Here is a 140,805-nt window from a genome sequence, read left to right on the forward strand (position 1 = left end):
AGGTTGGAGAAGATGGATCCTGAGGTATCGTCCTGTTCTAAAAGGAACATGAAATGTTTTAAGAGGGAAAATTCTAGCAACCCAAGGATAATCTGGGAAACCTTTGTATAGGGAAGCATTATATTAAGAGCCTACTATGTGCCAGGTACATTGCTAAGCATCTCACAAATATCATCTCAAATAACGTAATCAAAACCATAATTTAAATAATGGTGTGAGTGTGTGTGTATATAAACCTGAGTTGAGATATAAATACATGAAAGGTTAAACAATTACTGGAGTTAAATGACAATTCAAACTACACAAGACTGTAAAATTAGTTGTCTGATGAGTATATAAATCATGGATTTCCAGATTTCTCCCTATCAATAAAAAAAATCTTTGCTCTCACTGTTCAACTACATATGTACATGTAAATTATATATGTACATATAAGTATATACTATATACATTCATGGATATAATATATGCACACAAACACTTATGTTCACATATGCACATATATGTACATAAATATGTGTACACACATATAAATATATGTACATATAAATTACTTATACGCATGTAATCCTAAATATATGCATTATAAAACATACCAAAAAGATATTTTAAAAGGATGTTTTTTTCTATTGTTTTAGACTCTTCATGACTCCATATGGTGTTTTCTTGGCATAGATACTAGAGTGGTTTGCTATTTCCTTCTCCTGTTCATTTTATGAATGAGGAAACTGAGGCAAACAGGAATGAATGACTTGTCCAAGGTCACACAGCTAGTAAGTGTCTGAGGCCAGATTTGAACTCAGGAAGATGAGTCTTCTGACTCCAGGCCCAGAGTTCTATCCATGATGGCCACACCTAGCAGTCTTAAAAGGATTGGATAATGTTTGATCCTAGAATCAATGAGCCTCCCGGCTTTCCTGAGTAAGGAGAGTGATGTGGTCAGACGTGCACTTTGGCAGCCATGTGGAAGATTCATTGGGGTGGGGAGGTCAATGAGAGGCCCATTACAGCGGTCCAAGAGAGAAGAAATGAGCCTGCATTAGAATGAGGGAAAGAGGTTGTTAGAATGATGACTAAGGGGATAGAGAAGAGAACTGTGGAGGTAAAACCTACAAGATTTGACATGCGATTGAATATGTGAATGTGGGAAATGGAAAGAGAGGAGCTGAAAGTGACATCCAGGATGTGAAGGCTGGAAGGATGGTGGTGCCGTTGAGAACCACAAGGAATTATGGAAGCAGGGTGGGCTAGGGGAGGGGAGGATGCTTTGATGATATCCATGATTCAGATCATTCGTGTCTCACCCTAGACAACTCACTCTGTCCCACCCAAAATGAGAAGGGGCACAGTGATCCCTTCCCTGTAGCCCAGAGTCCAAATTCTAAGGGCAGGCATTATGTTTGTCCTTCATTTTTGAAGAGGACCATGACATTAGGGAAATGATGACATGACTTACAGTTGACTTTGATTTGAGTGAGAGAGGGCTGTGCAAAGTCCCCAGGCTCACTTTCTCCTCCTGAGTGACCTGGGTCCAGTGACCAGATATTCATCAAGATGACTGGAGATAGCCCAGGATGCAATGGGAGACCTTGACCTTTCAGGATCAGGCCTTTTGAGGTACTCACTTAAAGTGAAGTAATGCCCATTCAGGGAATAGACCTCACCTGTTTAAAAAGTGAGTTAAAGGTTGGCCCCTTTAATTAAAAAGAAAACAAAAACCAAAAAATCAAAGTGGGAGGGGAAGACCCTGCTGTTCCAAAGAGAAACAGTTACCATTGACATTCACTCTAAATTCAGTCAAAGCTAGGAGGGCCCAAAATACAACCATGAAGTGGAGCTGGGCCAGGGACCCACTGTGGTCGAATGTATGAGCTTCAGTGAACTGAGGGGAAGGAAGGAAAGAAGGAAGGAAGGAAGGAATCTAGGCAGTAAACCCCAAGTTAATTGGAAATTTTCCTCCCTTTGGAGAGGAGAAAGAGAGGGAGAGGCAGAGGGAGAGGGAGAGCTGAGTTACCCAACTAGCTGGGTCCTTGTTCATGCAGCTTGGCTTAATCACAGGTTGTGTTTGTCCTTTGTTTTAGAAGAGGACCATGACATCAGGAAAATGATGACATGACTTGCAGTTGGGTGGCAGAGGGTAAGGATGGAATTTTCCCAATGGCACCTGAAAATTGAAGTTGTAACTGCCATGGGGTACCATGTCAGGCTCACAAGGGGGTGGAGGAAGGTTAGGGAGGGGGCTGTGGGTAGGTTTGGTTGTGTCGGACACAAGTCCCACAATTAGCTGTTAAAGCAAGGTTGAGGTTTCATCTGTTTTCCTTCTGATTAGGTGACCTCCTAGGTCTCCTTTTGAGGTGAAGTCTTGACTTTAGTCCAAATTTGGCAGTCCACTAGTATAGACAACAATGCTATGGCTTTAGAAGAGGGAACTGTGGGCTGGACTTCCATGGAAGAGAGAAAGAATCCAGTCTGTTTCAAAATGATAAGAGCTGATATTTATAGTTCACTCTACATGCTTTATCATAAGTACCTAGTTGGTGTACTGGCTTACAGTGCCAGACTTGGAGTCAGGCAGACCTCAATTCAAATCCCTCCTTGCACATTTACTGGCTATGTGACTCTGGGCAAGTCACTTATCATCTATAAAATGTGGATGATAACAGCACCTACCTCAAAGGGTTATTGTAAGGATTAAATGAAATAAAATGTATCAAATATTTTGTAAACTTTAAAGCTCTATATACATGTTATTTATATAAATATAAAAATATAATTATATAAATAGCATAATGTAATACAAAATTATACAAATATAGCATTCATAGAAGTGCTAATGAGTTATTTATTATTGTATTCAGTCATGCCTGACTCTTCATGACTCCTTTCGGGGGTTTTCTTGGCAAAGATACTGGAGTGGTTTGATATTTCCTTCTCCAGCTCAATTTACAGATGAGGAAACTGAGTCAAACAGAGTCAAGTGACTTGCCCAGCTGGTAAGTGTCTGAGGCAAGATTTGAACTCAGGTCTTCTGATCCCAAGCCTTGTATGCTATCCACAGCACCACCTAGGTATCTCCTCCTCATCCTTCTTTTTCTTCTGCTTCTTCTGTTGCTCCTTTTCTTGCCTCACCTTACTTGAACCCCACGATGTGGGTACTATAGATATTTTCGAACACATTTTACAGATAAGGAAACTGAGGGTCAGAGAGATTAACTAAGTGATTTCCTCATAGCTAGAAAGTTACAGTCAGTATTTGATCCTAGGTTTGTCTCTTCATTCCAGATCCATCATGCTTTCCGAATTGTTTTTCTCTTTCACTGGATGGCTAAGAATGGTCTCAGTGGTTATGCAAGGGAGGAAGACCATGGGCAAAGATAGAAAAAGAAAGGGCAAAGTGTCTGTGGCAAGTGGTTTTGTAACGATGATGATGATGAGATTGATGATGATGATCATGAGAGCCAAGAACAGAAGGAAGACTATGAACCAATAGGAAAATTGATAGTAAAAAATATTTACACACCTTCTGTATGTGTCAAAGGCCAACATGCTTTTGTAATGGGGTACAAAGGTTAGAGAATATTTGCCTCTCTTCTCTAAGGTTTTTTTGGGGTTTTTTTGTAATTAGTCCTGTTTCTAAAAGCCTGGTCTCCTGGTTGCTTAGCACCAGAAGATTTCCACTCCAAGCTTCCTTATCCAAGCTACCTTTTATTAGTCCTTCAAAGAAACACAATCCAATGGCAGAAGTTGCTCTGAAAAAGTCAGTGAGGGGGACTTGAGACTCAACCCAGAAAGCAGCACCTCAGCCTCCCAGATTCAGGACCAGGCCACCCAACAAGCTGGTTAAACATAATGGAATTTATATGATCATAGAATCACAGATTTGGATCTAGAAAGGATCTTAAAGGTCTTTGAGTCAACGCTCTTCATTTTACAGATGAGGAAATGCAAGCCCAGAGAGGTTAAATGACTTTTCCATGGCAACTCTGATTCTTTCATTTTCAGACCAAAAGGAATTAGATAATAATGTTAACAAGAATATTAATAAATGATATTAACATACCATTAGTGTGATAAAATACTTTTTATGTTGGTTTGATATTGATATATATTAAATGCCACCATAATTTTGACAGCACTTTAACATTTATAAAGCCCTTTCCTCACAGCTATGCTATGAGGTAGGTCATAAATGTATTGTTACCTTGAATATGTATTACCTTGAAATGTATTATTACCTTCATTTTACAAACGAGGGCATTGCTTCCTGTCTCTGTGCGCTATTTTCCTTATCTGTGAAATGAAGGGGATGTGTTAAATGGCCTCTGAGCCTCCAGCTCCAACATTCTTAGATTCGCTACGATCAAATGGATCTTCTTAGGGTTCTTCATATGCAACACTGTCTTTTAGTCTCTATGCCTTCACAGTGGTGGTCCCCAGCGCTTGGAATGCACTCCTTCCTCTCCTCCGACTCTCAAAATTCCTAGTGTCCTTCAAGGCTCAGTTGAAATGCCATCTCTCTTAAAGACTTTCCTGATGTTCCTGTCCATCCTCACCCAGGTGTTAGTGCTTTCACCTCTAAATCACCCCATATCCAATTTGTATCTATGTGTATGTGCATATGTTGTTTCCCTTGGCTAGGCTATGAGCTCCTCAAGGTCAAGTACTATTTCATGTGTGTTTTTTGTATCTCCAAGGCCTGGCACAGAGCCTGGTACATAATATTAGGTAAACAAAAACTCATTGATTTGACTAATTGATTAATTCCGCCTCCATCATCCATCCGCCTCTACTCCTGATCCCAGTTCTCACCACTGGGTCAAACAATAGGTTACTATAATCTCTAAATGCTGTAGAAAAAAAAAGACTCCATCTCTCTACCTGAGGTGCCCAACCCAACAGGAAAGTGGATCCCAGTTCATAGACACCCAGAGAGAAGGAAGAGGAAAAAAAAGCTCAGGGACATAGAATTTAAAGTTCAGAGACCACCTAGCCCAAAGGTCCTTGATCTTTGCTGTGTGAAGCCTGTGGACCCCTTCTCAGAATAATATTTTTAAATGCATAAAACAAAATGCATAAGGTTTCAAAAGAAACCGGTTATATTGAAGAGCAGTTATCAAAATTTTAAATTCATAGATCCTAGAATAAGAATTCCTTACCTGGTTGTTACTGATATTCAGTCCAACTCTTCTTGACCCCATTTGGGGTTTTCTTGGCAGAGATACTGGAGCCCTTTGCCATTTCCCTCTCCAGCTCTTTTTACAGATGAGGAAACTGAGACAAGTAGGATTAAGTGACTTGCCCAGGGCCACACTATTAGTAAGTTATCTGAGGCAAGTTTTGAACTCAGGAAGAAGAGTCCTGCTAACTCCAGGTCCCTCACTCTATCCACTGTGCCACTAGCTGCCCAAATGGAGGATCCCCGGGCAAGACCCTAACTCCAGGCTCCTTAATTGGTACAATGTCTTTATTTTAGTGAGGTCCAAAGGAGACGGGGCCCAAAGAGCTGAAGTGATTTTTTTTGAAGTCACATGGGTATTTGGTAAGCAGTTAAGACAGCTAAATGGAGGAGAAGAGAACCTTGGAATCAGGAAGACCTGAGTTCAAATTTCACCTCAAGAGATTTACTTAGCTATGTTACCCTGGGCAAGTTACTTTAACCTCCCTGCCTCAGTTTACTGTTCTGTAGAATGGAGGTAGTAATAACATGTACCTCAGAGAGTTGTGATGATTAAATGAGATAGCATATAAAATATTTTGTGGACCTTAAAAGTGATATAGACATTATTATCCATATTATGAATTATAGCTAATGTGTGTATTATTACAGAATAGCATGTTATGGTGATAGTATTATTCATTTAATAACACTAATTATAATGTGATAATGTAATAATGTTATCAACAAAAATAAATCCAGGTCCATGGACTCCAACTCTGGTGTTCTTTCTACTGCACTATGGAAGCACAATCCTGGACTCCTGTTAGGTTGTAGGCAGGACCAACTCTCAGTAAAATTCTAAGGTCATATAGTATATATTGGGTGCTGCTCTTTCAGCATCACTCAACATCCCTGTGCTATCACTGAGAAACAGATCTGATAAGTTAAATCGCACTAAAGCTTTAGAGACTCCACGTGTTACTCTGCAGTTGGCATTTAAGCTTTAAAAGAAGTCTCCCAAATCTGAGCTAGCCTTACTTCACTAATCACCTCTGATGAAAGTTTGTGTATCCCATGATATTTGTCATTGTTGTTTAGTCATGCCCAATTTTTCGTGACCTTGTGGACCATTCTGTTTTCTTGGCAAAGATACTAGAATGGTTTGCCATTTCCTTCTCCAGTGGATTAATGCAGAAGTTAAATGACTTGCACAAGGTCACACAGATAGTAAGTGTCTGAGGCTGTATTTGAATGCAGGTCTTCCTGACTGTAGGCCTAGTTCTCTATCCATTGAGCCATCTAGCTATCCATCTCATAATAGATGTATGCATAGATCACATATATGCATATATCATATGCATTTATATAATACGTACCAATAGAATGTACTAGGGCAGTCTTATGAATAAGTAAAATTTTGTTGAGGTTCTCTCTCAAATTATCTCCTGGTACATGATATATGTATGTATATATGCGTATATGTATATACACACACCTCTCCATATAGTTATGTATGTGTATATAAGTGTATGTATCTAGTAACTTCCAGTCCAGTACCCCTTTTAGGATTCATCATCAGCCTAGGTTTGAGATAGAAAAGGGACTTCCTAAGGCATCATCTTCTCTATTGGGGATACTTGCTGTGGTCCAGGCAAGTGGATCACTCATGTTTCTGGTCCAACCTGTGTCTGAGAAATGCCAGGCTTTCTCCTTTCCCAAGAATAACAAATGACAGTCCAACAGCTGCCCATGGTAAGGTTTGCTCAATTCCACCCAAAAGCTTTTAAGCAGACCTTATCTGTGTGTGACATTGTGCAGAGTCAGCCCAGCAGATGTAGCCAAGATTGATAACATTGGCAGGGACCGGCATAAAAGGACCTGGAAACAACAGGACACACATTGAGTAAGTACATGAATTAATTAAATGGATAAAGAAATGAATGATGCCTTGACATTATGTGCAGGACAAGGGAGTAAGTGCCTGGCTGATTAAATAGCTATGTCTCCTGGGTTCACTAAGACACATGACCTTTAAGGTGGGAGGCTGACACTTGGCTTCCTATAGCTTCACATCCTGTGAAACAGCAGAATCAGACCTTTTGTCTTGCTTTTCTATGCTTCCCTTGGGCCTCTAAAAAATGGCCTCTCTAGCTCTGTTGTCTTTTAACTAGCCATCTGGCTGCAAACAGCTTTGACTTATGTTCACATATACATATAGTTCCTTGAATCTGCCTGCTCTCCCTTCCCTTCCCTTCCCTTCCCTTCCAAGTCATTGGCCAGTCATGGAAGGCAGCTTTGTGCTAAATCTTTGCTTTCATCCTCCTGGTGATTTATGAAGTCCTTACCTAAGCCTGATTCAAGGCACTGAGGGATGGAAGGAGGAGCAGCCCCTTTCATAATTGGGGATATGTTATTTCTGAGTTTCAGGACTTGGCCACAGATCAGCAGCTCCCCTATCTAGTATCACTTCCATGTTTAGATTCACCAGCCAACTCCAGCAGAGGTGATGGAACATCAATACTGGTGGCTCCAATGGAAGCTAAAGCCCACAGATCTTCCCCCAACCTCCATAACTGCTGTCAGCTAAAATCTCTCCAGCTGACATATGTACAATTGACTCTGAACCTAAATGTAGAAAAAAAACCAAACCCAGTTCAATTTTATCTTCTAGGTTTCCGCCCAGCATTCTAGCCTTGTCAAGATAATTTCAACTCCTAATTCTGCCATATGCCATGTTCATATTACGTGTCCCTTCCAGCTGTGTGTCACCTGTAGATTTGATAAGCTTTACTTTCTGTTTCTTCATCTATGTAACTGATAAAAATGTCCCCAAACAAGTTTAGAGGGTTGAGGGGTAAAGACAGAGCCTTTCAGTATACTATTAGAGACATCTCCCCTAACTGTCCCGAAATCATTGATTATGTCTTGAGATCGGTTTACTTTCTTCTTTGGGGAGTTGATTTTGGGGAGTTGGTTAGCCAGCCAGTTTCTTGAGGTAGAAAAGAGTTATGGAAGTCAGGGTCCCCTGGACCCATTTCCTGTGGGATACTCTTGCTTGATGCTCTTTGAAGTTAGTTCCCCAGGGGCTTATTTCTTGCTCTTCACTGTCACAAAGTTTTGATTAAGAATGTGTTTGAATTGCCTCATTAGACTCAGAGCACATAGAAACATTCAAAGTTATCCTTTAGCAGAAAAAGATAGATAGCCAAGCCTGGTGCCCTTCGCTAACCTTTTAGGTAGCTGTCCTTGCTTCAGGACAAATGCGCTCACATGTCTCCAGGGAATTTGGGTAAAATTCGTGTAAGGAAAATTGAGAGCTTGTGTGATGCTTTGCAGAATTCATTATGATGCAAAGAAGAGATTTAAAGAAGATTATGAAAGAAAGGAAAGGGAGGAAGACAAAAAGGCAGCAAGAGAGAGAGATAGAGAAAGAGAAAGAGAGAGAGACAGAGAGAGAGACAGAGAGACAGAGAGACAGAGAGAGAGAGAGACAGAGAGAGAGAGAGAGAGAGAGAGAGAGAGAGAGAGAGAGAGAGAGAGAGAGAGAGAGAGAGAATAGAATCCCATTAAATACAAACTCAATGGGATAAGGAAAAGAATAGAAAATTTGTTGATTTTTTTTTCCATTTTGGTATCTGATTCCTTATACTATTCCTTATACTTACTAAGATTTCTTGTTTTTTCCCTATTTTTTTTTGAATGGGGGAACATCTATTTCCATGGTTAGTATCTGATTCAGTGCCTGCTTTGATCCTCAAAATCTGGATCTGATGGCCCAGACGATATACATATGATGTTGGAATGAACATGTTGGGGAAATGTTAGCTATAATATATTCTTTATAAGACAGTGGAAAAAGTTTTATGTAAGGGTCCCCCAAATTCCACCCTTCTCCTTACCCTTACTTTGAGTTCATCCAGTACTACATGGTTTGTATTTGGTACTTGTCTATGGGCTGTCTTAAGATTATTCTCTTACTGTATCATGTATATTTGTGGATATGGACATAGATATAGATATCAATACAGATGTTAACATCTATATTGATATTTATACCTATATTTTCTCCCCAGTTATATTGTTGGCATCTTCAGACCAGGGATTTTGGCCCTTGGCATCTTTTGTATTCTCCTACTTCCCGGTAAAATGTTGTGCACAAAGTTGCTCCTCAACAAAAGCTTTTTGAATGAGTAATTGAACAAAATTATGAATTAATAATTTGCAAAAGAAAACTTACTGGTTGTTTTAAACCATTCATCTTTGGCCAAAAGGTAAGTTTCTTTGAAGAGCTCCTACGAGCTTAAAGGAAAAAGTTAGCCTCACTATTATTCCTAGAGCACATTGGTCAAACAAAGGGATTTGATGGGCAAGCAGCCCCTTCCCTCTTTCCAGCTTTGCTTTTTTTTGACTGCAAAACTGCTTCAACATGTTTCTGAGCACTCCCTGCCCTGGGAGCCCCTGGCGGTTTCAGAACTGAACATGATAAGGCAAAAAACACACGAACTGACTGAACCTGCTAATGAAGCTAAAGTGACTTTGTCTAAATCCCTTTCTGTAAATCTCCTGCTGATCTCTCTGGACTTGCTATGGCTTGTCTGCCTCCTGTTCCATTTTGTCTTTGTTGTCGGAATCAGCCCTTGGCGGCTTTGTCTTTGGAATTCCGATGGAAATCCAGAAGTCCAAGGAGAACTGGAGGCTGGGAAGGTCAACTCCCAGAAGCAACCACTGTTGCCAAACTCAGATTGGAAAATCCAAACTCATTGGTTAAGACTTTATTGTTGAAGGTGATGATTCAGTTTTTCCTTTAAAAGCTCATCTATGTTTAAGATGAGAGGAAAGAAACTTTTCTTTTTCACTGATGTAGCTTCACTTTTGTGATTCAAAAGTTTAGCTTTTCCTTTCCCATAGCAATCTTGAGCAGCCTGTTGAGGGCAAAGACTTCCAAAAGCTTTCTGTATTGATTGTCTCCTGGCTCTGACCTTTAAATGACTTCAACTCTTTTTTTTCTTTTTTGGGAAGCCATCAGGGTTAAACAACTTGCCCAGGGTCACATAGCTAGTAAGTGTATGAGGCTGGATTTGAACTTGATCCTCTTGACTTCAGGGCCTGTGTTCTGTCTTCTGTGCTACCTAACTGCTGCTGTTCCCCTCCCCCTTTTTCTAAAAGAGGTTAATGTAGTCCAGAAGAAGCCATGCACAATTGTGGAAAGAACAAGGGATCTGAAATCAAAGGATGTGGGTTTGGTTCTTTGATCTATCACTTACTGGCTGAGTGACCTTGGAGACGTCATTAAACTCTCTAAAACCAAAACCTAAAAGGCTTCAAGTATTGGCCAGGTGAGAGATTCTGGTTTCATCGCTAGAGAATCCGTGATGACAAATTCTGAGTGGCTCCTCACCTGAGCTTGACTCACAGGTGATGAATTTTGTTCATGATACCATCTACTAAAGGCATGAAAAGGTTTCAATTTGCACAAATTTTGGAATACTGAAGGGGATATTAAGCTGGTCAGGGCTTCTTAATTTTGTGTGAGTGTGTGTGTGTGTGTGTGTGTGTGTGTGTGTGTGTGTGAGTGTGACAGATCCTTTGGCAGTCTGGTGAAACCCTACTCAAAATAATTTTTTAATGCATAAAATACATAGAATTGCATAGGAAACAAATTATATTGAAATTGTTATCCAAAAAATTTTTTTTTGAGCTCTTGAACTCTCAGGTGAAGAACCCTTGAGTTAGGTCCTATAGGAAGATTAAAATGCTCACTTTGTCTTCATGCAGTTTACAATCCAGTGGAGGCACATAACACATACATGTATACAACTGTAATTAAATAATACCTTGTAGGCCCCCCAAAATGGACAGAGGTGGGAACTTGAAGGGAGAGAAAAAGGTTAGAACCCTTGCTTTGGGGAATGAGGTAGGGAATTAATAAGAGCAGATTAGAATTGTCAAGCATCAAGGAATGACCAGTTGAGGTTTTGAGGAATGAATTTAAAGTGGATGAAATCAGAAAGATTTCATGACTTCTTCCACTGAGGGGTTCCCTAGCATTGCAAGATGATTAGGTCAGCGATAGCAAGGGGTTCCTAGGATGGTATCAGAGAATTATAAGGAGTCAAGTAAAGCCACAGTAGGAAATAGACGTTTTCAGCAACTGGAGATTACAATGAAAATGTGGTGGCCGTATGCACCAGACCAATGATGTAAGGGCACCAGAAACTTGGAAAAGATTCAGACAAATCTTTGCTAGCTTGATAATTTTAGACTTCAAGACTAAGAGCTGCACCTCCCAGGTAAGAGCTGTGATGAGAAGTTTGAAGGAGGCTGAAGGATGTGACCAGGTTGCCAAGTCAACAGTAAGAAGTTCCAGGGTCAAGGTGGTGCCAGACCAAATGATTTAGAGCTGAGAAATGAGGATGAAATTTGGGAGAGAAGGAATGGAGTGAGAAGAGTGTATAGACTGCAAAGCAGGTGGACAGAGGATGCCCCGGGGGAACTAGGCAAAAGGCAGAGGCTGCAATTATTGGTGCTTTAAATTTTCAGGCATGGAATCTCCTGAGAAAAGGGACACAGAGCTTAACGGAAAGTAGCAGTGAGATAACTGTTGTTTTATTTACAGGATTAGATAAGATGGCCCTCCTTTGTTCCTTCCATGCCTTGTGCTTGATGTTTCTGTGGTCTAAATGCTTTGAGAGGGCTTGGAGCCCTTTGAAAAATGAATCAACTTCTAATGTTCCCCATGGAGGTTTCTGGTTGGGTTCAAAAACAACTCAGAGAAAATATTATTTGAGAGATGCTTCCAAGAATGAGCCCGAGGTCAGGATCTCAGTACTCTGGTTACAAGAGTAAAGATCGAGTTTAGTGTGAATGAGGGATGGAGATAGGTGTAAAGATACATAGGCCAGTTAGGTCACTGATGAGGGCAATTTCAAAGTTTGGTATCTTGGAGGTGGGGAAAGTTCATGAGATGATGAGACTTAAGAAATGAACTGTGTGGCTTGAAGGAGGATAGAAAAGAATATTGGAGGTGAGGAAGCTGAGGAATTATGTGGCCAAGGTGTTAGGAAGGTCATTAACATGAATATCTAAGTACCTGTAGTTGAAGATAGGTGAGGTGAAAGGGGACACCTTGAGTATGAGGCCAAAATTGGGAGGTGGTGAACTTGGTGGTTAGGAGACAAGAGAAACAAGGTTGAGGGAGAGGTGGCATAAACTGATTGCCTTGAAGAAAAGAGATTATGGATGAATAATGTTAAAGGGACAGCAGTGAGATTCATGAATATGCCAACCCTTCTCCTGGCAGATGGGACTTAGGTGTTCTGGAGGAGAAGCCTCCACTGGGAAGATCTGAAAGGAATATGCTGCCCATAGATTAAAGCCAGATTTCTTTTTAATTACAAAAGTAGAAAGTATGTGGATGGAAAAGTTCAAGGAAAAAGGAGAGTTTGTCAGAAATTGGGGGGCATGGGCCCCAAAAACATAAACAGAAGGGTAGAGAAGGGGTAGACAGGGCTGGAGCGGGTCTGGGGACATGGCATTGGTCTTGATATAGAGGAGATTGCAGGAAGATGTAGAAGGAACTACTTGTACATCCTTGGGAAAATCATTTAAGGACTCCAGGCCTCTGTTTCTTCATCTGCAAAATGAGACTGTTAGATTAGAATAATTCTACCGCTTACCAATCTAAATTTATGACAGAAAATATTATGGAACGTCTAAGACTGGTTTACCAGAATAACAGTAAATGATCTGGAGGGGCATTTTATCTTTGGGCGTCGGGGGGGAGGGTTTGCTCAGTAGGTAGAAAGGTTTTATTATATAAAGTGGGGAAACTGAGGCATAGGGAGGCAAAGCAATTTGTTGTATTCTGCAAAACTGAGTCAGTTATGACCTTGAGATGAGGACTGTCAGCCTCCAAATTGGCCTGCCCCTTAATCTGCCTCACCTCTCCTTGAATCTCACAATGACATGTAGACTTTTCCTGAAGAATGCAGAGGCCAAGACAGAAAGACAAGGACAAAACAATGGAAAGGATTAGTTAGGTAAATCACACTGCCTGCCTTTAGCATCCATCTTATGCCCTTCCTCCTTGCCCAGTTGATACATTTTATTTTCCTTGCTTAAAATGCTGTCTCTGCCAAGAATGCTGCCATGTTTCACCTTGCATTGAATGTTCTTGTCTACTCCTGATAATTGTTTGCTAAAAAGAGGAGAAATGTCATTTAGAAGCAATTCAGGGAAGCTTGGTAAGGGAGGAAAATGAGCATTTCAGCATTGGTCTGAAGAGCTGCCCTGCGAACTGACTGAGAAGGGAAATTTGAAGTTAGAAAGCCATCTCGCCTTTAATATTAATGTAAGTGAAGAGGCATGTGTCTCAACTGGTATCCCAGGTGTAGCATATTGACTTATGGCATTGTAATGTAATTTCCTCTTGATTTTATTTCCTCTGACTAACATTTTGCAGATGGCACACCCTGTTTATTGGAAATAAAGGTACGGAAACAATAAAAAAAAAAGAAATACAAGTTTGGCTATCAGCTGCGTTGAAACCCTATCCCTTAAAATCTGATGGGAAAAACAGACTGCTTCATTTGTTACAGCCAGCCCTCACTCTATGTTCATGGCAAAGCAATCTTCTCAGCTCCTGTTCTTCACAGTGCTTCCGAAATTCCTCTCTCTCCTAAGCATGGTTCCTTGCAACACCCACACCACTGATCTCTCCTCCTTTCATCGTTGGTCCTTGTCTGTGGGACTGGAACAATCATTTCCTTCATCCTCCTCCCTGTCCCCCTCCCCCATACATTGAGTGTCCAAGGGCTCTTCACTGTCCCCCTGGCCCAACACTTGGTGTGAGTCAGTCCTTTTCTTTGTGTCTGTTGTTCCTGCTCCCTCTGTTCTAGCCAGTCTTGCCCCTTCTGTAGCCACTGAGACCTCTTTGGCTGCCCTTTCCACCAGGCAAAACACCTCTACTTTCCTACTCAATTGGGTCCATATTTCTCCTCCTTTATGTCCTAGGATCCATACTTGCCACCTCAAGTAATAAGAGCTTCACATAGGCTACTAGATAGTAGAGAGAATAGAGAATTAGAAGACCTGAGTTCAAATCTAGCCTTAGACACTTAACTAGCTGTGGATTCTGAGCAAGTCACTTAATCGCTTCCTACCTCAGTTTCCTCATCTGTAAAATGGAGATGATAATAACACCAGCTTCCCAGGACTGTTGTGTGGATCAAATGAGATAATAATTGCAAAGTGGTTAGCACAGGGTCTGACACAGATAATGCACATATTAGTTATTATCACCTGTCTCTCAGCATTGTTGTAAGGATCGGATGAGGTAATATTTGTAAAGTTCTTTGAAAACCTTAAAATGCCATGTTAGCTATTATTACTAATAACTCACATTTACTATAGCTTTACGCATACACACACACACACACATACACACACACAGACCTTCCTTAGAACTTGTAAATTGTACAGATGATAGGATAGGAAATGGACCTATGAAATTTTATTGATACAGAGAACTTGAGTTGCAGAATCTCCTTTGACCAAGGCAGGTTAGCATCTTTTCTGTAGCGTCAAAGAGCTGCCCAGAGCACTGGAGCATTACAGGACTTTACCCAGGGTACACAGCTCCTATGTATCAGAGGCTGGATTTGAACCCAGTATTTCCTGGTTTCTGGGAATTTAGGTCTTTCAACTCTAAGACCAAGACTTTTGCTGACTAACTAGGCTGGAATTTTTGAAGGCAAGATCTTGTATTGTCCAAATTCTAGAACCTACCATCTCATGTTCTCTAATTGTGACTCTTTCTTTATGATTAATCACAGATGGTTCTAAAGCAAGGCTAGGAGAATCCTTACTCTCAGCATAAATTAGAAATGATGAAGCTTTTTCTGACCAAACTCTGAACAATTTACTTAATCTGAACCAACCAACTGTATTCTCCTCACCCCTTCTTTGCCAATGATTAACTCCCTTGAACTCCTTAGACAGCTGGGATCCTTGAGGCACCCAAGAGCCTAGAAGGGAGTGATTGACCTGGTTACTGACCCATTATAATGCTTTGTATCATCAGAGGTTCCTCCTCAGGGCTCAGCTCCATTTCATGTGAGAAAGTGAATTCCTCTGGCTATCACTGTTGACTCTCAAGCCAGGTGAAAAATTGGTTTGGACACTGATAGCTCCTTTTACAGGGACTTGGAGTAGAAATACTCTATGGCCCGGAAAAGATTCTGATCATGGTGGGTTTTTGTTTGCTTTTATAAAAAATTCCAGCTGGTGACCTTCTTTCACAGCCATGAGCTCCTTAGGGTAGGGCTTCAGGGAAGTCTGGGGCTGCCATGTTTGGAGGAGACGGGGTATCAGAATTCCAGCTCTCGAGGCAGGCTACTCATCAGTCTGTGAGGCTTGGCTTAAATGGCCCAGAGAGACTGGGAGGATTTCAAAGAATCCCACTCATGGTGTATACCCCCTTATACAGGGCATCATTCCTTTCCAAATCACACACATAGTCTTTCCTATTCTCCCCCCCAAAATGATATTATATTATATTATACTATACAGTATTGTACTGATGCTATACTATTCTATTTTGATACTATACTATACTACACAATACTGTATTGACTGAAGATTTATTAGCATTTGCTACAGGCCAAATGAGCAACTAGGTAGATAGAATGCCAGAACTGGAGTCAGCAAGACCCGAGGCCAATGCTGTGTGACCCTGGACAAGTCACTTAACCTTTTTTGCCTCAGTTTCCTCATCCGTAAAATGAGTTGGAGACAGAAATGGCGAAGCATTTTTGCCAAGAAAACCCCAAAAGCGTTTATAAAGAGTCAGATTACTTAAATGAGTGAGCAATATGAACAGAATCAAATATTGTATCAGGCCCTGGAGGTACAAAGGCAAATGAGACAGCACCTGCACTCAAGCAGAATATGTTCTATACTCTTCCTTTGTAGGGGGAAAGAAAGCAGAGACCATGGGAGAACAAGCAGGCTAATGCACTTTGAAGTGGTTCAGCTGTTCTGGAAGGCAATTTGGAATTAGCCCCCTGCCCCAGGCATGAGACTGTACCCATGCTTTGAGCCAGTGTTACCCCTGCTGGACTTACACATCTAGGAGACCAAATAAAAGGAGAAGAACTCGCAGGTACAAATGGATTTATAACAGCTCTTTTTTGTATCAGTAAAAGCCTGGAAATGAATGATGTGCCCATCAAATGGGGAATGGTTCAATTGATTGTGATGTAGAGGAGTGGTTTGTGCCAGAAGAAATGACAAAAGCGACAGGTTCAGAGAAATTTGGGAAAACTTATGTGAACTGATGCAGAGTGAAGTTAGTAGAATCAGGAGGACAATTTATGCAACAAACAATAGTATAGTAAAGAAAAAACTCTGAAAGACTTGAAGACACTGATTAATGCAATAACTAAGTCCCATTCCTGAACATAGATGATAAAGCATGTTACCCACCCCAGGGCAGAAAGCTGTAGATAAAGACGTGGTCTTATTCAGACATGGTCAATGAGGGAATTTGTTGTGCTTTACTTTGTGAATTTGTTACAAGGGGATATAGAGCTAGGATATCCAAACTGGGGTCACAGGGGAGGAAGATTAAAAGAAAGGAAAGAAAAGGGAGTTACTGAAGCATCTTTTTTTTCTTCTTTTGCCAAGAAGAGAAGTTCAGAAAGGCTTGCAAATGAGCAGGGCAGCTTCAAAAGCTACAGTCTGAATTTAATATAAAAAGGTTATGTGTGGTACCTTTATGCGTTTTGCCTGTATCAGTTATAATGTCACATGGGTCTGCCTGGGTGTGGCTCATAAGGAGATGTAGGAAGATATCTCCAGAGTCCCCTTCCTTCACCCTTCTCCAAGGGAGATTTATTCTCACCAAAGGAGAAGTAGGAGGTTGAGGCCAGAGGCTGGCAACTTTGCTCTTCAGAGAGAGGGGAGTACTGGCCTAGAACTATCTGCTCCTTTAAATATCTTTCCTCTGAGGGAAGGAATTTTTAGGTTCAAACAGAGCTCTTGATCAATATCCCTTAACAAGGATATTTAACTAAACAGGGAAATAAAGCCCCAAGCTGTACATCCAAGGCTCCTTTCCCACCAATACCAGTTCAGCAAAGAATATCTGAAGTGAATAGTAGATAAACCCATTTATCCAAGTCGATAGCAAAATAGAAGTCAGAAATAGACCTATGAGAATATATACCAGACAATATACAAGGGGGAATGGATCATCCTTTGGGAGTTAGATTATTTCAGAGAGAGAGAGAGACAGAGAGAGAGACAGATAGAGTGCCAGCTTTTACCCAAGAAAGAGACATATATTTTCAGATATGACCAACTGCTGATTTATTTTGCTTGATCATACATAATTCTTCTAGGGGAAGGCCCTTATTTTTTTGGTGGGGGTGGGGTGGGTATGAAAAGTAGTAGATAGTGATAGAAATGAGGGAAAAAAGACATAATAAAGAAAATATTAAAAACACAGGATCAAAAAATAAACTTAGAAGGAAATACAACTGACGATTTTTATTACTACTGTATTAAATTTAATGTGCACTTAAAAATTTCAAACTGATCATAACAAATTCATGGTTTCATATATACTCCTCAGCTTTGTTCTCCATTTTATGTTGAAATATTCATGCTTTTGGATGATAATTAAATGAATAATAATAAAAAGAAAATTTAAAAAAGTTTAAAGCTGACTAGTTTGGCAATAGTTGAGCACTAGATCGGCATAATCAGATCCGTATTTTAGGAATGTTAATCTGATGGCCGTGTGAAGATGGGTTAAAAAGACAAGAGGCTGCATCTAGGGAGAAGTAATCACCTCTATTCTCCAGCTTCTACAAAGGGTATCATCAAAAACACAAATCTTATTTTTAAGACATTCATCATACCACATTCTCTTAAATCGGGAATAATAGGCAGCTCAGATTATATGATATTTTAGTTTTTACTCTTTTCTTAACAACCTTGTGAAGTAGGTAGTTCAAGAATCATGCCCTTTTTATAAAGACAGGTGGAGAAGGGTAAACTGACTTGAGCATAGTAAGCAGTGGGGTTAGACCTTGAGCTCAGATCTCCTTCCCAGTGGTCCCACCTTATAATATGTCCCCACTTTCTTCACTTTTCCCTGCCTATATCACAGTTCGTCTTCCTCAACCTTTCATTAACCTAGAGTGACTTTTCACATCTCACTTCCATCTGTCCTATTACAAGTTAAGATTATTTTTACATCTTGGGAGGACATGGAGCAAATTTTTCTCTCTTCCTCCCCTTTCTCTCTTTCTAAGATGGTGAACAATTTGAATATGTTATATATGTGCAATCATATTTCCATATTAGTCTGATCTCTATCATTTTAAGAATGAAGAAACTAAGTCCTGGAGAGGGAAAGTAATTTGTTAAGGTCACACAGGTTGTGAATGGTAAAATGTGATCTCAAACTCAGGTTCTCTGACTCTAAAGGCAAGCCTCTGTTCCATTGTATCACTACCTCCTAAGAACTGAATGGTGACTGTAGAAACAAAAATTCTTGGTAATAAAAGTTCTTCTCCCACAATCCAATTGCTTTCCATTATTACTGAGTGTTAGTTTATGTAACATCTGTTAATCATTTTACTCATGTTATCACCCCTACCTCTTAACCTTAATAATGACTTCTTAGCCATTAGGCTGCTAGACCAAAGATCCTCCCTAAAAAAGACCTTTACTAGAGTGATTCAAATGACTCACTTCTCCTGTCTCTTACTAGTAGTCCATAAGATGACTGGTCAATTCCTCTTGGACTTCCTTGCTCATGCCTTGTTCATTCTGTTACCTAACTGTAACCTCAGAACCTTCTTTCAACCTCAGAATCCCCTCAATCCCAGTAGCCTACCAAGATTGCTTTATTCCTCTAGTTCAGATGACCAGTGGAATCCTGGAGGGGTCCGAGGGGAGATGTTACACTGGGGCAAGGATTCTTAACCTCTTTTTTGTCATTCTGGTTGAAGGTCCTGGCTTAAAATATATGGTATTGCAAAAGTTCATGAAAATAAAGATGCATCTTTTTTTTTTTACTGTCCACGTTCATGGACTCCCTGAAATTGAATCTGTTCACAGATCCCAGGTTAGGAACTTCTTCTATGGGCATGACACTACCAACGGTCTCTGCTCTGCCTTCTAGCTTCAGGTCCCTTCTTCAGCACATAGCCTTTCTGGGTTCACCATAATCCTACTGTATTTCTTCTGCTGGTTATCTGTACTTTTCCTCAGCTACAGCTTGTTTGCACATAATTGTTTGCATGTGGTCTCCACCATTAGATTGTGAACTTCATCAGAGGACCGACTGTCTTTAGCCTTTCTTTGCATTCCTATTGCCTTAACTCAGCGGCTAACACATTATAGGCACTTAATAAATGCTTATTGAGGGACTGACAAAACGTCAAGGTTCTTGACAGTTCACTGTAATGCTGGCTCATTGATTCAGCCTTTAAATTCTACTTACATAGCTTTGACAGGTCAGTGTCTGCTTTTTTTGGGTTTTATTTTAAACTCTCTGGCTAATTCATGCCATACCACACCCAGCTCAGCTACACACTCAGATAGATGCTTCAGAGAGGTTTTTGATATGGGCAGTGATGAGTGCTATTAGTGGGGTGTTTTCCATTTGGCTTCACGTCCTCATTTGCCTAGAGTTAAGCTCAGTCTCTTCCAGGCCCTGGCCCTGAGAGCCTGTACTTGCTCACTCACTCAGATTTATGATTGCTTTAAATATTTTGGACTGTCGGCATGCCAACACGGGGACCCACGCTAAGGAAAGAAAGAGAGGAATTCTCCAATGCTCAGGGTCCTGCCCAAATGCCTGGAATGTGCCAGGGGCAGGGGAGGTGCTGAGAAAGTGCCAGCATGGGTTATTCTAAGTGGCTTTTTTTTACCTGGCTCTAGATGTAAGAAATGTTGGCAGGAGTCAAGAAAATGAATGGATATGGAGTCCCTGGGGCCTGGGGCAGGGGTGTTCTGGGAAATATTGGAGGAAACTCAAATGGAAGTGAGTGGGCAGAGGTTACAGGAGTTTTGAGTGGCACTGACTATGACCTAAAATGGTGAAAAAACCCCTTTCCTCAAGAGAATGACTAGAAACCAAATGCTCCAAGAGCCATGTTAGAAAACCAAATGAAAGGAAAGACATTCCACAAGCTCTCTCCAGACTGATTAAGAAAGTCAATGGAGTCAGAGAACTGGAAGGGACTCTTGGGATCCAAACCAATCACTTTATATAGGATTTAAACTGAGGCCCAGAGAGGCAAAGTAACTAGATTAAGTTCACACAGTAAGTTAGCAGAACTCAGGCTAGATCCCAGGTCTCCCAGACCTCTTGTTTCTTTGGCTCTTTCCATTACACTGAAGTTGTCTCTGAAACCTGAGGGTGTGATCCAGTTAAAGTTGTCAAGAGAAGGGTAACAAGCCAATTACCCTTCTTGGAAACTGAATACAAGACAAAGGAGAATTGCTATCCCAGAACACAGATATGTCTCATTCCTTGGAGGTATTCTAGTATAGAATAGATCTCTCTGTCTGTGCTAGGTGAAGTATAGATAGGGTGAGCCTAGACCAGTATTTCTTAACTTGGGGTCCACAGACCTCTTTAGGCATTCGTGGATGGATATCAAGGGGTCTGTGAACTTAGATGGGAAAAATATATATATTTTCACCAATCTTTGTTTTCCTTTATAGTACTATGTATATTATTCATATTTTCACATATGTATACTATATTCATATATAGTATAAATATACAATATATGAATATATGATATATGATATATGTAATATATAATTATATATTAACATATAATAAATGTATACTATATTCATATAGTATATCTATATTCATATACTATTTTCATATATTTATACATTTAGAACAGTATTCTCTGAAAGGGTCTCTAGGCTTCACCAGACTGCCAAAGGGGTCCATGATACAAAAAGTTGAGAACTGTTGACCTAGAGGGTCATTGATCTAAGGAATAGTTTCTGAGTGCAGATAGCCCAAAGGAGGAGAGCTGTCAGCAGGGACAGAAAGGGGACCCAAATTCCTGATTATCTTTCCCTTCCTGGCCAACTGGATACAGTCATCTGTTGTAGAAAATCAGCCACATGTGGTATAACTTGCAAAAGATGAGGGATGGGGTGTGTCCAGGGGGAGAATGCAGTCAATACAGATGGTACTACAAGCTATGTTGGCAATAGGACAGGTCAGGCTGCCCTTTGGGAAGAGGCATTCTCTTCCCTTTTGGTCTCTTCCAAGCCTTTTGGATAGGGTACCTTGTTTTACAAACCTCTTCTCATGCAATCCAGGAACAGTAAGGGATTGGGTCATTTTGCCCTCTTCACTTACAGAAGAGCACTAGGTCTAGGTCCCAATGACTCCTCCCCACAAGCAGGGAAGGCAAAACTTGAATCTGGCCCCAGTCCACATGACAGTAGACACTGTTGGTTGTAGACAGTAGCTCCATTTTAGAACTATAAATTACTGGGTATCATAGAGGCAAAATTGGGAGAGACTTCAGAAGATAGGCAGTGTAGAGTAATCTTAACCAGTAGAGGGCTTTTCTCATGCGATTATCACTAACGATGAATCAGATCAGATCAAATCAAAATATGTTTGTGGAAAAGTTACTACTAGCAAGGTTTTGTGCTGGATTATGGGGTAGTAAGGCCATGTGTGCAGGAAGGTCAGGGATGGGACTCAAAGAAGTAGCAGATATCCCGTTTGGGGGATTGGCATCGGTATAAGAAAAGTTAAATTATAATACTCTTCAAACCAAAAGTATAAGAAATAACATGATTATTTGCCAAATGGCAGGATATGAATATTTGTCAGATGTACACTGTTGATATTACATTAGAGGAAGGACAAACTATTGTGGACAGGAAAGACTTTATAGAGGTAGAAAGATTTGAATCAGTCTTTGAAGAGTGGGGATGGTTTGGGGGGAAAAAGAGGGAGTAAGAAAGCATTGCAGACCAGGGAAAGGGGATGAGCAAAAAGCATGAAGCAGGAAAGAACAAAGCCTGTTTAAAGGCTGAGGACTGTAACAATCTGACTGGAGCAGTGGGTTTGGGTAGACAGGCAGTAGGAAATAAAGGAGAGGTACCTTGGGGCCAAAACTGAGGGCCTTTGGTGCCAACTGAAGGACTTTAGACTCTACCTGTAGTCCCTGGGGAAGCCTTTGAAGGTTTTTAAAAAGGGGAAAGAAATGTGAGAACAGGGTTTTAGAAGGCAAAATCTGTCTTTGAGTGTGAATTAGGGAGGGAAAAGACTAGAGGCAAAGAAATCAGGCAATTGTTGTCGTCCAGACAAGCTTCAATGAACAGCTGTTGTTGAAATTAGGATGATAATAGAAAGAAAATACGCATCTACATCTATTAACCACCTACTGTGTGCCAGCCACTGCACTGCTTTATAAATATCTCAGTAGAGGGTCATAAAAACTCTGGGAGACATTATTGTTACCATTTTACAGATGAGGAAACTGAGGCACAGAGTGGTTAAACCACTTTCCCTAGAGTCAAAGAGTTAAATTTCTAATGTCTAATTTGAAGCTAGGGCTTCCTGATTCCACCCACCATGCCAACTTCTAAGCAAAGTTTTATAGAGACATTAAAAATGGACAGTTGTCAGAATTTTGGTAACTTATTAGCTGAGGAGGGTCAGGCAGAGAGGGAAGAGTCTCAAAGATTTTTAAAGGACTTTTTTAAAAAAAAGGACTCAGAGATTTCAAGTCTGAGTGATGGGTGCCATTAACCCAAGTAGGGGAGTTGGGAGAGGTAGCCACTTTGGGGGGAAGACAGGAAGATAACAAGTTTTATATCCAAGATGTTGAGTTTGAACTGACAGTGGAATCTTAGGGTAGGGATGCTACCACTGTACCTTCCAACTCTGCGTACGGTATGATTCCATGAGCTGGCTTGCTCACAGTCTTACTGGGTATGGTATAGAGAGATTCAGATAACCAGGCTTTCTGCTCTCTAGGAGCTCAAGCATAAAACAAATGTTGATTGATGTGGGACCATAGTACAAGACATACTTAGACCCAATAATAAATACTTTTAAGCAGAGAGATGAAGATAGAGTTTTGGTTACTCTGCAATCTTAAGAATGTATATTTTGATGAATAGGGGTGTTGAATCCATTTAAATCCAAGATGGGTCCCTAATCTGGTCTAAGAGAACTCCTTACCAATACTATGCTTATGGCCAAAGGTTGGAAATATTCTCTGATGTACAGATACATGACATGGGTATGCATTATTAGATACACTTACTGGAGCTGTATGCAAACATGTCTGGATTTTTTTGTACAGTCCTATTGCCCTGGGCCTTAGGCCTTGTTGAGCCACCAAGAGGTCAGCTTTCCCAGGCACCAAAGCTTCCTTGGAGTCAATCCAGATCTCAAATTCAAGATATCTTTGCAGTTGGCCCCAGGGCTTTCACCTCTCATCACTTTCTTAACCTCCCTGATTGATCGATCCCAGCTGGAGGTTCTGAGTCTGCTTGGCTTCATGCTTCAAGGATCAATTGCAGCTGGTCACTAATTATCTTCCCTTCTTCTAGCACTACCACTGTAACTAGATGCTTGATTTGGGGATCAACTCCTTTCTTCTCTTCTTATGTTGCCTCCATACAAACTAGACCAAAAGAGTGAATTTTCTAGAATGTATTCCCAAGGCAAAAACGAAATATACAAATTTAGATGTAGCTCAGGGTAAGACAATTGGTAATATGAATTAAAAGAAAGCCACCCAACCTCATAGTGGACTTAATTATAAACCTATTCCTCTAATGGTAACTCCTCAGGCCTAGCTTGGCCCTCATTCTCTTACAGTCCAGATGTTTATGACTAGATGAGAATGACTTTTCTTGTTCTAGAACATGCCCTGCTGAAATGAGATTTGCTCATCCCTGTGCTCTGACCCATGTTCACCAAGATGTTCTACAATCCCAGGTTCACTCTCTTATCACTCAAAAACTACCTGATACAATGATGGAATTTGGAGCTTCACCTCACATTTCTACAGAATTACCAGACAACTGGACATTTTCTCTTCTTCTGCCCAAAGTGGGAGAAAGGCCAAAACAGAATTATCATATACAGTTAATATGTCCTCATCATTGTTGTCATCATCATCAAAATTTATATGGTACCTACTATGTGCCAGGCACCATGTTAAGTGCTTTACAAGTATTATTTTATCTTCATGACAACTAAGGGAGGGAGGTGCTATTATTATCTACATTTTACAAGTGAGGAAACCAAGGTAAACAGGGCTTAAATGACTTGCTAAAATCAGCATAATCCAACCTCATATACGAGTCATCCCTAAAGTTTCCAAATGATAGCTCCCTTTCCATCGTCTTCATCCATTCTCATCCTTCCCCATAAGGTCTACCTACCCCAGCCCCATCCCTTGCAGTGAGTAGGTCCCAGTTCCTGGTGTTACACATTTCTAATGTACTTGACCAAGTAATGAGCTCATCCTAGGGGTGAAGACTGGGAAAGAAAAGGCATGAGAATTCCATGCCCAGAACGGATAGGACTGAAGTAAGTGTCACCTTTTCTTCCATCAATCTGAGAAGGTTTAGTGGAGTAGTTTCACACAAGTCATCCAACTGATGGAAAGGAGAATAATAGATGCACGTTGTAGACAGGGTTTTCCAGAATTTAAGGTAGCTTAGTGTGGAGGGGAAAATAGACAAACCAGGTGAAAGGAAAACACAAAATTTGCTTCTAAGGAGCAAGAGAGGACGAAGACATCATTCTTTTCCGTACTAGGCCATGGGGGTCCTCCATCCTACCCTCCCTTGGTCACTCTTCTCAAGGTTGCCAGCTTCATTTCCATGCAGTGGGGTTCTGGGTTGGCTTGATACCCTGGCTCAGAATCCTCATGGATTTTTACCTTTTCCTGCTTCACCCCACCTCCATGCCAGTGTGCAGACAAAAACCCCAAAACAACTGCTTAGAAAATATTCAATTGAAATTCCTCCTACGGTGTCTATTTCTGTCTCGATAAGGCCTTGGCATGCCATGGGTGGCTAAATATATTTGTTGCTTCCACTCTAATGCCAATCTAGATCTTTAAATATTTCCAAATACATTGTTCCAGCTTTCTCTGCAGAGGGAATCTTTGCCACTCAAGACCTCCCATGACCTAGAAAGAAAAAAATGGAAGTAAAGGGAATGCATTTCTTTAGAGTGAAATATGTTCTATAGGGAAACTTTCTCACACAGAAATTTAACCCCCCTCTGCAATAACCCAACTTTATAATGCAGTGAGATTAGCATTGCCTTTGAGGTCCTGCATACACAAGAGTATTTTCTAGATTGGGACATCTAAGACATAAGAGGTAGGTAGGTGGTATATTGGACTCGGGAAGACCTGAGTTTGAACGTAGCCATAGACACTTATGAGCAGTTAGATGGTGCAGTGGATAGAGCACTGGAACTGGAATGAGGAAAACTCATCTTCATGCGTTCAAATCTGGCCTCAGATACTAATGTGACCCTGGGCAAGTCACTTTGCCCCTTTTGCCCCGTTTCTCATCTGTGAAATGATCTGGAGAAGGAAATGGCAAACCCCACTATAGTGTCCTTGCCAAGCAAACCACAGATGGGATCCTGAAGAGTCGGACATGACTGAACAGACACTTAATAGCTGTGTGTCTCTGGGCAAGTCACTTAATCTTTCTCAGCCTCAGTTTTCTGATCTGATAAATTAACATAATAATAATAGCACCCATCTCTCAGAGTTGCTATGGAATAATATGAAAGAATATTTGTAAATATATTATAAACATTAAAGTACTATTTTAATGCCGACTAATTATCTCCACTAACCTCAGAAGCTTCTGAGAATTGTTGATATGAGGAATGGGGTGGGGTTAGAGAAGAGAGAAGGATAAAGATGTTGGAGTTGAGAGATCTATGTGCATTTGGCATTTGGCATGAGTTGAATATTGTACACAAAGTCTGGCGATAGTGAATCTAGAATCTTGGAGTCAATTGCTTGGGCATCCTAATCCCCAACCCCCAACTCCCATGTGATTTTTATACTGGATTTGGTACCTATCTAATTCAATAAACATTTATTAAGTACTTACTGTGTGCCAGGTACTGTGCTAAGTGCTGGGGATACAAAAAGAGGCAAAAGACAACTCCTGCCCTCAGGGACCTTACAATCTAAAGGGGAAGAGGGGGGCAATATTCAAACACACATATGTGAAGCAAGCTATATATAGGATAAATAGGAAATAATTAAGAGGGAAGGCACTGGAATTAAGAGGAGTTAGAGAAAACTTAAGTAATTCACTTTTCCAGGGTTTTTTCTCCTGATTTACTAAGTGGACAAATGCTGTCTCCATGGCTTCAGAAGGATGCTCAGCTTACGAGGGAGCACAAAAGTGTTTCTGGAATGGAAGGAAGGGAGGTGTAAAGAGTTTCAAGGGAAAATAAAATTGTCAGTCACTATTATCAAAGATGAATTCATTTAAAATAGACATACATGAGATATAGTTGGTAGATATTATACAATATTAGATTTAGAGATAGAAGGGACTCAAGAGCCCAATTGGTCCAGCCCCTTCATTTTACAGATAAGGAACTGAGATCTAGACTTATCCATGCTCATACAGGTCATATGTAACAGGGCTGGAATTTGAAGCTAGATTCTTTAATTTCTTTCTTTCTTTTTCTGGGAGGCAATGGCAGGGTTAAGTGACTTGCCCAGGGTCACATAGCTAATAAGTTTTCTGAGGCTGAATTTGAACTCAGGTCCTCCAGACTCTAAGGCTTATATTCCATCCACTGTGCCAACCTAGCTGTTCCAGATTATTTGGTTTCAAAACAAACAGTTCCCTCCCACCACCACCACACAGCCACTCAGAAAGGAAGCAAAAATAAAAGAGTGGAATACTTACAAGTGATCCTGGTCCTATTTAACTCAGACTAAAGATGAGGGTTTCCAGTTCCCTTGATCTTCTAGGTTAGTTATCCTCATATAATCTCTATAGACCTTCCTTTCAACACCTTTAATATCTCAGCCATAGCCTTGTATCTATAAAAAGTACTTTATGCCCCAGGTTGTTGTTGTTGCTGTGTTCGTCCGTTGCTGAAGAAGACCGTGCCATCAGAGAAATGACGACTTGACTTGTGCTTGACTTTGTTTTGAGTGAGTGAGGGCTGTGCAGGTCACCAGCCTCACTTCTCCTCCAGAGCCATCTGAATCCAGTGACCAGATATTCATCAGGGTGACTGGAGATGGCCCAGGGTGCAATGGGAGACCTTGGCCTTTTAGACTCAGGACTTTTCAGGTACTCACTTAAAGTGAGGTAATGCCTATTCAGTGAATAGACCTGTTTTAAAAGTAGTCAGGGGATGGCCCCTTTAAATGGAAAATAGATGATAGATAGATAGATAGATAGATAGATAGATAGATAGATAGATAGATAGATAGACAGACAGACAGATCACACTGGGAGGGGCAGGAGTCTCACCTCCATTAGGAGGATGTTGGTGAATATTCACCTCATATCAAGATAGGGACATGGAGGCCAAGAGGAATTGAATGCCTTGCCCAAAATCACAAAGAAACAAGTCCAGGACTAGAACCCAGATCCCTCAGATTTCTCACTAACTAGCAGCACTTCCAGATTTCTGCCTTCTATCTCCTTTGTTAGGGTAATGCCATGTCCATAATTTTAGACTGATCAGAGTTCCTTAAGCTAGCAGTTTGTGCAGGTTAGATTGATTAGGAATTCAGATCTCATATCTTTATTCAATGTAGACCAGAGTGTGGGAAATGCATCTTTTAAGGGCAGTGAAATGAGGAATGGTTGATCAAAAGTGTGTGTGGGAGCTCTTCAATGGAAGGTCCTCCTTACAAACCCTTCAGATCATAGGGATCATGTGACAAGGTGTTATACTGGATGTTATGTCTTGTCAGTTGTCAGTCATGAAGCAAGGCATAAGAGCATGATGACTTTTGGGGGCTTTTCTTTTCTGCTGGGGGAGATCTGTGATCTCATCAATGGGCACCATAAGCTCCACAAAGTCAGGGATTGTTTTTGTCTTTTTTTGTATTCCCAGTGTTTAGCACATTGTAGGTACTTAAATACTCCTTGAAAGACTGACGTGTTCTTCTTTCAGTGGTGCTGATGGGAAACTATCCGTATTTTCTTATCCTGTGTAACTTTTGTCCAGAACTTCCCATGAATCCATGTCAATGATTTCCGTCTACCACACTAATGGTCTTCCTCCATGTTTCCTGATGTTGTATGTGTGCTATCCCATGCCTATCCTTTGCACTTATTACATGATCACCCTACCTCTTACTGGGCCAGGTCATAACTCCACTATCTTTTCTACTGTTTCTTGTGATCAGGATAAGGCTGGTAATGTGCTATGTAACTCCTCTCCAACCACCATATGCTTCTCTACTTTTTTTTGAACAACTTACAATTTTTATCCTTAAGAGATAGTTTTATTCTATGATCCTCAGCCCTGGAGTATAACTGGAAGGATATTGGTGTGAAAAAGATGGATTTTCATTACAGGGAGAAACATGGGGTTATCAAAAATGCTGCTTGCTTCCCAGACACAATCCAGCCCCCTCTCTTCTTTCTAGTTAATTCAGAGCTCCAATTGTCCATTTGAGGCGTTCAAGGTAAATGTGTTGGTGAACCAGCTCTCCATCCACCTACAGTGTTATTATTGTCTGGAAAATGGGTATACTTCATCCACTTGGTTGTTAGGGTAAATTCTTTTTAGTTGTTGCAGAGGAGATCCCATAGTTCCATAAAAAAAGATCTTATCCAGGAGAGCTAGATAAATGAGGATTTTTTGGGTTTCTCTGAAGCAGCTCTTGGCTTTTCCTATTGTCTCTTCTGCTGAGCTGGGACCTTTCAATTCATTTCATGCTCCTGCCTTTCCCTCCCACCCCCTCCCATCTCCCCACCCCCCAACCAGTGCTGGCCCACAATCAAGCATTTTCACACTCTGTGGCTTCCATCTGGAACTCCCTTCCTCAATTCCTGATGCTGGCTGCCTCCAGGGCCTGTTTGCTATTTCGGTGCCCAGAAACTCACTCAGCTCTGGCAGCCCAAGTCTTCATCTGCTAGGGATGGATTGATAATAGCTTACTGAGATCAGGGGTAGAGGGGATGACCTCTCAAAGTTTCCTTGGAGTACAAAATTTCTAGGTTTCTGTGCTGCTGGAGTTTTCTCAGCTTGGACGGGAGGAGAGAGGTGGAGAGAGAGAGAGAGAGAGAGAGAGAGAGAGAGAGAGAGAGAGAGAGAGAGAGAGAGAGAGAGAGAGAGAGAGACAGAGAGAGAGAGAGAGACAGAGACAGAGACAGAGACAGAGAAAGAGAGGAGACAGAGACAGAGAGAGAGGGACAGAGAGAGAGACAGAGACAGACAGAGACAAACAGAGATACAGAGACAGAGACAGAGAAACAGAGATACAGAAAGAAACAGAGACAGAGAGACAAAGAAAGAGACAGACACAAAGACACACAGAAATACAGAGACAAAGACGCACAAAGAGACACAAAAACACACAGAAAGAGACAGATAGAGGGAGAGACATAGACAAACACACACACACACACACACACACACATCAAGAAAGGTGGGGGAGAGAACAATTCTTCCTATTGCAGAGTTAAATTACCATCGAGAAATTTTGTCTTGACTTCTCGAGAAATATGAGAGACCAGCCATTATCACTATCTTCCCCTAAATCTACCTGGAAAGTAGATTCCTAGTTCTTCCAGCTGAATTCCAAGTAACAATGGTACAGTCCGGGGGGTTTGCCTCCCTACTTCTCCTGGGAAACTTGTTCAGACCTTTGTCTCTGTGCATGGTATACTAGAAACGTAATTTGAACTTCAACTAAACATTTGATTGAATGCTATTACAATGCATGAGAGAACACTAAATTCAGTTAGGACATACACAATTGAAATATATCCAGATCCTTTCCTCAAGAGTTTGCAATCTGTTTTCTGCTTTGAACATGACATTTCCCCTCCAAGGTCCATCAGTCACCTCAAATTCAATATACCCCAAACTGAGTTCATTATCTTCCCTCCTAAGTTAGCTCAGCTTCCTAATTTGCCTATTTCTATATGTTTTACCTCCATTCTCACGGTCAACCAGGCTCAAAACCGAGGAGCCTCCTTTGATTCTTTCTCATCTTTTACCTTCACATGCAATATATCAACAAATTTTATTAAGTTTTAGAACTGTGTTATTCTGAATTAAATAAACCACAAATAAAATGGACATCTCCATTAAAAAGTAAAACAAAAAAGAATATTGTAACATGAAACTGAGAATTTCTGTTATGTACAACTTGCTTTTCCTTTTAAATGTATATAATAGATTCAGCATAGAACTTTCAAAGATGCCCTGCTTACATGTGTTTTCTTCTGGCGTTCTTTTTGTGAATTAAAGAAAATTCTTCAATAACCTTCTTGAAAGAGGAGAGGTAATGCTCTTACTGATTCCCCCTTTCTGTTCCCACTCCCCAAATGAAAAAAGAAAAAAAGCTCTTTCAATAAAGGTTTGTTGTCAGGTAAGGAAAACTCCTACATTAGCCATGTCCAAAACTATCAGGAAGTGGCTAGCATGCTTTATCATTAGCCATGTGGAGTTGTTGTTGGTCATTTCATTCATCACAATTTAATCTTTCAAAATTATTTTTCTTTGCAGTGTAGTTGTTCATGTACAAACTGTAATCCTGGTTTTGCTCATTTCACTCTGTACCAGTTCAGACAAGACTTCCCAAAGTTCTCCAAGACCCTCCCTTTTGTCATATCTCACGGCGTAATAATATTATATTACAACCATATACCATAAATTGTACAACTATTTCCCAATTAATGAGCAATCTTTTATTTTCAATTGTTTGTTATAACAAAGAATGCTATTGTAGGTATTTTTGTATATACAGCTCCTTTTGCTCTTTCATCTCTTTAGCATATAGACCTTTCACTGGGTCAGAGGGAAAGCACAGCCTAGGGACTTTTGGGACATAATTTCAAATTGCTTTCCAGAATGATTGGGGAAGTTCCTTACTCCAAGAATTGGGGGTTTAGGGTTTATGAAACACTAGCTCACTAGATTCTCTTGCTTCTTACGTGTGGTGTGCCTAAGCTATTCAACCAATGGATCTCTCTATTGTTTAATGATAGAGCACCTACAGTGGTGCAGTGGCTAGAGCTCTGGGCCTGGAGTCAGGAAGATATCTGAGTTCAAATCTGATCTCAGATACTTACTAGTTGTGTGACTCTGGGCAGCTCACTTAACCCTGTCTGCCTCAGTTTCCTCATCTGTAAAATGAGCAGGATAAGGACATGGTAAGCCATTCCAGTATCATTGCCAAGAAAATCCCAAATGGGACAATGAGAAATAGTACACGACTGAACATCAATAAAATTGCTTAACCTCTCCCAAAACTGCTTTGATGATTACTGCTTTGTAGTTGAGTTTGAGATCTCTACCCTCCTACTTTTATTTTCATCATTTCTCTTGAGATTCTTGATGTTTTGTTCTTCCGTATGAATCTTGTTACTATTTTTTCTAACTCTATAAAGTAACACTGGTAGTTTAATTGGTAAGGCACCATGTAAGTAAATTAAATTGAATAGCATTGTTGCCTTTATTATATTGGCATTGCCTAACTATGAACAATTAATATTTCCCCAATTATTTAATAGTCTTGCTTTCTGTAAAGAGTTTTTTGTAGTTTATCCATATAGTTCCTGTGTGTGTCTTGATAGACTCCAAATGGTTTATGCATTCTGTATTTTGAGTGGAATTTTCCTTTCCTTCTCTTTCTGCTGTGTTTTGTTGGTAATATACAGAAATGATTTTGGCTGGTTTATTTTATATCCTACTGTGGTGTTAGTTATTAATTGTGTCTTTTACCTTTGTACTTTACTCTTTAGCATTCTCTAGCTAGAATATCATATCATACAAAAAAGTGACAGTTTTGTTTCCTTTTTGTCTCTGCTTAATCCCTCAATTTCTTTTTTTTGTCTTATTGCTATTGCTAAAGTTTCTAAAACTATGTAAAATAATAGTGGAGAATCCTTGATTTACCCTGATCTTATTATAAAGGCCTCTAGCTTTTTTTCATTACATATATTGATTTTTGGTTTTAGATATATGCTTTCCATATTAGGGAAAAGTCCATTCAGTCCTATGTTTTTCAGTGTTTTACATAGACAATGAGTTTTGTTGAAAGCTTTTTAAAGTAACTGTTGATGTAATAGATTTAGGCATAAAGAACTAGTTTAGGTATTAGGACCATAATTATATCATAGAAAGAATTTGGTAAGATTCCTCCTTTTCCTGTTTTGCAAATAATTGTTCTTTGAATTGCAATTAATTGTTATTTGAATGTTTAATATTACTTACTTGCAAGTACATGTGGTCTTGAGGTTTTTTCTTTAGGAGTTTGTGTATGTTTTGTTCAATTTCCTTTTTTGATAGATTGTTTATATAATCTAGTTCTTTTTCTTCTAATCTGAAATTTTTATATTTTATCAGTTTGGTTAACATACAATTGAGCAAAATAGTTTCTTTTGGTTTCCTTATTTCTTTTTAAGTTGTTATGATTTTTCATTTTTGGTACCAACAATGTGGCTTCTATCGTTTTAGTTTGACTAGCTCCTTGTTTATTTTATTTGTTTTTTTTTTTTAAAACTAGCTACTAGTTTTACTTATTAATCCAATGACCTTTGCTTTTAATTTAGTTAAGCTTTTCTTTGGCTTTCAGAATTTTAATTTGCTGTTTAGTTGAGAATATTTTCATTTGTTGCTTTTCAAGTTAAGTTGCAAGTCCAATTTGTTGATCTGTTCTTTCTCTTTTGTTCATAAAAACATTTAAAGATATAATTTCTTCATGAAGAAATATTTTTGCTGTATCAAAAAGCTTTGGTATGTTGTTTCTTTATTTGTATTTTATTTGATGAAATTTTTGTTGTTTCTGTGATTGTTCTTTAACCCCATCAATGCATTAACATTAAGTTATTTAGTCTCTAACTTTTAGTATTTTCTTAAAGGGCTTTAATTTAATGCAATTTTTATTGCATTGTTGTCAGTAAGGGTTTGTTTAACATTTCTGTTTTTGTCCATGAGGTTTTTAGTACATGGGCCTAGAACATGGTCAATTCTTTTAAATGTGCTATACAGTGGTCATCAGCAACCTATCTGGGGTGTGCTTGCAAATGTTTAACAGCTGTATATCTTGGAAATACATAATATACATTTAAGTTAAATCTGCATTATCAATACTTTCTCTCTTACTATGAACAATCAATAAAATAATAAATCAATGCCTGTTTGCTGATTTTTGAGGTGTAAATACTCACATTGAAAATTTAACAATCAGTTTTTGTGAGCTGGTTCAAGCTGGCCCCACATATCTGGATCTATTCTACATAATTGTTCTAAGATTCTATGCAGGTTTTAAACTTCCTTTTTATTATCTTTGTGTTAGATTTGTCTAGGTCTGAAAGGGTTTCATTGACATCCTCCTTCTAGTATAGTTTTATTGTGCATTTTTCCTTGCAATTTGAGCAATTTTCTTTAAGTATACAGATACTATTCCATTTGGCACATACATATTAAATATTCGTATTGATTTGTTATTTGTGATAACTTTAAGTGTAACGTAGTTTCCTTATTTATTGCTTTTAACTGTGTCTATTTTTATTATTTCTTTGTCTCAGATAATAATTGCTACATCTGCTTTTTTTGAGTTCATTTAAAGTATAATAGATTTTGCTCTAGTTCCTTATTTTAATACTGTGCGGATTTTTATGTTTCAAGTATTTTTTTTATAAACAAAATATAATTATTGGATTGTGACCTCTAATCTGTTCTGTCTTCTTCTGTTTTATGACTGAGTTAATCACATCCACATTCATTTTACAATTCTTAATTGTGCAGTTCTCTGCACACCATCTTCTTGTAATTTTCCTTCTTTTTGTTCCTTTACCTCCCTCCTTGCAAAGAAAAAGGTGGTGAAAGAGGAGTGCGTTTACTACTGGTGATTTTAATTTAAGGGATTTGTTTCTGCTCCATCATCCCTCTCCTTTTCCTCTCACCTTGCCCCTAATCACAAGGTTTTATACTTTCTTTTCTTTTATTCCCTCCTTCACACTCTACCTTTCAATATTTGAGTTTGTTTTCATTATGACTAATTTCTCACCAATCCTACCCTTGTTCTGTCTCCCCATCTATTTCTCTGCTGAGTTTAATGTATTTTTTCACTTAACTCTTTGTGTGGTTCTGTGTAGGTGTGCCTGTGTGACTCTCTTTGTCCAGTTTAGATGAAAGTGAGGTTCATATTATTCTTGTTCTCCACACCCCTTCTTCCATGTTTATATATTAATCTTATTCACTTGTATTATGTCAGATAATAAGTTTCATCTCAATTCCTCTTCCATTTTCCCCTACTTTTAAAAATTTCTTCTTTTAAGGACAAAACCACACCTTGGACTCTACATTATTCTTATGTAGCTCCCTTTATGATTCTTGGGGCAGCTAAGTGACACTGGTCAAGTCACTTAACTCTGTCTTCCTCACATGTAAAATGAACTGGAGAAGGAAATGGCCAACCACTCCAGTATCTCTGCCAAGAAAACTGCCAAATGAAGTCTTGAGTAGTGAGATTTGACTGAAAAAACAGCTGAACAACAACATAATTCTTGAAGACATTTAGAATTCTGAAAGGACACTGATTTCTTCTGCCCTTATTCTAATGTAAGTATTTAATCATTGTGTATTTCTTCCAAATGCTCAAATGTATTTACCTTTCTAATTTTTGGTGGTCTCCTGTGTTTGCATGTTTTCATTTTGAAGCTTCTTCTCAGCTTGCCTTTTAGTGACGAACTGTTGAAAGTCCTTTATCTCATTAAAGGTCCATTACCCACTTTATCCCTTCACACTACCCTCCCCCCCTTTCCATTCTTCCCCACTCCTGAATTTTGTAGGGTAGGTTATTCTTCTTTATAAACATTTATCTTTCAACTTTTGGGACACTGTATCATTCCAAGATCACCTTTCTTTTTGCTAGTAGCTACCAAGTCCTCTGGGATCGTGACTGTAGTTTCTTGACAATTAAACACTTTCTTTCCTGCTGTTTAAAGTATTTTTTCTTTGACCTGAAAGCTCTAGATGCTGACTATGATGTTTCTGGGAATTTTAATTTTAGAATTTCTTTCAGGTGATAACTGGTGGATTCTTTGTATTTTCTCTTTGCTCTCTGATTCTAATAGATCTGGATAGTTTTCTTGAATAATTCCTTGGAACATATTGTCTAGGACTTTTTTTTGTCATGATTTTCAGGAAGTGCTATGATTCTTATATTACCTGTTTTTGACCAGTTTTCCAGGTAAGTTGTTTTTAATAGCATATACCTTATATTTTCTTTTCCCTGAACCTTTTTATTTTGTTTTTATATTTCCTAGTGTCCCATGGAATTATTGCTTTCTGTTTGGCTTATTCTAACCTTCATGGAATCCAACTATAGGAAAAGGTTTATCATTTTTCTTCTAAGTGCTTGCTTTTCTCTCCCATTCTTTTCTCCCTGGCTATCATTTCATTTACTATTACATTTCATTTCTTTTGCTCCATTTTTTTTTCTGGGCATTCTTGTAGACCTTGTGGATAGTTCATTCGTTTCTCTGAGGCTCTACTTATACTTGCTGTGGAGTTACTTTCTTCAGGGTTCACCACTTGGGGTTGTCTCAGTCCATAATATTTCTTCATTATAGTCAGTATTTTCTTTTGTTTACTCATATTTCCAGACTCAATTTTTGGTTTGGGGCTTTGAACTTGTTTTGAACTCTGATCCTCCTATACTTTTATATAGTGTGAGCAGGCCTTTATTGTCATTGGATGTAGTTGCTAAAACTAGGCTCTGCCACAAGTATGGATTCCTGAATTTTGACCTAGTCTTCTGGTACATCAATTTGAATTTTGCTTTTGGCTCCTTCTTTGTCTCCTTCTTGCATAGTCTTTATCTTTTGAAGCCAATGTTGCTTTTATCCCATACTGTGATATTGTCAATTGCTCTGATAGCAAAGCTCCTGTAATATCCTGCTTTTCTTGCAAGGTGCATGGATAGCCTGAGCAGCCTTGTCACCGAACCTCTTCTTTATTCTGCTATAATTTAAATGTGGTCTTCCCTGGCTCTGGATTGGGCATGGCCTGTCTAGTACTTAGTCACAGGTTGCTTGTTCTTGCCTTATGTCTTGCCATGGGTCTGGGATGCTTACCTACTCTGCCATCTGCCTGCTCTGGCTCATCTCTGTTCAGTGTCTTCACAGGTGTTTAATGGTCTTGTGCAGTCCTATACTTCATGGAGGAGCTTCTAAGTGTTTCTGTTTGGTTTTCTTTATTGTTATTATTTATGGTATATTTTTCAACTTTACTGGTATAATTTTGGTTTTTTTGGTATGGGGCAGAGGGCTACTCTAAGTGCTGAAACACTGCCATCTTAGCTAGGTTTCACTCCCTCTAAGCTGTTGTTGCTCTTTAGTCATTTCAGGAATGTCTGATGCTTCATGACCCCATTTGAGGTTTTTCTGGCTAAAATACTGAATTGATTTGCCATTTCCCTCTCCAGCTCACTACACATAAGGAAACTGAGGCAAAGATAATTAAGTGATTCATCCAGGGTCACAGAGCTAGTAAGTGTATGAGGCTGGATTTGAATTCAGGTAGGATAGGTTATTCTTGTTTGTAAAGTTTTCTGACTCCTGACGCCACTGCACCACCGGCAGCCCCCCATTCCCTTAACCAAGAGCCTACTATGAATCCCTATTTCTTCCCATATATTGCTTAAATTCTTCTACTTGGCTTTCAGAGTCCTAAGATTAGAGGATCAAGAGCCAGGAGGGATGATAAAAGTAACATGTCAACCCTTCTCTATTATTTATGAAGGAAGAAAGAAGAAAAACCCAGAAAAACCAAGTTAGTTATCCGGATTCACACAGTAAGAACAGAGCCAGGGTTTGAACATTGGACCTTTGACTCCAAATCCTTCACTCTTTCTACTATGCCATAGAATGTTACTGATCACAAATAATTTCATTCAAAATTTATATCAAATACTATAAACAAACTAAGGGAGAAAGGAATAGTTTATTTATCAGATTTATGGAGAATGGAAGAATTTATGATCACACAAGAGACAGAGAATATTATGAAATGCAAAATGGATAACTTTGTTTACATCAAATTGAAAAATTTTTGTACAAATGAAGTCAATGCAACCAAGATTAGGAGGGAAGCAAAAAACTGGGAAAGATTTTTTACAATTTCTGTGATAAAGGCCTCATTTCTTTTTTTTTAAAATTTTTTTAATTTTTTAAATTTTTTAATGTTTAACAATCACTGCCATACAATTGAGATTTTATCCCCCCCACACCTACCCCCCACTACCCCCCTCCCTCCCCACCACTGCATACAATTCTGTATAGGTTCTACATATACTTTCCTATTGAGTACATTTTCACCATAGTCATGCTATGTAGTCGGACTAAAATAAATGGAAGAAATCATATAACAAATCAAAACATGATACACAAAAACATACACATACACAAACATGATCTGCTACATCCTGCGAATGACTTCCATATTTCTTTCTCTGAGTGTGGAAGGCATTTTGCCTTAGAGAACCACCATTGGGATTTTTTTTTTTTAAGAAGTTCTTGCGTTATTATGAAATTCCAAGTCTACCAGAAAAAACTCTCGCACACTGTGGTCGTTGCTGTGCACAAAGTTCTCCTGGTTCTGCTCCTTTCACTCAGCATCATATAAGTCCTTCCAGGCCTCTCTGAAGTCTTCTTGTTCATCATTTCTCATGGCACAATAGTACTCCATTACATTCATATACCATAATTTATTCAGCCATTCCCCAATTGATGGACATCCCCTTGACTTCCAGTTTTTGGCAACTACATAGAGTGCTGCTATAAATATTTTTGTACATGTGGGACCCTTTCTCATTTTTATGATCTCTTGGGGATACAGTCCTAGTAGCGATATTGCTGGGTCAAAGGGTATGCACATTTTTGTAGCCCTTTGGGCATAGTTCCAAATTGCTCTCCAGAATGGTTGGATGCGCTCACAGCTCCACCAACAATGAATTAGTGTTCCAACTCTCCCACATCCTCTCCAGCATTTATCATTTTCTTGTTCTGTCATGTTTGCCAATCTTATAGGTGTGATGTGGTACCTCAGAGTTGTTTTGATTTGCATCTCTCTAATCAATAGTGATTTAGAGCATTTTTTCATATGATTATAGATATCTTTAATTTCTTCTTCTGAAAATTGCCTGTTCATATCCTTTGACCATTTATCAATTGGAGAATGACTTGCATGATTATACATTTGAGTCAGTTCTCTATATATTCTAGAAATGATCTCATTTCTAGAATATATAGAGAACTGAGTCAGATTTACTAGAATATAAGCCACTTCCCAGTTGATAAATGGTTAAAGGATATGAACAGGCAGTTTTCAGGGGAAGAAATTAAAGATATCTATAATCATATGAAAAAATGCTCTAAATCACTATTGATTAGAGAGATGCAAATCAAAACAACTCTGAGGTACCACATCACACATGTCAAATTGGCTAACATGACAAAACAGGAAAATGATAAATGGTGAAGAAGATGTGGGAGAGTTAGAACACTAATTCACTGTTGATGGATTTTGAACTGATCCAATCATTCTGGAGAACTATTTGGAACTATGCCCAAAGGGCTATAAAAATGTGCATACCCTTTGACTCAACAATATTGCTTCTAGGGCTCCCAAAGAGATCATAAAAATGGGAAAAAGACCCACATGTACAAAAATATTTATAGTAAAATTTGTATCAAAATCTTTATCCTTCTTTAAGGATGGCAGTGATTTAAATATAAAATGCAGGAATACAGGGCAATGATTACCAGCTCTACACCACTCTTCTGCTGTGGTTAAGTGAAAGTCCAAGTTAAGGTAATGCACATGATCTTGATGCTATTAACCATGGGAAAAAATCTGACTAGAAAGGAATTTATTTACCTCTACCTAAGTTTCAAATGGGCTTGAAAAGTTTTTCCTGACGGGTAATCACAGACTAATAAAATACATGTGTATATATATACACACAGAGAGAGAATGTGTATATACTTATGTGTTTATATATGTATGCATGTATACACACATCCATATACATACACATTGACACACATATGTACATACATGTGTGTATATGTATGTTTGTGTGTATGTGTATATATATGTATATATATGTATATTTGACCTAAAGAGCTTTTTGCTGGCTGGCTGGGTGAGGATATAGGGCTGATTCACAAAAGAGCTATAAAGATCCTTTTCTAGGGAAGAAATAGTCTAGAATCTATGCAATGGAGAAGCAACAAGCATCTCAGCAGTGAAGCAGCAGCAGATGACAGCTTAGTGATAAAAGCAGCCCAGCAGGTAACATTAGCAGCTGCTGCCTCTGTAAAGAAAGCATACTTGTGGATGACATCAATAGCTCTGAAACTAAGTAACAATCAGCATCATTGGAAGCAGAGAAGTGTTCCACTTGGGATAGGTCCCTAGGAATATGAGTTACCCAGGCTATAAATGTTCCTTCTCCCACCAGTGGTATGGATTACTTGCTTTGCTATTTGTGCTATATTAAATATGTTTGATTTTAATTAATGTATTCTTTCCTTAGGTCTGGTAAAAGGCAAACATAGGATAGAGGTTCACATGCTGTGATTTTGTTTGGTCATAATTCTCCCCTTCTCAATAGATCTGACAGGCAAATTACTCCATGCCCCCACAATTTGCCCATGATATCATCTTTTATGTCTGAATTATGTATCCATTTTAACTTATTTTGTTATATGACATAAGATGTTGGTCAATACCTAGTTTCTGCCAAACTATTCTTCCAGTTTTTCCAGTAGTTCTTGCCCCAAAAGCTTGGATCTTTGGATTTAGCAAACACTAGGTTATGATGTTTACTACTATGTATTGCGTACCTCTTCTATTTCAATGATCCACCACTCTACTTCTTGACCAGTATAAGATTGGTGACATGATTCTTGCTTAATTATACAGTTTGCGATCTGGTACAGCTAGGCCACCTTTTTTTTACAATTTTTTAATGAATTCCTTTGATATTCTTGACCTCTTGTTCTTCTAGATGAATTTTGTTATTTTTTTCTAGTGGCATTAAATAATTTCTTGGTAGTTTGATTGGTATGGCATTGAATAGATAAATTGATTTAGGTAGAATTGTTATTTTTGTCATATTAGCTTGGACTGCTTATGAGCAATTAATATTTTCCCAAGTTGTTTAGATTTGATTTTATTTGTGTGAAAAGTTTTTTTTTATATTGTATTCATATAGTTCCTAGGTTTGTCTTGGCAGATAAACTCTCAAGTATTCTATATTGTCTACCACTATTTTAGATGGAATTTCTCTTGCTATCTCTTTCTGGTGGACTTTGTCAGTAATATATAGAAATAATGATGACTTATGTAGGTGTGTTTTATGTTCTATAACTTTGCTAAAGTTGTTAATTATTTCAACTATTTTTTTTAGTTGACTCTAGGATTCTCTAAGTATACCCTCATAATCATTTGCAAAGAGTGATATTTTGCCTATTTTAATTCCTTCAATTTCTTTTTCTTCTCTTAATGATATATCTACCATTTCTAAAAAAATATTGAAGAATAGTGGTGATAATCGATATTGTCACTTTACCCCTGATCCTATTGGAAAGGCTCTAGTTTATTCCCATTATAGATAATGCTTGCTGATAGTTTTAGATAAATACTACTTACCATTAAAAAAAAACTCCCTTTGTTCCTACGCTCTCCAGTGTTTAGGAATGGGTGGATTGTATTTTGTCAAAAACTTTGTACCTATTGAGATAATTATATATATGTATATGTATATATATGTATATATATATATATATATATATATATATATATATATATATATATATATATATATATATATGTAATTTTGCTATTGGTGTGGTCAAATATGCTGATAGTTTTCCTACTATTGAGCCAGTCCTGCATTCCTGATATAAATCCTACCTGGTCATAGTGTATGATTCTTGTGACATATTGCTGTAATTTCCTCCTGGTATTTTATTTGCAATTTTTGTATCAATATTTATTAGATGAATTGGTCTATAGTTTTCTTTCCCTGTTTTGGGAACACCATATTTGTGTCATAAAAGGAATTTGGTAGGACTCTTTCTTTGCTTATTTTTCCAAATAGTTTATATACTATGGGAATTAGTTGTTCTTTAAATGTTTAGTAGAATTCACTTGTGAATCCATCTGACCTAGGAGATTTTTCCTTAGGGAGTTCATTGATAGCTTGTACAATTTCTTTTTCTAAGATTGTGTTACTTAAATATTCTATTTCCTCTTCTGTTAATCTGGACAATTTATATTTTTGTAAATATCCATCCATTTCACTTCAGTTGTCAGATTTACTGCATATAATTGGCCAGAAAAGCTAATTATTGCTTTAGCTTTCTCTCCATTTGTGATGAATTTACCCATTTCATTTTTGATACTGCTAAGTAAGTTTCTTTTTAAAGTCAGATTAGACAATGATTTGTCTATTTTATTGCTTCTTTTAAAAATAAAACCATCTCCTATTTATTTATTCATTGTATAATACATATTTATATATTATGTTGTAAATAATATATAAATATAATTTATTTATTACTTCAATGATTTTCTTACTTTCAGTTTTATTAATTTCTCTTTTGATTTCAGGATTTCCAATTTGAGGTTTAATTGACTATTTTAAATTTGTCCTTTTTCTAGATTTTTTTTAGTTGCATGCCCAATTCATTGATCTGATTTTTTCTTTATTTTATTGATGTAAACATTTAGAGATATAAAATTTCCCCTAAGTACTGCTTTGGCTGAATCCATTAAATTTTGGTATGCTGTCTTATGATTTGTTCTTTGATCCACTTATTCTTTAGTATTAGATTATTTAGTTTCCAATTAATTTTTGATCTATCTTTCCATGGCTCTTTATTGAATGTAATTTTTATTTTATTATGATCTGAAAAGGATACCTTTAATATTTCAGCTTTTCTGTATTTGGTTGTGAGGTTTTATGCCCTGAGACATGGTCAATTTTTGTGTATGTGACATATACCACTAAAAAATGCATATTCCTGCCCATTTCCATTTAATTTTCTCCTGAGTTATATCATATCCAACTTTTTCAAAATTCTATGCACCTCCTTAACTTCTTTCTTGCTTATTTTTTGGTTAGATTTATCTAGTTCTGAGAGGAGAAAGTTGAGGTCCCCACTAGTATAATTTTGCTGTCTGTTTTCATCTGTAACTCATTTAACTTCTTTAAAAAATTGTACGCTATACAATTTGGTTCATATGTGTTTAGTATTGACATTACTTTATTGTCTATGATACTTTATTGTTGTTTCTTGGCGTCCCATATGGTCATTAGTTTCCACTTGCCCAATTCTAATTTTTAAGGGATTATTTTTTCATTGGACTTTTGTACCTGCTTTTCCATTTGACCAATTCTCCTTTTTAAGATATCGTTTTCTTCGGTGGATTTTTGTACCTCTTTCCCCATTTTTGTGCTTCCTTTACCAAGCTATTGACTCTTTTTTATTCATGATTTTCTTGCATCACTGCCATTTCTTTTCTCATTTTTTCTTCTACCTATTTGATTTTAAATTCCTTTTAAAACTCTTTCAAGAGTTCTTTTTGGGCCTGACACCAATTTACATTTTTCTTTGAGGCCTCACATGGAGTTATTTTGACATTGTCCTCTTCTGAATTTGTGTTTTTCTCTTCCCCATCACCTTAATAACTTTCTCTGGTCAGGTTATTTTTTGATTTTGCTTATTTTTTCCAGTTTACTTTGTTACTCTTAATTTTATGTTAAAGTTGGGCTCTGCTCCTGTGGTGAAAGAGACACTGTTGCAAACTTCAGCTTTTTCATGCTGCTGTTTTCAGAGCTAATTCTTGGAACCTGCAAATTTTCCATTTTTCCAAGGTGGTAAGATCTAAGGAGATGTGTGGTCACTGCTCTTCTGTCCTGTGCTCTGGTCTGTGAGCAGCCACCCTGGACCTGTGACCAGGATCCCTATTCCCTTGGAGATGCATGCTCTAGTGTCCTCATGTTCCTCCTCCCTATGAGACTGATCTGGCTTTTTGAACTGGATCCCTGTTTGGGCAATGCAACAGAGTCCTGCACCCAGTCCCAGCAAAGTGTTCTGACCAGTTGTATGGTCTCCTTATTGTCTGTGGACTGAGAGCTGTAGGAGTAGCTGCTTCTGATTCAGTTGCCCCCAAGGTTTTCACTGACTTCTGAAATGGGGCCTGCTGCTGCCTTTTACTAGGGTTGGGGGTGGAGAGGGTGTAGGTGTTCAGGGCCTCACTGCTAGCTTGTGCTGGGTGTAGAGCCTTGTTGCTGACTTGTGCTGGGCCATGGGGCAAGGATTATCTCATATTTGAATTTGTGCCTCCAGTTCTTAAGACAGGGCTTGGCACGTTGTAAGCCCTTAATATATCCTTTTTCATTCATTCATTCATTCACTCACTCATTCATTCATTATATTAAATATGAGTATAAATGCATGATAATTCTTTTTCTTTTATTGTCTCCATAGAAATTACATATATTTGAAGCAATGAAATATCTATATCTATATCTATATCTTTATCCTGAATATTCAGGCTCTATGCTAAGTCCTAGATCTAAGTCTGTTCAATTTCCACTTCCCTCAGAGACCTTAAGAACAAGTTTTCCAGTTGGTGCCTCTTTAATAATGTTATATTTCTTTTTTCTGGGAGTAAGTTTCCTCTAAAATATACCCTCTGTAGGAAATGGTACTAGAGTATCTGATTCTGCCTCTGAACTGGTCATCAGGGAGGAGACTTATCAGGTAATTTTTCTTCCTCAAGACCTGGTACCACAGAAGAAAATGTTCCTCACGCTTGCATATGATTAGATTTTAATCAAAGGAATAGGGTCACGGAGCAAATTCTTGAAATGTAAGTCAGATGTTATAAATACACATGCCTTGGCCAGGTCCTGGGATGTTAGAAATTCCCTCATGAGCCCAGAAGAAAAATATTCCATTGCATTGAGCCAAGAAGAAAGACAGAGAGAGAAGGAAAAAGTAAGATGTTAGGGAAGAAAAAACGAGGGAAGGGAAGGAAAGAAAGAAGGAAGGTGGGTTGGGACCAGAGTGTAGTGGGATGAATTAAAGCAAACATCTCTGCCTTGGTGAGGCTTCATAATAATTTACATGGCTCCAGTGCTATCAGAAACATGATAGTAGCAGAAAGGAATTGACTTACTCCAACTTAAACGTCAGGATAACTTGGTGGTCCTTTTGTTGAGTTGGGAAAGAATATCCTTGGAAATAAAAATCTTAACCTGAGGGATCTCTTACAGGTTGATCAAGTTTGGTTGTGGGCCTGACTAATGATAGAGATGAATATGTGTTCATTAGCCCTAGGCACATTGGCAGCCTCACAAAAGAGTGATACTCTCTTTGAGGAAAAAGAAACTTCATAGATAAAAGATGCCCGTAGGAGACGGTAACAGTAGCTTGCTGGAGAAGCCATCAAGGGCAGATTTGGAGACATGGAGTATTGGCTAGTGTGGAGGGGGGAAGGAGGAGCAATGAGGCAACAAGTTCCTATGAGACTGAACCATGAGAAATGTTCCAGCTGGAAAACAATCCCAGAAGTATGAGTTACTGAAGAAACATTCTCTTTTTCACTAGTGTCATGGGACTCTGGGAGAGAGTGTACCCTTCCGTGTATGGGGGGATTTTTCTCTTTTTACTTTGCTATTCAGTCCTAATTAAAAGCTTTGCCATTTGATTTATGATTCCTTCTCTCTAGAGTTGGAGAGAAAAGACATTCCAGAGAGTTCACTAGACAGAATGTTGAACCACATTCCCATAACTATAATTACTCAAAACACTCCATACTGTACCAAGAGCAATGAGTTGTTCCAATCATGAAGGACACATACTACAGAAGGGGAGAAAAAAAAATGAAGTTCTAAGCCAACTACTGTACCCAAATCTTTCTTTAAGGAGAATAATGAAGGGAAGTTGCTATCCAAATAGAGACAGGAAAGAAAGTTTTTTTCTGGGGTTTACAGTTTTCAAAAGAGGGCAAGAGATTGAAATCTTAATCTCTAAATCAGGTGGGATAATTTGCCACCTGGGATTGACAGGGAAAATAGTGCTTAGCTCAAATTTGGATCTGTTTTTCAACACCACGCCCCAAATCCTCTTTTTGGATTCTTTTCGAGACATCAAGAACTGAATGATCTGGTGTTTGGATGGATTCCACCCTAGTCCTGACCCATAGTTCTGGAAACTTAGAGAATGTCTAACTGCAAACTGTACTAGACCTAACTAGAGGAGCCACCATCCTTTCAGGTAGATCCTACAGGTGTAATACTTATCTCTCCCAAAAGTCCTTTAGCCCCTGCGTTGTGGAGTTGAAAACTGAAGAAGGGTGATCCCTATCAGGACAGCATAACGATTTAACTTATTATGACTCTACTTGACTGAGCTCTCCATGTTCTCATTAAAACAAAACAAAATAACAGCTGTAGGTCAAAGTAGTATAGCATAATGAAGACCGAGCTTAAAGGCAGAAGGTCTGACTTGGAATGGGCTCTGCTACTTCCTAAGTGGGTGATCTGGGCAAGTCACCTTATTTCCCTGAGTCTCAGCTTCCAAATATGCAAAATGAAGGTATTAAATTAAATGCACAGGATATTTTTTTAATTGGAAAGAATCTGACCTAACCCAGGGGTGGGGAACCTGCAGCCTTGAGGCCACATGTGGCCCTCTAGATCCTCAAGTGTGGCCTTTTGCCTGAATCCAAGCTTTGTTGGATTTGTTCTGTGAAGTTTGGATTTAGGCAAAGGGCCACACTTGTGGACCTAGAAATCCACATGTGACCTTGAGGCCATAGGTTCCCCACCCCTGGCCTAACCTATGCTCATACATGTACAGGTACTGTGCTAAGTCCTGGGGATACAAAGAAAGGCAAAAGATAATCTCTGCTGTCAATCTCACAAGAGGGTTGTGAAGGCAACGTCTAAAAACTTAGGTAAAAACAAGCTACATAAAGGATAAATTAGAGATGAAGCAACTGCTCTGATCATATTAGTCCCTCAGGGGAAGAATTAGGTTCTATGAAATGTTTAGCTTAGAGTAGAAATTTTAGAAACATTTAATCTATCTTATGTGGTTCAGGGTATTCCTTCTTAGAGGCCTTGGGACAGACAACGCTTGAATTCTATCACCCCTGTCATACTGAATTCAGTGTCAATGTTTTCATGACTCCGAGATGAGAGATACAGGGCATCGATGAGATGTTATGGAAAAATAAAAGGAAAAGTCAAGAAACCTGGCTTCTATTTTTAGCTCTGCTATGTGACTTTGGCTAAATCACTGAACCTCTCTGAATCCAAGGTTCTTACTTTGGAAAATGAGAGGGTTGGATAAGCTGCTCTTTTACAGTCCTTTTCAGCTCTGACACTCTAATTAAAGGGTAGGCTAACACCCGTGTCTTGGAGTGGGGCCTTGGGGTAGGGAAGAGGGGAGAGCTGGCGCACAGATTTCAACAATGTCACAACAGAATGACCAGTTCAGTTCCACATGAAGACAAAATCAGACAGAACCCACTTCCTAATTGGAAAAGACATGTTTTTTCCCCTCTCTGGTCCCACGGGTGAGCAACAACTTAGCCTGTTGTCAGAGATACCCGAGATGGGACCCAGGCCCTGACGTCTTCTGGCTTTGAAAGAACTTAAGGAACTGACTTTTCTCATGGCAGCCAGATCCTTCTCTAGAACAGTCACAGGATGTTCAGCTCACATCCAGAACCCCTGGGGATTTGGGGAGATATGAGGTCATTTAGAGTTCTTAGGGACAGAAAAATGCTTCGTAGAGAGGAGGAAAGAGAAGATATTGGAGAAATGAGATCTAAGAAGAGAAGGGAGGCTGAAGGGCCAGAGCTGAAGGGCCAGAGGGGTCCAGAATAGCTGAAAATGAGGAAAAAAGGGAAGGCAAAGACAGAATTTAGAGTCATTTTAGCCTCTAAGTTTAGGCAAATAGAAACCCTTTTCCTCAATCAACCTCCTGTTCCCCAAGTGATGAAGTTTGTGAAATTGTAAACTTGTGGGTTAGGAATGAACCCTGTGATGCCATTTTATTTCTCCCTCTGTCTTTAGGCAGAAACACTCTTAAATCTACCTAAACCTACTTATTTCCCTTTTCTCAAAACTATAGGTAAAGAGTCGTAGTTGTTTGTGGCTAGATGAACAATGCTCTGTAAAAACAAATGATAATTAGCAGGAATTTGATTGACTGCTGAGGCCTCTCCTGCTTTCTTCCCTATTCCTCCTGTAGACCCATGCCTCTTGTTTTCAGCTCCAGGTTGCTCCACTTACACTCAATGATCTATAGAGCTCTGAGAAAACCTTCTGGACTATTCTGTTCCAAGAGAAAAGACAAGGGGCTGAGGCACCACAAGGCAGAAGAGACTTCTCTCGTTGAGGTCTTGATGCTATATCTTATGGGTTCTTTGGAAACGAGCCCTTCTTGACACATCAGAATCCAGAAACTGCCTCGTCACTTCCCAGTTCAGGGAAAAGGCAGGGGTGTGTGTGCATTGAGTAGGAGGAATGGTGAGAGGGGAAAAGTCAAACGAAAATGAATGTGGAGACAGCAGAAATACCTTGTAAATTCACTGAGTGTGTGTTTGTGAACGTGCATGGAGAGGAATAACTTGGACAGCACAGTGGGATTTCAGTCCAGGTTAATGGGGTGCCAAAGCTAGATCTATCACTACTAATTTCATGGGAATAGAGGAAAAGGCGGATGGAACCTCTGTTATTTCCTTTTGCCTCTACCCACACAAAAGAAAAGGGGGAAAAAACCATTCTCCTTATCTTTGAATATTCCCCATTCCTACAGAAAAAATTGGGCTTAATTTATACAAATTTATAATATCTCATAATGCCTATGTCATATCTGTCTTGATTCACCAGGACATTTAGTTACCTTAATTCAATTCCTCATTCCCCCTTACCTATTATAATTGTCTGCTTTTAAAATCATTACCTTTTGTTTTCATACCGCCTTCATTTTCTAATGTATCCCTTCTTCTCTCATCCCTTAGAATTATCTCTTATAACAAAGAATAGAGAAGAGAAAAAAAGTATAATGGAGGTGATTATGAACCTCTCCTTTGATCCATTGACTACTTCCTAAAGTCCCTAGATATGATCTAAATATAAACATCAAGTGATTTTCCCTGGGGTTCCTGGTAGGCATATGAAGAACCAGAGGCAATGAGAAAAGAGGCCTCATGCCTCAAGAGGAGAGGTTGCTCAGTATTGATTTCTATATCCATATGAGTATGGCACTCCTTGATCAAATGGCATGGAAATTTTAGTCACACTCTTGATAAAATTCCAAATTAGTTTTTGAAATAGTTGGACTAATTCATAATTCCTTCACCAGTCTTAAAATAACCTACTAAATGGTATCCTTGCTTCTAGTCTCTCCTCTTTCCAACCTATCATCCTTCCACAGCTGCCAAAATAATCTTACCAAGGCATCAGTCCAACCATATTAATTTTTAGCACAAAAATCTTCAGTGGCTCCTTATGACCTCTAGATTAAAATATACTAGCCTAACATTCAAAGCCCTTCATAATCTTGCTCTAACTCACCTTTCCATTTTTATTTCATATCTCTCTCTTTCAAGAACTCTATATTCCAGCCAAAACAGATGACTGGTTCTTCTGGCAATATATATCCCATCTCCTGTTTCCATACCTTTGCATGGGCTATTTCCCATACCTGGAATACATCCTCTTCTCACTTGTCTCAGAATTCTTAGTGAACTTCAGAGCTCAGTTCAGGTATCATCTCCTAAAGGAAACCTTTCCTGATCTCCTCAGTTGTTGGCTCCCTCTCCCTCTCCCTCTCCCTCTCCCTCTCCCTCTCCCTTCTCTTCCCTTCCTTCTCTCTCTTCTCTCCCTGTCTCTCTGCTTCTGTATTTGTCTCTGTCTCTGTGTATTCTGTGTACCCATTATATTCCCTAGTAGCAGGTAAGGTCTTTGATGGCAGGAACTAGTACAGGGCCTTACACCCAGTAGATATATGTTTAGTTGACTAGCACTTCCAATCAATCACCCTATCCACCCTGGTATCCATCTTGTCCCAGACACTGTAGTAGGTTCTGGCAAATACAAAAATAAAAATTGTACAATCCTTATTCTCAAGGAGTTTACATTGAATGGGAGACCCTTTCTTCACAGCAGATGCCTGGGGTGGGTAATACAGTTATTTTACAGATAAGAAAACTGAGGATTCGAGAAGCTCAGTGACTTTTCCATGGATATACAGCACCATTAATGAATCAGAACAAGTCCAGGGTTCCTTCAACTCTCTCCATTCCTATAAAACACTATGTCTAGAGAGGCTGTGGAATTACCCTTCTTGGATCCTTTTCGTTATTAGAGATACCTAATCTGTCCATGCTGCCTGGAGACAAAGGAGTAGGTAGAATAACCTTTATCTAACATTGCCTCTCCTCTGAGTGACTACAAAATGCTGACCTGACCATTTGGGGCTGCATTCTTCTTCTGTTTAGGAGCACAAACTTGGAGGGTTTAGGGTTGGGGATGGGGATGGAGAGAGGAGGTAAGGAGGAGAAGGAACTGGCAAGGAAATAACAGAGAATCCGAGAGATTAGAGTATTTGTCCCCAGCTCCTACTATAAGTTTGAGGGGGAGGGCATGTGAGAGCAGGCTGAAGATTGTCCAGGCTTGAACTCTGTGCTTTAAGCACGATGAGCCAAGTTCAATTTGCTCCCAGCAGTTTCTGGACTTTTAGACAAGGATCCTTTTTGCCTGTTAATCTCCTAATATGTCCTTTGAAGTCATCTCTGTTAGGAGCCTGCCTGGGTGTCCCATCCTACCTCATAAGAGTTCAGATTCCAACTTGCCACCTGGGGGAACTTGGGCAAAGCTTTTCTCATTCCTCAGTTTCCCCATTTGCAAAATGAGGACCAGATGATCTCTAAGTTTCGGTTTAAAGTCTATGATCTTATGAGCCTATACCACTTTAGATTTATGCATTTATCTTCTCTTATTATGAATTGTGGCTATTAGTGTGTGTCTGTGTCTTATCCCCTTATGAGGTTACAAGTTGTATGAGAACAGGTCATGTCTTATCTAAGATATCAATTATTTCTTCCCATGCACACAGAAGGTACTCAATAAATGTTGAATTACTGCTTAGCTTCCTCTCTCCTCTCCTTCAAAACTCTTTCTAAAATTCATTTCTCCCTTGAAGCTTCCTGGATATCACTGCTAACAAACCTATCTGGACTCCTCCATCCTTGACTACTTCCAAGCATATGTTCCTTCCCCCACCCTCTTGCCCCTGCTCACCCAGGACCTAGTGTAGGGTTCTGGTAATAGATACCTGCTCTATGAATCACAAGCCAGTCAGTAGTGAACACATGGAGGTCGGATGGGGAGAAGGGATATGCATTAATATGGCATCTACTATGTGCCAGGAAGAATACCACAGCACTTACTGTATGTTCTAAGTGCTTTACAAGTATTGTCCTCAAAACAGCCCTGTGAGGTAGGTGCTATTATTATCCCCATTTTAGCATTGAGAAGACTGAGGCAAACAGAGGTTAAATGACTTTCCCAGGGTCACACAGATAATAAGTATGTGAGGGTGGATTTGAACTCAGGTATCCCTGACTCCAGAGCTGGTGTTCTAACCACTATCCCACTCAGCTGCCTAGGTGACCTCAAGTTAGTTCTCATATAAATGCTAACTTTTGTTGTGAATGGTCCAGCCAGATGGGCCCAGCTCCTCCTCCTCTCACTCAGTGTTAGATCTCCCTTCTCTGCGCCTTTCCTCTTGCTGTTTCTCATGCCTGGAATGCCCTCCCTTGTGTTTAAGACACATTTCCTACACAAAGATTTCCTGATTTCCAGAGCTACTGGACTCTCTGCTCACCTAAAATACCTTCTCTTCGTATTGCTTCTGTTTTGTTCAATTTATTTGTGTATATATTGTTTACTATCAGTAAAAGGTAAGTTTCTTGAGGCCAGGCATCATTTAGCTTTTGTCTTTCTATCTACAGGGTGTAGCATACTGCTTAATAAGTGCTAGAGGTGCATTAGTTAATTGACTGGGATTGTGGCAAGAGCTCCATACTAAGACTCAGGAGAGCTGGCTTCCAGGTGAACTTGAGTCACTTCCCCTTAGTCCCTTTAGCTGAGATTTCTGTGGATTGTTTACTATTGTGTCATGTGAAATCCTGTCCCTCCTCCTTTCTGCCTCCTGGTTTCTCTGCTTCCTTCAAGACTCAGCCCAAATCCCGCTTTCTGCAATAGTCCTTTCCCCACTAAGTGTCCTCTCCTTACCCCCTCTGCTGGTGCCCTCCTTCTGAGATTACCTCCAATCTGCAATTGTTTGTACATAGCTATTTGCATATCGTCTCCCAGTAGGATGCCATTTCCTTGAAAGCAGGGACTGTTTCTGTCTTTGCATCTTCAGCCTTTAGCACCGTGCTGGCATACATTAAAAACTTAAGAAATGCTGGTTGACTAATGGATTAAAATGTCTTCTAGCTCTGGTTTAGCATCAGAAATAGAAAGTCCATCCCTGCATCCAGAAGAGCAGGGAAGCCTGAGGAGATGGACTGGGAATGAGAGGAAGGCAGAGCAGATGTTTCTGCCAAAGCCCTCACTCTTATTTTGAAATTTCTAAGTAAGTCAAGCTTAAAAATCCCACCCAACCTAAGTTAAGAGTTTCTCTGGTTAAAGTTTCCATTATGTACATGCGTGTGTGTGCATGTGTGTGTGTGTGAATGAGAGAGAGAGAGAGAGAGAGAGAGAGAGAGAGAGAGAGAGAGAGAGAGAGAGAGAGAGAGAGAGAGAGGAGGGAGGCAGGGAGGGAGGAGGGAGGGAGAGAGAATAGAAGTAGGGAAGGAAAAAAAACACAACCCTTGACAAATATTTTCTGTTAATAAATTCCATTTTGCTTCTAAAAAGTTTGCCAACTATCTAAGCAGGAAAAATATTTTGCATACCCCAGCAAACTGTTGCTGAAAGGTTGCTCTGGCCTGTCCTCAACGACTGTTTCCATAACCTTTACAGGAGGCAAGCCAGAGGCCCTTGTAGTCTTTCCCAAAGGAAGGATGAACAATTATTCTTTTCCCAGTAGGGGACCCAGGAAAACTCTGGAGTGTCCGTTGCTGGGCTTGTGGAGAAGGATCTCCTATGGCCCCAATTCTATTCTGTCTCCCCTTGGTTCTACTTGCCTCCCCCCTACCAAGAAATGGATTCAACAACTTTAGCCCCAGCATGTACTGGCTTATCCCACCACCCCAAGAAATAGAAATTCCTCTACTGTCTTGTTCTCTCCTGTCCTGTCTTGTTCTGTCCTATCTTGTCCTCTCTTTTCTTCCCTTTCCTCCTTTCTTCTCCTTCCTCTCCTCCCCCTCTTCTTTTTCTCTTATCCTCTCTTTCTCTTTCCCCTCTTCTTAATCTTTCTTTTTCACTTTCTTCTCCTCTCCCCTTTCTTTCTTCCCTCTCTTGACCTTTCCTTTCCACAATTCCTAAATCAGGTTGCAATTTTCATCTTTAGGGGAAAGGGGCGTTTTTGGATCTTGAGTCTCCCATCACCCCCACTGGGTGTGTGTCAGATCTGCATTCTAGGTAATACTCATAGTTAACTTCATTCATCTTGTTTCATCTGACATGTTTAGAATGGAGGTCTCTTAAGGATCTGGCATGCTCACCAGTGCTACAAATCACAGCCCCCTAAATGTTTGGTCACCTCCTTATTTGGGAATATTTGGACAGAAGGGCAGCATTTGTTAATAAATATGATTTTTGCAGACCTAGAGAGCAGAACTAGGCACAATTAAAAATTTGTATGACCAGTGGCTTCATCATGAGGTGAATGACCCGAGAATCAGGAGACCTGGTTTCTAGTCCCACCTTTGCTACTAATTGGCACCCTCTTTGGGCCTTAGTTTTCTCTTTTGAAAGAGGAGAGGGTTGGAATAGATGATCTCTAAGGTCCTTCTGGCTGTAAAATTTAATAATTTTTCTTTTCGACTAATGCCCCATTCTCTGCCATATTTAGAGGACTTTGGCTTCCCTAGCACACCCTTCCCCTCTCACTCCAATTGCAAAATAGAGGGATCTAGACTTGGATAACATGCCCTGCCTAGGAATGTGGCACCTAACATGGTTTTTCTCACATGGCCTAATTATCCTATTTAGAGGGACTGGGACGAGAGACATGTACTGTCTCTTGGTGATGTCCTTCTGGGCTATGCTATAGAAGCAGACCCTTCCGATTCTAGGAAATTCAGAAACACCTTTGGAAGATTTGAGGGGACTCAACAATCAAAAGGGTCATAGAATAAGAGCCTTTAGCTTCAAAAAGATGGAGTCAGAAGCTTTTGAGGGTTCATCTCATCCCCCAGACTGCCTCTAGCCAAGACAGCCACTTCCTCAGGCCAGAAAGTTGGTTCTCCTTTGTGCGAAAATATTTTGAAGGTTGGAGATATTACAATATTATTGTGCCTTATATCCCTCACTCAATGGGAGTTTCTCCTAAACTCTGGCACTCAATCAGCCAATAATGGAAATGCTTTTCCCCCTCCACTACAAAGGTAACAAGAGAAGACAAACTTTTAGAGTGGTATTGGAAAAAAAAAAAAGATCCACCTTCATTCTTACTGGTTCCTATTGATATCACAGCCCTTTTCCTGTTCTTAAAAGCCACATTGGGAGCAGAAGCAAAGCAGATACCCTGGCTTCAGTCAGGTTTTGCTAATCAAGGGGTCAGGGCTTCCTTCTTCCTTTACCCTCTTGGCCCGGGTGGGGTGAGAAGTGGAGTAGTTGGGAATGAAAGAATTGTCTTATTCATTTGATTTGTCTGAGGCTCCAAGTCATTGCATCATTGCAACAGGAGGAAGAGAAGGGGGAGAGAAAGGGAAGGAGGGAGGGAAGGAAGGAAGGAAGGAAGGAAAGAAGGAAGGAGAGAGAAAACTGAGAGAGAACAGAGAGAGAGAACATACACAGAGAGAATACACACACACAAACAACAAAGAAAGAGAAGGAGAAGGAAAGGGAAAAGAACAGATTGAAAGAAAGAGAGAAGGCAAAAGAGGGAGAGAGAAAAGAGAGAAAGAACATTGAAAAAAACAGAATGGAAACAAAAAGAACAGAAAAAGATGGAGAGAGAGATGAAGAAAAGGAGAGAGAGAGAACAAACACACAGAATGAACACATAGAAAGAAAAAAGAGGAACATGAAAAGAGAACACAGAGAAAGAAAGAAAATATATCTTCAGAAAAACATACACAGAGAAAATGGAGAACAGAGGAAGAACAGACATAGAAGGAGAAGAAAAGGAGAGAGAGAAGATAGAGTGAACATAGAGAAAAAGAGAGGGAAGAGGGAGGGAGGAAAGAAGGATGGAGAGAGACAGAGACAGACAGACAGACAGACACACACACACACACACAGAGGAAAAATGAGGCTAAACAAGTCAAGCTTGAATTAAGGACAGAACAGAAGGGAGACAAAGGAGATTGGGGAAAGACAACCCCAAAGAGTGGAAGGAGGGAGGAAGGGGGAGTGGTGGTGTGTGCCCGCGGAGACTTGCTTGTGAACTCAGGGCAGGTCACTTCTCTGCTAATCCCAGATTCCAGGCCAGGAAAGCCTCTTTAGGAGGTTTCGAATTCCTTCGAGCTCAAGTGTGCGCTGTGGCCTCTGGCCTACAGATCCCTATCACCCCTCAGATCACGGAAAGGCCCAGAAGCAGAGCCTATGGGGAGACATCAAAGGGACTGAAATTGTTCCGCCTGGAGGAGGGGCCTGGAAACCAACTTAAGTCTTTCCCTAAATGAAAGGCTATTGAACAGAAGAAAATAGTTAACCATTTTCTCCCTCCACAGAGGAGAAATTGGAAGAAACAAGATAAAGGGATGGCCTGAAGGCCTGGGGCTGGATGTCAGAAAGAACACCAGCTCTCGGAGACAGCTGTTTTAGTCTGATCCTGTCGCTGCGCCCCCTACCTTCCCCTACCCCACTTAATACACTCTAGCAGCTTCCCTTGCCTCCAGGTGCAAAGATAAAATGCTCTGTTTGCCATTCAAAGCCCTTGCTTCCCTTCCTACCTTTCCAGTCTTCTTACAGCTTAATGCTCAACAGGCACTCCTCAATCCAGTGACAATAGCCTCCTGGCTGTTCCACGTAACAGACACACAGTCTCTCAGTTCCAGGCATTTTCTTTTCTAGGTTTTTTTTTTTTGTTTGTTTGTTTGTTTTTTGAGAAAATGGGAGTTAAGTGACTTGTCCAGGGTCACACACCTCAGAGGCTAGATTGACTCAGGTCTTCCTGACTCCAGGGCCTGGTGCTCTATCCATTGCACCACCTAACTGACCTCCTTCAGACATTTTCTCTAGCTATTACTAGTTCCTGGAATGGTCTCCTTCCTCCTCTCTGACCTGGACCTCCTTGAGTCCCAACTAAAATTCCTCCTTCTACAAGAAGCCTTCCTCAGCTCCTCTTAATTCCAGTTTTTTTCCCTCTTTTAATTTATCCTGTATTGGGGTAGCTAGGTGATGCTGCGGATAGAGTGCAGGGCCTGGAGTCAGGACAACCTGGGTTCAAATTTGGTCTCAGACACTTACTTGTTGTGTGACCCTGGAAGAGTCACAACTCTGTTTGCCTCAGTTTCCTCATCTGTAAAATGAACTGAAGAAGGAAATAGCATTCATCCCTTGAGAACATCTTTTCCTATACAAACCCCATGGAATGATGGGAGACAGGGTAATATGTCTGTTCAGATAGTTGTCTGAGGGAGTCTCTCTCTGCCAGGCTGGTCTGGAGGCAGAGGGCCCCAGAGGACACCTGCCCCTGGCATGTTATAGAGGGAGGGCTAACTTCCTTTGAGGATATCTCAGCCTTGCTCCTTATGGCTACAGGCTGCATTCCTGCCACTTACATGAAGAGTCAGGCATGTGTGCTCTTGTCTCTCTCCTGTGAGCAAGAGGCTGTCTTGGGTGGTGGCCTCAGGGTGGGGGGAGTGGAGATCAGAGGAGGGCAAGGAGGAGCAGTGGGGAGGGGAGGAGAAATAAGAAAGGGATGAGTGTTGTTTATTTACCCCAGAGGAGACTAAATGTTGTCCCAAGGTCAGACACTCATTTTCGACTCAGTCTCTGGAACCACAATCCCTGAGAGAGGCCCTGGGAGGGGGGATTGGGGAGAGCAGAGGGGAGATGGTTTTGCTCTGGTAGCCACAGGGATGGACTCTGCCCTTTATTTCTAGACAGCCTTTAAATCACAGATTCCTGACTGTCAGGGACAACATTCTGTTTTAAGTAGGGCTTCAGCACTTAGGTCGGAAACAGCCCAGTACTGCTACATGACTTGGCTCTTTTGCGTTTGTGCTGATCTCACCTCAGGACATAGAGAAATCCTTGATTCTCAGAGAATGAGGTGGAGTGTATCTGAAACCATCCTGAAATCACCCTCTTTCCTTTTAGAAAATTGGAAACCCTACTAGACTAGGGCTAGGTTAGAAACAGACCCTCAAGGAGTAACAGAAGGCCACCCAGGTAATTTATGCTCTTTATGCTGAAAGTAGAGGGGAGATCCTAGTTGGATCCTCCCCAAACATGCTACAAACCCTTTTTTGTCACAGTGTCTTGTGGTCTCTTAAAAGTGGCTGGGTCATCTCATGGATTCTCAGATTTACCTTCTCCTTGGAAAGTCAGGGTAGACAAAAGCTGTTGTTGATTCTTTGTTCTTGAAGAGGACCCATGACCTCAGAAGGATGGTGTCTTGACTTGCAGGTGAAATGGATTTAAGTAAGGCAGGGCTGTGCAAAGTCATCAGCCTCACTCTCTCCTCTAGAGTCATCAGTATCCAGTGGCAAGACATAGGTCAGAATGACTGGTGAACCCCAAGTACAGTGGGAGGCCAAGAGAGAAAAATGGAGCAAGAGAAAAGGATGGAGAAGGGGTGAGGGTAGAGAAAGGAAGAGAAAGACAGGCATGGTGGTATATGTCTGTTGTCCTTGCTACTGGGGAAGCTGAAACTAATTGAGCACTGCAGTTCTGAGCTGCAGTAGGGCCAAAACGGATTGGGTGTCTGCATTAAGTCCAGCACCAATATGGTGCTGGAAGAACTAGGATGCCTAAGGTAGGAAACAAAGCAAGTTAAAGTTTCTATGCACATCAGCAGGAGGATTGGGTCAGTGAGTGGTCTGGAATTCCAGACTAGGTAAGAGAAGGAGACTCAGTGGAAAAAGAGAAAGGGAAAGAAGAAAGAGAAGGAAAGAAAGGACTAAAAGAAAGGAAGAAGGGAAGGAAAGAAGAAAGGAAGGAAGGAAGGAAAGAAAGAGAAGGAAAGGGAGGGAAAGAACGAAAGAAGGAAAGCAGGGAGGGAGGAAAGAAAGAAGGAAGGAAGAAAGGAAAGAAGGAAAGAAAAAAGGAAGGAAGGGAGGAAAAAAGGGAAGGGAGGAAGGAAAGGAAGGAAGGGAATAAGGGGAAGGAGGGAAGGAAAGAACGGAAGGAAGAAGAAAAGGAAGACTTTACCTGTTATGTGATCTTGAATAAAACCTCTTGGTTCAGCTTCAACAAATATATTTTGAGTGCCTACCCTGTGCTGGGTGAGGCAGAGAAAAGTAAGTTATATGACAGCAAAACAAGAGAAGGTGGAATAAAAACAAACAAGCCAACAAACCAGAGAGCAGTACCAGACTGCATGGTATTGAGTACAACGGGAGATGAGTGAGGCCAGTTCAGATGGGAAGGGCTTCCTGGAGGAGGGAGGTCCTGAACCAGACCCTGAATGGGTATGTGGAATGGAACTAGCTGAAAAGGAAGGAGAGAGCGAATATGGGTTGTGATAGTGCCTACAATGTGCCAGGCACTGCACTAACAGCTTTTTACCAGTATTATCTCATTTAATCCTCACAACAACCCTGGGAGGTAGGTGCTGTCATTGTCTACATTTTATAGTCAAGGAAACTGAGGCAAGTAGAGGTTAAGTGACTTTGCCCAGGGTCACCCAGTTGGTAAGGGTCACCCAGTTGGTAAGGGTCACCCAGTTGGAGCTGAACTCTGGTCTTCCTGAATCCAGAACTAGCACTCTATCCACTGTACCACCAGCTGCCTCTAAAAGAAGCAGCAGAGTGTTCAGACTATCATGAGCAGAGATCCAAAATCATGGTTTGAAGGGAGGGCAGACTGCATCCATTAGGGCTCAGCCCAAGTCCCTGTGCTGATTGATTTGAATCGAGTCTCCTGGATAGGACAATGGTATTGCCTGGGCTCTAGGAGGGGACAGATTTTTGAGGGCCCCGGGCAATCAAGGAGAACAGTTTTGGCTTGATGCAGTTGTGAAGATCAAATAAAACCAAACATGCTGGAGGAGTCTGAGAAAGTACAAAGCTTTCTATGAGGGACGAGTGGGGAGTGTGCACCTATTTGGAGAATCTTGTTCCAAGTTTCAACTTATTGGGGGGATGGGTTATTATTGTTTTTTAACAGGCTTTGAGGGATCATAGGAAGACCCTAAGAGGGGATTAAGTCTAAAGAGTGTGTGTAGTGTTGAGTTAAATGTGACTTTTCCTGTCCTTGCTTCTAAAATAAAGCCAAAATGAAATTTCCTCCCCAACTGCTTCTTTTCACCCCAGCTTCATCTTGGTCCTCCTTGGATTAGCATCCTCTGTGCTCTGCCCCTGGTCACCTGTGACCTCTAACCTGATACAAGTTGGGTATGCTCTCAGGACCTCTGATCTGTCACATGGAAAGTAGGAAAGGTTTGCCCAGGAAAACCCTAATAAAGAATCACACAGATCTTGCCAAGGAATGAGGGAACATTGCTAGAGGCAATAGGCCCTAGGGAAATGAAGGGATAAGCTGGGAAGACCTTGGCTAGAGCTCTAGAACATTCTGCTCAGGGCCATTAGACTTGCCCCCAAGGTTTTACTTCTCACTGTACAACCATCCCAGACAGAACAGATTCTAACTGAGGAAAAAAGTCATGTGTGGTACCATTGCTGGACCCAGTCAGGTTAGTGATGGAGGAGGAAAGCTTGGAGAAACCCTTCTATACTCCTGTCTCTTCCCATTCCCTTCCCAGCTTCCTGGATGGAAAGAAGAGGGGAGGAGGGAGGAGAGTTGGAGGACAACTAGGGCAGAGAATTAGAAGTAAAATGGGTTGGAAGGGAGAGTGAGGGTCATGTGGGGAGGGGTGGCCATGGGTGACTACATGTAAAGCAAAGTAGGTCAGACTAGAAGTCACTAGACATGGGTTCTAGCCTAGTCTGAATGGGTTAAATTAGGAGACAGGGAAGTTCTGATGTTCTACAAGAGCCTAAAGGGGGAGGGAATGAATATTTCTATAGTACCTACTATGTGCCAGGCACTCTGTTAAGCTATTTACAAGCGTTATCTCTTTTGGTCATCACAAAAATCCTCTGAGGTAGGTACTGTTATTTTCTCCTTTTTACCATTGAGGAAATTAAGTGAATTGAACAAGGTCACACAGCTAAGAAGGATCTGAAACAGGATTTGAACTCAGATCTTTCTGACTCCAGGCCCAGTGCTGTCTACCACTCTACCTAGCTGTCTCTAAAAGCACGCTGTCCATGAGGTTTTCTTGGCAAAGGTACTGGAGTAATTTGCCATTTCCTTCTCCAATAGATTAAGACAAACAGGGTTAGGTGACTTGAACAGGGTCACACAGCTAGTAAGTAAGGGTCTGAGGGCAGATGTGAACTCAGATTTTCCTGACTCCAGGCTCAGCACTCTATTCATTGAATCACCTCACTGCCTCCTAGATCTCTCTCTGTCTCTCTGTCTCTGTCTCTGTCTCTGTCTCTCTCTGTCTCTCTCTCTCTCTCTCTCTCTCTCTCTTAGTCTCGCATTTAACAGGCAAGAAAACTGAGACCAAGAAATTATATGACTTTTTTAAGGTCACACTGGTATCAAGTAGGAAGGAAACAAACATATGTTAACTACATATCAAACACTGTGCTAAATGCTTTTATGATTATTTTTGCATTTGATCCTCACAACCCTGGGAAGTCGATGCTATTATTATCCCCATTTTACAGTGGAAAAACCTGAGGCATACAGAGGTTAAGTGATTTGCCCAGGGTGACACCGCTAGGAAGTGTATGAGGCAGGATTTGAACTCAGATCTTCCTGGCTCCAGGCCTAGTCCTCTCTTTACTGTGTTTCCCAACTGTTTCTAATGAGGGCCTGAAATCACTTTACTGTATTAGAAAAATGTGTGAAGCTAAGTCTACGTGAAGTGATTTGCCAGACACTACCAGAAGAAGGGAAGCCTCTTAAGGCAGGGCCTACTTTTATGGTGTTTTTCTATCCCTAGTACCTGGCACAAAGCATGTGTTTAATAGTGTTTGAGGTACTGAATAGATTGAAATCCAGGGTGGGGGAGGAGAGCAGGATGATCTTTCCATTTTTCAAATAAAGGTCAAATCCTTTAAAATCTCCACATTATCAAACTTATCTAAGGTTCAGCAATAACCTACTTATTTCCAGAAATATCTGATTCAACTGAATCTTGCAAGCTAACACAGTGTGAATGGCCTCTTGAATTCCCTTGTAATAGATGCAGGAAACTGAAGAGGGTAGGTCCCTTGCTTCAAGATGCCCAATGGGTTACAGTCAGAGGCCAGGACTTAAATCTGTAAAGTGATTCTTAGTCACAGAAATGCAATAGATATCTTTACACTTATGTTTGGTTGCCTCGTGGGACTGCTGGTAGGGAGTGACCAAAACCCCGTGAGAGGTGGAGAAATAAGTCATTTTGGAGGGCCCAATGTACCTCTTTACCTTGGCTCATGTCCCTTCCTTTATCAACAGGCAGTGGAGTCCAGCCAGCAGAGAACCCACAATGGAGCCAGCTTCTCAGCTGGATTCCACCCAAACCACAGCTGGACTTTGATACAGCTGGCTCTGAAGTGAACCCTGATGCTATCTCAGTCCCTTCCACAGTGCCCAACCTTTTGCTTGTTCCTTCTCAGGATTTAGGAGCTGTTATTCCCCAGGCACCCCACGAAGTTGGAGAGAGACATTCACCTCCTGCCAGTTATGGAATTGGGGAGAGAGATTTTGTTCTAGCTAGTTCTAGCTTGGGAAAAATTAGTTGTATGATCTTAGAGGAGAGAGGGCGGGGCTAACCAGGATTCTCTCCGTTTTCTGAAACAGCTGTAGCACTTATGGACATCAATCATGACAAAGCCCTTATCTCCATCACATCTTACATTGCTTAATCATTGTGTCATGTCTGTTAAGCTTGCCTCTCCAGCTAGACTAAATTTTACTAGATGTGGGCACATCCCCTATTTTTAGATAACCCTTCTCCCTACCCTGGGTGGTTAGACCAGCTCCACCAAAGGCTTACTTAGTTAATGTTCCTGACTTATTCATGTGCATGACTGTCATTGCTCTGGACACTATGAAGAGCAGGAAAAGATGAGGATGGTTTGGGGGAATAGGGTAAGGCTGGTAATCTTTTTGACCCTGTCTGCAAGGCTATAGTAAAACTTCATGCAACTCAGCAAAAGTGAGTAGGAGTAGAGAGTAAAACTGACAAATGGGTTGGCCAAATAGGAGCTTAAGATAATTTGATTTAGAACTTAGAGAACTTTAATTTAGCCCTGGCTACTTCTTAAACAGGACTATTCAATGAATGGGCATTGCCTCACCCTAAGTGAGTACCTGCAAAGACCTTGGCCTAAAGGGCCCAAGGTCTCCCAGTGCATCCTGGGTCATGTCCAGTCATCCTGATGAATATCTGGGCACTAGATTCAGATGGCTCTGGAGAAGTGAGGTTAGTGACCTGCACAGCCCTCCCTCATGCAAAACAAAGTCACATGCAAATCATGTCATCATTTCTCTGATGGCATGGCTTCTTTGGCAACGAAGGATGAACACAACAATTTAGAACTTAAAGGTCAGTTAGTCCCTCATGTAATAGTCAAGAAAACTGAGATTCATTGTGCTGAAGTCACACAGGTAGCAAGTAGTAGAGTCAATATTTGAACCCAGGTTTTCTGACTCCAGAACCAATGCTTTTTCCAACCCACCATGTTGTCTTGAGTAGCCCAAACTAGAGTGAAGGAGGGAGACAAACTGAACCCCCCAGTGGGACCCTTGTGATGAGTTCAGATCCAAAGCATTTAACACTCCTTTCCTCATTCCTCTCTCTGCAGATACTCTGGCTGTCCCAGTCCAAAATAGCATGGAGCGGAATGAATGGTGGGGGAGGGGGAAGAGAGAACCCGAAGAAGACTGAGCCTGAGAGTTTGTAAAGTCAGACACATTAACAGGAAGCTCAACCTCCAGGGAGGATCGACTAGGATATTAACATCACCAGAGATGGGGTAATGAATACAGGGAATCTGCAAGTTTATCCAAAAGGTCTCCAAGGTCTTCATTTGGGAACATTGCGATCCTACCCAAGCTATCCCTCAGACAGAGACAGGATGAGAGAGAGGCCTGGGAATGACTACTGCCCCAGTAAAAAGTTTCTAAAAGTCCAGGCCATTCTTTTTCCATCTAGGTGAGACTTCTGAGACTGTTGGTAAGGCAAGTCTTCTTCCCCATCTTCCTGGTTAAAGACTCAGCCATGTCCCCTGAGTCTAATCTTTAATGAGCAAATGAATGAAGAAAGGCTTTTACTCTGTGCAAAGCCATGTAGTAAGTGCTTTGGGATGCAAATTAAAAAAAAAAAATGAAACACTATCTGCTCTCAAGAAACTTATATGCCAATGAAAGAAATAGCGTACAGAGAGCAGTGTTGCCCAGGAAAGGGAGCCATGGTGTGGGAAGCCACAAAGACAGTAAGGGGAATAATAAGTGAGTCCATTGACAGAAGGCAAGGACAGGGTTGATTAAATTGTTTCTGAGAGTAAGAGGTGGAAAGGGAGCTTTAGTGGTGTAGAAATGTCCCAGGGAAGAGGAAATTGCATGGTTCCAGCAGGACTTAGCTTAGGAGTTTAGCTCCTCCCGAGAATGGTCTGGAAAGGTTCAGTTTTAAGGCTGGAGAGGCAATAGCTGGTGGAGTTGAAAAAGGAATTGACAGCAATTTTCTTTTTTTTCTTAAAAAAGTTTTTAAAATTGTATTTTATTTTTTCTAATTACATGTAAAAACTCAATTTTAACATTTTTTTGTATTTTGAATTCCAAATTATCTCCCTCCCCTCTTACCTTCTTGAGAAGGCAAGCAATTTGATAGAGATTATACAAGTAACAGCAATTTTCTTTCTTCCTTTCTCTTTTCCTTCCTTTCTTCCTTCCTTCCTTCATTAAGTGACTTGCCCAGGGTCACACAGCCAGTAAGGGTCTGAGGCTGGATTTGAGCTCAGGTCCTCCTGACTTATCCATTATGCCACCTAACTGCCCCATAACACAGCATTTTTCAAAGATTTTCTGGGTAGTACCTACTTTGGTATTAGTTTCAGGGCTCTTTATCCTCTTCCTCTAGATGTTTGTCGATTTTTGGTCTATTGGTCAATGGCTGCCAACATAGTTTTCTTATTACAGATTTGACCATCCCATTCTGCCTCTCAAAAATTTTCAGGGATTTCCTGTTGTCTAGAGGATGGCATACAAACTTTTCAGCCTGGCATTCAGAGCCCTCCACAGTTTGGACTTCAATGTCCAACCACCATTTCCATACACATATTACCCCTTCAAGTGCTCTATATTCCAGCCCAACTAACCACCTGCCATTTTCCAGTCTTGTATTATCTCCCAGCACTGTTCATTTGCACAAGCTAACTTCATGCCGGAAATGCCCTCCTCACTTGGAATCCTCTTCCATCAAGGCTCAGCTCAGCTGCTTCCCCCTCAGATCTAAAGTCTTCTCCATCTCCTCAGATTTTCTTAAAACATTTAGCCCTCTCAGTTGTCTTTATCTCACTCTGCATTATCTTACATTTCCCTGTTTATGGGTCCTATCCCCATTAGGAGGGGTAAAATCAAGGGATAAGAGGATCATAGAATTAGAACTTATTACAGTGTGTGGCACATAGTAGGTGTTTAGAAAATGCTTGTTAATTTGAATTGACTAGACTTAGACCTCAGAGCTTGGTCTAATACCCTCATGTTATAGATAAGGAAACTGAGGTCAAGAGAGATTAAGTGATTTGTTCAAGTTCACACAGGAAGTGAGACATGTGAGATTTGTACTAAGGCCCCTGACTCCAAATCCAATGTGCTCAAATGTCCATGGCTGAGCTATGTATATATTTCTGTCACCAGCATATAATCTGGTATTTTACACAGAGTAGTTGCTTAATTTTTTTTTAATGCATTCATTTCAGTTGAAATCCTTTAGTTGAAAATAAGCCAGGTTTATTTTATAGTACATCAACCCAGATCCCAACAAATGGGACCATCCACTTCAATGTCTTTGCTTCAGACATTTCTCTTAATCCATAATTTTACACTTAGTTATTTTTAGTCACTTATCCTTTCCTACCTTTACTCCAATGCCTTTTTCCTAGATGGAGATCCATGTGTTTGGAATGCTTTAGGAGCAGGGGCCTCCATGTTCTCATCAGAGCCAGAGGAGCTCTAAGATCCCTTTACTATGATCCCACAAGACTGAGACAAAGAAGAGGAGGAAAGAGGGAAGCAAGAAATGGACAAGAAAAAGGGAGTGTGGACGTAAAAGGAAGGGAGAAAGAAGAGTTAAAAAAAACATAAATATGAGTGAGGAGAGGAGGTGTATAGGGTCATCAGCAGGTCTGTTTACTCAGAGAGGCAATCCCTTACCTTCAAGAAATAGGATATGACAGGGAAGGATGGAATCCTAGGCTGGATCAATATTATGAGAAATCCCATCTAGCTTCATTGCCTCAAGTGATTCAGAGATGATCCTGATATGTCCACCAGTAAGATCATAGACCAATAGAAGACTAAGACTTCAAGGGAACAAGAAAAGGGGTCAGGGAATCTTGATTTCTGGGCTAAATGATCTCAAGGGAATCCTTCAAAGCTTATCCTAGGATAAGCTCTAGAAACTGCCATTCCTGCTTTCTCTCTCTCTCTCTCTCTCTCTCTCTCTCTCTCTCTCTCTCTCTCTCTCTCTTGTCATCATCATCAATATCAACATCATCATCTTCTCCTTCTTCACCTGTCTCCTCTCTCCCTCCCTCTCTCAGCCCCTTTCTCTGGCTGCAAAGAGGGTTATTCCTGTGTGTGCAATTGTATGTGTGTGTGTATTTAAGGGATTCTGCCAGGGTGAGCTCTCTGTCAGAATAAAGCCGGGGATCCTTTTATTGCCTTCTTGGGCTTATGACAGTGGATCTCCATGTCCCTGGAAAATTTGAGTAGTGACTTCCAGAATAAGGAAAGGGAGACAGGGCTGCCTCTGATTGGTTGGTTTTTCCTCCTGAGGAGGCTCTTGGGACTCTCCCAAGGGTGGGTGATGGGGAGATGCTAAAAAAATACAACCAAGGAGAAGGAGAAAGACAAGAGCTATAAGTTCAAGTGAAAGAGATGCAGCCAGGTTTGAGAGGAAGGTAGAGAGAAGAATCAAGGTCAGGGAAAAGAGGCAGGTGGAAGGAGAGGTGAGAGGGGCAGGCTTGGGGTGAATTTTCAGGCCTAGGTACCAATACCTTCCCATTTGGAGGTAAGTAGATTTCTTATTTGGGGAAATAGTAAAACTTTCTCCTGAAGGCTCTATGGTGGTAGAACCTTCTTCCCAGGTCATTAAAACTAAAGACCAAACAAACCAGCTAAAATCACACCAGGCCCATTCTTCTGTCTCCTCCTTTATCCATGCTCACTCTTGGTCTCCTCCCCACCCTCCCCTCATCAAGGCTTTAAGCCTTCCTCTATGAGGCCTTCTGTGATCGCCCTTTGGGCAGTCCTAATAACGGGGGTACCCCGCTTAACATTTCATTTTTCACTTTATCCACTATGAAATTCTCTAATTGCTTCATGGATCTTATTTCTGATGCTTCCCTAAGTGGGTGACCCCTGGACAAATGGCTTAAAACTCCTGGGCCTTGGTTTTCTTATCTGTAAAATAAGTTGGGGAATTGGAATAGATGGCCTCAGAATTCTTTTCTTGCTCTAACATGTATGATTCTATTATATTTATTTGGGCTAGAAATCTGGGAATTCGGGTTCCAGTCTGGCTCTATAATAACCTCCCCTGATGAAAGTCTTGGGCAAGACAAGTCACCTCTGTCAAATGTGGGAGACTGGTCCTCCTTCCAGTTCTAACATCTTTTGATTCTATGACATATAAGCAAAACCCTTGTCACGAAGACTCAAGCAAGACCATTTTTTGCCTTGGCTCATTCTGTACCCTGAGTTCATGGCCTTGCTGTTAGGAGAGCAGCAGCATGCTTTCTCATGAGCCCCCTGGGACTGTGCTGGTTGGTCCTTGCACTGGGGCACGCAGGCCTTTTAGTGCTTTTTGCCTTAATAATGGTTCTGAATAAATTGTTTTTCTGGTTCTTCTCGCTTCACTCTGGATCAGGTTATATGCAAAGGTAACTTAGAAGAGCCAACTCAGCCATCCTGTCCTGTGACACCCCCCCATCCCCCCCCACCTCCCCCCCGCCCCCAGTAAAGAGCCTCTACTTTCCCAGGAACAAGAGTAGGGGAGGACTGGGGGGCTGGATATAGAGGAAGAAGTGGGAACAAATATAAAAGAAAAAATGTTAATGACAACGAATTCAAAGATGGATACCCAGCAGCCAGTTTCCTTGAACCCCATGGATCTCTTCAGTCCCCCTCGGGGACAATTTGTTTGTTTTTGTTTCACCAGCAGGACCATCAGCTCATCCCTCCCAATGTTATTTGTCTGTCTGCACTTCTGTTGACTTAAAGTTTTTCCCCTTTTTTGGAGGTGGCTATGTCTCTCGGTGTCTTTCTTCATCTTCCTGCTGTGTTGCCCCTCCTTTACCTTCTTCTTTGCTTTCTGGTTGGTTTAAGGACAATCGGTACAGGGTGTTAAAGCTAGGGATCAGATTACTAGAGTGGTGTGAGTCAGTCTACAATGAAGAGATGATGTTAAACCAGAGATTGGCCAAGCAATCATGGGGTCCTTTCTTCACAGAATCACGACTTTAGGGCTGGCAAGAACCTTCCTGCTTATACTCCTTATATCTCATATGAATGATTTTTTGTATGTTATCTCCTCTATTAAAATGTGACCATGGTTTTTGCTCTTCTTTGTATCTCCAGTGCTTAGCATAGTGTTTGCACATAGTAATAATATTATAATAATAAATTAATTAATAAAATTAATAATAATGAATTAATAAATTCTTTTTAATTGAACCTGACTCCATATCCAGTACTTCATCTATTACACCTACTTGCCTTTATCTCAGTTCCATAGTGACCATGTAGGTGACCTTGGTAAAGTCTTTGGGCCTCAGTTTCCCCCTTTGTCAAATGAAGGATTTGGTTTCTAAGGTCTTTTGTAGCTCTAACATTCTGTGACTCTTTGAAATAGGTACAGACATCTTATTGCTTCTGGCTCTATGCTAGCTAGCATACCTTGCAATTTTCACTCACTTAGAGCTAGACATACAACACATACGCAGGGTAAAGGCAAAGTCCTTGCCAGTCCTAAAGCTATGATTCTATGAAGAGAGGACCCCTTGTCCCCTCAGATTGGTCGATCTGTGGTTTGACTTCATCTCTTTGGTGTAGACTCTGACTCCTACCACTCTAGCAATCTGCTCCCAATAGCCAACATTAGTGGGGAAAGGGACCCCTGAGCCTAGCTCATTAACTCCCTGTGGCAACTCTACTTAAACAAATCATATAGAACATGTAACATTATGCATGCTATAGGATGACAACTTCCATTTATATAGCACTTTCAAATTTGTGAAACATGGCATACATCATCTAACTTTAACTTTGCCCTGTGAGGTAGGCAGTACTAGTACTATCATTCCTATTCTGCAGATAAGGAAACTGAGGTAATGATTTGCTGATGGTAAAAACAGTATTGGAAGTAAGAAATTAGACCCATGTTTTCTTGAATTTGATCCCTCACTATTCTCCAGGAGGCAACCTTCCTGGTATTATGAATGGAATTTCCTTGGTGGGGGGAGGGTGTAAGGTGGAGTGGGGGGAAGTAGGAAGGAAAGCATAAAATGAAGGAGTAATGGTGCTATTGAGGGGAATGACCACACAAAAGTTTTGAAGTTCTAGCTGCTGTGTACAGTAGAACTGCATCTGTAATGATAAGTATTTATTCAAACATGTATGTGAAGTCATTCAACAAACATTTATGAAGGGCTTACTATGTGTCAGGCAGTGTACCAAGGGCTGGTGATACAAAGAAAAGTAAAAGGATGATTACTACTCTCAAGGAGCTCAAAGTCTAATGGGGAGGATGACATACAAACAAGTTGTAGACAGGATAAACTGGAGATAATAAACAGAGGGAAGGCATTACTCTTTAGAGGGTTCAGGAAAGGTTTCTAGTGGAAAAGAAAATTTTTGCTGGGATCTGAAGGAAGCCAGGGAAGCCAGGAGGAGTTGGTGAGGAGGGAGAGCATTCCAGACATGGCGGACAAGTCAATGAAAGAGCCTGGAGCTGGCACATTGAATATCTTCTTTGAAGAAGAGCGAGGAAACCAGGGTTGCTGGGGTGGGGGTGGGCTGGATTGGGGTGAATAAGGTGGAAGAAGATTGGAAAGGGAGGAGAGGGCCGGCTAGAGGATTTTACACTGGATCATGAAGGTCATAGCTATATGCTTTCTGGTATTGTCCAAGAATACTAGATCATGGATGAAAATGAATCAGCAAAGTAACATTGAAAACAACTAGCAAAAACCCTTTCTAAATTCACCAGCTGTCAAGATAATTGCTTATGGAAGTAACTACTGGATGCTAATTTCATTTGAAAATCAAATGATGATGGACAAACACAGTACAGTAGCAAAAGTGAGAATTGAACTTGAAAGTAGAAGACTTGCTTTTGACTTTGACTTTGAGGTTCATTGTTCATCTTTGTCACACCATTGGGCTTCATGGGACTTTCTCTATAAGATCAAGGTGGTTGGATGAGATCAGTGGTATCAAACTAAAACAGAAACTTAGGGCTGCTAAATAGTTTTTAAGGATCCCTGTGGATCACACATTGACTTAATCTTAAAATGTAATATTACATATGTTCTAATATATTTTTTAGATGACTAAGTAGCATAGTGGATAGATTGCCAGGCCTGGAATCAAGAAGACCTGATTCTAAATCCATCCTCAGATACTAACTCTGCAACCCTGGGTAAGTCACTTAACCCTATTTGCCTCAGTTTCCTCATCTGTAAAATGAATTGGGGAAGGAAATGGCAAACCACTCCAGTATCTTTGCCAAGAAAACCCCAAATGGGGTTATGAAGGGTCAAACACAACTGAAATGACTGAACAACAATATACTTTTAAATCTGTTTAGTTTAATATGTTCCACTCACATTTTAATCTTGTTTGGGCCATACTTGGGAGTGTTAAGGGTCACACGTTTTACTCCTCTGAACTAGATTATCTCTAAGTCCCCTTACACTATCATTTTGTCATTCTGTCAAATAAATATTATAGAGGTATTTAAGATTGCGTAAAACAGGGAGACAACGACAGAAATATTAAATAAGAGTGAGAGATCAGTTATTTGAAAAAGGTGATGGTTTTAGGTGAGTTCTGTTAGTATTTATAATCACAGAATGTTGGAGCTGGCAAGCACCTGAGAATTCATCCAATCCAACTCCTTTTTGTAGAGAAGAACATTCAGGCCTGGAGAGAGGAAGCTGCTGTGAATGGAATGAAGACCACATAGCTCATAAAAGGAGAATTAAAACTAGAACTCAGTGGGTTTTCCATTAACCCACTCTGCTCAACAAGTATTCATCAGCTCTGATAAGGCGCTCTGGTTACTCTGTGCAAAACACGAGGGATATACAAAGATGGAAACGAAACAGTCCCTGCTCTGTCAGAGCTTACCTTCTGTCAAAGGGAAATGAATATACAGAGGAATCAAAACAAAATGCAAAAAATAAGTGGTGGAGAGACAGAATTAACACTCTGCAGGATCAGGAAAGACCTCACATTCCATGCTTTGCCTTGAAGGGAATCTACAGATTCCAAGAGAAGGAGTAGATGAGTGAGATGATTCCAGGCATGTCTGAAGGGAAAGAGGCAGGAGATGGAAAATCATATTCTGAGAAGAGCAAATAGGTCATTTTGGCTGGAATGTTGAGTGGGTGAGGGAGAGTAATGTGAAATTAATCTGGAATGAAAAATTGGAGTGTGAAAGATTGTCAATAGAGGCAATTGGGAGTGGTTGAAGGTTGAGGTTGAAGAGGAAGACGACATTCTCAGTGCTATGCTTTAGGAACATTGATTTGGCATTTATGAGAAATACAGATTAGAGAAGTGAGAAATTAGAGGCAGAGAAACCATTTAAGATGCTCTTACAATAGTCCAGATAAAAGATGCTAAGGGCCTGAGCTAGGGTGATGGCCAGGTGACTGGGGAGTACAGATATTGCATTTAATTTAAAATACCCTCTTTTCTCTGGGATAGAGAAGGAAGTTTTCTGTCCCCAAGATGTATCTTTTTTTCTTTTCTTTTTTCCTCTCTCTCTTTTTTTCCTTAATGGAGTTTGGTTTTACCGGGGAGAAAAAAGAGGCAGATTTATGTAATAAAATCTTTTGGAGAAGGCATAGGTCAAGAATTGGGTCTTCTGTCTTTTATTATTGGTATTACCATTGATTTGATACTGAGTGATTAGGGACCATAAAAATAGTGACTCCAAGTTTCAGAGTCCATTATATACATTACAGAACTTAATCCTTCCAACAACCCTGTGTATGCAGCATATCACATGTTTTAAGCCCCATTTTAGAGATGAAGAAATAAGCTCAGGGGGGTTGAGAGATATGCTAGAGGTCACCCAGATGTCCAGTGACCAAGCTGGAATTTGAGCCCAGGTCTTCTGACTCTGGATACAGAGCTTCTTCTACTAAATCATCTTGCCTTCTTCCAAAAGAATCCAAGGTTTGTATGTTAAAATGTTTAAGATAAAATAAAATGTGTAAGTTTTGAAATTTAAATATAAAACAGAACAGAGACCATCTGAAGGAAGTAGAAAGAGGAGATGTTTTCAGACACCTGAAGGGAACAGATGATCTCCTCTGAGCAATGAATTTGGCTCTGAGCTTCCTGGCACTTACATGTTCAATTTAATTTTCTTTGGAAAGAGCAATTCTAACAAAAACATTGTTAAAAGTAACATTCCCCTACTCCATATAAACCCCCAAAGGAATTTAGCATATGGGTTCTTAATTAAGGGATATCTGGTAGTAGGGTGACCAGTGTCTTTAGCTCTAGTTTTACAAATGATACAAATTCCTATTTATCCGGACATTTATTTTAAGGATCATTGTAGAGATTGTGCATATGTTATGTATTATAGTTATCTAAGTAGGTACTGCCAGGCTACAAGTACTGTGAGGGCAGAGACACCTTCTTATCTCTATTTGGCATCTCCTTGTGACCATCTACCTCAGCAGTGCCCTTTATTCAGTGGGCACCTTATACATGTTTCTTGAATTGAACCTCTGTAAATAGGCAGTGGCCATAATATTGAACTATTCTCAAGGAGAAGGGAACCATTGAGAAAGAAGGTACGGATGCTTCATTTTCTATAATATTTTAATAGAGGAATGGAACTTGGAGAATCTAGATGGGTGACTAGATAATATAGCAACTTGGCTGCTTTTCTCAATAGCTGTATGACAGGTCCAAGGACTCAGTTGGTTCGCAGTCAAATCCCCTTGCAAACACCTTTAAGTATAGATAGTCTGTTTTCATTGAAATGGGAGCCATATCCTGTCTATAGTAGATGTGAAAGAGGCAGAGTTGACATTCTGTTGCTGAAGACTAAAGGCCAGCCATATTCTTGCCCATCTATTTCACTATGAGCGTATGCATCAGAAACTGATGAAAGTCTAAAAGGTATGTGGGCACTTTTCATCTTCTCCGCCTCTGTCTCTCCCTCTTTTCCCCTCTCAATCTTTCTCCTTCCCTCCCTTCCCCTCTCTCTTCATCTCTCATCTCCCTTTCTTTTTCCTTCCTTTTCTCTTTCCTTCCCTAACTTCCTTCATTCTTCCTTCTCTCCTCTCCCTCCCTCTCTCTTCTCTCTTTCATTCTTTCTTCTTCTTCTTCCTCCCACTCCTTCTCTTTGAACTTTGAATCTTCTCAAGCTCTCCTCCTGGTGAATGCTTGAATGTTTAATGGTATATTACCTAGAAGAAATAATAACCACTCACATTTTTATTTAATGCTGCTATTAAAATGTCTCTCCTGATAAGAGGACCTGGATAAAAATTTCAGAGTGCTTCTCATCAAAATCTCTGTCTCATGCCCATACACAGGAGGACTTCAGTATCTACCTTGTTTCGGTATCTACCAGTATCTATCTAAGAGCCCAAAAGGGCTCTTAGTTCCCTTGCAAATACTCAGGATAACAAGACATTAAAATTAGAAAAGATGCTATGAATATGACAAAAGCTAGAAAGGACTTGTAACTGAGTTCTTAGATAAGAAAGAAAATTCTTTCACATTCTACAGGGACCTATATTGTCCTGGATTATAATAAAATGCTGTGTGGTTCCTGATTGTGGACAATTGGCTCCATTTACACCAAACCTAAATAGCTCCTGTGACTACAGTCCTACCATTTCAGAGGGCAAGGTGTAAGTTTATGTCATAGTTCTCAGCCTCATTGTTTTTCAGCTTCGGTGCCTTCTCTGGTCCTCTTTTCCATAGTTCTGTGCTAGATCAACATTTCTCCCCACTGTAGTATTCTGCTACTCTGATGCCATTTCAACATCCCATCTGGCCCAAGCTGCTTCGCTCTGGCGACTGTGTGGATGCAGCATTCTTCAGCACAGATTTGTCTCCAAGCCTTTCTCATGACAACTCCTGTTTTCCGCTTGCTGCCTTGAATTTTACCTCCACCTGTGACTGTGTCTATGCTTCTGTAGCCAGGTTCTCATGAAATGCCTCCTGCCTGTATCTGCCTTCCCTAGCTTGTTAGGCCCTCTTAAACAGAACAATCCTCCTCATACACTTGGGCCTGACTTGGATTTGTTCTGTGATGTCTGTAAAATCTGGTTTGGTCTCAATGATGCATGACAATAAGTTGCTTAGAGACCTTGGGGTCAATGTCCATAGCTTCCAACTATTTTATTTGTTTATACACCCTTTTCTACCTTCCTTATCCTCCGAAATAGTTCTCAATCGCTAAGGGAATGTGCCATACCTCTGGTTTCCCTGGTCAAAACACCACTCCATCTATAAAGAGTATTAACTTGATTGAGTCTAGTTTCATTTTGCTTAAGCATCTAGAATGATACTGCAAATATCAAGTTTGGATCCAGTCCTTACATACTTGGACCATCACTTTGGGATGTGCAAAGGACTCTGGGAGAAAAGAAGCAAATGACTACACTGGCCCTCATAAGAGCACTGCCTCTTCAGATTTAAAAGGGAACCCCAGGCAATTTAAATTTGTTGATTCTCTAGTACTAGAATAGAAGGATTTGTTGAGGCAAAATGTCCTCATCAAGAGGATAGACTTGTTCTCACTGTTTGTGTAGAATGTAGGATGAGCATAAGAAGCAGCCCATAAAATCTAGGTGGTGATGGATAGAGCACAGGACTTGGAGTCAGGAAGACCTGAGTTGAAATCCAGTCTCAGACACTTCCCAGCTGTGTCTCCCTGGGTAAGTCACTTAACCTCTTTCTGCCTCACTTTTGTCATCTGTAAAATGGACATAATAAAAACATCTATCCCTAAGAATTGTTGTGAGAATCAAATAAATGCTATTTGAAAAATATTCTGCAAACCTTTAAGCACTATATAAATGCTAGCTCTTATTATCTAATTGACTTATTCCCAATTGTTCTGGGAATAATCTAGGAAGATTCTTGCATCTGTGATGGACAACCTCAGAAACCATCTTATTAAACTGTTGACCAGTGGCATCATCACAAAGTCAAGCATACGGTGGGTATGAAAGAAGAATGAAAAATGCAAATGCATCTTGATTACTTGAGTTTGAATAAAAGAACAGGTGAACAATCCCCAAAGCAAGAGTTAAAGACACCCTCAGTTGTCTGTCAGGCAGTCAGTCATTCCCCCATGTTTAACTGATACAGTGGACACTATCAGATTCCTCTGGCAGAGGGAGACAAGGAAGAGACTTTTGACATGCCCTGTGTAATTTAACTATTTTGGGGCACCTTCCATTTTCTAATAATGAGTGGAGAAAGAAACATGAACTACATAGAGAAATTGATGTGCCTTGATGACCTCAATGTCTTTATGAAGACCCTGGAAGAACATAGGGAAAGACTGTTAGGACTGGCTAGAGGAAAATGGTCTGATGCTTTCACTGAACAAGTGCCAGTGTTATAGGGCTATTGTCAGTTATGTGGGTTTTGAAGCAAGGTCCAGACACTGATCCAGAGGTGATAGAACCACCCCTGATGTGTCCGCAGGACTTTAGAGATCTGAGAACTTTTCTAGATTTGATAGTTATAACAAATTGTTAAGAACAACTTGGATGACTTAGCTCTTCTTAGCAATACAATGATCCAAGGCAGTCCCAAAAGGACTTGTGAAAAATGTTCTCCACCTCCAGAGAAAGAGCTGATGGCATCTGAATAGATCCATGCATGCTTCTCTTCTCTTCCTTCCTTCCTTCCTTTATTTTTTAGTTTGAGTTTTCTTCCACAAAATGACTAACATGGAAATGTTTTACATGATTGAACATGTATATAACCTATATCAGATTGCTTACAATCTCAGGGAAGGGGGAGGGAAGGGAGAGAGAGATAGAATTTGGAATTTGAAACTTTTAAAAAAATGAGTCTTAAAAATGTTTTTACATGTAATTGGGGGGAAATAAAATATTAATTAAAAAAACTCAATGCTTCCATTGCTAAACCTTTGTATAACCTCACTCATGCATATAAGATTGGCGAAAATCAGATCTAGATGGGCAAGAATGGTCAAATTGTTCTAAACTATACCAAGTCATTTGGAAATTGAAGGATAGATAAATGCTAAATAAGCTTTCAAAGACTTGTTCAGCTGCTTCACCCTTTCATTAGAGTTGGCCTCTGCAGTTCTAGACAAGCCTTTTGTCCTGCATACAGATGCAAGTTTGGAGGCCTTGGAATAATTCTGCACCTAGGGACTGATGGTCACAGAGACCAGTTCCAGTGGCCATCAGATGACTTAATTACAGTGACCCTTGATACTCCATTCTCAGGTTAGAGTCCCTGGCCCTGAAGTGAACTGTCATGGAGAAGTTAAATGGCTATGTGCATGGAACTCATGAATTAAGAACAATCCTCTTATCTGTATTCTGAAATATGCCATGTTAGATGCTATTTGTCATAAATGGGTAGATGCACTAGCCAATTATAAGTTCAACATCCATTCTTGATCAGGGAAGACTAAATACTAATGGGGAGGCAGATACTCTGCCCCAGGGAGGAGGCAGCTGACTTTGATTCCCAGTCTTGACCCTCCCACCTTTTGGACTCGAACAAGAATCCAAAGAAATGATGGAAAGCAGGGAGGCAGAAATAGAGATGACCCCATGAGGAGTGGATAGAAGGTTGCTAGCAGCCGGGACTACTGATTCCAGGGCAATGTGGATGATATATTCATTATTCGTGTCTGGGGATAGGACCTGAACACAGCTAGAATCTTTTTGGAATGGAGATGGATGTCAATGACCTTTATTTCCCCTCTCATTTCTGCATCTCTCCTGAGAAGGCAGGTGTACTTACTGCCTTTAAACCTGATACTTCCCTTGAAGCTTAGAAATGATTTACTTCTGTGTATCTATGGTTCTTTCCAGTTTATCCTGTATATGTAATGCTTGTACAAAGTTATTTGCACACATTGTCTCTCCCATTAGACTATGACTTCCTTGAGATCAATGACTGTTTTGTTTTTTTGTCTTTTCCGTGTATCCCTAGCTCCTAGCATGATGTCTGGCACATACCAGGTACTTAATAAATACTTGTTGACTTTAAAAGTTTACTTTGTTTCTTAAGCTAGAAAATGTGATAAAGCTGTTAATGAAATTGTTAAACTTTGTGGAGGTGGGACAGCTAGGTAGTACACTGGATAGAGTATTGGGGTTGGAACCAGAAAGACCTATCTTCAAGATGGCCTTAAACACTTAGTAGCTGTGTGCCCTGAGCAAGTCACTGAACCCTCTTTGCCTTAGTTTCTCATCTACAAAATGAGCTAGAGAAGGAAATGGTAAAACCACTCCAGTATCTCTGCCAAGAAAACCCCAAATGGAGTCATGGAGAGTCAGACACAATTGAAAAATGACTTAAGTACAACAAAACTTCATGGGCTTTTGTTGGAATGTGGCCTGTGGATGGTGCAGGGTAGAGGTGTACTCTGCTTGGGAGCAACCTGGGAGGGAAGGGAGGTTTAAAACTTCTATATCCTGCAAAGAAAGATTTATGGCTCAGGGCTCTCAGAGAAAGTGGAAAATTATTGGTTTATTCTAACAGCTTCTCAGGGCAGAAAGAATACATCTACTGGGATTTCTCTGGGCATAAACATGAGGGAGGAATACTGTGGAAAGCTAACTGACTAGACAAATCAGGCATCCACCATTACCTTCGGCATGACTTGAAAGGAAAATATACCAGCAGAGAGAAGGTAGGCTAAAGGAATCTCAGAGAAAAAGTCATACCCCAAGGGAGGAATAGCTCCTTCCATAAAAAAGGCAGAGAGGAAAGTGGTTGTTGACTTTACTTCCCTGCTCATTAGCTTCAAACAAAAATCATTTTGCATAAAATTTGTATTCATTCACCTGTGTCCCTGTTGTTTCCCTCCCGTTGAATATAAGCTTTTCCAAAGCAAATACTGGTTCAGTCTTTGGCACATAGTAGGTATTTAATAAATACTCTTTTAATTGACAAAGAATTCTAACAAGGATTAAATGTAGTGACTAAAAAGTTGTTCTGATGCTGTACGATGAAATTCATACAGTTACTATGTAAGTTTAGTTGGTTGTATTGATGGTCAGTGTTAAGCTTTTAATAAAACATTAAAAAAAGAAAAAGAAGCTAAATCTACCCCACATTTGGATCCACATAGAATGAAAATTAAAGCTAGAGCAGAGGAGGAGAAAAGAGCAGGAAGAGACCAAGGTACAATTTCCTAGCAACTCACTGCATGGTAAGCGCCCACACGCTGTTTTCTTTTGGTAACTGTTTTGTTGGAGAGAGCCTGGAAGACTTTCTTCCTGGCAAGCTAATCAAGTGATGAGATATCCTGTAAGGAAAGTATTATTTTTCTTAATGGGAAACAGATCAAGAGAATTGCAGGTAGGGAGAGATATGTTGTAATCTAGTTTTGTTGTTGTTTAGTTGTTTTCAGTCATGTCCAAATCTTTGTGATCCCATATGGGGGCTTTCTTGGCAAAGATACTGGAATGGTTTGTTCTTTCCTTCTCCAGCTCATTTTACAGATGAGGAAACTGAGGCAAACAGGGTTAAGTGACTTGCCCAGGGGCACACAGCTAGTAAGTATCTGAGGCTGGATTTGAACTCAGGTCTTCCTGATTCCATGTCCTGGGTACTAATAGGGAATGTTATCTATTCATATGTAGCTGTCTTGTATAAGAGACAAAAACACTGGTCTGAGTGTTAGAAGACCTGAAACCTGGCCTGATAATTACTAGCTGTGTGATTTAGGATAAATTGCTTTTTAAAAAAAACTCTGTGCCTCAGTTTCACCAAATATAATAAGACCTGAGTCATGGCTAACAATCACTAGCTGTGTGATTCTGGATGAATAGCTTTTAAAAAACCCCTTCTATTCCTTGGTTTCCCCTTGTGTAAAGTAGGAATATTAGCACTTGCATTATGAATCCTGAGGAATTGTTGTAAAGAATGTGTGCTTCATAAATCTTAAATATAAGCTGTTATTATTGTTATACTGTATAATAGTGAACAAGGTGCCTTACTCAATAATATTTGTTCAATAATAGAAGCTGATATCTCATTAAAAAAAGAACAGAAATTAACAGGGAAGAGAGCAAGGCAGCTACTATTATGGTGAGGTACATCATTCCAGAGGTCACAATTAATTAAGAGAAAAGTTGACAAGTTGCTTTTAAGACACCAACTTCAAGATCATACATTTAAAGTTCAGAGGGACTTGTCTGGTCAAACCCACCCATTTTACAGATTAGATAACCAAGACCCAGAGTGACTTGCCCAAATATTAAACACATCAAAAGTGGTAAAGGTGAGATTTAAACTCAAGTTTCTTTCACTCCAAATACAGTGGTCATTCCACTGTCCTGTACTATATATTACTAACAGAAAAGGAAATGCATACATACACACATACACATACATATGCACTAAATATATGTATACATATATATATTTATACATATACACACATATATGTGTGTATATATACATGCTGTAACAGCAAGGACCCTAGCATACAGAGGAGGGCCTGCTGTACAGGCTCTTAGATCTGCTTTTCTAAAAGGAAAGGCAACTTTTGAGGGGTCAACAACTTACTCTAATCAAGCATGTAAATCATTCACTTAGTTCAGGGAGAAAAGTCAGCAGAAAAAATACAAGCAGAAATTACAAACAGAAAGACCAACAGACAGGATTTCCGACTGCATGACCATAGACAATACATAGATTGTTAACAGAGAGAGAAGCACCAACATTTGGGTTTTCAAAGCCAAGGGGCTCCTTAATGGCTTCCTAGAGTCTCATCTTTCATACCAATCTTCTTCCAAAAAATAAGCTCCAAAGTAATATCTGACCTTAGAGTATTTACACACTTTTCAGAGCTGGAGGGCACAACCCTCAAGACCCAGTGCCTAAATAGAAATTAATGAAAGGTATTGAGGCCTATTAATGGACTGGAAGGCCTTTAACTCTTCCCCCCGCCATGAACTTTAAATTACCATTACACATGCACATGGGTATAGCTATATATGTGTATATGCATATACACATACACCCATACATGTATGTACATACATACACACACAAAACTCTAAACAACAGACTGGCTTCTACTTTTCCAAACAACTTCTTCACAGTTTCAAACTTCTGTGGTGTAAAATGTGGAGATTTTGCATTTGCTAGGGGTTGGTTGCTTTCCATCCCTAAGCTCCACTCCAGGTTAGTGCATGTAGTTAGCAGAAAATATTCTGTCTGTAGACTTAATAAACTGATGATGACTTTCTGCAACAGAAAAAAAAAACATTTTCATTAAAAATCAAATCACACTGTGTACTTTGTCCGGGGACACACAGGTCTGTTGTTCAATTTGGGGTCTTGAAGACCATTTTTGCTAAAGAAGTTGACAGGGCCTGTTGCTTACAGACCCTTCTCAAAGCGGATTTTAACTGTGGAGAGTTAGCAAGCTGGACATGAGGTCAGGTAGAATTGGGTTCAAACCCTGCCTCAGGTATTTACTAGCTGTGTGATTCTGGGCAAATCACTTAAACCTCTCTGGCCCTCAGTTTCTTTACTTGAAAATAATGGTTTTGGACTTGATCTTTAAGTGTGTGATTCTATAACCATACACACAAGAAGGTTTAAGCTTAAATGAGACATCCAGGGGTGGAAGGGCATAAGTAGGAACATGAGAACAAAGGCAAGGGAAGGGTAGGACCAGGCAACTAGTGGGAACCTCTGACACAATTGTCTTCAGATTTTGGTAGAACAAGTGATCAGCACATGTCTTTTAATAGAAGTGGAGGAGAAAGAAGAAGAAAAAACCAAGGTACAATTTACTAGCAAATCATTGCATGGAGATCAAATGAAATGCCAGATTGTGAGAAATCATCTTATGAACAAACACTGTTAGCAACTAAACACTTTTAACCAGTGGTTTTAGACTTGGCTTATGGATGAACGGAATGGAATATAGGGGAAGAAGAGTGCATGAATTACATTCAGTCTATGAAGTGGTTCAAGAGGTTAAAAATGTCCAAGGTTAAATGTCTCACAGTGATGCCTGCATTTCAGTATTTGTAAGACACATGGAACCATCCTAGAAAGTGAAGAAGCTATAACTGTGTATGACTTGATGTACACTTAATTTAAAATGGCAATGCTTCTAGAAACAAGACCCTCTGTGCCAAATGTTCTGTGATTTGGGGAACTTTTTTGAGGTTCATTAGGCTTATAGAAACAGACTGCCTCTATTTAAGACATAGACCTTAATCCTACCTAACAATTCTGCTCTTTTTTGGAATCTTCCATGTCTCATGCCTATATAACAATAAATGACATGTTTTTTAGTTTTCAACATTCATTTCCACAAGATTTTGAGTTCCAGATTTTCTCCCCATCTCTCTCCTCCCCTGCCTCAAAACACTGTGCATTCTGATTACCCTTTCCCTCAAACTGCTCTCCCTTCTATCACATCCCTTCCTTCCCTTATCCCCATCTTCTCTCTTTTCTTGTAGGGCAAGATAGATTTTTGTACCCCATTACCTGTATTTCTTATTTCCCAGTTGCATGCAAAAACAATTCTCAACATTTGTTCCTAAAACTTTGAGTTCCAACTTCTCTCCCTTCCTCCCTCCGCACCCATCCCCACTGAGAAGGCAAGCAATTCAATATAGGCTATGTACGTGTAGTTTTACAAAAGACTTCCATAATAGTCATATTGTGAAAGACTATACTTCCCTCTATCCTATCCTACCCCCCATTTATTCTGTTCTCTCTTTTGACCTTGTCCCTCCCCTAACACGTTTGCTTCTAATTACTCCCTCCTCCTATTTGCCCTCACTTCTCTCTCCCCCCCATTTATCTTCCTCTCCCCCACTTTCCTGTAGTGTAAGATAGATTTTCATACCAAATTGAGTGTCCATGTTATTCCCTCCTTAAGCCAAATGTGATGAGAGTAAGCTTCACTTTTCCCCTCTTACTTGTCCCCTTTCCCCTTCATTGAAAAAGCTTTTTCTTGCTTCTTTAAGAGAGATAATTGGCCCCATTTCATTTCTCCTTTCTCCTTCAAATATATTTCTCTTTCACCCCTTTATTTTATTTTTAAAGGTATCATCCCTTCCTATTCAATTCACCCTGTGCTCTCTGTCTATACACACACACACACACATACACACACACGTGTGTGTGTGTGTATAATTCCTACAACTCCCCAGACACTGAGAAAAGTTTCAAGAGTTACAAATATTGTCTTTCCATGTAGGAATGTAAACAGTTCTACTTTAGTAAGTCCCTTATGATTTCTTCTTGTTTACCTTTTCATGCTTCTCTTTATTCTTGTGTTTGAAAGTCAAATTTTCTATTCAGCTGTGGTCTTTTCATCAAATATGGTTGAAAATCCTCTATTTCTTTGAATGACCATTTTTTCCCCTGAAGTATTATACTCAGTTTTGCTGGGTAGGTGACTCTTGGTTTTAATCATAGTTCCTTTGACTTCTGGAATATCATATTCCACACCCTTCAATCCCTTAATGCAGAAGCTGCTAGATCTTGTGTTATCCTGATTGTATTTCCACAATACTTGAATTGTTTCTTTCTAGCTGCTTGCAATATTTTCTCCTTGACCTGGGAACTCTGGAATTTGGCTACAATATTCCTAGGAGCTTTTCTTTTTTGATGTCTTTTAGGAGGTGATCAGTGGATTCTTTCAATATTTATTTTACCCTCTACTTCTAGACTATGAGAGCAGTTTTCCTTGATAATTTCATGAAAGATGATGTCTAGGCTCTTTTTTTTGATTATGGCTTTCTGGTAGTCCCATAATTTTAAAATTATCTCTCTTGGATCTATTTTCCAGGTCACTTGTTTTTTTTAATGAAATACTTCACATTGTCTTCTATTTTTTTGTTCTTTTGGTTTTGTTTTGTAATTTCTTGATATCTCATAAAATCATTAGCTTCTGTCTGCTCCATTCTAATTTTTAAATAACTATTTTTTTCAGTGAGCTTTTGAACCTTTTCCATTTAGCTAATTCTGCTTTTTAAAGCATTCTTCTCCTCATTGGTTTTTTGGACCTCTTTTGCCATTTAAGTTAGTCTATTTTTAAAGGTGTTATTTTCTTCAGCATTTTTTGGATCTCCTTTAGCAAGCTGTTGACTCACTTTTCACGGTTTTCTTGCATCGCTCTCATTTCTCTTCTCAATTTTTCCTGTACCTCTCTTACTTGGTTTTCAAAATCCTTTCTGAGTTCTTCCATGGCCATTGCCATGACCATTGCATATTTATTTTGGAGATTTTGGATGCAGAACCCTTGACTTTTATATCTTTCTCTGATGGTATGCATTGTTCTTCCTCCTCTGAAAGGAGGGAAGAAAATACCTGTTCACCAAGAAAGTAACCTTCAATAGTCTTATTTTTTCCCCCTTTTTGGGCATTTTTCCATCCAGTTACTTGACTTTTGAGTCCTTTGTCAAGTGTAGGGTATAATCTAGGGCCCTATAAATTCTCAGTTCTTCCAAGATGCCACAATCAAGGGAGGGGAGTTACTCCTCTCCTGACCTGTGCTCTGGTCTGGGAGCAACCACAAGCTTTTCTGCCCAGGATCTGTGAGTAGAATTCCCTCCCTAGAGTCTCCACCAGCTCCACTACACCAGCGCTCTTCCTCACCCCAGGACCACCACTCAGGCCTGAGATCCAGATCAGCAGCTCCATTCCCACAAGGTCTTTAGACTGAGGGCTCCAAAAATGGATGCTGCCACTGTCTGGGCCCGGGGCTAGGTCAGGATCCTGCTCCCTTCTCACCCAGGTGAAAGAGCTTTCTCACTGATTTTTGATGCTGTTTTTGGCATTTGTGGGTTAAGAAATCTGAAAACTGCAGCTGCTGCCCGTGATTTCACACCTTGAAGCCTGCTCCAGTCCTGTCCCATGCTGTGGCATGGCCCAGGCTGGGTTGCACTCCATGGGTTGTGCTCCACTCTGACACATCTATCAACCTTTCCTGTCAGCCTTGCAGTCTGCTTTGGGATGGAAATCTCTTTTACTCTGTCATTTTGTGGCTTCTGCTGCTCTAGAATTTGTTTAGAGTCACTTTTTACAGGTATTTTATGGATTGTAGAGGGAGAGCTTCTACAGGTCCATCCTTCTACTCTGCCATCATGGCTCTACCCCCAATAAATGACATGTTTGTAGGTGTATATGTATTATTATGAATGTATATGTGTGTGTATACCTACAAATTTCATTCTGTCCAAAAATATTCTAAACATTTTGGTCGTAGGGTGGAAATATAGCTACTTTAAAATCAGAACCCTTTCAGAGGCCAGTTTGAAAAATTGGAGAACTGGCTCAGATTCAATTTGGCCCACTGGCATTAGCCATACAAATGTTCAGATACCTTAAGAGTCTAGCCAATATGGTGGAACTTTAATAAACTTTGTTTTTCTTTGGCTGAAAAAAGAAAAGAAAAGAAAAATTATAGTACTTACTTAAGAAATCCCTGTCAATGGAAATTGGGCATTCTTTATGAAGGAAAGGGGAATTGAGTAGGTAATGAAATGGTTCCTGTGGTTACTGCTACTTTTCCTGATTGGAAAGAGGCCTTGAAGTTTTTTTTAAAAAATATTTTGATGACTGTACTTTAATATCATTGGTTTCCTCTTATTTTACATATTTAGAAAAAATGATTTTGAGAAGGTCTACAGGCTGTCAGAGGGGACCATGACACACAAAAGATCAAGAATCTTGGTTTTACACAAAAATACTTCTGCCTTTCTTTTCTTTTTCTAATCTGAAAGGCGAGATAAAGAAGTATTCTCATTAGAACTTTGCCTGATAATAGCAGAAAGCTAGTCTTTTTCCCAAAAGAGAATGGAAGACATAGAAGGAATAACTCAAGCTAATAGTTGGGGCTTTTTGACATCAAAAATATCTAAGCAGATAGATCATGTTCTGCGTGCCTAGTCTTTCTCAATTATGCATGCTTAGGGAAAGCCTGGTCAGGTAGCCAATGTGGCCAATGACCAAGCATCACTGTTCACCTGTTGGCAGTTTTCTACAAGGAAATAATTTCTCCAGGGCCAGCCTTGTCATCTCAGACCTACGAAGTGACAATAAACATCGCATTATACCTTATGCTGTGAAATGTAAGAAAGAGTCAATGTTGAAAAGAATTTAAAATCATGTTTTTTTTTCTATTTCATATTATAAGATGATTAAAATAAAAGATGGTAAATGAAGAGTTAAATAAAGAAAGTAAAGAGAAATCTTAGTTTTGGCACATAGCAACCAGATAATTATAAAGATATGATAATATGTAGAAAGAATATTCCCCACACTTTTACTCCTCTCCAACAACAAACAAATTATGTAAAATCAAAGGTTGGAAGTCTTTTGAAACAAATAGGAGCAACATATTAACAACCATTTGCAACAATTGCTTAACAATAACTGTTTGAACATCTTAAAAATGAAAGTTAAAATTATCTGAGTATCTTAAGGTATATAATGATCAAATACTGGCTCACTTTTTAAAATTAAAAAGTATTTTCTCTCCCTCCTTGTTCCCCTCTATTGGAAAAACAAAGAGAAAAAAACCCTCTTTAACCTCTATTTATATACATCAATATGTGTAATTAACAGAGTCTCACAATTGGCCAAGCCCCAAACTATAAGTCTCATTTTGTAGCTTAAGACCTTTGTTGGGAGGTGAGTAGCTTGCTTCGTCATTGGTCCTCTGGAATCATGGAGTCGTCGCATTGATCAAAGTTTGTAAATCTTTTAAAGTTGTTTATTTTTATACTGTGGTTGAAATGGTTTTCTTGCTCACTTCACTCTGTGCTGATTCATGTAGTGCTCTCAGTTTTCTCTGGAGCCATCCCAGGTCTCAGTTTATGAGGCTTTATAGATTTGTTGTATTTATTGTTATATTGCTATAGGAAGCCAATGGGATACATTGGAAGGAAGACTGTCCTTCCCTCTTGGGGCCTCAGTTTCCCCATATGTAAAATGAGATGGTTATACTAGATGAGCTTGAAGATATCTTCCGTGTTATAATTCTGTGATTTCAAGTGGCCCCAGAGTAAAGAGCAATTTAAATATTATTCCAAAAAAAGTTTCAATCAGAGGTCCCCAGAGGGGGTGATACCTCCCCCTGGGGGATACTGGAACAATGTGAGGTGTAGGAATAGCCTGAGGTACAATTGGGGGGATTGAGTAAAAAGAAGGGGACAGTGAAAGCATAAAGAAAGAAGAGAAGAAAATTTTAAAAAACTGGTCATACATGTTTCACCTATTGTGTAACAGAGTTAAAGTTGTAGCAACTCATCAGTTGTCAAGTCCACTGGTAAGTCTTAACAAGCAAGTGTCAGCAGTTGAGCATATCATATGTTGTCAGAAAGTGCAACAAGCATCATCAGGAATATGAACATGTAATTTCTTGTTTACAATATGATATTGTATAGTTATATGATGCAATATTGCATCATCAAATTTCAATGCAGGAAAACTCCCACAAATTTACAATAAATCATTAAATTTAAGATACATCATTTAAAAAAATTATATATTTTTAAATGATACAAATGTAAAAAAATAAAGGATTAAAGAAAGTAGATTTCCAAGGGGATGCTGAGTAATTTTTTTCAAAAAGGGTGCAATAGGTCAAATAAGTTTGAGAACTCCTGGTCTAAACTTACAATGTAGATAGATACCTCCAGATATTTTTACTCTATTATGAAGGCAGAGAAAATGGAAATGGGGAAAAGTCAGTTACTGCCCAGACAGAAGTGAAATGAAGCAAACACAACCATTACTCAAACAAATGTATAATGGAAACTTTCTGAGTATGAGGACTATTTTCTATTTTTATCTGTACACCCCTCGTGTCTGGCACATAAAAGGCACTTGCTTGCTGAATTGATTATCAATTATTGAATTGAATGTGCTCTAAATGATAGAGGTAAACATTTTTTTTTTTAAATTGAAAATCCCCAAGCACATTTAGAGTTGTAGAATCTGTGTATGTTCAGGGAATTTGATGACTATATAAGTACATGTGTGGTTGTAGAACTTGGATTTTCATTTTGCAAAATCTCTTTCTTACTTTTGATGATTAGTAAAGGTGTTTTACCCCCTAGATAGTATATACGGTTATTTATTTCAGAAGACAATTAATAGTATTAAAACACCTGTAAAAAAAAAAATCCACAAACCAATGCATTGACTTTTTCTGACCTAGAACTTAAACCTAGGGGTAAAGCAAGGTGGACTGCACTCCCAGGGTATTCTCTCTCCCCAAAAATGTATGTATGATATATCTTTAAGTTTGATCCACATTATTAACATTTCTGCCATCACTTTTCTAAATCTAGGTGACCAACAAAATAAATCAAGTCCTATTTCACATCCTTTGCCAATTTTAAAGATGTAAATGCTCACACTGAAAATTTAACAACAGGCTCACATGAGCTTGTTCAAACTTGATCTAGCATACTCCTGAATGCAGACTTCCAAAGGTTTAGAAAGGAGCTGAAAAGTTGGAACAGAAAAAGTGGCAGGGGAAAAAGGCCCTAATGGGAATCATATAAAGTTTTGGACTTTCTTTCTTTTGACCGTGTTACAAAATGTCCTTTCAGTAGAGAGCAAGCAAAACTCAGCAGTTGTAAACTATAAACAATATAAAGAATTTTCCAAACTACTAATGATAAGAGAGATTGAAAGAAGAACTATGAGAAAATGCCTCCCTCCCTCTCAACCCTTTGTAGAGGTGGGAAGTTCAAAAGCGTTGTATATTTCACAAATCTTTAGATTTTTAAAAAAATTTATCCATCCTGGTTTGTTTATTTGTTTTTGGTCTTTAACAAGTACTCTTTGTTAGATGGTTTTGCTTTCTGGGAGGAGAAGGAGAGGAATACCTGGAGATGCTATGGTGTTGTTAAAAAAATACCAAAATTATCTATGAAAATCTTTTCAAAAAGCAAAAAGAAGCTAAAACAAACAAAAAACAAGCCCAAACTTGGCTCCAAAGAGGAGATATTAGAACACACCTTTCCTTGCACCTTGGCAGTGGTTGAAGTCCACAGGGATGGAACATTGCATATAACTTCAGATTTTATTAGATGTGTTGATTGGTTTTATTGAATTCCGATCCTCTCCCTTCCCCCAATTTTTTCTCCTTTTCTTTGAAAAATCCTTTGCTATAAGAGACGGCTTTCTGTCAAAGAGAACGGGGAAGGAGACAGGAGAAATCTAGGTCACGGAAAAACAATAGGTACCAATAAATATCTATAAAAAACAGTATTCAGTTCAGGATGAGTGATTGTGCTGATGGTTGTGTTTTGTATTTTTCAAGTTTAATGTGGTTTCGTTTTTTACCCAGTATCACACAGAGAACCATTATGAACTGCAAGATACTGTATCTTCTTTTTCCATCTTGCTTGATACCTAAGGTAATTGAAATGTATTCATTTAAAAATATGCAAAACTGCCTCCTGATTTAATTTTTTTTTTTTAAAACAGAGGGCTGCTAGATTTTTATTTTAAAGTAAGGTTTATAGAAGTTGCCCCTTTTAAATGTAGTAATGCTAGAGAGCAGGGAGAGGCCAGAAGAGCCATTTAGCAAGAGACAGTTTGGGGTTTAGATGGGATTTGTAAGCATGAAATAAATTGTGATATGGAGAGAATGGTATTAACCATATGCTAGGTACTTTCTTGGCACGGGACAAGGAACGGTTATAGCTATTACCTATAGAAGGGGCAGCCATAAATTTGACATGCGTTATCAAAGCAGAATATAATATGAGGTAGGGAAAATGTTTTAGGTATGGGAGGCAAGAATATAGCATCCACTTTCCTCTGGGAAGACTTATATGAACTGATGTAGAATGAAGTGAGCAGAACCAGGGAAGCAATTTAAATAGTAACAAAAAGTTTGAAAGACTTAAGTATTCTATTAAGCAGTCAAAGGTGGATAGTGTATAATCTTTGGGGAGAGGAAGGATATACGTTGAGAATTTGCAGCATAAGCTCCTTTAACGCATGTGAATTCAACTATATGTGTGAATAATGAACAGTGATTTTGTTTGTAGCTGTTCAGTTGTATTTGACTCTTGTTGACCCCCATTGACCACAATACACCAGTACTGTCCATGGGGTTTTCTTGGCAAAGATTCTGGAGTGGTTTGCTATTTCCTTCTCCAAATAATATTAATAATAATAATAATAGCTAGCATGTATATAGTGATTTAAGGTTTGCAAAGCACTTTACAAATATTATCTGACTTTATCCTCACAATGACGTTGGCCAACAAGTACCATTATTATCTTCATTTTGCAGATAAGGAAAAAACAACAACAAAAGGATTAAAGAAAGACCAACAAAATAACGATCTAAATTGTGTAGGTAGATGAACATTCTAGGCAACGAGCATAGATGTTCAGTACCCTAGAGTGAGCGTGAAATGGAAATAGATGATCACACTTTTGTGTGAAGCCCTTTTAAAAGCACTTCCTATCAACCTCCATTTCCTGTCAACTAAGTGTTTACCTCTTTTTATTTTCTTCCATTTGCATATAAACCCTGGTCCTTGCATCTCTCTTGATCGATAGATCATCTAGGTGAAAAAATGCATTCAATAGTTCCCGTAAAAGTCATCTTAAATTCTTATTATCTGTATCATCTGGTCTATAACAGAGGCTGCTTTCTTCTGAAGATACTCTATTCAGGTGACTGGACTAAAACAGAGATATGGAGTAGAGGGCAACATACATGTAAAACCATCAGGACATAGAGAAATAAGCCAGAGTTTGAGGCAGAGACTGGAGCCTGGTCCTACCTCTAGGACCAGGTCCATGTCCCAGAGCAGAGTAGTAATGTAAACCAAGGTGAGAGACTACAACCCAGCCTTCTCACCCAAAACAGGGCAGTGGCACAAATATCCAGACTGTGGCAGGAATAAGACCTGGTCCTACTCACCCCATCCAAGAGTATTGGAGGGGACAGAGCCCGACACTGACTCAAAGTCCCAACTCAGGGATTTAGGCTGAAATGAATTAACAGAAGAAAATTCAATGCAATGAAGAAATACTATGGGTTAAAAGAAACTCAAGAGGTAAACCTGGAAGATGAGAGTAACTCCATAATAAATATAAGTAGAACTTCATAGAAAACTGTGGTGTAGCCACAAGGACTCCAAGAGTGAATGGAAGGAGTGAAGCAAAAAAATCAAGAATGAAATTAGAGCTCTTAAAAAGAAGAATACACAGTTTAGAACAAAAGGTATCCAGAACAATTTATAGTCCATCAATATTATAAAAATGAACAGTTTTGAAAGATACACGAACTGTGATTGACTAATCAACCAGGATTCCTGAAGACTAAAAAAGTAGAATACCATCATGATAGAGAGATAATGGACCAATACAGAATATGAAATGTACTTTTGGATGTGACCAACATGGGAAATTGTTTTGCTTGGCTATGTCTATGTGATACAAGGACTTCCTTCCTTCCTTCCTTCCTTCCTTCCTTCCTTCCTTCCTTCCTTCCTTCCTTCCTTCCTTCCTTCCTTCCTGTAGCAGGAGATAGGAGACAGAAATCTTTTTTTTCAGTTAACATCATCTATATTATTAAATGGAAAAACTTTACAAAAGATTCCCCTATAAATTTTACAAAGAATAAATGGTTAAGAAGAATCTCTCAAAACTGCCATCACATACAAAAATAGGTTCTAATAACAAACCCCAACTTCCCTCGGCAGATAATTGTAAAAAAAAAAATGAAATTTTTTAAATATTCTGCAGAAGATGTAAAACCTATCCAAATAGTGGATACCTTAAGAATAAAGCCAATAGAGATTCAATGAGAAAAAAAGAAATATTAGAACAAAGTAAAATGACTGAAATTTTAGAACATGTAAGGGATCTGCTTATAAAAACTGAATTGGAAAAAAAGGTTGGGGGGCAGACAACTTAAGAATCATTTGTTTTGAAAAATATAATCAAATATGAAGGGAACTTATCTCTTTTTTGCCACGACCACTCCTTAAAGATACTGTATGGTACTTTATGGGTGATGTAGGGAATTTTAACGGTAACTTTTTACTATATGAGCTTCCCCACACCCTGACTCCAGTGTACATGTAAGCTTCCCAAGGAATAACATTAAAATCTGTCCAGACCAGCTGGAAAGTCACCTTGGGATATAAAACAAGGAGAAGGTAGTAAGAGGGAAGATAAACAGGATAGATTTCAGGGAATGGTGAGTACAATAAGCACAGGAAAACAGATAAAGTGGCTAGGCATGAATAGGAGATTCATTTCAGCAAGAAAACAACAGGGAGAAGAAAGCTCCTGCTGAGAAAGAGAGACAGGGCAGACCTCCCCTGGAATAATCATAGCTTGCATTTATTTATATCACACTTTATTGTTACAAAGCATTCTGCCATATATTGTCTAATGAGACGATGTATGTAAAGTGCTTTGCAAACCTTGAAGTGCTATATAAATCATAGCTATTTTTAATGATGTTGTTTGATCTTTGTAACTACACTGTGAGGTACTTAGTGAAAATATTGTCATCCCTATTTTTTAGGTAACAAACAGAGGTTTTTATGTTCCTTTCCACTCACACAGCTACCATGCTACTTCAGGAACTCATTACTTCTTTCCTAGACTGCTGTGATAATCTATCAGATCCATCTTTCCACCACTGCAATTAATCCTCCATTCAGCAGCCAAAGTAATTTTGCTAAAGTGTGGGTCTGACCACATGCCTCCTCTACTCATTAAATTCCAGTTGCTCGAACTTATCTCTAGGATCCAATGTCTTATGTTTGGCATTAAAGCTCTTCATAATCTGGACCCTTCCTGCTTTCCAGTCTTGTATTTTGCTTCCTATCCTATGGATTTCTTGTCCAGGCATTCCCACATAAATACTCCGTCAAGTCCACTAAATGAGCCCAGGTTCTTCCTCTAGGTTTTTAACTTAATACTATCATGGGATGATAGATTGCGGGTCCCAAGAAGCGTAGGACTAAGTAGAAGATCTGTTATTCAGACCCAAGTCCCCTGACTTTAGCATTTCTATTTATTCCATCACATCATGAGTGGTGGAATCATAATGGTGGAATTATCCTTCTTATTACTTGACCATCCCACCTCCCTTTCCACTTATACATCTCTTTGAATATACATATACATATATATATAATATACATATATATGCATATATACCATACACACATATATAAGTGCATATATAAATGTAGATATGTGTGCATATATATGTATACATGTATATATCTGCATATATACATGCATCCACATATACATCCACACACATACTTATTATATATATACATATATTTTGCCTAATTTCTTGAGCATGATTCTTCACTGATAAAAGGTTATAGTGTATTTACATACACCATGTGTATCTCTTTTGATTTTAATGCTCTAGAGACTGTGGTATTCCATGATTCTTAGCCACATTTTCCATAATTGGTAGAACATCAGTCTTTAAAATATAAGAATATTATATATATATATATATATATATATTAAAAAAATATAGGGAAATATAAGGAGGAAGCTTGGGATCATAAAAAACACTGGGCAATTTCCCCTACAATCCAGGGCACTCTCTTCTTCCTGTTCAGTTCTGGTCACTGTCATTCTGCAATGTTTGTCTAAAATTTATTTACTGATTGGCCATGTCTATAAGCTTTTCATCCAATTGGATAACGTAGTCTGGACAATGATAATTCTTCAATTGTTATTTATTTATTTTTGTTTCATTCATTCATTTATTTGTTTGTTCATTTATTTATTTATACCTCTGTGTATCATGAGGCCAAATTCTTGATGATTAAGGATCTCATTAAAAATAATCTGCAATGTTTCTGGATTGTATGCAATTAGTATCATCTACAGTATCATCATCATCAGGAGCAGCATTAGCACTGGTGCATTTCATATACATTATTTCATTTAGTATATGAGCTATTATTATTCCCATTTTGTGGGTGCAAAAACTGAAGCTGAGAGGTTAAATGGATCACAGGATCACACAACTAATAAGTATCTGAGGCTGGGTTTAAATTTACGTCTTCCTGACTCTAATCCAGCACTCTATCCACTATATGGAATCATCTGTATGGAATCATTATACCATTTGTACTTTGTATTGGACATTGCTATGCAAAAACTTTGTTGAGTGCATATTTCTCTGGTGGCTAGGTGGGACAGCGAATAGAGTGTTGGACTTGATGTCTGGAAAACTTGAATTCACATCTGGTCTTAGACACCTCTCTGTCTCCTTGAGCAATTTACTTAACCTTTGATGGTCTCAGTTTCCTCAGTTATAAAATGGTACTATTAGTAGCACCTACCTCTGAGGTTTTTTGTGAGGATCAAATTTGTAAAATACTTAGTGTAATGCTGGGCACGTAGTAGGTGCTTAATACATTTGTTTCTTCCCTGTTTTCCTGTTTTATGCCTTATTTGATATGAATAATTTGAGGATTGTCAAACAAATATATCTATCATTTCATCTATCGAGGAATCTTGCATGATCTAAACATGTGCATGAGATATGACTTGTTGGAGGGAAGCTTTTGAAGCAGTGTTTAGGTTCTACTAAGTTAAATGCTTTTTAAAAATATTCAACAAATAATAAACATAGTGTGTTCTTGTGGTCTCAGCACCTTTCAGTTAACTATGCAATCTTATTTTTTAAAAATAGAATATAGTTTGCAAAAGCCTGCCTGTTAAGGTTTCAGTCCTTCTGAAACCTTTATCAAGAATGCCTTCAATATATGTAAAAATTATTCATAAAGAAGTGAAAATAGGTAAAATTAATCTTTCTAAGGCACGTTTCTGACCATATCGCTCCCTGCCCCCTATTCAATAAACTCCTTATCACTTCTAAAACCAACTATAAAATCCTCTATTCAGCATTCAAAGCCCTTCACAACCTGAGCCCCTCCTAGCTTTCCAATCTTCTTATACCTTACCCTGCCCCATGCACTCTTTGAGCCAGTGCCACTGATCAGCTTCCTGTTCCTCAAACATTTAATGTGTTCCTACTTTCAATTTTGTTTTACACATCCTCCGTCTCCTGACTTTGGAAATTTTGACTCATTATCCCCAACGCTTGGAATACTCTCCCTTCTCATCTCTACCTCCTGGTTTCCCTGGCTTTCCTCAATTCCCAGGAAAAATCCCATCTTTTAGAAGCCCTTCTTGATACCCCTTATACCAGTGAAACTTCTTTACCTTTTGGGTCAGTATCATCATTTAAGACTTCTCCAATCTACTCAGGATAGCTTGCCTTCTTCTGAGTCCCTCCTGCCTTCCCAATGATCCCTTGTTCTTTAAAATTGTTGTTCAGTCATTTTCAGTCATGTCAGATACTTCATGATCCAACTGGGGTTTTCTTGAAAATGATGCTCTCTCAGGTTATTGTTCATTCATTTTCAGTCATGGCCCACTCTTTGTGACCCTCATTTGGGGTTTTTGTTGGCAAAGATACTGGGGCGTTTTTGCCATTTCCTTCTCCACCTCCTTTTACAAATGAGAAACTGAGGCAAATAGGATGAAGTGACTTAACCAGAGTCACACAACTATCAACTGTTTGAGATCAAATCTGAATGCAAGCAGATGAGTTTTCTGGACTCCAGGCCCAGAACTCTGTTCACTGCAGTACCCAGCTGCCTTGATCTCTAGGAAATCTTATTAATACCTCTTCCTACTACTTACATTGATGCTACATATTCTTGCATGCATCTTTCTTGCATGCACCTCCACTGACTTACCCACTCACGTTCCTGGAAATTCTCTCCCATACTGCCTATAGAATTATACTAGAAAAATTATGAAATTGTTCATATTCTTTAATGCAGTGATTCCATATTTAGTTTTATATCTCAAGAAGCTGCTGACAGAAAGAAAAGACCAACTTGTAGAAGAATATTCATAGCATCACTATTCAATATGGCAAAATCTGGAAACAAATTATGTGACCAAGAATTGAAGGATGGCTAAACTAACTGTGGTATGTGAATTATTGTGCCATAAAGAATGATGAGTATGAAGAATCCCAAAAAATGGGAAGCGAAGGGAAGGAATGAGATCCAACAGGATAATACACGCACTGTGTTACTACCATACTACAACTACGGAAATTAAGATGATATTGAGCTACAAAATTCAAACACAAGAGATGTTGCTGGTACTACATTGTAACAAATGGCAAATTGCAAAATTTTACAACGTCATGTTGAACAAAGTTGTTGCACAAATTGTACAACTGCATATCTACAAGTAGTGGTGTGTTGGTAAATATTTAACAACTGGATCTGGGAGGTGGAGTGGGAAATATATTCAGGACATACTTTTATGTTTAATCCTCATTATCATTTTCTCCATCACTTTAAATCTAGACAATTGACAAAACAATAAACCGTGATTTGTACTTTTCCAATTTCTAAAGTGTAAATTCTCTCACAGAAAACAATTACTCTCTTGAGATGGTTCTAGCATACCTCTGCCTGTGAGGTCAAACTTACTTCCCAGCATCATAGTTGACAATTTTTATTACCCATACTTTATGCCTTTAGGCGTAAACATCTGAAGTCATGCGTTTTATTACTGATTTTCTACTTCAATATAATCTGGCAATTATTATTTCCATCTACATAGACCATTGTGATGTTTCAAACGAAAGATACCACCTTTCCTGATTACTTAAATGATAATAATTGAAATTGATCACTCAAAAGCTGGGAAGCATGGAAAGAAGTATGTGACTTACAGAAAAATAAAATATAAGAGTCAGAAGGAACTCTAAGCTTATTTTGCAGATAGGGAACAGAAGCCCAGAGAGGTAAAGTGATTAATTGAAGGTCACTTTTGATAGTTCAGGAGCACATCCTCTCTGTTGTGAACAATTATAATAACTTCACTTTATTTTCATTTGGAACTCAAAAAAAAAAAAAAAACCGCTGACAAAACAAAACCCTATAACCCCACAACAAAGTACCAAATAAAACAAACATTTTGCTATATGTTGTAGAACAGAAGGAAGAGTTGGTACATGAAACTGTGAACCTTTTTTATGCCAAGTTTTATTTTTTTAAAAAAAGTGTTTAATAATTTCATCATATAATTTTAAAGCTATCTTGACTATGATTCCTTTTGATCTTCCTTACATTCACTCCCTCCCTCTTTATTTTAAATCTAATCCTGTCTGCCCCTTTCCTACCACCTCCCTAAACCCACTGGAAAAAAGAGAAAAGAAAAAAAATTCTTAATAATGCACATACATCAGTCAAGCAAAACAAATCCTCACATTACTCCCATCCAAAAATGTATGTCTCATTCTCTATCTCAGACCATCACCCTTCTAGGAAACATGCTTCATCACTAGTCCATTGGAATTGTGGTGAATCATTGTATGATTCTGACATCTTTCAATGTTGTTTATTTTTATAATATTACTTACTGGGTAGCTGGTTCTGGTTCTGTTAACCTCACTACTATGAGTTCGTATAAGTCTTTCCAAGCTTCCCTGAAATCTTCTTTTCATCATTTCTTATGTTACAGTAATATTCCATTACATTTATAAACTATTGTTTGTTTAGTCATTCCCTAATTTATGATTACCCCTTATCTGTCAGTTCTATATTACTATGAAAAGACCTGCTGTAGATATTTTTGTATATATCCTTTCACTCTTTCTTTGATCTCTTTGGTGTACAGGCTTAGTAGTGGTATCAATGGATCAAAGGGTATGTGCAATTAGATGATTTTCTTTTTTGGGGGGAATATCATTCCAAATTGCTTTTTAGAATAACTAGACCAATTCAAAAATCCAGCAACGGAGCATTAATGTGACTGTTCCTCTGTGACCTCTCCAATGTTTGTCATTTTCTTTTTTTTTTGGTCATCTTTGTCAGTCTAATGGATGTGATGTGAAATCTTAGAGTTGCTTTAATTGGCAATCCTTAGTTATTAGTGACTTGGATTATTTTTTCATATAGCTAGTGATAGTTTGGATTTCTCCTTCTGAAAAGTCCATATCCTTTGACAATTTATCAAGTGGGGAATGACTCTTATTCTTATAAATTTGAATAAGTTCCTTAAGTATCTTGGAAATTAGACCTTTATGTGAGAAACTTCCTGTTAATGGTGTCTTGTTAACTGTTTCTATTTTGATTGCATTGGTTTTGTTTCTGCAAAAACTTTTAAAAATATTATACCAAAATTCTGCGAACCTTTCTATGTCTTGTTACATAATGAACTTTTCCCGAAAGGTCATTTCTTCTTTGTTCTTCTAATTTATTAACAATGTGACATCTTATATCTAAGTTGTATATAAATTTGGAGCTTCTCTTGTTAGGTAGTGAGAGATATTGTTTTAAATCTAATTTCATTGACTTCTTTATAGTTTTCTCAACAGTTTTCATCTAACAATGAGTATTTAACCTAGAAGTTGAAGTCGTTGAGTTTATTGCACATGAAGCTCCTAGTTTCATTTGCTTCTGTATGTTATATACAGAATATATATATATTATACATGCACACACACATATATATATAATACTATATATACACAATATATGTATGTATGTATACACACATACACACACACACACACACACACACACACACACACACACACATATATATATATATATATATATATATATATATATATATATATATATATATATATATATATATATATATATACACACAAAACATTCCTCTGACTAACCTCTCTAGTTTGTAACCAATGATGTCATTTCACTGACTGCGGCTTATGTTAGCATTTAAGATGTACCAATAGTCTCCTTCCTTTCCTCTTTTTCCCATTATTTCCTTTAAGATTCTTTACATATTGTTCTTTGAAATTAATTTAGCTACATTTTCTAGCTCTCTAAAATAATCCTTTAGTAATTTGATTGACATGGCACTGAACAAGTAATTCATTCAAGTAGTATTGCCATTTTTATTATATTTGCTTGGTCTGCACATCTTTCTGCCTCCCCCTCCACTTATTTACGTGTAATTTTATTTCTGCATTTTGAAGTTGTATTTTTATGGTTTCTACGTGTCTTGGTAGGTATATTTCCAAATATTTCATACAAGCTATAGTTATTTTGAATTGAATTTTTCTTTCTGTCTCTTTTATTGAATTTTATTGGTAATATACAGAAATTCTGATGGCTTTTGTGGATTTATTTTGCACCCTACAACATTACTGAGGTTATTCATTATTTCTATTCATTTTAGTTGACTCTTTAGAGTTCTCTAGGTTATTGTTTCATCTTCAAAAAGTAAAAATTTTGTTTCATCTTTGTCTATGCTTGTTCCTTCAATTATTTTTCTTATTTTATTGCTCTATATAGCATTTCTAGTACTATATATCAAATAATAGTGGTGAGAATGACCTTCTTTGCATTACTCTGATCTCATTGGAAAGAACTCTACTTTATCTTTGTTACATATTAGGTTGACTTTAGGCATTAGATAGATACTATTTACCGTACTAAGTAAAGATCCATTTATTTCTGGGCTTTCCAGGGTTTTGTGTGTGTGTGCATCTATTGCTCTAATAATGTGGGGTTTTTATAATTCTTATTATTAATAAGATCTCTTCATTGGGAATAGTCCTAATATTTAAGTTACCCTGAGTTCCTGGTAAAAATCCAACCTGTTTATGACATGTAATAGTTTTTATTTCCTATGATAGCCTTGTTGGTAATATTTTATTTAAGATTTTTGTGTCAATATTCATTAGAGATTTTGGTCTATGATTTCCTTTGTTTGCTTTGTCTCTGTTTTAGGTATCAAGGTCATATTTGTATCATAGGAAAAATGTGTAAGATCCCTTCCGCTCCTACATTTATAAACATTTTATATAGCCACCACCACACCATCCATATGTGGAACCATCAATTACAACAAATGGACAAGTTTTGAATGCTGTGGATAAGTTCACTTACCTTGGTAGTGTACTTTCCAGGGATGTACGCACAGACAATGAGGTTGATGCATGCATTGCCAGAATTAGCTCAGTGTTTGGGAGGCTCCGAAGAAAAGTTTGGGAGAGAAGAGGTATTAGAATGACTACCAAACCGAAGGTCTACAGAGTCATTGTGCTGACTTCATTGTTGTATGTCTGTGAAACATGGACAATCTACCAGCGCCATGCCAGGAAACTGAATTGCTTCCATTTGAACTGTCTTAGGAAGATTCTGAAGATCACCTGGCAGGATAAGATACCAGATACTGAAGTCCTTGCTTGAGCTGAACTGCCAAGTATTCAAACTATGCTTCAGAGAGTGCAACTCCAATGGGCTGGCCACGTTGTTCAAATGCCAAATGTACGCTTGCCGAAAAGACTATTTTAAATGGAGAACTTGCATGGAGCAGGCAATCACATGGTGATCAGAAGAAACAATACAAGGGCACTTTCAGGGTCTCTCTCAAGAACTTTGAATTTGACTGTGCAACTTGGGAGACCCTGGCACAGGACCACTCAGCATGGTGAGCCCACATAAGAAAAGGTGCTATGATCTTTGAACAAAGCAGAATTGAGAAAGCACAAAGTAAACATAGAATGCTCAAATCTGGGATATTCACCCCGAATATTCAGATGGCCTATCTGTGCCCAGCCTGTGGTAGAGCATTCTGAGCTTGTATTAGTCTGATCAGCCACAGTCAGACCCACTGAAATTTCATTTTACAATGGTGGTGTCATTTTGGTCCTCTTCGAAGACGAAGGACAACAACCAACCAACCAACCAACCAATGTAATATTGGAATTAATTGTTCTTTGAATGTTTGATATAATTTGCTTAAAAATTCTTCTGCTTCTGAGAATTTTTCTTTAAGAGTTCATTTATTTTTTATTATTTTTTTCCCTTAGAATTGGTTATTTAAAGCCTCTATTTCTTGTTTTTCTTATCTAAGTATTTTATGTTTTTATAACTATCCACCCACTTTATTTAAGTTGCCAGTTTTATTGGCATATAGTTGGTCAAAATTTCTGATAATTTCATTTATTTCTTCTTCAATCGTTATGAATTCCTTTTTCTGATTTTTGATAGTAGCAATTCAGCTTTCCTTTTCAAAAAAAATCAAATTAGGAAATAGTTTTTTCTTTTATATTAGTTTTTAAAAGTCAGCTCCTGCTTTAATTTATAAATTCAGAAATTGTTTTACTTTCAATTTTGTTCATGTCTTTGATTTTTCAGAATTTCTATGTCAATGTTTAATTGAAGTTTATAATTAGTTGATTTTCTAATTTTTTCAGTTGCATGCCCAGGTCGCTGATCTTTTCTTTCTCTCTTCCGTCGACAAAGGTGTTTGGAGACATACATTTGCAATAAACTCTTAACTGGTGTCCTTGACTTGTTTTTGTCCTCACCAGTCATTCACCCACATTGCTATCAAACTAATATTCCTAAAGCTTCACCATATTGCTAATCTCCCCTTACTCTCACCGAAAATGCCATCAATGGCACCCCTTTTGGTACTAGGATAAAGTCTTTGCAACTGACATTTGAAATCCTCTATGATCTACCTCCCACTTTTCTTTCTAATTTATTTCACCTAACTCCTCTTCACCAAATCTACATTGTAGCCAAAATGGACCACAATCATTCTTGCATTCCATTTCAAAGTTCCATGTCCAGCATCTTTCTTTTTCCCTGTTGAAATTATTGCATTATTTGTATATTCTTTATATTTACTTATTTATATTTATTTATAATATATTATAATATTTCTAAATATATACTATATAAGTTATAACATTTATAAATATATACTATATACAGATATAGTATATACAATATATATTATATATAGCATATTTAATATATAATAAATATATATTTATAAATGTACTTATATTCTTTATATTTCCTTATTTGTATGCATGTTGTATTCTTCCCAATTAATTGTAATCTATTTGAGAACCAGAACTTACTCTTCCTCCTTTCATCCTTTCCTCCCTCCCTCCCTTTCTTCCTTCTTTTTCTCTTGCTTTCTTTCCTTTTTTGTATCCATAACAACTAGCACTGTGCCTCATACACAATAGTTACTTAATAAATGCTTGTTGAATTAAGTTTTGGAATAGTCAGTTCACAAACATTTGTTAAGTATGTGTCATGCATTGTGCTAGGGATACTAAGAAAGATATATGGCTGAAAGGTAAATAGCTCATATATACTATCTCTGTATCTGTCTGCCCATCTCTCTCTCTCTCTCTCTCTCTCTCTCTCTCTCTCTCTCTATATATATATATATATATATATATATATATATATATATATATATATATATATATCAGCTCATATATACAATACTAAAGGTAAGGGCCTAAGCATGATCCACATTAGGTTGTGTTATTTAATATGCTTATGTTGCAATGATAGGAAGACAAGGAAGGACAAGAACTGAGGACCAAGCTTCGAATTCCATCTGCTGTCGCTGAAAGTGGTAGCAAAGGAACACTCTGCCGAAGAGAGATTTCTAAAAATGGAAAGGAGAAAGCTATGGAAATGTGGTGAAGAAAGGGGCAGAGTGGCTAGTGGTTAAGCTGGGATTAAAACCTCTAGATCTCCCAGCAGTCCAAGCAAATTCCTGTTAGAACAGGAAAGCATTCCGAATATATGAGTAATGAACAAGTTGCCGGAAGTACTGCTGGACTTTCAGGATGCCAACAAGTGACAGGAGGTGTTAAAAGTGATGCTATGTTAGCCTGAAAAGGAGAGAGAAAAGGCCAAATCTTGGGAAAGCAAAATAGACATTCCATTCCACAGGAAGATTCAAAGGGGAGAGCAACAGGAAAAACAGAGCTGAAGACACCGGAGCAGAAATAAGCGAGGCCAAAAAAACAAATAAGAGCAGTCTGCAGAAGCAACGAAGGGAGGAGAGATAGTGAAGGTCCAGTGAGACAGAAGACCGAACTCACTGCCATCATAAAGTGTACAGGAAGAAAAGGCAGGGCAGTGGTGGGTACCTTTTAAGGACCTTACTAGGTCTTGAGTGGACCTCACAAGATGCCGCTGAAAGAGGAGTGGCAAATAGTACAAGAATTTTTCACAAAAGGTCAGGTATGTGAATTGGCCTTAGAGTTGCCAAGAATAAAGATGAGGAGGAATTAATAGCAAATATTAATTTCTCAAGAAGAGGAAAGCAGGAACTGTCTCCTGCACTTAGTGCAGTGAGAAGCATATAGTAGGTGCTTAATATACGTTTATTGATTGGTTGAATTAGGGAAATACCTTGGCACATGAGTTCTTTCTATCTGGCTTTGGAAAGTCTTAAATTGTTTTAAAGTGTATTTTTATTGATGCAAGATACCTCCTAACAAATGCCCAAATTCTCCCACAAAGTATTTGAGTATACTTTGGAGGGGAGGAAAAAGCAAAAAGAGGGGAATTGAGCAGTGAAAATAAAGGAAAAGGAGAAAAAAATGAATTCAAGGAGCAATTGGAAGATTCGCTTACATTATATACAATATAAGCTTTGCCTAAGATGTCAGACACTTACTGACAAACAGAGGTTAAATATCTGAGGCTGGATTTGAACTCTGATCCTTCCTTATTTCAGACCTACAGCTCTATCCATTGTGCCACCTTGTTGGCATTCTAAGGTTTCCAAAGTGCTTTATGTAGGCTATCTCAGTAGATTCTCACAACAGCTATGTGTACTAATCTACTCTTTTTCAGGAAAGGAAACAGGTTAAGTGACTTGCTCATGGTCACACACCAGGGTCAGAGGAAGAATGTGAACCCAGGTCTCTCCTGAATATGAAAACTCTAGCTCTGAAGGTAGAGGACTTGGGTTCAATGACTACCTTTATAACCTATGATTGAGTGACCTTAGACAAGTCACTTGACCTCACTAGGCTTCATTTTCCTCAGCTATAAAATGAGGGGGTTATGGGAATGAGGGAATAGGAGAAGAATCCTTGGAGGGGGCTAGGCAAGTAATAGGAGTGCAAAGTAGCAGATAGAAATAAAGTAGAGGAGGCAGGAGGGATAGGAAACAAGAGATATGCACAAACATAAAAACAAAGTTCAGGAGTAGAATTTTTTGGGGAAAGTATATGTTTATATGTGTATGTATGTGTCTATGTATATATATATAGCTGCGGAGAAACATATTCAAACTTAATTGTAGCCTGAGGGGGAGGGAGGGAAAAAAAGAACAAAGTAAAAAGATACACAGCAGAGAACAAAAGAAAATGTACAAGGAAGCGAAGATGAAGAGTTCTCAACAGGAAGTCTAATTATTTATCACACGGGCTTTCTTGAAATGAAAATTTATTGTTACATATTTTGTATCCTTATCCTCTTATATGTTCTGCCATGCACACGATATGCTTTTTTCTTACTTTTTATTTAAGTTCTAATATTTAAATTTGTGAAATGTTTTTGTTTCTTTTCTCTGTTCTGTATTTGTGTTCTGAAGTTCGAGTCTAAAATAAAATTTAAAAAAATAAAATGAGGTGGTTACACTAGATGACCTGCCAAGTTACCCTCCAAACTCTGATGTCTGATCTTACGATCACAAGCCTAGGGTCTCTTTCCAGTACACCACAATATTTACTTACACAAACTCCCATTAAGCAGTGTAGTAGAACTACAAAGGAACTTAGACATGATACAGTCCAATTCTCTTCTTTGGCAAGTAATAAACTGAGGTCCACTTGTCCATAGGAGCACTATGACTCAAAAACAAGTCTTCTGACTCCAAATCTGGTGCTCTTTGGAATATTTAATTAGATATTCTTCTCCTTTTAATCAGATCCCCAATTATCTATTGCCTGCCACAACATACTTTTTTTGCTAGTATTTTACAGTATTATGTCATTTGATTTTTACCATAATCCTATAGCATTTTTGGAGGGGTCTATAGAACATTTTGCTTGTCATCTCATTTGATACCCACAACAATCTGAGAGGTTTGGATCTTTTACTATCTCCATCGTACAGGGAGAACTGGGGCTAAAAGAGCTAAGTCACTTGCCCACCTTCACACTACTAGTATCTGAAGTGAGATTTGAGCTCAGGTCTTCTTAAATCCAAGTCCATCTCTCTTGACTACTGCATCATCTACACTGCCTCTGTCACGTTTACTCTTTAGTCCTCACTGACTTTAGTACCAGGATTATAGTTTTCTTCTTCTCTCTATCTCCTGCCATCATTTTCACTGGGTTCAATATTCATGTGCATATCCCATTTGATCGTAAATCAGTCTCACAGCTTCCTTCAACTCCAGAAGCTTTAACCTGACTCTTCCTAACAGTCACATGTTGGATTTCAATCTTACTAAGTTGTGCTCATACCCAAGATGTTGAATTTGAGCCTCTCTCTTTAACTAGTATCTAATGTTAGCAGAAATCTACTGATTACTGATCAAAGCTTTTGATCAAGATGCCCAGATAAAGAGAAGAGAGAAGGCGTCCCAGAAAATAGACAGTCTTTAAGTGTGTTTCTGCCAGTGTCAAAGAACAACTGCACATGAACAAAATCCCAATCAGCCTCCCTGTTAGAGTAGATGGTGAAAGGGTAGAGGAAATCCTTCTTGCTTTCAAGCTTATTAGGAAGAATGAATTGTTCCTTAAGAAAATGGAAAAAGTGATTAAAATGGATGACCAAGAGGGAAAAAAAATAACTGAAGATGTAGAGGGGAATCCAAACCTGGGTCAGGAGGTTGGAGGGTGGAAAAATGAGACTGAGAGAAGGAAGAGAAGAAGATCCATTTGACTTTTGGAGCCATGCCATAGATTTGATGCTCTTTACATAGAAAAACTAAGCTGGGCCCTATGAGGAGGAAGCATCTTCTGAATCTCCACAAAACCACTATCAGGATCCACAGATTCTGGCTTCTTTTTTCCCCGTTTCCCTTCTTTAGTGTTTCAGAGGCTGTTCCCCAGATCAAACCCTCCTCAAATCGCCATCTCCTGCTTCCTGTTTGGACTCACCCAGACTGATTTCTGTCTGTTCTGTCTGTCTAGTCCTCACAGAACATAATAACACTGCCTGCTACAGGTTCTGGACATTGATGGAGCGTCTTGAATAGTCTTGTCTTTAAGTCTTACCTGCCTTTCTCAATAACATCTCTATAATCATCAGTGTGCTGCCAGGACACATTCCTCAGTGGTTAGCATAGTCCTACTTCACACTTTCCTTATACCAGTGGTTCTGAAACCCTTCCTATTGCTGTGCAGATCCCATCCTTATCCCTCATTGCTCCACTACCTTATTCCCATCTCCCTCAACCCTACACCCATAATGTCCCACTCCAGATCTGCTCATCCCTTTGTGTTTTCTACTTCTAAAAGTGAGTTATCAAGCTCAGATTCATCTTCAATCTTTTCCTTTCTCACTTCTTACATCTTCTGGCTTCCACTGGATCTGGCTCCTTCCTGATGATACCACATCTCTGGATACGCTTTCTGATGCTGTTTTTCCTTTAATTCACATCCCTGGACTCACTGGTCTTGAGGGCAGAGTCAGAATACTCCTTCCTCCCCATTTCCACTGCCAGTCTCCCTCTACCATCATTACTTAGTAATATCTCCTCCTTTGAGATTGATTCAATTCAAATCCATTCATATATAAGATTCTGGTAGCTGCTATCTACTGACCTCCAGTGCATTCTCCTTTCTTTGTCAAAGAGTTCAGTGCTTGATTTAGTCTTTTTTTCTGCCCCAACTTCCGACCTCATTTTAGGGGACCTTCACATACAGATTGGTACTGTCTCATAACTTCTCAGGTTTATCAATCTACTCCTTTCCCAATATCTACATACACATATAGTGTGTACATCTATCTACAGTATAGATAACTCACATTTTGAATCTTCTTTAAGGTTCACAAATTATTCTCCTTTTAACCTTTGAGCCACTGATTCTTTAGGATTAGATTATTTAGTTTCCAATTAATTTTTAATATATATTTTCATGTCCCTATATTACATGTAATTTTTATTGTATCATGATCTGAAAAGGATGCATTTAATATTTCTGCCTTTTGGCATTTAATTGTGAGATTTTTCTGCCCTAATATAGGATGATTTGTGAGTGTGTGTGATTAGAAGATGACGGATCTGCTTTTTTAGACCCCATTTTGATCAATTAGAAGTACTGGTTGTCAAAGCAAAAGTGTTAGATGCTTTAGATAGAATAAATATTTATTAAATGTTTACTATGTGCCATGTACTGTCCTAAGTGCTTTACAAATACCATACAACAACTCTGTGATGTAGGTGTTTTTGTTACTTCCATTTTACAATTACGAAATCAGAGGTGGACAGAGGTTAAGTGACTTGGTCATTTGGTTAAGCTTAATAAGTATCTGAAACTGAATTTGAACTCAGATTTTCCTAACTCCAGCTTTGGCACCTTTATCCACTTTACCATCCAGTTCTCTCTAAGAGTTCTGAGAGGAAGTGACTATGCCATTTTCAAATTATGTTATATAAGAATGGAAAAGCTATGTATATCCTTATTTGATAAAGCCAACACCATAAATTCCTAGAGAAATGCTTCCATATACAACATAAATTATAAGGAAAATTGGACAGCAGTTTGGCAGAAATTAGGTTTTGATCTGCAATTTACGCCCCATACCACAATATGCTCAAATGGATACATGACCAAAATAGAAAGACCACATTGCATATTTTTTGAAAAGGTTAAATGAAGAACATCTTTCAGATGTATCAGGGAGACCAGGCTCCTTAACGAGGGAAAGATAAAATAGATAATTTTAATTACATAAAATTAGAAAGCTTTTACATAAGCAAAATCCTTGCAGCTAGTATAAGAAGGAACGTTGTGAAATGGGTAAAAAAAATTTTTTCAAAGCAAGTGCCTCTGATAAAAGTCTGACATTTAAAATAAGTAGGGAATACCCAAGTTTAAGAGCCACTCCCCAACTGATACTGATTAAAAGATAAAAAATGTTTTCAGAAGAGACACAATCAAAAGCATATGAAAATGCTCCAAATGCCTAATAATATGAAAAATTAAAATTAAAATGACTTTGATGTTTCACTTGATATTTAAAAAAATTGATCAAAAAGAGTTTTTAAAAATAGAGACTGTTGGATGGAGTACAGAAAGATAGATACCACTGATGGAACTGCAAAAGGATCTGTCCATTCTGGAAAACAATTTGGAATAGGCAAGAAAAACCATCCTACTGTTCATAGCGTCTGGCTCACTAGTCCCAGTTCTATGCATAAACCCCAAGGAGGTCAATACCAGGTATCAATTAATATCAATACAGTATTTTTTGTGGTAGCAAAACAAACAAAAATAATCCAAAACAAAACAAAACAAAAAAACCCAACTAGAAACAGATTGAGTGCTAATGTAATGGGCAGTGAATAAATAAGCTGCAAAATATGAATCTAATGAATGAAATAAGAAATGATGAATACAAGGAATTTAGAGAAACATAGTGATATAGATTGAAGAAAGTAGAGCCAAGAGAACAATATACCCAAATGACCACAACAATATAATTTAAAATAACACTAAAAAGGCACCTCAATTATAAAGAACCATCCTAGTTCTGGAGAAGTGGAGACCACAAGTGTACTGTCATTTTGATTGGTCTGAAGTAAGAGAGGAGATGCTTATAAACTGGATTATGGTGTAAATTGCTGTCCATCTGTGCTTCCTCCATTTTGTACTAGTGAAAATGAATGTTTGGTCTGAAGATATGGCTTTATGTTTATCTCTCCCAAATTTCATCTTATTACATTTGAGAGGCAGCGTAGCGTGGTGAAAAGAGGATTGACTGTGGAAGACAAAAGTTCAAGTTATACTTTTGATGTGTACTGACTGCGTCAATTCAATGCTTTAGGCAATTCTCAAGGGTTATATGTCATTGATAGAGGGAATTTTCTCATTTGGAAGTTCCCTATATCAATGAAAGCACAAGTTCTTTTCCTATCCGTTTTTAGATGCAGTCCAACATTCTAGCCTGCCAAGCTCTTTGTTGAAGAGTGTGTTGAACTATGTTGAAGGGTGTTGAACTATATAATTCAAGATTTAAACTGTTTCTCCCAACTTTATGTCCTACGCAACTTTGATTACATGCTAACTATGCCCATATTCAAGTGATTAATAAAAAAAGTTAACTAGAGGGTGCAAAGAGATCACAAGGAGTGTGTGTGTGTGTGTGCGTGTGTGTGATATTTGGGGATTATTGAAAATGCTGCATAATTTCTCGAAAGCAATCCAGTTTACTCTTGCCTTCCTGTTTGACTCTGGGTCTAACTCATAGTTCATCTTTAGTGCTGATCCAAAATATATGCCAAAATGGACTGATCTTATGCCCAAAAGAACCCACCCTTGTAAGAAGTTACAGCAAAGTAAAACAAATTGACATATTGGTCACCTCTAAAAACATATCTCCATTAACAGTCTTTCTTCTAATAGCACTTCTAACATTTATCACTTTTGCCTTTTATCTTCTTGCCAATCTATTAAGCATCAGGTGAAAACTCAAGATTGTTTTAATTTGCATTCCTTTAATTATTAGTGATATACAGTGTTCTTTTCTATTGCTGTTGATTATTTGACTTTCCTCATTCTAAATCTATTGCCTATCATATCATTGCTAATAGGTGTCAGGTCTTGGTCTCCTACCAAGAGATGGACAATAAGTGGCTTTCTACCAAGTCTTTTGAAGTCATGATTGCTGGCTGAATTGATCAGCATTTAGAAGTCTTTCAGTGTTGTTTTCCTTTATATTATAATGGTCCTCAGGAAATTGTTCTCCAAATTATGCTGACTTCCCCCTGCTTTAATTCATATAAATTTTTCCAGGTTTGTTTGAACTCTTCATATTCATCACTTCTTATGAAACCAAAACATTCAAATAACAAATTTCCTTAGTCATTCCTTAACTGATAGGTACCCACTTTTTTCCTTCGCTATTCTAAAAAAATGCAGCTACGATCTTTTTTTTTTTTTTGTATAGAATGGGTTTTTCCTTGACTTTCACCTCCTGCCAGTGTTGTAGTAGTGGTAATGTTGGAACTATCTATCTATATCTATATCTATCTATCTATCTATCTATCTATCTATCTATCTATCTATCTATCTATCTAACAGTGGTTTTGCTTTGTTTGTTTTTAGTATAAATTCAAATTGTTCTCCAGAATGGCTACCAGTTGTTATCTCCACTTGCAGTCTTTTTTCCAGTTGCAATTCTAACATTTAGCATTTTTGTCTTTTATCGTCTTGTTGACCTGATAAGCGTCAGGTAAAAATTCAAGATTGCTTTAATTTGCATTTCTTTTATTATTAATTATATGTAGTATTCTTTCCTGTAGTTGATAGTTTGTCCCTTCTCTTTTGAGAACTGACTTCATGACTGTCAATCAAGTATTCAGTGGCTCTTGTTTTTTTATATTCTAGGCAATTTTCTACAAATCTTTGATATCAGAAATTTAGTATAGATATTTGCTGCAAATATTTTACCAAACTAATTGCTTCTCTTCTAATTCTAGTTTTATTGATTTTGTTCATGCAAAAACCTTTCAATTTCATATTAATGAAATGGAACATTTTATCTTTTATGATCGCCTCTATCTGTTGGTCATTTAAAAATTCTTTGTGCGAAATGCCTCATTCCATTCTCCTCCTTTCTTCTTTTTATGTGATCTTTTATATATATATGTTTGAAGATGTTCACTGAATGCTTTTGAATTTGAGCATATATTCTAAATCAATATTCTCCTTTGATGTCATACCTCTTTTACTTTGCAAGGAAATTGACTATTTGCTCATTGAGATGGTTTCTGAGACATTTTGGCCTCGTGTCTATAGTGACTATTATACACTAGTGACACTTTTATAAGAAATGGCTGCAATCATTTCTTTGTTTTGTTCCATTTTTATTAGCTTGTTTGAACAGATCATATTAAAACTATTAATTTTACAAAGTTCATCCTTCTTCTTTTCCTCTACTTTGTTGTTGATTTTGACCCCTGCTCTAATTTATAATCTGCCTGCACAAAGACAGTCTATGGACAAATAATAAGGGGCTATTATGTGCCAGGGCCTATGCTAAACACTGGAAATACAAATATAAACAGAAAGACCATCTTTGCCCTCAAGAAGCTTAAACATTAATTGGGGTAGACAACACATAAAAGAAAAGTGGGGGGGGGAAAGGAGAGAGAGTCTCAGCGCAGAGGCATCAGAGAGTCATATGGAGATGATTCAACAGTGTGGCTTGGAGAGGAAAGTGATGAAGACTTCTTCTTTAAATTGGAGGTTTGGGGAAGAACCAACCAATTGAGGTGGTGAATACTTTTGATGTAAGAAGTAGTCCAGGGGTGAAGAGGTCTCTATTGCATCAAAGAGAAAGTACAGTGAAAACTAGTCCATCTGGAGAGAGATGAAGATAATGAAATAGCTCCCTAACACCAGTAATCATTTGTTTCTTTTCTGTTAAAATATAACCAATTTGCTTGTGTGTGTGTGTGTGTGTGTGTGTGTGTGTGTGTGTGTGATTTTGTTTGGTGTTTGTCACTATTGGGAAATTCCCAACATATTTAGAATATTCTCACTCTTGTTTTGTAGAAAGTATCCATGATATACAGGCATAAGATCTCTTTCATTTCCTAATCCCAAAGTATAATTTTCCAGGATGTTTTTTTTTTTGGCCATTCTCCTTTCTGTCCATCTTCACATAAAAGTTACCAAGCACCAAGCTATAAGTTGATTTGATGAAAAGAATTTCATCAAGTTTGTCATAGAATTTCTCTACTTTTTCATCCTTTGCAACAGATGTTAGCACCTAAGCTGCAATTATCTCCATGGTGGTCTTTTTGTTTACATTCATCATGAGCCTTGCCAGGCAAGATGTTTCTTGTTGTCTTTGGGCACATGATGAAACCAACCCTGCTAACTCCTTCATTTGACCGTCTGAGGAGAAGCTGGGAACTAACTTTCTATTTCATCTTTTTTATGTCTTCTGGTTTCCTTTGTAGTATGAATGTCAATATTGATACAGTTCAGTTATTCCGGTAGTATATCAGCTTATTGGACATTAAACAAAGAGCTCACATCAATTAAATTACTAATGATTAAATTAATATTATAGACCAGAGGATCTTAATCTGGGACTCATGGATAGAGTTCAGAGAGTCCAGAAACATTGTAAAAACATCTTGACAACTCTTTTAATATACTTGGTTTCCTTTGTAACCTTTTGTTTTAGGCATTAAAATCATGATTCTGAGAAGGGATCCATAGGTTTTACCAGTTTGCTAGAGAGATTATTGACACCTACAAAAAACCCGTTACAGATGTCCTAAAAACTCTGACTTTTTAGCATTTCTGCCTCCTTTTAGGACATTCTATAGAATCACTTCAGAGACACAAGCAAGATACACAGGACAGAGAGTCATTTTGTATTTTATTTTTCTTTTATAGATTCTTGTAGTCATAAAATACATTGCCTAAATGGTTAACCCATTCTCAATAAAAGTAGCTAGCATTCAGTTTTGTGAAGCACTCTACATACACTATCTCACTTGATCCTCATAATAACACTTTGAGATAAGTGCTAGTATTACCCTCATTTTATAGGAAAAGAAACTGAGGCTGAGAAAAGTGAAATGTCTTGCTCAGAGTTACACAGCTAGTCAGCCAGAATCTGAGGCAAGATTTGAATTCAGGTTTTCCTGATTCCAGATCCATCACTTTATGCACTGTGCCACCTAAGCTGTCTTAAAATCTTTCCAGCATGTTAGAATTTCCCAGAGTTTGTTCTTTGCTGCTGGAATAGCCTTTAAGAATCTAGGCTTATCTCTGTTTCATAGTGAAGCACTGTGTGCCATCTGATATCTAGAGGAAATCAGCTAGAGGAAATACTTGGGAACATCAAAGTTCTAAGATATTTACTCTCTCATCTGAGGTAGGAAGGAAGCAAGCATTTATTAAACTCTACTATGTGCCAGACACTGCAGAAAGAAGGAAATAAACATTAATTAAGTACCCCCAATTTGTCAGGCACAGTACCAAGCACTTTGTAAATATTTCATTTGGTATTCACAACAACCCTAGGAGGTCAGTGCTATTATTATTCCCATTTTACAATTGAGGAAATGGAGGCAGACAGAGGTTTAGTGACATGTTCAGGGTCACATAGCTAGGAAGTGTGAATATTGTGTCCACTAGTGGTATGGAATATGTTTGTTTGATGGAATAGCAACATTTGTCAGTACTGATGGTTGCTTGAAGACCAATTGGATATACTGGAAAATTTACTTGGCTTTATAGAGAAAAGTGGCCATGGATCACGTTATATAGAATACTGGGACTCAAGTCACAAAGTATAGAAAACAGGGTCTATCAAGTACTTGGGGGAACCAAAGGAAAAGTATTGGCTGAGTGAGGAGTAACCTTACTTAAAAAATAAAATTCCATGCTATACTGACTGAATATTCAGTCTGTGAACCACAAAGACTTTTGCATAGTTTAAAATCTTCCTAACACAAACTGAGTTTTGTTAGGGGAAGTGAAAGGGGAAGATGAATGACATTGATGAGAAAGATGGTGGAAGATCTCTGGTTCCCTGCTCTGAAACCTTCTGCAAATACAGTGTGTAAAGAGGAAAGGGATCGAGTTGCTGTTAAGGTCCTCTGGCTATCTTGGTCTGGCCCCATTAAAAAGCAACCTTTCTCAAATAAAATGAAGCTTCGCCTCCTATGCTCTAAGATTGAGAGTGGGCTGGAACGAATAAAGCCACAGGGGCCAGCTGGAGAAAGCAAAAATGATCAGAGTTAAGTCGGCTTAACCCAGAGCAACACAAGTTATTTACTTAACATGGCTGCCAAGAATCCACTTAGTGGAAGGACGATGACATGGAAAAGAGGGTTTCCAGTTGCCAGGGAACTAGATTTCCCTAGGATCTGTCCAGGCTCAGGGTCTTTCCCATCTTAGTCCCTGCTCACCTTGAGATGTTTCTGAGGTCTGTTTCTGAGGTCACATTTCTTTATCTAAGCTCTTTTAATAATTTATTTGATAACTAATTATTAAATTATTATTATGTTCACAGCATTAAGCTGTAGGATTATAAAAAAAGGGAGAAAAGGCACATTTCTTGCTCCCTGGGAGCCTCCAGTATTGTTGGGAAAAATGATGCATACACAAATAATTAAGACACAAAGCAGAATGTAGCAAGTGATCTGAGAGAAGTATAACCCGAGTGCTAGGAGACTTAAGCATGAGGAAGATTGATTTTGACATGGGATAGGGGAGTGTTGGATTAGGCAAATCTTCCCTGGAGAAGATGACATCTGAGTTGGGTCTTGAAGGCTGGATAGGGTTTCAATAGGCAGGAACAGATGGGAAAGCATTTCAAGAACTTTAACAAAGGCACAGGAGTCAAAAAACACATTGTGAGAAATGGTCTCCTTTGGCTGGAGTATAGGGGAATAATAGGTGATATGGCTAAACAAAGAGGTTAGGACCAGATCACAGAGGTCTTCGATAAGGAAATATGGCTAGGCAGGTAGGTTAGGATGGGATCATAGAAGTCTTTGTTGAGGAAATATGCTAGGTTAGTCCCAGATCATAGAGATCGTTGCTGAGGAGCTTGCATTTATTAAGCATCAACTCTGTACAGAGCACTGAGTACATACAAAGCTTTGATAAGACACAGTATATACCCCAGTAAGATTTACCCTTACAGACTAGTTGAGATATAAGATGGGAACATGAAATACTATAATACAAAACAAAGCAAAACAGGTCCAGCACTTTAGAGAGTTACCAAACAAAGAGCATTGTGAATGTGGATTTTACTTGATGGACTCCGGTAGAAACCATTGGAAATTTATTAGCAGGAGAGTTACAAGATCAGAATGTCATCCAGGTAGTACCAGTCTGATGTGGTGTATAATGAGTTAGGAAGTAGAGATAGATATCAGAGGTAAGGAGACAGGCAATGTAATATGGTAGCCAGAGGGCTGGCTATGGAAGACCAGAATTAGAATCCTAATTGTGTTCCTTACCACTCTAATGACCTTGGGCAAATCATTATTTTGTTGGCCCGAGGTTTATTGGAGTTAACTCTTTTTAAACTGACTAGTTAATTGTTCAGTGTGAGCTTTCAAACCTCAGAAATCAACAAACCAGGAGTTGATTTACTGTTTTGTTGATTGTCTAGACTTAAGAAAGTGTCAATAGTGCAGATTAAGTTTAAAAGTGTGTTTACATAATCCCCGCTTTTCCCTACCCCTGTGGGTGTTAAGCATTTACTAAAACACTCCAGTCCCTGGGCTTATGTGTCCTCATGTAGACTCAGTGATCTCAAAAATGCTTGAAGCTCTAAATCTGATGATTCTAAGATCCAAATGGCTTAAGAAGTTGGGATTCTCCTGGCATGAGGTAAGGACAACCTGGAATAGGGTAGCAACAGCTAGAGGCAGAAGTTCTTGGGAAACTTATTTGCATTCTGACTAATTCAACGAATTACCTTTCCTTACATACCTCTCAGTATTTTCTTATCTTTCTATCCACCTCTTTCCATCCACTATCTCCAATCTGAGTCTCTTTCCTTCTGAACAACCATTTTCCTATTTTTTCCTCTTTCCTTTTCCCATATTCCTTTTCATTTAAATATACACCAGAGAATGTTCTTTTCAACTTCTATTCCATATCTCCACTTTGAGAGAGATACGGCATGGTGCCTATCCCCTAGCGTGCTCGGAGTTAGAAAGACCTGTGTCCAAATCTCACTTCAGATACTTTATAGTTGTGTCATTATAGGCTAATTACTCAACCTTTCTAAAACTCAGTTTCCTTATCCCTAAAATGGGGATAATAATATCCTCTTAGAGAGCTGTTGCAGGGTTTAAGTGAGATAGTTATAGGAAGTGCTCTCAGTCTCAGCTACCATTAGGATATGCAAAAAATCATTCAAGACCTCTGTACCTCACTTTGGAAGCCATCGTCCTAGACCCAAGGTATTTTGTTTATGTTCTAGACCGCATTGGTAGTCTGTCAGAGGCAGAATGAGTCTAATCTCCTTTCTACCACTAACAACTGTTTAAATTCTTGAAGATGGCAGTCATATCCCTCTCTCCAATTTCTTTTCTTCTCTTACCAAAATGTCCCCATTTCATTCAGCTGATTATTATTACATGGTAAAATCTCTAGAATCTTGCCCTTTCTGGATGTCCACTTACTTGTTGACTTCCTTCCTGAATATGGTTCTTGAAACTTAATATGACACTCTGGATATTGTCTAATTGGGCAGAATCGAGCAGAACTATCAATTAGTTAATAGCCAGGAGCATGATAGTGAATACTTAATGAACAGCTCTCTAAAAAAAACAAACAAACAAAACAAAAAGAAACAACTATTCATGATTCACTTTTTAAGTTTAATCTTCAAGATTAATATTTTCCCTATCACTTTCTTAAGACTAGATAACCAAGAAAATAGTAAATCAAGTCCTAATTTGTGGTATTTGGGGATTTCTGAGGTATAAATGCTCACATTGAAAGTATCAGCTTTGGTCAGCTCTGGTTTGAGCTGGCTCTGAAACACTATAATATATTGCCTATAATGTACTTTTAATTGATGTTAAATGATTACCAGGCTCTCATGTTGATGATTCTAAATTCAAATCTCAAATCCAGACCCAACCTCTCAACTCACCTCCAGTCTTGCACCTCCAACTGCCTATTAGACATCCTAGACTTAATGTCCTATAGATATATTAAACTTGGCATGTCCAAAACAGAACTCATCTTTCCAGTTAAAAGCCCTCACTTCTCAGGGTTATGCCTTAGAACTCCGAGGAGCAGTAGTTAACCATCCTATGGGAATCTGGTCTGTCAATTTGAGTGGAAATTGGGGAATTAATCCTAACAGGTGCTTTACATTCTAAAAATCAAAGCTCATCTGTGAGATAGTTCTCTGTACAGCTTCATAGGAGCAGCTAGGTGACAAAGTGAATAGAGTCCTGGGCCTAGAGTCAACAAGACTTATCTTCCTGAGTTCAAATCTGGTCTCAGCTATTTACTAGCTGTGTGACCCTGGGCAAGTCATTTACCCCTGGTTATCTCTGTTTCCTCATCTGTAAAAATGAACTGAAGAAGGAAAAGGCAAACCACTCTGGTATGTTTGCCAAGAAAACCCCAAATGGACTCATGAAGACTCAAACACAACTGAAAAACAACTGAAGAGAAAGTTTCCTAGGTCTCTTTATCTAGCCCCTCCTTTTTTTTTTTTCTTTAGATTCATTTCTTTGAGTTCAAATTTGTTCAGCTTGGTCCCAGAAGGCAGAATTAGGAGCCATAAAATTACAAAATCAGATTTCCAAAATTATAGAAAGTAAAAAAAATCATATTTGGGTTCCTCATTAGGAAATACTTCTTAACAATTGCAGTTGTGTTAGAATTTCACTTTAACAGTTATCCTTAACAAGATAATGGGTTTACCCTCACAAAATGTCAAGGTAAAAAGGACGTTATGGAGGGATTCTTGTTCTGAGAGATACAGGGTGACTGAGTTCAACTCTGCCTTTTCAAAGACAAAATTCTAGTGATTCCAATCAGGGTTTTCATACACAGTTGCATGAATGGGGGAAAATCTGTGCCTTCATTGTCTACTATACCTGGTTTCCATACTACCTTAAGATCTTTCATCTGTTGTATTTTAAAATGCTATTTAAATCTTGTATTGTTGCTTAACTTTTCATGTGTTTATATTTGGTCTTCTCAATTAGATTTTAAGTTTCCTGATGGCGTGGACTAAGTTTCAATAATTTATAACTCACAAGTGCAACATAGTAGATGTGGAACTTTCTTTAGAACCCCCCCCCCAATATATTTTGTTTTTACATTCCTTACATTTCCATACACATACACACGTGAGAGCAATATACATGTATGTATGTATGTATGCCTCTGATTGCCTTTTCAGAGAGCTATAACTTGTCATAAAAAAACTAACCAACACACATAAAAAAAAAACAACCACCTGATATTACATACAGTATCTTTCACCTATAGCTTTCTATCTCTTCAAAGAAATGGAGTAAGAAGTGACATGGGATCCTTTCAGAGACTAGAAGACCTCTTTGTTTACTTTCCAGCCTGAGAATTTAATCATCGTAAAAGAATAAAATGAAACTGTGGTTCCTGTCTGGCAAGTTACAAAGGAAATAAAATGAGGTCTACCTTTTACCAAATTTACAGGAAATTCTTAACTTGTACTGGAGACAGACTCTGTCTCCCTTCACAATCTTCCCCCTCCCCTTCCATCCTTACATTTCCACCCCTTTCTATGCCTTTGTGGGAGAGGGAGACCCCTCAGAAATATTATTCCCCCTCACCCAGATCTCTTTCCCTTTTCAGCCTATATCAAGGGCTCTGAAATCTCAATTAAACTACCAGACATCAGAGTCCTTGACAAATGTCAAATCCCACACCCTGAACTAAATAAGCCTAAAACCATCCCCCTGTCCCATCAACCTCTGGTTCTTTTCTCTGACCTTTCCCTTCCCCTCCCCTTCTCCCTTCTTAATCCTCTCAGTCTCTGGAAACCCGTCCAGGTGGCTTTTTAATTCCCCTGGTGCTCTTGGCTTTTGCCAGAGCTTGCCTAGGGTAACTCGTTCCATATGTCTATTCCCCTTTGTCACCCAATTCCTTTTCCCCTCCCCTCCCCCAGCCGCCCACCTGCCGTTCTCACTCAGATTTCTTCATTTTTTCTAGCCTTTCCTGTTGCATGTCTGGCTTGTGTCCTGGTTCTGCAGTCTCCTTTGCTCCCTGCTACCTTAACAAAGGAAAGGATAGACTGGATCTTTATGCTATTGATTAATTTTGCTTATTCGGTTTTTGGAATTAAAAACTTAAAAAAAAGAGCTATCATTGCAATTTATTTCTGCTGAGTTGAGTTGTTAAAGGAAGGAGACTCATAGCCCCTGTTGCTGAAGTAGTGATAGCTCACATTTATATTAAACTTTAAGGTTTACATATCACTTTCCTCCCAACTGCCCTTTGCAAGAATTGTTGTTCCCCTTTTACAGAGAAGGAGACACAAAGAGGTTGCCTGGCTTGCCCAGGGTCAAACAGCTAGGTTTAAGTACAGTCATCTTCCACATCCCATTGGCTGTCAGGAGCCTCAGGGACAATCTTTTGCCTCTAAGCGGGAAAATATTTCCAACGTCTAGCATAGGACCTCTTCCACAAAAGCTACTCAAAAAATATTTGTTGAATTGATTTCATTTGGCTAAACTACCTAAGACAGATAATAATAACAATTCATGGGTTTTTAAGATGTCTCTTTTTAAAGACTTCCATTTTGGTAATACCTTGCAGGATCACAAAATCTCAGTGTTGCATAGGACCCTACTGTTCAATTCACCCAGCCTGTATCTATCTGAACAAGAATCCTATAACTTCCTTGATATATGAATGGCCTCCAGGGAACAAGTACTTAGGGCTTCCTATGGACCAAGCATTTTGCTAAGTGCTTTATAAATATCATTACATTTGCTTCTCATCAATAACAACCCAGAGAATTAGGTGTTATTATTTCCATTTTATAACTGAGGAAAGTGAGACACAGAGAGATTAAGTGACTTACTCAGGTTATGTAGCTAGAAAGTGCAAGGCTGGATTTGAACTTAGGTCCCCTTGACTCCAAGTCTAGTGCTCTATCTGATGCACCACCTTGCTTCCTATCTAAACAATAATGACTAGTTATATTTTTAGTATTTGATTTTTCCAATTATATGGAAAGAGAATTTTTAACATTCATTTTTATAAAATTTTGAGTTCCGATTTTTTCTCCCTCCCTTTTTCCTAAAATGGTAAGCAATTTGGCATATCTTATATGTGTGCAACCACGTAAAACATATTTCCATATTAGTCATGTTGTGAAAAAAGAAACAGAAGGGAAAAAATATGAAAAAAATAAAGTGAAAATAATACGCTTTGATCTATATTCAAGGTCCATCAGTTATTTCTCTGAATTTGGTTAACATTCTCCCATAAGTCCTTTGTAATTGTCTTACACTATTGTATTGCTGAGAAGAGTTAAATCACTTATAGCTGATCATCACACGATGTTGCTGTTACTGTGTACTATATATCTATGTTAGTGGCTTTAGTTATTAAGAAGTTTTCTCCCCACATGGAATCTAGTTGAAAGTCATAAAGTCCAACCAATATCTAAATAGAATTGACTCTGCAACCTCCCTGATCTCTTGGTTGCTGCCACCATGCTTAATTAACTAAAATGTCTAAGAAAATCTCTATTCTCGTTCCACAATTCACCATTTCCCTTTCTTTATATCCCTCCTATTATCCTTCCCTGTAGTCTCAAGAAAGTCACAAGAATATATATTTAGAGCTGGAGGGGGCCACAGAAGCTTCTAGTTCAACCCACTCCCATTACAGATGAGGAAACAGAAGCCCAGAAAGGTTGCCATTTCTCTAAGTTTCTCTGGTAGAAAATAGCTGGGCCAAAATTTGAGCCTAGGTCTTCTGACTTTTTTCCATTGTCCCATATTCTCAAAAGAGATAATTTTAAAAGGCTGAGCACAGTGCCTGGCACATAGTAGGTATTATATAAATGTTGATGCCTTTCCCTCCCTTTCTCTATAAAAGAGAGATGATAGGGCCAAGGCAGATGATTTAGACTATTGCAGAAATCAGGTGATCAGGGTCTTGTGATGTCAGTGCAAGCAGAGAGAAAGAATTTACATCCAAGAGAACTGTGTGCTGGATCTCTTCCCTGCCTCCTCACTTATATGCTCCCTCTCTAATTAGAATTCTTCTCTATCCTGCCTTCAAACAAGAATAATGTACTGTGTTAGGAAAAAGAAAAAGAAAACAAGGGATGGCCTTAGGGGCTCTTCAACTTGAGTGGGAGCTCTGTCCAGTAAGCCGGAGCAACTCCCTGGCCCACCTCACAACCTACCTGGGCATCCAACTACAGGAACACAAAAGGAAATGAAAGCATTGGCACTGGGTTACAGCACCACAACCCTCCAAGCAAAAAACAAACACAACACAAATCCCACCTACCTTGAATACCTTCTCCTTAACCTTGCCTCCATTTCTATTGTCATCCCCATGGAAAAAGTAGATTTTATTCTCTACTTCTTCTCACCACATATTTCTTCCCAACCACCCACATACATTTTTTCCAATTCCAGTTCCTTTTATGTCTTCTCTTTCCCCATTGGAATGTAAGCTCCATCAGGAAAGTGACTGTCTTTCTTGCTTTTAAATCTCCAGCACTTAGCACAATTCTTTCATTCATCTGTTGATTTATTCTTTTATTTATTTTCAGAGAGATTTATTATTTATTTTTAACGTTTTAAAATTTTTTTCAATTCCACATTTTCTTCTTCTCTCTTCTCCCTCCCCCACCTCCTGAGGAAGTGATATACTATCAATTATATATGTGAAATCGTGCAAAGCATATTTCCATATTAGCCAGATCACAAAAAAACCCAAGAAAGATATAGGAAGTGAGAAAACTATACTTCAGTTTGTACTCAGAGTTTACCAGTTCTTTCTCTGGAGATGGATAGCATTTTTCATTCTGAGTTCTTTGGAATTTTCTTAAATCATTGAATAGATCAGAGTAGTTAAATCTTCCACAGTCGATCATCCTTACATTGCTTTTACTGTGGACAGTGATCTCCTAGTTCTGCTCACTTCACTTTGCAACAGTTCATATAAGTCTTCCCATGTTTTTCTGAAACCATTCCCTTTGTCATTTCTTATAACACAATAATGCATCATCACAATTTATGCTACAACTTGTTTGGCTATTTGCCAATTGATGGACGTCCCCTCAATTTCTAATTCTTTACCACCACAAAAAGAGGTGCTGAAAATATTTTTGTACATATAGAGTTTACTCCTCATTCTTTGATCTGTTTGATATACAGACCTAATGGTATTGCTGGATCAAAGACTATACACATTTTTATAGCTTTTTAGGCATAGCTCCAAATTGTTCTCTACAATGGTTGAAACCAGTTCACAACTCCCACAACAGTTTATTGGCGTTCCTGTTTTTCTCTTCTCTTCCAGCATTTGTCATTTCTAATAAATGTGAGGTGGTACCTCAGAATTGTTTTAATTTTCAGTTCTCTAGTAATCAATAGTGATTTAGAGCATTTTTTCATGTGACTAGAGACAGCTTTGATTTTGTCTTTTGAAAACTGCCTGTTCATATTCCTTAACAATATATCAACTAGGGCATGGCTCTTATTTTTGTAAATTTGATTAAGTTCCTTATTTATTTAAGAAAAAAGAACTTTATCAGAAAATCTTGCTATAAATTTTTTATATTGCTTCATTGTTTATGATACATTTTATGAAAATGTAGTTTCCCTGCTTATGTCTTTTAATTAGGTCTATTTTGGCTTTTGCTTTGTCTGAGATCATGATTTCTACTCCTACCTTTTTTTTTACTTCATCTGAAGCATAATAGATTTTGTTCCATCTCCTTATTTTAACTCTGCATGTCTGTCTTTCTGTTTTGTGTGTGTATCCTGTAAACAACATATTGTTGGATTCTGGTTTCAAATCCATTCTACAATCTTCTTCCAAATTTATGGGTGTATTCATCCCATTCACATTCATAGTTATTATTTCTAATGGTGTATTTCCCTTCATCCCGCTTGCTTCTATTTATCCTTTTTCTCTTTTTATCCTATTCTTCCTCATAAGTCTGTTTTACTTTGGCCATTGTCATCCTTAATCTGTCCTCAATTTTTATCATCTCCTCGCCCTTTCTCTTATCCCCTTCTTTTTCTATTAACCTGTTGGGTAAGATAAAGTTCTATACTCAATTCTGTATGTGTGTGTGTGTGTGTGTGTGTGTATGTGTGTGTGTGTGTGTGTGTTTGCAGTCTTCCCTCTTTGAACCCAATTCCAATGAGACTGAGGTTCCAGTCCACCCCTTCCCATTTTCCCTCCCACTGTAAAAGCTTTTTCATGTGCCTTTTTAAAGTGAGATAATTTCCCCCATTTTACCTCTCCTTTCTCCCAGTGCATCCCTTTTTCTCATCCTTTAATTTTTTTTGAAATCATTCCAACATAATCTACTCACACCTGTGCCCTCTATGTAGCATGCTTCTAACTATTCTAATAATAATAAAAGTTCTTAGAAGTTACAGGCATTATCTTCCAATGCAAGACTGTAAACAGTTTAACTTTAATGAGTCTCATTATTTTTCTTTCATGTTTACCTTTTTTATGCTTCACTTGATGTCAAGCTTTCTATTCAACTCTGGTCTTTTCATCAGGAATGTTTGAAAGTTCTCTTTTTCATTAAATATCCATTTTCCCCTGAAGGATTATACTAAGTTTTTCTGGGTGGGTTATTCTTGGTTGTAATTCTAGTTCCTTTGCCTTTGGGAATATCATATTCTAAGCCCTCTGCTCCTTTAATGTGGAAGCTGCTAAATCATGTGTGATCTTGACTGTGACTCCATGATATTTGAATTGATTTTTTCTGGCTGCTTGTAATATTTTCTTCTTGACCTGGGACTTCTGAAGTTTGGCTATAATATTCCTGGGAGCTTTAATTCTGGACTCTTTCAGGAGGTGATCAGTCTATTCTTTCAATTTCTACTTTATCCTCTGGTTTTAGGATATTGGGGCCGTTTTGTTCTTTATAATTTCTTGAAAGATGTTATCTAGGCTCTTATTTTGATCATGGCTTTCAGGTAGTTTAATAATTTTAAAATTGTCTCTCCTCAATTGCTTTTCCAAATTAGTTGTTTCTCCAATGAGATATTTTACATGTACTATTTTTTTCATTCTTTTGACTTTGTTTTATTGTTTATTGATGTTTTATGTAGTCATTAGCTTCCAATTGCCCAATTCTAATTTTTAAGGAATGATTTTCTTCAATGAGCTTTTGTACCTCCTTTTTCATTTGGCCTATTCTGCTTTTTAAGGAATATTTTCTTCAGTGAATGTTTGTGTCTCACGTGGCATAGGCCAATTCTGTTTTTAAAGATGTTATTTTCTTCAGTATTTTTTTGTCTCTTTTACCAAGCTCTTAATTCTCTTTTCCTATTTTCTTGTATCAATCTTATTTCTCTTTTCATTTTTCCACTACCATTCGTATCTCTCTTTTTTTAAACTCTTACAAGCATTTTTGTTTGGCCTGGGTCCAATTATGAATTTTTTGTTTTGAGGCTTTGGTTATACCTATTTTCACAGTTGCCTTCTTCAGAGTTTGTGTCTTGGTCTTTCTTGCCACTGTAGTATAATTTTGTGGTCAAATTCTTTTTGTTGTTGCTGTTTGTTCATTTTTACAGCCTATTTCTTGACTTTGAACTTCATGTTATAATTGGATTCTGCTTACCTGGGGGTGGGGAGGCTCTGTCTCAAGCTTCAGGTTTTATTATGCTGCTATTTTCAGAGCTAATTCTGAGGTTCTTCAAGTTTTCAGTGCTTCCAAGATGGTATGATCCAGGGAAAGGGGTAGTTACTGCTCTCCTCTTCTGTGCCCTGGACCCAGGAAGAGCCCTTACTTCTCTGCACCCACAAAGCTGGCCCTCCTCCCAACCTTGTGACTGACCATAAGCACTCCTCTCTGCCCTGGAACTGTGACCTAGAATGTCTCTGGGATGAGAACTTCCAAAGTTGCTGCTGCTGTTGCCATTGTTGTAGCTACCTTTAAGGTCCACAGTTGGTGCTACTTCCGTGAGTGCTCTGGACTGGCTCCTACCCTTGAGTCATAGCCCTACCAATCTCCTAAGTTATCTTAGGCTAGAAAAAGATCTCATCTTGACCTTTTGTTGGCTCTGCTGCTCTAAAAAGCAATTTGAAGCTTTGTTTAAAAAGTTGTTTGCAGGAGAATGTTGGGATAGTTTAGTTGGGTTGCTGCCTCCAATCTGTCATCTTGGCTCTGCCTCCAACTGAATCACTTAACACAATTCTTGACATACAATCAGCACTTAATAAATGATTTTTCATCCAGAACCCTCTAACATTTGAAACTGCTGTAATGAAACTCTTATTCTTTTACCTATATATTCTTTCTGATAAATCCAATGGTCTATTCTTCTCTCTGTGCTGGTTATTTTCAACCTCTCTACAACAGTTGACAATTTTGATCACTCTTTTGTTTTTGAAAATGAAAAGATTCATATTGTTTGAATGACTGTAACTCCTGATTTTCCTTCTATTTCTCTGACTACCGCTTCTCGGTTTCATATACTGGATCCCAACTTATTTAGGTCCCCAAGTCTCAGTACTCAGTTCTCTGTTCTTGTCCTCTTTGTTGCACCATTTCTATTTGGAGGGGTCAGCCACTGTCACGCTTGCACAGCTCTCTGCTTATGGTGGCTAAATCTATGTACCTGGGTATGTCCTCTCACATGAGGTGAGCAACAGTACCAAATCCAGTTGTCTCCAGATCTCCACTTAGATTTCCTGCCCATCTCCTCAAACCGGTCATCTTTCAATGAAAATCAACTACTTCCCCCAACTTTTTGATGTCACAATCCTCCTACTCACCCAATTTCGGAACCTAATTTAACTCCTTTGATCTTTCTTTAGCTAGTCAAGAGATTCTATTCCTCCTGGGTCTCATGGATTCATTCCTCTCTCTTTTTGTGCTTATTCTACATTACCAAATTCTCAGTAATTTATCCCTGGGGTCTTTGATAGCTCAAGTGGTCCACTTTGATTTCCTCTAATCAAATCTGATACCAGATCAATTTCCTTACATGTGGCTCGTATCATTGTCATTCCCCTGCAAAAGAACACAAAAAATTGCTTCTTGCCTTTTGGATCAACTCTAAATTTCTTAGACTAACTAACATTCAAGGCACTCTATTACAGTCTCATATACTTTTTCTCAATGGTTTATTTTCATTTACCTGTTATTCTTTCATATATACAACATTTGGTTTACCTATTTGATTGTAAACTCCTTGAGGTCATCTTTTATTTCTTTTGAATTTCTTATAGCATCCAACATAAATGCTGGAACATAGGAGCAACATAAATGCTTGCTATAGGCAGGTATTAATATTTATTGATAACTGAATGATATCTAGACCTAATCTCATATTACAACTGTACACAAGGTCAACCCTTTTCTTTCATGTTGTGTAAAGTAGGAGGGCAGCTGATCAGCATTCTCCTTGCAAGAGACCTGGAGATTGATGAAATCTTCTCTTTTGGCCACACAAACCCAGTTGCCTTAATTTTCCCCCACAGTTCCCATTTATAAGTCCTTTCATAATTTAGGGAAGGACAAAGAGATTTCTACAAATTAGAATAGGGATCTTACAGCCCCCAACCCTTTTTCTTCTCCAGTGGCTTATGTAATTTTCACTTCCCAATGGAAATGAAATGATCAATGAAAAAATCATGAGTATAAGGTCAGGGAAAGTGAATATGTAATACCAGATTAAAAGGGATAGATTCATAACCTCTGAGGTCCCTTCAAATTCTGAGATTCCATTAACATAAGATAATATTTGTAAATGCTTCACAAAACTTCTAGCACTTTTAAATTCTAGCTATGGTTTAGTATTATTATTCTATGAACAAACCTATAAAGATTATTTGTTTGACACTATAGGAAAAAATGATTATTTGGGTTTCTTTTTAGCCATGACCTCCCTCCCCAAGAGAAGTGTTGGGAAAGGGGTCATATTAGTTGCCAGTCAATGATGGTTCAGGTCTGATTTGAAAATTGAGTTGGATGATGTGTTAAAGAGCACTGAATCAACCAAGGTGTCCTAGGCTCCCCTTGTGAACTCTACCTGGGGGTAGATGCCAACTCCTCTGGTTGTGTCCCAGACTAAGATCAAATCTCAGAAGGCAGAACTGAGATAGAAAATTCACTTTTGGAGGGATGAACACATATTTCTCAAGAACCTAGTCATCTCTCCTTCCAAAAGCAGTTTGAATGAGCTTGGGAATGTAGGAAGGCATCTGCCCCCACAATACTAGCAACACAACAGCAGAACAGTCATAAACAACTCCATGCTGTGCTTATCTCTGCAAATATTGACTCTGAAGGATCAAACATGAACCTTAAAAACAACAATATTTTTCCATAGACAGAAGGTTCTGTTCCATTCATCAAAGACCAAGCGGGGACAGCTGATAGCTACAGGAGAAACACCTGAGAGGTGAAGGTCTTGAGTGAGTAACCACAGCTCCTGTTCTGAAGAGTACTACTGAATCACTCCAGCTAGAAGATTCTAAAGACAGCCTGTACTGAAGATACGAGTGTATACATCAACACTGTGGTGTGGCCAACTCAGTATGGCAAAGTTTCCCAAATTAGAGAATTTCTAGAAGAACAACAGGTCATCTCTCTCTGTCTAGCTCCTTAAGCTGTATAAAAAATGCCTTCCTCACACCAATCCCATCTTAACAGATGAAGAAACCAAGAAATAAGTGACTTCTTGTTGATCATGGGGTTTCCTAAGTGCTGAACTTGGGATCCAAACCTTCAGTTTTCTTACTCCAAGTTCAGTATTTATTTCTGACTTCCCCAGAATGGTACTTATTATTATAATAGCTTACATTTATATAGAGCCTACTATGTGACAGGCATGGTACTAAGCACTTTGTAATTACTATTTGGTCCTTCTAATAACCCCGGGACTTAAGTGCTACTATATTTCCCATTTTGGAGATGAGAAAACTGGGGCAAATGGAAATTAAGTGACTTGCCCAGAATCATAGAGTTAATAAAAATCTGAAGCTAGATTTGAACTCAGGTCTTCCTTATTTCAGGCCCACAGTTCTAGCCACTGTGCCACCTAGCTGTCTCAAAAAGAGAAGTTGACAGCTTCTCTGGGACCACCGGCATTCTACCAACTTGCTTCTCAAAGGAAATCCCTAATCCCTAATCATTCTTGATTACTCTGATAACTCAGTGAGTCTGGTACTTAACAAAAAACACAAACTGAGTTGGATGACTTGACTGAACCTTTGGAAAAGGTCACAGATTGTCCATGATGGATCACGTGGTCCTAGAATTTAGAACTACAAGTGGCAAAGGTGGAATTTGAACCCATATTCTGATTCCAAATCTAGTGCACATGGTTAGGCAGCAAAGCCTACAAACTAGAGAGTGTATACACTTGCCTAAGGTTACCTAGAATAAACAAACCTGGTGGGAATGGATCCAGAAATATTTTGGCTAATGGTACTATATTGATGGTACAGGAGTGTGTGTGTGTGTGTGTGTGTGTGTGTGTGTGTGTGTGTGTGAGAGAGAGAGAGAGAGAGAGAGAGAGAGAGAGAGAGAGAGAGAGAGAGAGAGAGAGAGAGAGAGAGAGAGAGAGAGAGAGTGGGATCATGGGAGCGATGACTAAAGTAGTGGTGGAGTCAGGTGATTATCCAAAGTCTCCCCCATAGATTCTCTCTCATAGCAGGAATCACTGAAGAAACCTCAATTTCACCATTTTTGGATAAGTTAGAGAGGGACAATTGGATGTAAAGGGAGAGGAAGGGACTGTAAGTAAATACTAATGAAGATAATAGTGAACATGAAAGGGAAAAAGAGAAAGAGGAGGGGAAAAATTCAACAGAGAGAATCTATGAAAAACAAAAATACAGAGGGGAAAAAAGAGAGAGAGGTCCAAAGGGGGACCAAAATGCTTTGGCAGGAGGGCAGAAGAGAGATTGAATTGGAGGTGGCAGCTGGAGACAGCAGGGTGGGAAGGGAGCTGGCACAGTAAGGCTGTGGAAGTGAGTGGGTGAGCTGGAGGGGGTGGTAGAGGGGGAGGACTTGGGAACAACACACAGAGATGAGAACAAATGGGAGGTACCCCCAGACAGTCTCTGTGCAGATTTTCTTCAGGCACCAATAGCTAAAAGCATTGGAAGGCACGAGTTTAGAGAATTACAGAATTTCAGAGCTGGAAGGAAGTCAAGAGGTCCCAGGAGCATAGATTTAGAAATAAAAGGGATCTCAGAGAGCCTCTAGTTCAGTCCCTTTGCTTAACTTATGAGGAAACTTAGGTCAAATGACTGCCCCAAAGTCATACATGCAGCAAATAGCAGAGCCAGGATTAGAACTTGGATCCTTGGGTACCAAATTCAGCTTTCTTTCAACAATTTCAGAAACATCTATGTTTCACTTTACTCTCATCCTTTGACATTCTCCTCCTCCTGGACAACCATTGTCCTAACCTCCAGCCCTGGAGAAACTTCTGCCCTGGAGCTCCCTTTCTCTTGATTGACCACCTTTCTAGGACCATTATTTAAGGAAAATTTTCAGTTGTGCTTCTGACTATTTGGCCATCTCCTCCATGACCTTGTCAACACCTCTTTACACCCTTATCCTCACCATTTCTGGGACTATGAGCCTTAATAAAATCAACTTTGCAATTGTTCTTGGATGGTATGGATCAACCTACTCCATAAATTTGATAACTTTCCAGACCAAAGTGCCCCTCCCTTGTCACCAATCCCCTTTGTGTGTGTTGTGTGGTCTCCTCCAACCTTCCTTGAGGTAAGATATTATCTTTTTTTTTTATCCACATCTCCAGTACAATGCTGGGATCATTGTAAGCATTTAAAAATGTCATTTAATTAATTCATTCACTACATCAGGTTGCCCGTTCCTCATCTAGTCCAATCCAAGTTGCTGTCCAGGCATTCAGCTGTGTTGGACTGTTTGTTGACTTCATGAACCACAGAACATCAATTCTCTCCATGGGCTTTTCTTGGCAAAGATACTGGAATTGTTTGTCATTTCCTTCTTCAGTGGATTAAGAACAGAAGTTAGGTGGCTTGCCCAGGGTCCCAACAGATAGTAAGTGTTGAACTCAGATCTTTCTGTCTCCAAAGATAGATCCACAGATTCACCTAGTTCAACCCATACCTTACCAAAAATCTCTTCCATAGCCTCTCTGACCAGAGATCTTTCAACCTCTATTGGGTTGGGGAACCCACCACCTCCCAAGGTCAAATTGTTGTGTATTTTTTCCTTCTTTTTAGCCAATGTTGGTTTTTCTGCTACTTTTGTTCGTTATCCCCAGTTCTACCCTCCAGGGCTAAGGAGAACATTTGCAATCCCCATTCTTCATGAAAACCCTTCCAATGTCTGAAAACTCTCATCAGGGTTTCCCCCTAAGCATCTCTTCTTCAGGTTGTCCTTCCCCAGGAATCTCTAATACTTCAGTTAAGCCTTTTATAGCATGGTTGCCAATCTCTTCACCATCCCAGGTGACCGCCTCTGATAGGAACACCCTTCCTACAATGTAGATCCCAGAACTGGGCATGCATTATCCAGATAATCACACAACTCCATCTCCCATCCCCCCTCCTTCTCGTGGGTACAAAAGAATTCTCCCTAATCAAGTCAATAAAACTCTTTCAATTATACTCAAAGTACAAAACTTATCATTATCTGCAGGGAGCTGTGATAGGGAATTGTTGCCATTATACAGAAGGGAAAATAAAACTTAGGAAAAGGCAAACAGGGTTAGCCCCTCTTGCCAGTGAAGCCTGGTCAAATTTCTATCTTTTGATGAGGCTCAGAATAATGGAGTTTCTAAAAGTGGATGTCCCCCCCCGCCCCAAACCCCCAGAAAGGGTTTTTTGTTTTTTTGTTTTTTTACTTTTCTTTGCCAATTCAAATCCTAACTTTCCTTCAAAGCCCATAAGAGGGAAGATATCTGGGTTCTGGTTCTACCTTCTCTAAGGTAGTAACTGTGTGGCCTGGGGCGAGGGAACTAGACTCCTGGCTCCAGTTAATACTTATCTGTTCATTGGACATCATGATGGACTGAAAAACAGATTTGTGCTTGCTTACTATCTGTATTTCCAGTCTTGGCACCTGCCAACAAATACTCTGTTCTTCACTATTCTCTCATTGTTTTCTACGTGTAAGTTTGATCTTTATTCTAGAGCATAAGCTCCTTTGGTCTCTCCTACATCACCTACCATAGAAGAGTGAACCTTTAAGAACCACTGATGGAATTGATTTCTTTTTTCCTTTCCAACTTCTCGGAAAATACAAAAAAGAGTTGGTTACCCAACAGACTACAGCTGCAAGTCCATCCTGACTTAGGTTTAGAGATACAGGCCATTGCCCCCCTCCCCCATCTTCCAGGAATATTTGCAGGAAGGCATGGACCTTAAAGGGGAAGAGATGACCAGGGAATCATGTATGTCCAGGATTAGATTTGTGAAGACAACCAGAACTCACTTTTGGTTTCCATGGTGAGAACAACAGCTCCAATTGCTACAGCACCTAGTTTGCAAAAAACCCACACTTTACACTATGAGGTCAGTTTATGCAAATATTATCCATTTTACATATAAGGAAACTGAGGTAGAAAGAAATGAAGTTACTTATTCTTGGTCATACAACCAGTAAATGTACACATGAGACTTGGAACCAGGTCTCTGTTGGCTTCAATGCTTTTTCCTAATGAAGAAAAGCCTTATGGGAAATTGCTGAGGACAGAAAAGACTTGGTCCCTGTCCTCACGGAGTTTAAAGTCTGAAGTTTGTGAAGCATATGTAAGTCGGAACAAAGTTAATGTATAAACCAAATGTTTATATAATGTATAAGTTAATGTCTAAACCAAAAATTAATCAGGTCTTCAGTGTTCTCACTTAAAAAATGGAGAGAAAGGAATGTTTGAGTTCGTTATGGTAAATGAATGGAAACTGGTTAGTTTGGGAAGACTTGACAGAAGAGGTGACTTTCTGAAGGAGAGAAGGAAAAACATACTTTTATACAGAAATATTCCCAAATCCAGCCTTGAAAAACATGAGCTGAGTTGAGTGGGGGGTCAGGAGGGGAAGGACTGGGGAAATATCCCATATTACCTTTAGGAGCAGATTTAATTTTTCAGAGTTCTGTAGTGGAAAGAGTAGAGAATTTGCAGTCTGTAGGCTCAGATCCAAAACCTGGATTTGCTAAGAAAAACCTGCATAACCTTGGGTAAGTCCGTCCCTCTCTGGGCTCCAGTTTCTGGCTCCCTCTCAATTCTAGGGTCTTCTCCCTGTTGATCATTTCAATTTATCCTGTATATAGCTTGTTGGTCTGTAGTTATTAGCATGTTTCCTCCCATAAAATTGTGAGATGCTCAAGAACAGGGGCTGTCTTTTACCTTTCTTTACTCCCCAGCTCTTAGCACAATGCCTGGCACCTAGCACGTAACTGGTAATTGTTTATTGACTGATTGGTTTGTAATGAGACGACGGTTGTACATCATTTCTAAGGGCTTTTCCAGCTTGTAACTCTGTCATCCAGGGCCTTCTTTTCAAAGTGGATTCTACAAGACCCTGTCATTTCCTGGCTTGCCCCTAGGTCCTCCTCCCATCTTCCTCTCCCCTTCCTCCAACCTCAGAGCCAAAGCAATTTCCCAGGCTGGCATAGGATCCTTGCAGAGAGGCTCCAACTTAATTACAGAGTGAACAAGACTTGCCTGTAGAATGGGGGTCTATAGATCATTCTCTTAGGCGGGAAATAGCTTGGGGATGGGGGGAGGGTGGGAGTGGAGGTAGGGAGGGGAGCTAGGAAAGCTTAGAGTTTCTGAACTGATTTTTCACAACAGAAGAGTTTTGCAAGAAAGCATTTTGCTTGTAGCAGCTGCTTTGCATGCCATTAGACTCTTCTGATGATTTCCCGGGGAAGGATGCCTCTGGGGCAGGAGTGGGGCAGGGGGAGGGATGGAATTTACCCATGGATATCAATGTCGCACACATAATTTTTCCATACCTCATGTCTAATTGTTTTTAAGACAGGGACAGCTGTGGACGGGGCCTTTGGAAAAAGGCCTTGCCTGGGGTTTCTATGTTTGAAATAGTGATGAAGGTGAGGGAGAGAGAGGCAATGGGCTTGTGTGTGTTTGGGGACCCAGTTTAGTGAGATAAAGGGGAGGTGGGGAGAAAATCAAGCTGAGGAAATTTGCTTGGGATCTTATATTTTCTTCTCCTTGAAGAAGATGGCAGGGCTTTCTTCTATTTTCTTGGTTTCTGCCTACTACTGCTTGGGACTAGAATTTTGGGAGTGGGGGGAGTCAGCAGGCAGGGATGAGATAATGTGTGTGTGGGGAAGAACTAGTTTACTTAGTAAGTAATCTGTGTGGCCAGTATTAATCGAGCTAAGAAGAAAGAAAAGAAAGGAACAAAGAAAAGAAAAGAAAGAAAGAAAGAGGAAGGAAGGAGGACAGAAAGACAGGAAGGAAGATAGGAAGGGAGAAAAGGAAGGGAAGAAGGGAAAGAATGGAAGGAAGGAAAAAAAAGAAAAAATAAATAAAGGAAGGAGGGAGGGAGAAAGAAGGGAGAGAGAAATAGAAAGGCAAAAAGAAGGAAAGAAAAAGAGAAAGCAGGAAGAAGTTATCAGGAAAGAATCATGGAGAGAGGGATGGAAAGAAAGAAAAATGACAGAAAAAGAAAGAAAAATGGGAAGGAAGAAAGAATAGAAAAAAAAAAGGAAAGAAAGACCCAAAAGGAGTGAGGGGCACCAAATCCAGGAATAGCTAAAGGTGAGTTCCCCAACCCTAGAGCCAGGGTCTCTTCCAACTGAGAAGATAAGGTGGCCAGGCTGTGACACCCTGGCAGTGCTGCACCTTCTCTTTCTAGGATGGGGAGAGGCGGGGGCGGGGGTGGGGTAAGGATGCTGCGGACAGCTTTAGGATTAAGAAGTCGGGCTCTGTTTCAGGAGCTCTCCCGCCGGTATAAGATGGACTCTTGTTTCGCAGGGTCTGAAAGGTTTATTTCACCATTCTACATAGGGTATCGCCAAACAGATGTAGTCTTGTTCCTCGAAAGAAAAGCTGTGCCCGGGAGGAGGGGAGCGAGTACCGCCCTGGGAGGCAGCAGCCGCGTTCAAAATTTTCGCAGATGCTCCAGGGTTTCTAGAAACCTTTTCAAGGCCAATTCTCCCTCCCTCCCTCCGTCCCTCTGGTCACTTCTCTCTGCCCCTGTAGTCAGCAAAGCCCCCCTCCTCCTTCCTCCCTACCTCCTCTCCTTTTTGCTCTCTCCGGTCAATGCTCCCCTCTCTCTAAGAATCCCCAGGGAGCTCTCCCTCCTCGTCTTTTCACCCCTTGTACTTTCTCCAAGATGGTCTGAGAGAGGGTTGCTCTAGCCTGACTATAATTGAACGAATAGAATCTCGTATTCCAGGGACATCTCAATTTTGTTTTTATCCTTAGAACTTTAAGAAACACTTTGCCAGTCAAAACTCTGCTCTTTGCAACCAAGACCTAGCAAACTGCAGACGCTTACCCAAGGTCACAAAGCTATTAAGTGACAGGGCTGGGGCTTGGAAACCTTCCTTTTTTAACTTGTCTAGCACTTTTCCTCATTACACCAGGCTCTTCCTATCTAGGTAATGTGACCCAAGGACAAAAGAATGGAAGCTTCTGCCTGGAGATGGGATTACCTGGAATCATGGCTACTTAGAGTTGAAAAGGATTGGCTTTCTCTGTCTTCTGACAGGAGGAGGTAAAAGAGAAAAGGGGACTGGTGATTGGGTCCCCCCATTCCCCTGATCGCCCCAAAAAGGAAGATAATGAAAGAATATAAAAATGTACAGAGGAGAACAGGAAGAAGGCCAGAAGGAAACACAGACAAGCAGGACAGCTTTGAAAGTGAAACACTGATTTTATTATTTCCTTTGAAATGAAAGCAAGCTGTATATGAAAAGAGATTCAAAGTTTCATCTACAACCCTCTTCTTCTATTCTACTTTGAATATGGAAATGCTCACTTTATTTGGTGTTTGTTAAGTTCAGATTTTTTTTAATTAAAAAGAAAATAAGGATTAATTCTTTAGTCATCCTGTGGTCTGTTCTCTACTTCAGGCCACAACCCCACTTTGCAATATTGCTGACTTCTAATAACTCCAGTGATGGCACAGAAAGAAAATGATGGATGCTTCACTACATAGTCCATTCCATTTTAGGAAAGGTTTCCGTTCAAATCAGTTCAATAAAAAGCCATTATTAAGCTCCCTCTGCATGCTAAGCACTGTGCCAGGAGCTACAGATTAAATGAAACCAACCAGTAAGTATTTATTGAGCACCTACAATGTGCCAGCACTGTGCTAAGAGCTGAATGATCAGAGCAAAACAAAAACCCCATCAAAGTCCCTGCCCTCAAGGACCTTACATTCTAATAAATGAGCACATCAAAAATACTTATTCAGTGCCTACTCTGTAGCAGGCAATGTGTTAGAGATACAAAGACAAGAATGAAGACCCTGCCAGCTTACCATTCTACAGAAGGAGGTAACATGTACAGATTTAAATTGCTAGAAAATTCTTATCAATAACATGTTATAGCAATAATTAACTATGGTGTTATTTGCTTCGTTCCTGTCGAGGCATATATTCTTTAACTCCCAACATTCCATTTCCTTAAGCTTTTAAATGACTATTCATTCAAATGTCAGTGGTCAGCCATCATCAATGGCCAAGATACAAATCCCCCAAAGAAGATAGTAGTATTTTTTCTGATGTTAGGGGATTTGTTCTGAAAATTCCTTAGAAAATGCTTAGATTATGCCTCCAAATTCCACAAGCTCAGTATCCCCCATCTGGCAAGTGAAACTCATTAAAAATAAGAAAAATAAATAAACTTTCAAGCCTGGGAAGTTGACTCAATGAAGTAGAAGCTCCGGATGTCTGGTGCTCAAATGAAAAATAATATTTTAAAAATCCTCTAAAATGTGTCTCTAATATCCCTTACAAGCTAAGGATCTGAGCATCCTGAGGGCTTCATCCATGGAGAAGAGGAGAGAAGGGATGGAAACTGGGGACCCCACTCCCTATCCTTAATTGGTTCACTTTTTCAACATTACACTCTGTTGCCCCCTGGGGGTTAGATTCCAACAACTCTACAAGTCAGGTCATTTAGTCAGCAAAAACTGGGAGAAGTTGGGAAAGTTTGAATAGTACCCTTTAGGGAGAGATGCAGTTATATGAGATAGCCATAATATAGGTTCAAGCATATAGTATCAATATAGCATCAATAATGTAAATTCCGGTGATCTCATTTAGAGAGAGAAACTAACTCCAAGTGCTTGGAAAATGACCTTCACCAAGAAGAAAGTGATCTTTTCTCTTGGATAAATACTTCTTGGTTATAGAACCTTATCTACACGGGAGGACTAAGGCAGACTACTCTAGACTTGCTCTTTTAACCTATACTCCCACCAGCAGGTTGGGTCTCCAGAATGTGACTGACTACATCTTCCCCTCAAGGTTCTAAGGACACTCTTGAGAGGCAATGGGATTCTTCTAACGCTGCGACTTCAGTACGCATGCCAGTCTGTTCTCTCTAAAATGGTCACCAATGATTAACACCCTAACATCAATTAATCGATTGATATCTCTTTGATATCATTAATAACCAATTACCACCAATTAGTTCTTTCAAAGAGATATCTACTAAAAATCTATAGCATGAATTACATTAAAAATTGAGGCACAGTTCCCTGGTCCTTGGGATGAGTGGGCTCAAGCTGAAGTGACTGTTACAAGCATTTGCCTTATTGATTTTACTTGTGAATATGGCATAGGAACTAGACAGAGCTGTTTCCTCTGTTGCAGAATGTGGCATCTTCACTGCCCAATTTGTGCCCTGCTAGGCTGAATCAAGCATGTTACCTTTTAGGGTCTCACTCCTCACAAGATTTGCCCACTGGCAAATTATACTATCAACTTCAGAAGCTGGCCCTCCTTGGGCTCTTCTGATATTTTGGAGCTCAAGCTCGTGGCTTAACTTTCTTTTTCCTCCAATACTTATTTATGAGATAGAACAGAAAGAACAAACAAAAAAAGGCAAGAAAACAGCTGGCCATGTGTTCAGGAGACACATGGTGGCCTGGGTTGGGAGATAAGGGCTCAAGGTCTCTCTTCCACCCAGAGGCTTATAGCATGACAGAAAGCAGTCACGGAAGATTTATGCATTAGAGCTTCTGTACTCTATGAATACATCCCCTTTTCTCTACTCACTGGGCTTTTTCCCCACACTTTAACCAACTCTATTCTAGACTATCACAGCAGCCTCCTAATGGGTCTCCTTGCCTTAAGCTTCTCAATCCAACTTTACCATAGGGGACAATTTAGTGCTCCTAAACTGTTAGGGCTGATCAAGTCATTCCCCTATTCATGTAGCTTCAGGGGACTCCTGGTGCCTTTAGGATAAACTATAAACCACCATGTGTGATACTCAAAGCCCTCTGAGATCTGGCACCAGCCAGTCTTTACAGACTAATTTTCTATTATTTTCCCTCATTCACCCTATGCTCCAACCAGACTGGTCTACTTATTTGTTCTCTGTGCACCAGGTTCCATCTCCTGTCTTTGCATCTTTGCACAAGATATGCTTAAATGCCTTTGATCTTCATTTCTGGCCCTGGATCTCTTCAAGGCTCAGTTCAGACTCTGCCTCCTATACAAAGTCTTTCCTGATTAATCCCTCCCCCACCATGATTACATTGTACATTCTTCTTGTTTATTCATCTGTGCACATGTTGCTTCCTTATCCTTTCTCCCTTCTCCCTGAGAACACCCCCCCACCAAGATAAATTCTTTTTTGGCATACACTGTTTTTACATATATAACTATATGTATATATTTACAATATATATTTTGTATAAATACATCTCTATATACAAAATATATATTTTATTTAAATATATGCATATGTTTACAAAATATAGATTTTATATAAATATATGTATATAATATAAGGTATATTTTATATAAATATTTTTCTTTATAAATATATTTGTCAACAAAATATAGATTTTATATATGTATAATATGTGTATATTATAAGGTATAGTTTATATAAATATATTTCTATATGTGTATGTTACATATATAAAACATATATAAATATATGCATATTAACAAAATGTGGATTTCATATAAACATGGGTATATATCCTAAGCTATATTTTGCATAAATATATGTACATGTTTACGAATTACAGATTGTAGATTTTATAATTATGTATTATATATGCAAATAATAGATTTTACAGAAATATATGCATATGTTACAAAATGTATATTTATCTATAAATATGTGTATATGTATTTCTATGTATTCTATATGTCACATTGCTTAAAAGTGTCTTTCAAGTAGGAAAGTGTTTAGCAAATCCTTGTTGACATGAATTCCATTGGAAGTGGCTTTCTTGGTTTGGTGTTACTTTTCCTCTTGAGCCTTTACTTAGTCCTCAGAAACATCTAGTTCAAACTCTTCATTTTACAGATGTGGAAACTGAGGCTCAGGGAAGTTATATAACTTGTCCTGGGTTATAGAAATACTGAAGCATCAGAGATAAGATTTAAATTTGGATTCCAAGGCCAAGGCTTCCCCTCTCTCTTACCATGATGTCTCCTTAAAACTGATTGGAATTGAATTATATTCTATTTTTGCTAATATATGGGGAAATAAAAACAGAGGGGGTCGTTCTGTCTCCTGCCTTCACAAGCATTTTGAAATCCCACAACCTTAAAATGTTAGAGCCAAAACAGACATTAGAAGAGCATTTAGTCTCATCCTCTCTCTTTCCATATGAGGAAATGGGGACCCAGAGAGGATGATTTTTTGATGAAGATGACACATTTGGGGGCAGAACCAAGAAGAAAGTAGGTCTGAATCCTGTGCCAAGTGCTTGGATGTGGAAAGTCTTTCTACCACATCATAGTACCTCTTCCTCAGAACCTTCTAGCATACTTGTTAGTACTAGGCTAAGGCTGGTCTGTGAAGTCTAAAGCAAATTATAATGGATGGAATCTGGGCAGAGGATTCAGGCAAGCTAAGTTCTCATGGATGTTGGTGAGTTGAACATTAACATTAATTGGTCATTAACAGCTTCTGGCTTTCCAACAATTATAGAAAACCCACTTTCCTTTTTCTTCTCTCTTCTTTCCTCTTTCACTATCTCTCACTGTTCCTTCCCCTTTCCTTATTCTTTTCTGACTCTCTGGGTCTCAGCTTTCTCACTTACAAAGTTATGGAGTTGAATGAGATGATCTCTAAATCTTTGCTAAATTCCAGCCCTAAATTCCATGAACTCTTGATCATATTTTTAATTCACTTTTTTTCCTTTTACTGTACCTATGCTTTGTTGTTATTGAGTCATTTTTCAGTCATGTTCAACTCTTCCTGACCCCATTTGGGATTTTCTTGGCAAAGATACTGGAGTGGTTTGCCATTTCTTTCTCCAGTTCATTTTTACAGATGAGGAACTGAGGCCAATGGGGTTAAGTGAATTGCCCAAGGTCACACAGCTAACATGTCAGAGTCTGGGTTTGAATACTTCAGTCTTTCTGATTCCACGCTTGGTGCTTTATCCATTGTGCCACTTAGCCACTTAATTCTACCTATGCAACATATCTTATATTTCAGCACCCACTCAGGTCATAAGATCATGGACTTGGAGCTGGAAGAGACTTTTGGGGTCATCTAACTTAATATATATGAGAAAACTGAGGCCTGGAAGGATTAAGGGACTTGCCCATTGCCAAGAAGATAGGAGTATCTAATATAGAACTTGAACTAAGGTCTTACTCCATTGCATCACAAAGTCTAGGGAATGTGCTTCCCCCAATCTTCCTTTTTTTATATAAATTTTTGGTTACATTTGAGTGCCAAGCTGTTTCCTTCCCTCCCTCCCAAACATGCACTAGAGAAGGCCAACATTTGACAGTGATGTATATGTGAAACTATATAACACATATCTCCATATCTCAGTTCTTTCTCTGGAGGTGGATAGCATCTTCCTTTATAGGTCCTTTGTAGTTGATTTGAATATTCATATCTCTTAGAATAGCTTAGTAATTCACATTTACTTTTTGAACAATATTGCTATTACTATATACAATGTTCTCTTGGTTCTTCCCATTTCACTCTTCATAATTTCATGCAAGTCTTTTCATGTTTTCCTAAAATCAAGCTGCTCATCATTTTTTACAGCACAGTAATATTCCATCACAATTATATAGCACAACTTGTTCAGTTATTCCTCAATTGATGGGCATCTTCTCAATTTCCAGGTGTTTGTTTTTGCCACCACAAAGAGAGCTGGTCTAAGTATTTTAAAACATATAGGTTCTTTTCCTTTTTCCCTGATCACCTTGGGGAACAGATGTAATAGTGGTCTTACTGGGTCAAAGGATATATATAGTTTTGTAACTCTTTCAACGTAATTCCAGATTGTTCTCCAAAATTGTTGGATTGGTTCACAGTTCCACCAATAGTGTATTAGCTTCCCATTTTTTTTCCCCATTCCCTCCAACATTTGTCATTTCCCCCTTCTATCATTTTAGTCAATCTGATAGGTGTGAAATAATATCTCAAAGTTGTTTTAATTTGCATTTCTATAACCAATAATGATTTAGAGCTTTTTTTATATGACTATATATAGCTTTGATTTCTTCCTCAGAAAACTTCCTGTTTACATCCTTTGACCATTTATCATCTAGAGAATGACATATTCTTTTTTAAAAAAAATAATTTATTTGTTTTCAATTTTCAACAATCACTTCCACAAGTCTTAAATTTTCTCCCCTTTTCTCCCTCTTCCCTCTCTGAGATGGCATGCAGTCTTATATGGGTTCTATGCATACATTCTTAGTAAACACATTTTCCCATTAGTCTTGTTGCATAGAAGAATTAAAATGAATGGGAGAAACCATGAGAAACAAAACAAAGCAAAACATAACACAAGAGAAAATAGTCTGCTTCATTCTGCATTCTGATTTCATAGTTCTTTCTCTAGATGCAGATGGCATTTTGCCTTCAGAGTCCTTTGGGAATGTTTTAGGTCCTTGCTTTGCTGTGAAGGACTTAGTCTATCAGAAACAGTCCTCAAACACTGTGGCTGTTACTGTGCACAATGTTCTCCTGGTTCTGCTCATTTCATTCAGTATCAGTTCACATAAGTCCTTCCAGGCCTCTCTGAAATCTTCCTGTTCATCATTTTTTATAGTACAGTAGTATTCCCCTACATTCATATATCACAACTTATTCAGTCATTCCCCAGTTGATGGGCATCCCCTTGATTTCCAGTTCTTGGCCACCACAAAGAGAGCTGCTATAAATATTTTTGTACATGTGAGACCTTTTCCCATTCTTATGATCTCTTTGGTATACAGTCCTAGAAACAATATTCCTGGGTCAAAGGGTAAGCACATCTTTGTAGCCCTTTGGGTATAGTTTCAAATTGCTCTCCAGAATGGTTGGATCAGCTCACAGCTCCACCAATAATGAGTTAGTACAATGACTCATTCTTAAAATTTGACAAAGTTCTCTATATATTTGAGATATGAGACCTTTATCCAAGGAACTATCAATCCCTCCACCCCAATTTTCTGCTTTCCTTCTAAGCTTGGCCACTTCCTTCTAATCTAATGCCTTCCCTTGTTGCCATTTCCTTTTTCTGACTCCTCACATTGTCTATACAGAGAAGAAAGAGATAGGAAGTATGTTTTTGTGTTGGGGTGTGTTTATATGTGCTCATAGGTCAATTTGGGCTAAATCATAGGGCTTTTTTTGTTTTTTTCTTCCAAATTTATTTATTTATTTGTTTTCAATTTTCAACAATCACTTTCATAAGTTTTAAATTTTCTCCCTCCCAAAGTACATCATAGTTTTAATTGGTGGCTTACAACCAGGAATCTGATGACCTCTGCCATCTTTCCCCTAAGGACTCCTCTAATTCCCCTCCTCTATGCATACATATCCTTGCTCCATAACCCCACACTATCCCCCTGGATTTAACAGCAACACCTACGTTTTGGGTGGTTTCATAAGTAGCACCATCACCACCAAACAGCTACCAGCCTTCCTATAGTGTTCTCCCTCTTCTCTCAAAAAGAGGAATTTAGAGAAATTAGAGGCATGGAAAGAAGGTCACCCACAGAAGCTGGAGAAGGTTGGTTAACATGGTCCAAATTCCCTACAGGTTATCTATAACCCTACTGGTCAGCTATGCTGCCCTGATCACTTGCTTCTCCATATCCAACACCCCAGATGCAATTTGAGAAGTTCTGGTTTACCTGAATGAAATTTTATAGCAAAGCTTCAAATATTCCCTCAACCATCCCTGCCTGTGAGATTGAAGTAGTGGGCTAATGGTGGTAAATATGAAATGATGGGGGGCGATTGTTGATTCAGTCTAGAAAGACTTCCTGAAGGAGCTAAGGCATGAATGGAATTATGAAGGATGTCTGTGAAGGTCTATAAGATCCACTCTCTCCAGCTTCACTTGGCTGGAGCATGGCTACTGGAGTACTGACTCACACACCTTAGACATAGACTAGGCTCTTCTCCCTCTGTGCCTTGGTA

General features: G+C 38.9%; 1 long non-coding RNA gene across 2 annotated transcripts; it reads left to right on the top strand.

The window, feature by feature from the left end:
• Positions 1 to 9,852: 9,852 nt before the first annotated feature.
• On the top strand, positions 9,853 to 62,836 carry LOC140511638 (uncharacterized). Of its 2 annotated transcripts, none has more exons than XR_011969598.1 (3): positions 9,853 to 9,942; positions 16,130 to 16,319; positions 62,637 to 62,836. It is a non-coding gene; the product is annotated as an uncharacterized lncRNA (long non-coding RNA). The 2 variants fall into 2 exon arrangements; XR_011969599.1 differs by lacking the exon at positions 9,853 to 9,942 and adding an exon at positions 15,047 to 15,405.
• Positions 62,837 to 140,805: the final 77,969 nt, after the last annotated feature.

The sequence above is a fragment of the Notamacropus eugenii genome, chromosome 6, assembly GCF_028372415.1.
Source record: "Notamacropus eugenii isolate mMacEug1 chromosome 6, mMacEug1.pri_v2, whole genome shotgun sequence".
Taxonomy (NCBI): Eukaryota; Metazoa; Chordata; class Mammalia; order Diprotodontia; family Macropodidae; genus Notamacropus; species Notamacropus eugenii.